Below are 144,179 nucleotides of genomic sequence, written 5' to 3'. Positions count from 1 at the left end.
TCTCACAGCTGGTTCCATGTTAGAAATCCGTTATGAGACACTTACTCTGCCCCCACGGGATGGTGGCCTGGGGCTATTATATGTCTGTGTACGAGCTGCGGTCTTGTATATGAGTACCATGAGAAGACAATGAACGAGACGTGGCACATTCCTAATACGCAGCTTGCATGAGGTCCTCCTGCCTGCTCCCACCTCACCACCGGAATCTGTCGGCCACATCGTGCCTCATCTGTCCCACATTTCGACCGTTTCGTAAACTACAGTTACACACATACCAGTCTCCCAGATACGCGCCTGCCCAGGACTAAGGATTTTTACAGCCTACTATTGCGCCGTGTTCCCCGGAATTTTATGGAGACTAAACATTCCTCCATAGAGTGGCCCATAGTGTGGACTACCATCCACCAGACGCATACACATCATGAAATATTGTTTCAAGAATTTGATCAACAATTTCTATTGTAGGAGTCATTATATTTATTTTAATTATATTTGAAAGATTGGTTATAAACCGAGCAGTCATATTTAGAGCATGCTCTTCCTCCCTTCTGATGTCCGGACACTGTGGTATTACGTAGTCAACAGGAAATTTGCCACGAAACAGCGACTGCGCAAGATTGTCTTGTCAGATTCCCCTCTTTGTCTCCTTTGCCAGCAACTGGACACTTATGAACCCCGTCTGACATACGCCTCTTCGCAATACAAAAAATGGTTCAAATGGCTCTGAGCATTATGGAACTTAACTGCAGAGGTCATCAGTCCTCTAGAACTTAGAACTACTTAAACCTAACTAAGCTAAGGACATCTAGCACATCCAAGCCCGAGGCTGGATGCGAACCTGCGACCGTAGCGGTCGCGTGGTTCCAGACTGTAGCACCTAGAACCGCTCGGCCACTCCGCCCAGCTCTGCGCAAGACATCTGACGCTTCGTGCAGCAGATCATTGTCTGCCATCTCCGAGTGCCACCAGACACAGTCGAACAGCGGATGTTTCTATACCGGAGGGAAAAACGTTTTCCCCTCGCCAAATGTCAAGCAATTACGTGGGTCAAGGGGTGGGCGGTCGCTTATCTCCTTCATGAGGGACCTAAATCCCGCCTCGACTTCTGGACCTATTTACGAACAGCCCATGCAGCTCTCGAAAACAAGCCATTTTACCGAAAATTATTTGCTAACTGCCTTCGAGAGGCCTTTGTTAGAGCTCCACTAAGTTGGGAAGCCACCTATGATCGATTCTACCTCTGACCTTCGCGGATAGGAGAGCGCGTCGTAGATTGTGCAGATTTTGTTTCTTTTTTCTTTTGCTTTTTCGTTACACAGCATTTATATATTTTTTTCTTCTCTGTTGCTGATGTATGTTCCACATAATTTCATAATAATAGTGAATATTACAAAAACAAAATGCAAAAAAATAAACAACAACAAAGGCTTCCACTTCTGTTGATTACTGTGTCTCCGACTTTCCTGTACTCTACAGGCTCGTTGTGGTGAGGGGGACACTGTGGCCAGGCCTTGGGTTTCGACCCCTGCCCACTTTGCCCCCTGAGCACCCACAGGTCCACTATCCCATAAAAAATTAAAAAAGGTGTAGCGTGTTTGATTAGTAATCAAAGCTTCATCGGCCCCAGGTTCGAAACCTGCCACCGTTTAAATTTTGACTAATAATTAGCATTGGCGGCCGAAGACTTTCGGCATAAGAAGTCACCCCTCATTCTGCCAACGGCCTTGACAAGAGGGCGGAGGAGCGGACAGAGGTTCAGGTTACTCTCTTGTCCTAGGGGTGGGAAACTGCCCCTAAAGGCGGAAGAATCAGCAATGATCAACGGCTTGAGGATGCAGAAGGCAATAGAAGCCACTGCATTAAAGATACATAACGTGTATCCACAGGACATGTGGCCCGTAACTGAGAAAGTGTTATGATGATCTCTCCATTGCCAAAAGATTCCGGAATAATCCCCCATTGGGATCCCTGGTAGGGGATTGCGAAGAGGGAGGTGACCATGAGAAAAAGATTCAATAACCAACGAAATGATAACGTTCTACAAGTCGGGGAGTGGAATGTCAGAAGCTTGGACGTGGTAAGAAAGCTAGAAAATCTGAAAAGGAAAATGCAGAGGCTCAAGCTAGATATAGTACTAAAGAATCATGAGTTACGCTTGAAATTCTCTAAGGCTATAGATACATCAATTAGGAATAGCTCAATAGGCCATACAGTTGAAGAGGAATGAGCATCTATAAAACGGGCAATCACAGAAGATGGAAAGAAAAATATAGGTACAAAGAAGGTAACTCCGAAGAAACCATGGCTAACAGAAGAAATCCTTTAGTTGATCGACGAAAGAAGGAAGTACAAAAATGTTCAGGGAAATTCAGCAATATGGAAATATAAGTCTCTGAGAAATGAAATAAATAGGAAGTGCAGGGAAGCTAAGACGAAAAGGGTGCACGAAATATGTGAAGGACAGTTTCAGCATAGGCCTATAGGAATACCAAAACAATCTCCTGTGAAGTTAAAAGCAAGATTGGTGACATTAAGAGTGTAACGGAAATTGCGCTGTTAAATGCAGAGAATACAGCTGGAAAGAGTACATTGAAGACCTCTGTGAGGAGGAAGATTTATCTGATGTGATGCAAGAAGCAATACGAGTCGATTTAGAAGAGATAGGGGATCCAGTATTAGAATCAGAATTTAAGAGAGCATTGGACGACATAAGATCAAATAAGACAGAAGGTATAGATAACATTCCCTCAGAATTTCTAACATCATTGAGGGAAGTGGCAACAAACCAACTATTCATGCTGGTGTGTAGAATGTATGAGTCTGGCGATATACCATCTGACTTTCGGAAAAATATCATCCACACAATTCCGAAGACTGCAAGAGCTGACAAGTGCGAGAATTATCGCACAGTCAGCTTAACAGCTCATGCATCCAGGTTGCTGACAGGAATAATATACAGAAGACTGGAAAAGAAGATTTAGGATGTGTTAAATGGCGATCAGTTTGGCTTTAAGAAGGGTAAAGGCACCAGAGAAGAAATTCTGACATTACGGTTGATAACGTAAGCAAGACTAAAGAAAGACCAAGACATGTTCATAGGATCTTTCGGCCTGAAAAGGCGTTCGGCAATGTAAAATGGTGCAAGGTGTTCGAAATTCTGAGAAAAATAGGGGTAAGCTGTAGTGGGAGACGGGTAATATAGAATATATACAAGAGCCAAGAGGAAATAATAACAGTGGGCGACCAAGAAAGAAGCGCTCAGATTAAAAGGGTTGTAAGACAGGGATGTAGCCTTTCACCCCTACTGTTCAATCTGTACATCGAAGAAGCAATGACGGAAATAAAAGAAAGGTACAGGAGTGGAATCAAGGATATCAAATGATACTATTCGCTGATGACATTGCTATCCTGGGTGGAAATGAAGGAGAATTACATGATCTGCCGAATGGAATGTACCATCTAATGAGTACAGAATATGGATTGAGTGTAAATAGAAGAAAGACGAAAGTAATGAGAAGCAGCAGAAATAAGAAGAGCTAGAAACTTAACTTCTGGATTGATGGTCACGAAGTAGATGAAGTTAAGGAATTCTACTACCTAGGCAGCAGCAAAATAACCAATAACGGACGGAGCAAGGAGGACATCAAAAGCAGACTAGAGCTGGCAAAAAGGGCATTCCTGGCCAAGAGAAGTCTACTAGTATCAAACATAGCCCTTAATTTGAGGAAGAAATTTCAGAGAATGTGTGTTTGGATCATTGTGTGGTAGTGAGACATGGGGTGTGGGAAAACCGGAACAGAAGAGAATCGAAGCATTTGAGATGTGGTGCTACAGGCGAATGTTGAAAGTTAGGTGGACTGATAAGGTAAGGAATGAGGAGGTTCTACGCAGAATCGGAGAGGAAAGAAATATGTGGAAAACACTGATAAGGATTATGTGGAAAAAAAACTGACAAGAAGAAGGGACAGAATGATAGGACGTCTGCTAAGACGTCAGGGAATGATTTCCATGTTACTAGAGGGAGCTGTAAAGGACAAAAACTGTAGAGGAAAACAGACATTGTAATGCATTCAGCAAATAACTGAGGATCTTGAATAGTGCTGGTCGTGAGGAATTTCCTACCAGGATACTTCGCTTGAATCATTTCTTTATATTCCTTGACGAAGTCTGTCTTTATGTAACATTCGACAATTTCAATTCTCTGTTCTAATACAAACTGATCCACTTCTGTAACAACTCAACAATACAAGTTTCTCACAACAACTGATGCACGATCATGCAGTTGCGCTCAAGCTTTCCGATAAAATACAATGTAGCCAACTTTCGAGACAATGTTGCTGTTTCACAAGCAATTCGACTAGAGAAGATTAACCAGTATGTGAGGCGCACTGTTTTATGTGAGACACTGTGTATTAGATAAATAGCTTCGTGGGTAGTTGTAAATCGCTTAGCAGCTCTCATAGTTTTTTTCTGCTTTACTAGACTTTCTGTGTGTGACCCACTCGTCCCTCGTAGAATATGAAGGCGATATTTCAGTTCTGCTCATGTACTAATTATCACTGTTGCACCAGCAGTTCTGATCGCTTCGTTGATTCGTCCTCAGAGGTTGACAGTGTAATTGGATGGTGTTGCGTACACGCAATCGTTGACGAACCCTACAAAAAGAATTCTAACGTAGAGAGATCAGAAGAGCGCAGAGGCCATGATATGGGACCGTCACGACCCATGCACCTCAGAAAATGTGTCATTCAGCAAGTTCCACAAGTTCAGACTCCAATGTTGGAGTGCGCTTCGGTCTGTGGTAGAAGGATTTGTTCGAGTATGTCCAGGTAAAGATTTCCTGTTATGGTGTTCTCTGAGAAGAAGAATAGGCGTATCATGTATTGTGCAATAAGCCTCACCAAACATTTAGGTTATCACGAATTTGTTGACGTGTGTTGTGTTGGTTTTCAGAAGCGCAAATCCTAATATTGAGGAAATTCATGTGTCCAGAAATGTGGAACGTTGTTTCACCCGAAAACAGCCACTTTTTCAGGTAGTCATTGTCACTGCCTGCAGAAGCTAGCATGCAACACGCAAATGCATACTGGTTACAGTGCTTCGACCACACTTTCATAGTAAAAAGACGTTACTGCATATGTAACAATTTATGAACAGTTTGTCTTGCATCTTCTACCAGGACTGCGATGAAATTCGTCTTGCGAACTGTGAACACGTGCTTAAGACTCAGGAGGACTTGCACTATTTAAAGTTTTTGAACCACCTCATTATGCTCGTTTTTGCTGGTGGTGCTCTTCAGTACTGGTGTCGATAATTCCTCAGTACCGTTTCGCATATTTGGATTCTACGTATCAGATGTTACATTCCGCCTTCTATAGTGTATTGTCATTTTCTTGTTCTCCAAATCAAATCTGCAATAAACGAAAAATCTTTGAGAGCCGCTAAACGCTTTGCAACAAATCACAACTCCCTGTTTCTAATAGTATCCATGTTATGGAGTTTTGAAATGATAGCGGGATTTTCAAAGAAAGCAGGTGCTGACAACTGTGAAAACTACCGAACTACCAGTTTAATGAGTCACGGTTGCAAACTATTAACACGAATTCTTTACAGACTAATGGAAAAACTGTTAGAATCCGGCCTAGGGGAAGATCAGTTTGGATTCCGTAGAAATGTAGGAACACGCGAGGCACGCTACGACTTATCTTGGAAGCTAGGTCAAGGAAAGGCAAACCTACGTTTATAGCATTTGTAGACTTAGAGGAAACTTTTGACAACGTTGACTGGAATACTCTCTTTCAAATTCTGAAGGTGGCAGGAGTAAAATATAGGGAGCGAAGGGCTATTTACAATTTGTACAGAAACCAGAAGGAAGCTATAAGAGTCTGGTGACACGGATGCGAAGCTATGGTTGCGAAGAGAGTGAGGCAGGTTGTAGCCTATCCCTGTTGTTATTCAGTCTGTGCACTGAACAAGCAGTAACGGAAAACAAAGAAAAATTTGGTGTAGGAATTAAAATCCAGGGAGAAGAAACAAAAACCTTGAGGTTTGTCGAAGACATTGTAATTCTGGCGTAGACAGCGAAGGATTTGGAAGCAGAGTTGAAAGGAATGGACAATGTCTTGATAGGAGGATACAAGATGAACATCAACAAAACCAAAACGAGGATAATGGAATGTAGTCGAATTAAATCAGGTGATGCTGAGGGAATCAGACTAGGCAATGAGACCTTAAAGCATTATATGACTTTTGCCATTTGACAGCAAAATAGTTGATCATGGTCGAAGTAGAGAGGATATAAAATGTAGACTCTCTAAGGCCCTGAAAGCGTTTCTGAAGACGAGACATTTGTTGACGTCGAGTATAGATTTAAGTGTCAGGAAGTCTTTTCTGAAAGTATTTGTAAGGAGTGTAGTCATGTATGGAAGTAAAACATGGATGAAAAATATTTTAGACAAAAAGAGAATAAAGCTTTCGAAATGTTGTGCTACAGAAGAATGCTGAAGATCAGATGGACAGATGACACAACTAATGAGGAGGTACTGAATAGAATTGGGAAGAGGAACTTGTTTCACAACTTGAGAAGAAGGAGGGATGGGTTGGTAGGATACTTTATGAGGCATCAAGGGATCACCAATTTAGAACAGGAGGGAAGCGTGGGAGGTAAAAATCGTAGAGGAAGACCAAGAGATGAATACACGAAATGATTCAGAAGGGTGTAGGTTGTAGTAGTTACTTAGAGACGAAGAGGCTTGCACAGGATAAACATGGAAAGCTGCATCAAAGAAGTCTCTGGACTGAAGACAACAACAAGAACAGCGGGACTTCATGGACACCCCATACACCATTCAATTGGCACCGCCGCAAAAGATGTCGAAACGCTATGGGGCCTGCTGTCTTCCATAATTCCATTGTTGGGGGCTTGCTATTACTCATTATTTCACTGTTAATGTTCCAGAGGCGTATGACTGCAGACGAAAAGTGATCTGGTGAGTTGATGTCTTTCTTGGAATATCTGCCCAGTCAGCGAGAGTGGACAGACATCGAATCCCCTCAATCCAGATCACGTTTCACTTAATGTTACAAGCTAATAGTAAATTAAGGTGAACAAACAAGGAGGTACCATCTTCCTAGATTCCCGGAAGACATTCGAAAGCGTGTTGCATTGTCGACTGATAACCAGGATACCATCACATGGAGTGTCTTCACAAATATGTAATTCGTTCGAAAATTGTCTAATTGAAAGAAGGCAGGACGTAATACCAGACGGCGAATGCTCAGAGAAAATGACAGAGCCAGCAGTACTTTCATGCTATTCATTGATAATGATGTTGTCTGCAGGAAAGTATGACTTTGAGTAAAAGGTGAACAAATTACAAGGGAAACTCCTCGTCGTACCCCCCTCAGATTTAGTGGTAAGAGGGTGCAGTGGGCAGCCCGTCAAACTCTAAACACAGACCAAGCATGAAAACAGAAAGAAGGTGCATGGTACTGCGAAAAAAAGCAAAATAGAAACAGTGAACGGTCCAAAAATAAAAAGTGCAATGTAGAGGAACGAAGAAATCGTAGAGGGAGACCAAGAGATGAATACACTAAACAGATTCAGAAGGATGTAGGTTGCAGTAGGTACTGGGAGATGAAGAAGCTTGCACAGGATAGGGTAGCGTGGAGAGCTGCATCAAACCAGTCTCTGGACTGAAGACCACAATAGCAACAACATTTTCGCCGTTCATGCAATAAAACTGCCGCATTAGACAAGATATTTTAATTTATTACTTCTTTACCACAAACCGTATTCTTGACACATTTTGCAGACAGTATTCGTATGTACCACTAAATTCACCTACAAAATTAAATCACTGTACCACACATATTTAATGAGCTATGACGTCATAAACATTGAGATGCATGAAAACCTGCCACATCATACATGACGTTTACATTTATTACTACTTTGTTTACACATCTATTCGGAACACATTTTGCACACAGTATCCATACATACCGCTGAATATATCTAAAAAATTGTACCGTTGTACGACCCACAGTTCTGGAGATATAACGTCATAAACACTGAGATGCGTGAAAACTGAATTATCATGCATGACGTTTAAATTTATGCTTCTTTGCTACTCCATTCGCAACACGTGTTGCAGACAGTATCCACATGTTCTGCTGATTGTACGAACAAAGTTATAACATTGTACGACTCGTAGTTCAGGCGATATGACGTCATGAACATTGACTTGCGTGAAAACGAAACTGCAGGGTGAAATTTGCTGGACGTACATGTGAGCTATGGATACAGTGTTTGTGTTGTGGTCGTCAGTCCAGAGACTGGTTTGATGCAGCCCGCCATGCTACTCTATCCTTTGCAGGCCTCTTCATTTCCGAAGAAACTACTGTCCCCTACATCTTCCTGAATCTGCTTAGGGTATTCATCTCTTGGTCTCCCTCTACGATTTTTGCACTCCACGCTTCCCTGCAATAATAAATTGGTGATCTCTTGATACCTCAGAACGTGTCCTACCAGCTCTTCTAGTCAAGTTGTACCACAAATTCCTCGTCTCGCCAATTCTATTCAATACTTCCTCATTAGTGACGTGATCTGCCCATTTAATTTTCAGCATTCTTCTGTAGCACCAGTTTTCGAAAGCTCCTATTCTTTCCTTGTCTGAACTATTCATCGTCCATGTTTAAATTCCATACATAGCTACACTCCATAAAAATCATTTCAGAAAGGACTTCCTGACACTTAAATCTATACTCTATGTTAACAAATTTCTCTTCTTCAGAAACGCTATCCTTGCCATAGGCAAAGAACATTTTATATCCTGTCTACTTCGGCCATCATCAGTTAATTTCCTTCCCAGATATCATTACTGATTTACTACTTTAAGTTCTCATTTCCAAACTAATTCCCTTACCTGATTTAATTAGACTACATTCCATTATCCTCGTTTTTCTTCTGTTAATGTTCATCTTATATCCTCCTTTCAAGACACTGCCCTTTCCGTTCAATTGCTCTTGCAAGTCCTTTGCTGTCTCTGACAGAATTACGATATCATCGGCAAACTGCAAAGATTTTATTTCTTCACCATGAATTTTAATTCCTAGTCGAAATTTTTCTCTTGTTCCCTCTAGTGCTTGCTCAGTATACAGATTGAATAACATCGGGGATAGGCTACAACCCTGTCTCACTCCCTTCTTAACCTCTGCTTCCCTTTCGTACCCCTCGACTCTTATAGATGCCACCTGGTTTCTGCACAAATTGTAAATAGCCTTTCGCTCCCTGTGTTTGACCCCTGGCACCTTCAGAATTTGAAACAGTGTATCCCAGTCAAGATTGTCAACAGCTTTCTCTAAGTTTACGAATGCTAGAAACCTAGTTTTGCCTTTCCTTAAGCTGTCTCCTAAGATAAGTTGTAGGGTCATTATTGGCTTGCGTATTTCAACATTTCTATTGAATCCTAACTTATCGTCCTTGAGCTCGGATTCTACCAATTTTTCTATTCGTCTGTAAAGAATTCGTGTTAGTATATAGCAACAGTGTCTTATTAAACTGATAGTTCGGTAATTTTCACAACTGCCAACACCTGCTTTCTTTGTGATTGGAATTATTATGTTCTTCTTGAAGTCTGAGGATATTTGGCCAGTCTCATACATCTTGCTCACTATATGGAAGAGTTTTGTCATGGCTGGTTTGCCCAACGCTATCAGTAGCTCTAATGGAATGTCGTCTACTTGTAGGGCCTTTTTTCGACTTAGGTATTTCAGTGCTCTGTCAAATTCTTCACGCTGTGTCATATCTCCCATTTCATCGTCATCTACGTCCACTTCCGTTTCCATAATATTGCCCTCAAGTACATCGCCCTTGTATGAACCTTCTATTTACTCTTCCAACTTTATAATTTCCCTTCCTTGCATAGGACTGGTTTTCCATCTGAACTCTTGATATTCATGCAGGTGATTTTGTTTTCTCCAAAGGTCTTTTAATTCTCCTGTAAGTAGTATCTATCTTCCCCCTCGTGATATATGCTTCTACGTCCTTACATTTGTCCTCTAGCCATCCCTGCTTAGCCATTTTGGGCTTCCTGTCGATCACATTTTGAGACGTTTGTACTCCATTTAGCCCGCTTCATTTACTGCATTTCTTGTATTTTTCATCAGTTAAATGCAATATATTTTGTGTTGCCCAAGGATTTATACTAGCTCTCGTCTTTTTACCTACTTGAGCCTCTGCTGCATTCACTATTTCATCTCTCAAAGCTACCCATTCTTATCCTACTGTTATTCTTTCCCCTGTTCTTGTCAATCGTTTCCTAATGCTCTCGCTGAAACTCTCTACAGCCTCTTGTTCTTTCAGTTTATCCAGGCCCCATCTCCTTAAATTCCTCCTTTATGACAGTTTCTTCAGTTTTACTCTACAGTTCATAACCAACTGATTACGGTCAGACTCCACATCTGCCCCTGGAAATGTCTTACAATTTAAAACTTGGTTCCTAAATCTCTGTCATACCGTTATATAATCTATCTGAAACCTTCCGGTGTCTCGAGGTCTCCTAAACGTATACAACATTCTTTCTTGATTCTTAAACCAAGTGTCAGCTATGATTAAATTGTGCCCTGTGCGAAGTTCTACCAGGCGGCTTCCTCTTTCGTTCCTTACCCCCAGTCCATATCTATCTACTACCTTTCCATCTCTTCTTGTTCCTACTGCCGTATTCCATTCGCCCATGACTATTAAGTTTTCGTCTCCGTTAACTATCTGAATGATTTCTTTTATCTCATCATACATTTCTTCAACGTCTTCATCATCTGCAGACCTAGTTGGCGTTTTAACCTGTACTACTGTGGTAGGCGTGGGCTTCGTGTCCATCTTGGCTACAATAAAGCGTTCACTATGATGTTCGTTGTAGCTTATCCGCGTACCTATTTTTTTTATTCATTATTAAAGCTATTCCTGCATTACCCATATTTGATTTTGTATGTATAGCCCTATATTCACCTGACCGGAAGTCTTGTTCCTCCTGCCAACAAACTTCACTATATCTAACTTTAACCTATCCATTTCCCTTTTTAAATTTTCTAATCTACCTATCCGATTAAGGGATCTAACATTCCACGCTTCGATCCGTAGAATGCCGGTTTTGTTTCTTCTGATATCGACGTCGTTTTGAGTAATCCTCGCCCGAAGATCCTGAATATTTTACCCAAGAGGACGCCATCATCATTTAACCATACAGCAAAGCTGTATGCCCTGGAGAAATATTACGGCTGTAGTTCCACCTTGCTTTCAGCCGTTCGCAGTAACAGCACAGCAAGGCCGTTTTGGTTAATGTTACAAGGTCAGATAAGTGAATCATCCAGACTGTTGCCCCTGCAACTACTAAAAAGACTGTTGTCCCTCTTCGGGAACCACATGTTTGTCCGGCCTCTCAATAGACAGCCATCCGTTGTGGTTGCACCTCCGGTACGGCTTTATATCGCTGAGGCACGCAAGCCTCCCAGCCAACGGCTAGGTCCATGGTTCATGGAGGTGGAGGGGTACAGATACGTGCAAAATATGTTAAATGTATGTGAAACATATGTGACATGTGCGTACGCGGGGAATGCCACAGGGAAAAAGCTCCTGCTAAACCCCTGTATCAATTTCAACCGATCTTGGTACACATAGTACTTATTGTATGGAAAGATATGTGAGTGAGAACCAGCAACCGGATATTGGGGGTAGGGTTGATAGCGTGAAGACAGAAGGAGATACGAGGAGATGGACAGAGAGAGAGGGAGAATGGACTGGAATAGGAAAGAGGAGGAGATGGACAGACGGAGGGTGAAAGGGAAATGGACAGTAAGGAAAGTGGAGGAGATGTACAGAGAGGGGAGAGAAAGAGGTGGACTGAGAAAGAGAAGGCGATGGACAGCGAAAAGGGCAGGAGAGGGTGGCAAGAGAGATGGGGCAGGAAGAGATGGACAGAGAGATGGGGAGGGGACGATGGTGTAAGTAGGCTGTTTAGGTTTTTATGTTGGTAACGCCACGTAGCTCTCTGTATGAAAATCACTGACCGTGCTGTGCAGTCTGTGGCTGGTTGGACTCATTGTTGGAATATTCGCTATTGTAGTGTTGGGCAGTTGGATGTGAACAGCGCGTAGCGTTGCGCAGTTGGAGGTGAGCCGCCAGCAGTGGTGGATGTGGGGAGAGAGATGGCAAAATTTTGAGAGCGGACGATCTGGACGTGTGTCCATCAGAAAGAGTAAATTTGTTATACTGTATATCATGAACTGATATATATATATATATACACTCCTGGAAATGGAAAAAAGAACACATTGACACCGGTGTGTCAGACCCACCATACTTGCTCCGGACACTGCGAGAGGGCTGTACAAGCAATGATCACACGCACGGCACAGCGGACACACCAGGAACCGCGGTATTGGCCGTCGAATGGCGCTAGCTGCGCAGCATTTGTGCACCACCGCCGTCAGTGTCAGCCAGTTTGCCGTGGCATACGGTGCTCCATCGCAGTCTTTAACACTGGTAGCATGCCGCGACAGCGTGGACGTGAACCGTATGTGCAGTTGACGGACTTTGAGCGAGGGCGTATAGTGGGCATGCGGGAGGCCGGGTGGACGTACCACCGAATTGCTCAACACGTGGGGCGTGAGGTCTCCACAGTACATCGATGTTGTCGCCTGGGACCGGACCGCAGCGACGCACGGATGCACGCCAAGACCGTAGGATCCTACGCAGTGCCGTAGGGGACCGCACCGCCACTTCCCAGCAAATTAGGGACACTGTTGCTCCTGGGGTATCGGCGAGGACCATTCGCAACCGTCTCCATGAAGCTGGGCTACGGTCCCGCACACCGTTAGGCCGTCTTCCGCTCACGCCCCAACATCGTGCAGCCCGCCTCCAGTGGTGTCGCGACAGGCGTGAATGGAGGGACGAATGGAGACGTGTCGTCTTCAGCGATGAGAGTCGCTTCTGCCTTGGTGCCAATGATGGTCGTATGCGTGTTTGGCGCCGTGCAGGTGAGCGCCACAATCAGGACTGCATACGACCGAGGCACACAGGGCCAACACCCGGCATCATGGTGTGGGGAGCGATCTCCTACACTGGCCGTCCACCACTGGTGATCGTCGAGGGGACACTGAATAGTGTACGGTACATCCAAACCGTCATCGAACCCATCGTTCTACCATTCCTAGACCGGCAAGGGAACTTGCTGTTCCAACAGGACAATGCACGTCCGCATGTATCCCGTGCCACCCAACGTGCTCTAGAAGGTGTAAGTCAACTACCCTGGCCAGCAAGATCTCCGTATGTGTCCCCCATTGAGCATGTTTGGGACTGGATGAAGCGTCGTCTCACGCGGTCTGCACGTCCAGCACGAACGCTGGTCCAACTGAGGCGCCAGGTGGAAATGGCATGGCAAGCCGTTCCACAGGACTACATCCAGCATCTCTACGATCGTCTCCATGGGAGAATAGCAGCCTGCATTGCTGCGAAAGGTGGATATACACTGTACTAGTGCCGACATTGTGCATGCTCTGTTGCCTGTGTCTATGTGCCTGTGGTTCTGTCAGTGTGATCATGTGATGTATCTGACCCCAGGAATGTGTCAATAAAGTTTCCCCTTCCTGGGACAATGAATTCACGGTGTTCTTATTTCAATTTCCAGGAGTGTATATATATATATATATATATATATATATATATATACACACGCCTGGAAATTGAAATATATATATATATATATATATATATATATATATATATATATATATAATGACTTTCATTTGCTAACTATGCCTATCAGTAGTTAGTGCCTTCAGTAGTTAGAACTTTTTATTTAGCTGGCAGTAGTGGCGCTCGCTGTATTGCAGTAGTTTGGGTAACGAAGATTTTTGTGAGGTAAGTGATTGATGAAAGGTATAGGTTATTGTTAGTCAGGGCCATTCTTTTGTAGGGATTATTGAAAGTCAGATTGCGTTGCGCTAAAAATATTGTGTGTCAGTTGATTGATGATCAGAATAAGTGAAGAGAGAAATGTCTGAGCACGTTCGGTTTTGCTCAGCTGTTTGAAAATCAAATAACGTAAGAGGATTATTAGCACAGTAAATCATAAATTTTTCTAACGGGCCGTTTCAACGGGAAAGAGAGGGGAGAAAGAGATAGACAGAGGGGAAAAGAGCAGATGGACAGAGGGGGGAGGAGCAGAAGGGAAGTGAAAGGAAAGAGGTGGATATGGGTAGAGAGAGGGGGGAAAGGTGATGAACTAATAGAAAATTGGTATAAATAGATACTTGATCAACACCACGTACTCATCTAGTTTTTTTTTTTTGTTTTAAAATGTGACGTACAAACTTAACATGACAGATAATCACCTGAAATTAATCACTATTCACTAACGAATATTAATTGCAATTAAAATTTATCTATAGTAAACAATCGCTGACAACGATAGCAAATAGGGAAATGGAATTTTAGTAGCATAAGGCCCCTAACATAATCATTTCGTGGAAGACAACCACGTCTTGGTAATAGTGACTGTAAGTCTTTCAGAACCATATGCTTGTTCTACCAATCCTGAAAAGCCTAATCGACAGGTAATGATAAATTCCTGACGCCGATTGGTCTAACACGGCGATGCTGCTAGATAATCTTACCACACTCGTTGGCAGTGTAGGAGCTGACTGATGATGGCATGGATAGCTGCCACCAAGAGTGCACCTAATAATACAGACTCGAACATCAGACGCACCCAAAGCTGCGTCTCAAGTTGAGAGCAGCCTTCAGAGTCCAAAGCCAGTGTGCTGAGTCCGTGTCCGCAGTCAGAGTGAGTCCAGCTCAGAGTCCCGAATCAGGGTGCTGTTATTCCGAAAAAAAGTTTCAGTAATTTCCAGCCGATGACTTAATTGTTCGCTTGTTACGGATTTCTGACTAGAGGCTGAGAAAAACCACAACTCCAATGAGCTGGCCTGCCGCCCCCTGTCTTAGCAGGGATCCAATTCTTACATCACAAAATTCCGCCTATCTGTATTCTGTAGGGTGACCAGTATGGTCTTTGCAGACAGTGGGAAAGCAAAAATAATTCCCTTCGTTGGCGCCTGCCCGTGAACCTCCTACCTGCCAACAAAATTCCAGGAGCAGTGTAGTGTATTTTAGGATAGCCGGGAAATGTGTATCTGCTGTATGGTACCTTTAGATATAGTCCCAATTGTCGCCTGTGACTCTAAGAATCCTTGCTCCGCAGAGAAAGCTTGGAGTTCAGCATTTCTCTAGTGGCCGAAGGCCATAAAACTGAGCAGTCAAAACAAAAGGACATCGTCTTTAATGAATTTTCTAACTCACCGTATTGTTCACAAAGTCCTAGCCCCGTACCCAATGCCTCTTGCCGTAGTGTCGCCCTGTCGCTGGTGGCCACACACACAAAGCGAACAGCTCGCTGCGTCTGCCTGTCCCTAGATCAAAGTCCGATTCTCAGAAATCGGTCTTAATAAGCCTGCAGGGTGCTCACCCTGTAAGGTGTCAGGCAAATCCAACACCTTTCATGAAAACCCTGACATGATAAGCAAATCCAGTGGTATGTCACATAGCTCCAAATAATTCGTGACATTAAATTCACCAAAGTAATACGAGTAACGAGTGAGCAAATGGAATACCACAGACTAACACAAGAATGCCTAAATGCATGTCATACCTTCCCACCATGAGACAGACGCAGTTCCGAGGGGAGAAACGAGAACAGAAGCCGAGAGCAGAACCGTGTTAAGCCAGAAGGCCCTACGATAAGGGACGGACACCCACGTCGCCAGCTAACCGACAGGACCACCCCCAGCCCATGTTAAAAGCTAGAGCCCTCCAGAAGAACAGTATAGATCTTACGATAACACTGAAAGGGCCACACCAGCCGCAAGTTTTAGCGTGAGACTTTCTCGCGTCTCTGTTACGTTGCAAACGTTAAAACATTGCCCCACCACGAAAAGTAACCGACAGGACCACCCCCCGCAGCCCATGTTAAAAGATCGAGCCCTCTAGAAGAACGTATAGATCTTACGATAACACTAAAAGGGCCACACCAGCTGCAAGTTTTAGCGTGAGACATTTCGCATCTCTGTTACGTTGCAAACTTTAGAAACATTGCCCCACCACGAAAAGTACAACGTTTCTCATTGGATAGACAGAATTTTTGTAGGCAGAGCTTAAGGTTAACATTGAGACCCTGATTGCTCAGATGAAAACACAGCCAGATAGTTTTTTTAAACCAACTTCGGTAAATTGTACTAACGAAAAGTTAAGAGAGGAGTTGCTTCGGAGGCGGCGAGCTGGATGGAGCTGCGCCGGCCGCCGCCCCCTGACGAACACCGACAAGGTAACGAACGCACGCGATGCCGCATTTTTGAGCGCATAAGGCTTCACTCAGAACTGCAGAAGTCTCATCTGTTACATCCCCTTTTTACGTAATACTAGTGTCGATCGTCAATTGAAGCTCATGGTATTCACATTTGCTACATAAGTTAAAATCTGAAACTCGATGATTTTTCTGTTATATAATTATTGAGAAGCCACATCAGCCACTGTAATTTACGACAAGTTAGATAAGTAATTACAGATAATTGAGGGTCACTGTAGACCGTTTTGATAGTTTTCTCTTTTGTGAAACTTCATTTAAACCTAGATTATAGATGTGATATGGCATAGGTCATCCTTCGATCCATTGTAGAACTTGGAAACCCACTCAAGGAATATTCGTTCACATTTTTGTTGAACGCAGTTGGTTTTTATCATCCTGTATTAAAACATTTCCTTTTATCAATAGTGCAATTTATAAACAATGTTTTGTGAGTAGAATAAAATTTCCAATGGTAAACTTAACTGCTTTTTCGACGTTATTTTACCAGCTAACTAAAAATAGGAAAGCCCTGAACCCCTTCCACTAAATTTAGTTAGTATTAAGATTCTTTTACAGGGAGTGCAGTGGAGCTGACACTGAAATCATTATGTATTTGGTTATATCATCGCTAGTCTCACTGAACTCTTCTGAACTCTACATGTCATGTGTGGTCTGGCGTCTCCTTACCAGCAACTGGTCCCAGGTTCAAACTAGTCAATTCCCTAAAAAAACACGCTCAGAGCTTCATTGCGCGAAAGTGGTAGGGAGACACGACTTAGAACAACAGACACCACGCAGAATGTTAGAACCCCTTTGCAACCAAACCTGCGTGTTTCGTTTCCCAGGATCGCCTGCAAGTCAGTTCAAAAAGATCACCCAGAGAAATGATTATGCATCTAGTTAATTAAAATTCAGAAGAGAAGAAAGAAATGATTTCGCTTCTAAAATTTGAAGTATGCACTGCAGGTGATCAAAAAGTATATAAAATTCCAAGTATACAACGAAAACAAAGTTTATTTGAGTTAAGAAAACACAATCTTTCTTTTTGGAAACGAGTAGTGAAACAGTCAGGAATCGAATAACACACATAGTACTTGAGGGGTGGAATGCCTATTATTGATAAATAAGGAGCTCTAAACTGAAGTTAACCCTAAACCGTTACTGCGGCAGAAGGCTGATATATCTTTAGTGACGAAACAATGTTTTAGATGTCTGTCATCGTACCTGAGTGAGCAGCCCGTCGGCTTGTCATACCGGGGGTTCCGGGTTCGATTTCCGGCTGGGTTGTAGATTTTCCTCCACTCAGGGACTGGGTGTTTGTAATGTTTTCATCATCATTCATCCTCATCGACGTGCAAGTTGCCGAAGTGGGGTCACCTCAAAAGACTTGCACCAGACGATCAGGTCTCGCCTCTGGGAGGCCATTGGCACACGACATTTTATTTCAGTGTTTTAGAAGCGAAGTTTTCGCACCCAAGGTACCAGAATTAGCGTGCAGAAGGGGCTAGCAATATTTCAGTCCAATAGAAGATTGATAAGAAAGAACTAAGATAAGTATAATCGGAAGCCGGAAGGCCTGTAGAACATAAGTAAACAGTTGGAAAATGCTACTAACTAGTAATTACCCGAAGCACTACGCTGGAAAGAAGTTCAAATCCCGACAGAACAATCCCAAGTTAAAATGTTGAGAATTAAGAATCAGTCCAAGTTAAAAGCCCCGAAGGACAGTCCGATGGCCGGCCGGAGTGGCCGTGTGGTTCTAGGTGCTACAGTCTGGAACCGAGCGACCGCTACAGTCGCAGGTTCGAATCCTGCCTCGGGCATGGATGTGTGTGATGTCATTATGTTAGTTAGGTTTAATCAGTTCTGAGTTCTAGGCGGCTGTTGACCTCAGAAGTTAAGTCGCATAGTGCTCAGAGCCATTTGAACCATTTTTTTGAACAGTCCGATGTTAAGGTTCCAGTATGATTAAAACATTCCGATGTATCACAAACGAAAACAAAATCCAGAATTCATATAAACCAACTAGCAGAAACTCTAATTTGAAGCTTTGTGTCATTGTTGAGTTTGTTCCAAAGTGAGTCCTGATTGAAGAAACGCTTAGGCATTCGGTACCTAGACCAGGAAGTTCACTTGGAGTTCAACGGCCCCTCAGGGCCAATGCGCCGTCGTAAGTACAGTCCTTCTATTCACGATAACGGCAGTCTTGCTTCCTGTCACGAGATCGGCGTAGGACAGAGCTCTGTGGGTCCAGCGACTTCTGCTGCAGCCTCGGTCGCTATATGGTGGCTGTTTGCAGCGTGGCAGCCCTGGACTGTCATCTCTACGGAAGCAGGCTGCCCGCAGAACTTGGTTGTAAGGTGGGTTGCAGGTAGAACAGGTGCGAGCCCACGATAAAACGCAGTTACTTTTATTAATTTGTTCTCTGCATCAAAATGCGTTTATTAGGTCCAAAACTCTTTAAGTGAAGTTAAATCAAATTTGCCTGTCAGAATGGAATGAAAAGTGACAACAAATGTTGTTCAGTGTTTCCAGACGCAAAACATGTCATTATAACCCTTTAACTGCTCTGGATGTGTTAACGCGCACGCCTTTGTACCTGTCACTGTGTGCTCTGAAGGTGTTTACGCGCTTCTACCTGGTACTCTGAACCTGTCTACTCGCGCGCGTTAACACGTCCAGAGAAGTTAAAGGGATAATGGTATAAAATCTTATGTCTGAAGTAGCAAAGAATATTCTTAACTTTCGTAACAAATTAAGACTGTTTTGCAAAGGCCTAGAGATTAAATAATTTCGCTCATTTTAAATATCTGAAGAAAATTACCAAAACCCTAATAAATGGTAGGTTATTTGTGTAAACTGCTTGATCTCGCTGAAGAAATAAATACTGATTTCGTGGCACTTAAACCTTAATTTAAAATCCTGGAAATCGGTTTATTGTTAATTCAGTGTGGCTTGGATTCTTGTTTCACTGGATGAAAGACTAAATGGACTGGAGTCCAGTGATTCTTCAGCTATCGAATTTTGGGAGAAGCGGCCGCAAGAAAAATATCCACTGACAAAGGACTCTGCGAAGAGTTTGATTTGAATTTTTGCAAGCTCTCTACTCAACTTAATTAATTCTAAATATCGTTGTAAGTTGGCTATAGAACAATGTAAGTGTACTTGCGTGAACTACGCTCACTTGTTATCAGAAAGAATTCAAACTCACAGAACTACTTCTCGTTACTTTCGTCTTTTTACGATTTGTTCTCAGTTCAAATTATGTACTCATTAGACTGTTCAATTATTTAAAAAATCACTTCTTCGCTTTCAATAAGGGTATCACTGTCTCAGCGAATCTTATATTTGATAACTTTCCACCTTGAATTTTAATTTCTCTCTTGATCCTTTTTTATTTCAATCGTTACTTCTTCGACGTATAGATTTAACAGCAGGGGCGAAAGTCTACATCTCTAACTTACACCCTTACTAATCTGGGCACTGCGCTCTTAGTCTTCCGGTTTTATTGTTCCGCCTTAGGTCTGTACATATTTTATATTACTCGTCTTTCTCTATAGCGTATCACAGAATTGCTAATATCAGGCACTACTTGACATTGTCGAACATTTTTTACAGGGCGACAAATCCTATAAAGGTGTTTTGATTTTTCTTCAGCCTTTCTTTCATTAACAGCCGGAACGTCAGAACTGCCTCTGTGGTGTCTTTACCTTTCCTAATCGTCATCTAATAGACCCTCAGTTTTCTTTTCCATTCTTCTGTATATTAATCTTGTCAGAAATTTCGATACATGAACTATTGAGTTGATTGTGTGACAATTATCGCACTTGTTGGATTTTGCTGTCTTCAGAACTGTGTAAATGATGTTTTTTTTTTTTAGAGTGTCTCATAGTATATCGCTTGTGTTATATATTCCACTGTTAAATACAGTGGAGAGAGCTGACAGGTGGAAAGAATATATTAAAGGCCTCTATGATGGGGAGGAAGTGTCTGATTACGTGATGGGAAAAGAAACAGGAGTCGACAGGGAAGAGATAGGGGAGCCAGTATTAGAATCTTATTTCATAGATAACATTCCATCGGAGTTTTTAAACTAATTGGGGAAGTGGTAACAAAACGACTGGTATGTACAACGTATGAGCGGAAAGGTGCAGAAAGGTAATCTGAAGGTCTTTGGTTCGAGTCTTTACGAGGGAAATTACTTTAATTCTTTGTCTTAAATTTTTTACATTGCTTATACTGCGCAGGAAGAGATATAATCCTCAGTCTATTGTGTTTATTAATATTTTCCTAAAAGGAATGAAAAGCAAAGAAGAATTTGGGCTTAATTAATTTCCAGCAAGGGATTGTAAGGCGGTACGAGAACTTCGTATACAAAATTGCACTATGTGAACAAAAGTATCCGGACACCTTGCTCAAAATGACTTATACCTTTCAGAGTTAGGCGGTTCTTACACCCACAGTGATTCTTTCCAGACAATGACACGTGTACGAAGTTTGGTTGAAATCAGGTGCTGGAATGTTTCTCGGGGAATGGCAGCCCATTCTCCACGGAGTGCTGCACTGAGGAGAGGTATCGGTGTCGGTCGGTGAGGACTGGCACGAAGTCAATGTACCAAAACATTCCAAAGGTGTTCTATAGGATGCAGGTCAGGATTCTGTGCGGGACATTCCATTATAGGGATGTTATTATCGTGTAACCACTCTGTCACAGGCCGTGCATTATGAACATGTGCTCTATAGTGTTGAAAGAGGCAATCGACTTCCCCGAATTGCTCTTCAAGAGTGGGAAGCAAGAAGGTACTTACAACATCAATGTAGGCATGTGCTGTGTTAGTGCCACGCAAAACAACAAGGGGCGCAAGCTCCCTCCAGGAAAAACAAAATCACACCGTAACATCATCGCCTCCGAATTTTACTGTTGGCACTACACACGCTGGCATTTGACGTTCACTGGGAATTTGACATACCCACACCCTGTCATCGGATCGCCACATTGTGTACAGTGATTCGTCACTCCACACAACGTTTTTCCACTGCTCAATCGTCCAATGCTTACTCTCCTTACACCAAGCGGGGCGTCGTTTGGTATTTACCGGTGTGATGTGTAGCTTATGAGCAGCTGTTCGACCATGAAATCCAAGTTTTCCCACCTCCCACCTAACTGTCATAGTACTTGCAGTGGATCCTGATGCAGTTTGGAATTCCTGTCTGATGGTCTGGCTAGATGTCTGCCTATTACACATTACGAACCTCTTGAACTGTCGGCGGTCTCTGTCAGTCAGCAGACGAGGTCGGCCTGTACGCTTTTGTGCTGTACGTGTCCCTTCACGTTTCCACTTCACTATCACATCGGAAACAGTGGATCTAGGGACATTTTAGAGTGTGGAAATCTCGCGTACAGACGTATGACACAAGTGACACCCAATCACCTGACCACGTTCGAAGTTCGTGAGTTCTGCGCAGCGCCCAGCTTTTGTGCTGTACGTGTCCCTTTACGTTTTCACTGCAGTATCACATCGTAAACAGTGGGCCTAGGAATGTTTAGGAGTGTGGAAATCGTGTACGGAGGTACGACACAAGTGACACCCCATCACCTGACCACGTTTGAATTCCGTGAGTTCCACGGAGCGCACTATGCTGCTCTCTCACAATGTCGAATAACTACTGAGGTCGCTGATATGGAGTACCTGGCATTAGGTGGCAATACAATGCACCTAATATGGAAACGTGTGTCTTTGTGGGTGTCCGGATACTTTTGATCACGTAGTGTATGTACTTCTAATGTTTTACATTCGATGATTTACACAAGGTGGGTTGATATTCATCGTATGAAAAGATTTTCTCGGTATCTTATAGAAACGTTACATTTTTACAATTACATGTCTGTTTCAAAGTTTATATAGAAAAACAAACCTGGCTTACATTAACGAAAGGTTCTTTCTTATCTCACAGTTTGGCAGCAAATCACGAGTAACGCATCACTTCCCGAAATATAGATGGGAGTAGATGGTGATGTACAATGGATTTTTATTTTGATACAGTCTTCTCGAGATTTGACTTCTTTGTTTCGTTCAGTGACATGAGAGCACATTTCAAGCTTTCTGGTCACAATGTTTACCTGATGAGAAGAACAGACGTCGCAGATTTTCACTAGCGGAGTGTATTTATGGAAGACTCGCCTTAAACTGCACGCTAGCAAACGTTCTTCATCTTGAAAAATCTCGCCGTGTAACTGTCCATTTGTTTGCCCTCCCCAATAAAATAACGGTAGAAATTTGTTCTGATGTACGTGGGGCTTCATCACATCAGTCAAAATTTCTTTATACTAGGCTGTTGCTAAATTTTCCAGATTTAAGTCATTTGCAGTTTAAGTAACATATAAACTGAAAATTAGAAAAAAAGTTCCCGACTTGTGATTTGACCCCATGACTGTGATTACCGTGCTGTACTGTTTCTGCTGTGCCAACCGCAGCTTTCAAATTACACTAATGTGAATGGTTCGTATTACTCTCGGACCACGCCAAAAATGGTGTTTCTAGGGTTCCAATCTGCTAAAACGGAATCCTTATAGGATCGTTTTTTGTCTGTCTGTCTGTCTTTCAGACTGTTAAGAAACCTTTTCTCAGGACCGGGTAGACGTATCAAGTTCAAATGTGTTTGAAATATTAAAGTCTATGGTTCCTTGGCAGTATAAAAATTTTAAGCTTCTTAATCAAGTTTGTCAAAAGATAGCACCATTTGTGTCACAAATTTTGATGCTCGTGAACTCACTCATCAATACCTATAGGATACTGCCCGTTGACCTAGAATCATGACATTTGACAGGAAGCAAAGATTCACAGCATAAATAAAGTAAAAACATCTGAAAGTTGTTAAACTGTAGTTATATCACATGAAAGATATCATTTTGCCATTAGAACATATACTGGATTTATCATCCGTAAAACGCGAACATTACTGCATGAAAATGTAAAATATAAATTGTAGTTATGTTTTATAAGTAAATAAAAAAGTTCTTAAATCTTCTGTATCTATATGTATAAACTTAAGTCCATTGCTCGCTTCTCTTAGTATGTCCGGGGTCTGAGGAACTACTGTAGAGATTTTGATGTGGCCTTGGAATTCCCGGGGCCGATATCTTGCCAGTATCGATATCGAAAACAGGAAGAAATCTTTGAGATTCGCGAGCCCCGGAATGAATGAACTATCTACAAATAAAATTAAATTTGCGCGGAACCTTAAATGCGCGAGTGCTGGTCGCACTTGACCAATTCTTTCTAAACGCTTGGTCATCTGGAACACCCGCTTCTGTCACTTTCATATCTGGCCAACCCCTGCTTAAACTATAAACTTGAGCGAAATCGGTACGACAAACAGGCGAGGTCTGTCTGTCGGTGGCACAGAATATCGCACGTTTTTAACGCAAAAACTGAACAGTAGCGGACTAGAAGACTGTAGTGTGGTCTCAGATGTTGCTACTTTGCCTCTTTTTAAATTACCCAGGGCAACGAGTGTACCGTTGGCGCAATCTACATCTACATCTACATTTATACTCCGCAAGCCACCCAACGGTGTGTGGCGGAGGGCACTTTACGTGCCACTGTCATTACCTCCCGTTTCTGTTCCAGTCGCATATGGTTCGCGGGAAGAACGACTGCCGGAAAGCCTCCGTGCGCGCTCGAATCTCTCTAATTTTACATTCGTGATCTCCTCGGGAGGTACAAGTAGGGGGAAGCAATATATTCTATACCTCATCCAGAAACGCACCCTCTCGAAACCTGGACAGCAAGCTACACCACGATGCAGAGCGTCTCTCTTGCAGAGTCTGCTACTTGAGTTTGCTAAACATCTCCGTAACGCTATCACGCTTACCAAATAACCCTGTGACGAAACGCGCCGCTCTTCTTTGGATCTTCTCTATCTCCTCTGTCAACCTGACCTGGTACGGATCCCACACTGATGAGCAATACTCAAGTATAGGTCGAACGAGTGTTTTGTAAGCCACCTCCTTTGTTGAAGGACTACATTTTCTAAGGACTCTCCCAATGAATCTCAACCTGGCACCCGCCTTACCAACAATTAACGAGACGTGTGGTGTGTGGTTCAGGTTGAAGGTGACTTTGTGATATTTCGCGGGTTCTTTTCGTACCGTTTCTTGGGACCACTCGTTCACGCCAAAGTGAACACGACTCACAATTTTTATTCACCACTCTCGGTGACCAGGTGTTGTACATCTTCGTGATGAGTACTCTGTGGACGCTCTGATCTTCTAAGACAACAACAGAAATGCAGAGTTTATCTTACTGATTTTACAAACACTCATGCACACTACTGCACCTCGACTAGTCCTACACGACCCAATCTTAATCCGATAGAAAATGCCTGAAACAATGTGAAACGATGGATGAAACGTAACAATATACGTTCGTGCAATTTGGTAGCTCAGCGAGATATGTTCATCAGTGAATGCTTCCGCCCAATGTGGCATACCTGAAAGGACTTACGGACTTCATTCGTAGCTGAATTGCGATCATTTTTAGATCTAGAGGAGTTGTTACACACTATTAGCGTCATGTCTGTTGAGCGTGGCCAGTTGTTTTACAGGTGCTTTCCTTTTGTTACTTTCCCATGCGGCGTGTACCAATGCACGAGAACCAATGTTGAGTTGTTGTCAAAACCATCTGTCGTACAGCAATACGCAGTGTATTCTGCGCCAGTTTTAACGCGCACATTTAAGAGTAGTTCTCACTCAGTTCTACTTTAATATCACATTTTGGAAAGCTAATATATTCCTTGAGTGTAAGCATGGGAATTAACTTTCAGTTTGGTGTCGCATACCTTAATGTGTTGTAGCAGTGCTACAAATACAACAGCAACTAAAAAAAAATCGTTTTTTGTTCATTATAATCACAAACAGTAAATTTGCGTTTTATATAAGGGGCAATCAAAAGGTTTCTGTTTGAGAGCATTGCTGTAACGTATATGAAACCGAGCGCTATCGATATGTGGGTATTTAAGCCAGCGACATGCTGTCAAGACGTTAGTGTGGCCTTCGAACGGAAACTTCTTGTTGGCCCTTATATAACATATTTAATTACTGTTTTGCGTAGCTGTAAATTTTCTAAAGTCTAAAAGATTTAAAGTCCATTGATAATATTAACGGAAAAACAAAGAGGGATTATTGATTTTGCTAAATCAGAATAAACGAATACAGGTCGTTTGAAGATTAGGCTTGGGAGTTCAACAAGGTGTAGAAGCTAACAGCACTTCTCTTTAAAGAAGGCACTACGCATCTTCACGGAGAATAGAAAGTGTCTTAAAGGTGAAGTTTAATCAAACTAATAATGTTTGGTGTTAGGTGATGTAGATGTTACCGATCTCAGAAACGAATCAAGAACGTTACTTCACATTGAGATGGCGAACCTGTGATTCACAGCTAAGCGCACCTACATGTAAAAATATCGCTACTAATTTGTTGAACATTATCGTACGGTAACTGGTCGTGTTGTCTAGCTATTTTCTGTGTATGAGAAAAAGTATTTGAATGAGTTTGGTTCACAAGAACATACTCTAGATTACTAGTTTTTTAGTGAGAGGCTACATTACCTCTACAATTCCAACTTCTTCCTAACGAATCCACTGATGACTGAAGTTAATGACTTTTTATGTTAAGGTCTTTAGGCATGTATCTCTGACTGACAAAGATTATGAATAAAACGTGCCCTGGAAGGCTTGAAAAAATCGTAATTTCCAGACGGAAATTAGGAGCCACTATTCAGGAATACGAACAGAATGTCTTAATTTATGCAGTTCATGCCCAGATATGTATTTATTCTATTCTTCTTTTAGTTCATCTCCTCCTTGCCCATCTGCCTGTCCATCTCCTCCTCCCCACCTCCCTCTGTCTATCTCCTCCGCGCTCCCCTCTCTGTCCACCTCCACCACCCACCACACTCTGGCCATTTCTTTCTGCCCCTCTCTTTCTCCATCAGCTTCTCCCCCTCTCTCTCTGTCCATCTGCTCCTCCCCTCCTATCTCTGTCCATCTGCTCCTCCCTTTTCTGTCCATCTCCTCCCCCCCCTCTCTCTCCTCCTCACCCTCTCTAAGACAGTCTCATCCTTCCCCTGTCTCTTTGTCCATATGCCACTCCCCCACTCTCTGTGTATCTCCTCCAGCTCTGTAATGTGTATCTCCTTCTTCTCTTTGCGTCCACCTACTCCGTCCTTCTCTGTCCTCATTTAACCTCCACCGCAATAGTAAGTTGATGGTTCCTACTCCACAGTATTACTTTTCATATTATAAGTAATACGTATACCAAGTTTCGTTGAAATCGATGAAGTAGTTTAGGAGCAGCTTTTTTACTCGTGGCTTTGCTTGCGTAGGCACATTTCACTTGTATTTAATATATTTCACGCACTTTTGTAGACATATTTCACCTGCACATCTAGCGAATTTCGCCCTTCAGTTCCATTTGCCCCCAGCTGGATGTTTATGAGTCCACATTATTGTGGTACAATGATATAATACTGGAGGTGCTTCCGGTGGTATATATGGATACTGTCTGTGAAATGTTTAGCAAATAGCGTTAGTAGTAAACAAGTAATAAATTACAATGTCATACATGATGCGGCAGTTTCTCATGCGTCTTAGTGTTTATGACAACACATCTCCCGAACTATGCCATAAAATGATATATTTTGAAGTTACATTTAGTGATGTGGATGCTGTCGGCGAAACGTATTGTAAATAGAGTTAGTAGTAAAGAAGTAATAAATTAAAAAGAAAGCATGTCTGATGCAGCTGTTTGACGGCATGAACATCGGAAGCGTAACAAGCGATAAGGTTCTTTTCCTTTAAGCATTTTGTGGGTGTGTGTTTGTGTATGTGTGTGGGCGAGGGGGGGGGGGGGAGGGGGAGGGGTGCAACGAAAAATAGTCTCGCACTGGTTTGAAATTACGCGTAAAGCTGTTTGGAAGTCACTAACTGTACTCATCCTCAAATACTGGATGAATATAATCTGCCTATTTGCGCGTCACGATTTACGCTGTTTTTCCACCCATCCACCCTCATCCCCATCCATTAGGTGGTACTTACACCCTCAGTGATTCTTTCCTGACAGTAAGTGACACGTGTACGAAGTTTAGTCGAAATCGATCTGGTTTTGGAGGACACGTGGAACATGGACTACGTGATAAAAAGTGCCCGGACACCCGCCTGAAAATGATTTACAAGTTCGTGGCACCCTCCATTCGTAATACAGGAATTCAATATTGTGTTATCCACCCTTAGACTAGATGACAGCTTTCACTCTCGCAAGCATACGTTCAGTCAGGTGCTGGAAGGATTCTTGGGGAATGGCAGCCCATTCTTCAAGGAGTCCTGCACTGAGAAGAGGTATCGATGTTGGTCGGTGAGGCCTGACACGAAGTCGGCCTTCCAAAACATCCCAAAGGAGTTCTATAGGATTCAGGTCAGGACTCTGTGCAAGTCCGTCCATTACAGGGATGTTACTGACGTGTAACCACCACAGGCCGTGCATTATGAACATGTGTTCGATCGAGTTGAAGATGCAATCGCCATCCCCAAATTGCTCTTCAAGAGTGGGAAGCAAGAATGTACTTAAAGCATCAATGTAGGCATGTGTTGTGATAGTTCCACGCAAAACAACAAGGTGTGCAAGCCTCCTCCATGAAAAACACGGCCACACCATAACAATAATCCCTCCAAATTTTACTGTAGGTTCTACACTCGCTGGCAGATGATGTTCACCGGGCATTCGCCATACACGCACCCTGCTATCGGATCGCCACATTGTGTACCGTGATTCGCCACTACACACAACGTTTTTCCACTGTTCAGTCGTACAATTTTTACCCCATTACACCAAGCGAGGCGTCGTTTGGCATTTACTGACGCGATACGTGGCTTATGAGCAGCCGCTCGATCATGAAATCCACGATTTCTCAACCTCCCGCCTAGCTGTCATAGTACTTGCAGTGGATCCTGATACAGTTTGGAATTCCTGTGTCATGGTGTGGATAGACATCTACGTGTTACACATTGCGACCCTCTGCAACTGTCGGCAGTCTCTATCAGTCAACAGACGAGGTCGGCCTGTACGCTTTTGTGCTGTACGTGTCCCATCACGTCTCCACTTCACTATCACATCGTAAACAGTGGGCCTAGGGATGTTTAGGAGTGTGGAAATCTCGTGTACGAAAGTACGACACAAGTGACACCCCATCACCTGACCACGTTCGAATTCCGTGAGTTCTGCGGAGCGCACTATGCTGCTCTCTCTCGATGTCTAATGACTACAGAAGTCGCTGATATGGAATACCTGGCAGAAGGTGGCAGCGCAGTGCACCTAATATGAAAGCGTATGTTTTTGGGGGTGTCCAGATACTTTTGATCACATAGTGTACATACATACGTATATCCTCTTTTATAATATGTATGGATTGAAGTTTCTCTATTCCATCTTAAAGTCTGTTTGAGGCGATACTTACATAATCATACTGTATATATATGCTGACACTTTGCTTTGAGGGCAACTTGAAACAGATGCTATGAGGGAAACTTGAAACAGATCAGGTGAGTAATAAGAAATTTTGGTACACTACTTCGCAGGTACCTGCAGCGAAGGAAAAAGTCAAATAAGGTGGGCAGAGATGCCAAAGAAATTGATAAGTTCCTGTTAATAATAAAGAAAAGATATTTCCTAAATGAGTCTGCGATCATTATGAATCTTTGCGAGTCAAGCAGCCCTTTTTAAGCAACCATGCGGGACGAAGGCACAATAAAATGATGATGAAATCCCCTTAACACATTTTGTATTTATAGAAACGTTTCGGGTACTACTATCATCTAATCAAAGGCGAGAACTCGAAAAACAAAGTTCAGTGTCAGTTGCAACAAAATTTGTGCCATCTGTTTTCAGATAATTACAGGTTAGTTATAAGTGTTTCGCAGCTGACACTTAAATGAAATGATCGTATGGCGTTTTTGGCGGTGTTCAGCCGCCGTATTGTAAGTCTTTTTAGGTGACGTCACTTCGTCGACTTGCGTGTCAATGATGATAAAGGAAGCATAAAACCCAGTTTCCTGCCAGGAATCGAACCCAGGCCCCGTTGCGCGGTACGCGGTAACGCTACCGCTGCGCTACGGAGGCGGACTGCAACTGCACTGAATTTTGTTTTACGAGATCTAAGTTTTGTTATGATGATGGGAGGAGCAGAAACGTTTCTTTAAATAAGTAAACATGTTAATCTATGCATGGTTGTTCGCAAAGGAATAGATAAATACCGCTATCGAATGAATAGTTATTAGCAAAACCAATGAGTGCCACTTATCTAGATCCAATTTTCGATAAAAACTGAAGAAAAATCTACAGTCTAGGGGGAGCACGCAAACTATTTGCCAAAGAGCCCCTCCACCGCCCTGATCGGCTTACATGTTTCCGTGAGGAAAGAGCGGGGACCAGACGGCCTGCTCCCCCTCCCCCCCCCCCCATTCCTCCACTTCTCCCAGCACACCGTCCCATCCCCGGGCGCTGGGGCCCTACTTCCCTAATACCTTCCACCCCCTACACTGCGGGCCTGTCCCACACCGCCCCTGCTAGCGCCGCCGCCATATCCATCTGAGCCGACTCAATATTAAAATCAATTTGTCGAGAATGCTTATGATGGCCGTCTAATGTCCCGTGCCTTCCGAGGCATCCGCCGGAGCGCCTCGGCCCTCTCGGCAGGTCGTTTCCCCACTGATGGCATTCTCCTGGACAAAGAGCGTCGCCGGCGCCGGCAAAGAGGCTGCGGTAGAGATACCGCCGCAGGAGAGAAAGAAAGAGGAGGAGGGGCGGACGGATGGGGGCGGAAATGTGTTGTCATTACAACACTGAATGGGTTGTCTTACATTCTCTGAAAAAGATGTTGGAATGCTGTAATGCAACGCACCAAGACGTCTTTAATGTACTATTCGATACATGCTTTTAATGTAATAGCTGGTACAATATTGGTAATAACATATTTCTTGTATCTTCTGAGAGTACGTTATTATTTGTTATACCATGTTGCGAACAAGTTGAAAACTTATCAAACTTAAAAAGATTTATTCTGAAATTGTGATTCTCTAAAATCAATTCTTTAAAATTAATTCTAGAGAAAAGCATATTCAGTTATACCTTCAGAAAGTAATTATTGCAATACATTAAACGTTCACAAATGATGCAGAAGCCGTGATAGTAAATTAAATTTCTATGAATTTATAAATTTTCTGGAAAACTATTTTTAACCGTCCAATTTTCACGATGAAGAAACATATCTTTGAAGATTGTTATGGTCTTCACTCCAGGGACTGGTTTGATGCAGCTCTCCATGCTACTCTATCCTGTGCAAGCCTCTTCACCTCCGGATAACTACTGCATCCTTCTGAATCTGTTTACTGTATTCATCTCATGGTTTCCCTCTACGATTTTTACCCTCCATGCTTCCCTGCAGTACTGAATTGGCTATCCCTTGATGCCTCAGAAAGTGTAAAAAAAAAAAAAAAAAAAGTTCAAATGTGTGTGAAATCTTATGGGACTTAACTGCTAAGGTCATCAGTCCTTAAGCTTACACACTACTTAACCTAATTTATGCTAAGGACAAACACACACACCCAAGCCCGAGGGAAGGCTCGAACCGCCACCGGGGCCAGCCGCACAGTCCATGACTGCAGCGCCCTAGACCGCTCGGCTAATCACGCACGGCTCAGAACGTGTCCTACTAACCGATCGCTTCTTCTAGTCAAGTTGTGCGACAAATTCCTCTTCTCCCCAATTCTACTCAGTACCTCCTCATTAGTTACGTTATCTACCCATCTTATCTACAGCATTCTTCTGTATCACCACATTTGGAAAGATTCTATTCTCTTCTTGTCTAACTGTTTATCGTCCGTTTCACTTCCACACATGTATACACTCCATACAAATACTTTCAGAAAAAAACTTCCTGACACTTAAATCTATACTCGATGTTAACAAATAGCCAGTCTACAATTTATATACTCTCTACTTTGACCATCATCAGTTATGTTACTCCCCAAATAGCAAAATTCATTTACAACTTTAAGTGTCTCATAACCTAATCTAATACCCTCAGCATCATCTGATTTAATTCGACCACATTCCATTCTCCTCGTTTTGATCTTGTTGATGTTCATCTTATATCCTCCTTTCAAGACACTGTTCGTTTCGTTCAACTGCTCTTCCAAGTCCTTTGCTGTCTCTGACAGAACTACCATGTCATCGGCAAACCTCGAAGTTTTTATTTCTTCTCCCCTAGACTTTAATTCCTACTCGAATTTTTTTTGTTTCCTTTGCTGCTTGCTCAATATACAGATTCAATAACATCGAGGATAGGCTACAACCCTGTCTCACTCTTTTCTCACCCACTCCTTCCCTTTCGTGCCACCGGCCGCTGTAGCCGAGCGGTTCTAGACGCTTCAGTCCGGAACCGCTCAACCACTACGGTCACAGGTTCGAATCCTGCCTCGGGCATGGATATGTGTGATGTCCTTAGGTTGGTTAGGTTTAAGTAGTTCTAAGTTCTTGTGGACTGATGACCTCAGATGTTTATTTCCCATAGTGCTCAGAGCCATTTGAACCATTTGAACCTTTCGTGCCCCTCGATTCATATAAATGCCATCTGGTTTCTGCGCAAATTGTTTCTAGCATTTGTAGACTTAGAGAAAGCTTTTGATGATGTTGACTGGAATACTCTCTTTCAAATTCTGAAGGTGGCAGAACGTTCAGAATTTGAAAGAGAGTATTCCAGTCAACATTATCAAAAGCTTTTTCTAATTCTACAAATGCTAGAAAAGAGGTTTGCCTTTCTTTACCCTGTCTTCTAAGATAGGTCGCAGGGTCAGTATTGCCCCACATTCTCCAACATTCTATGGAATACAAACTGATCTACTCCGAGGTCGGCTTCTATCGGTTTTTCCATTCGGCTGTAAAGAATTCGTGTTAGTACTTCGCAAACGTGACTTATTAAACTGATAGCTCGATAATTTACACAGGTGTCAACACCTGCTTTCTTTGGTTTTAGATTTATTATATTCTTCTTGAAGTTTGAGGGTATTTCGCCTGTCTCATACATCTTGCTCAACAGATGGAAGAGTTCTGTCATGGCTGGCTTTCCCAAAGCTGTAAGTAGTTCTAATCGATTGTTGTCTACTCCCAGGGCCTTGTTTCGACTTAGATCTTTCAGAGCTCTGTCAAATTCCTCACGCAGTATCGTATCTCCCTTTTCATCTTCATCTACGTTCTCTTCCATTTCCGTAATAATTCCATGAATTACGTATCCCTGGTACAGACCCTCTTTATACTCCTATCTTTCTGCTTTCCCTTTTTTGCTTAGTACAGGTTTTCCATCTGAGCTCTCGATATACATGTAGATGGTTCTCTTTTCTCAAAAGGTTTCTTTAACTTCCCTGTAGGCAGTATCTATCTTACCCATAGTGATACATGCTTCTACATCCTTACATTTGTACTCTATCCATCCCTGCTTAGCCATTTTGCACTTCTTGCCGATCTCATTTTTGAGATGTTTGTATTTCTGTTCGCCTGCTTCATTTACTAAATTTTTATATTTGCTCCATCCATCAATTAAGTTCAGTATCTCTTCTGTTACCCAAGGATTTTTACTAGCGCTCGCCCTTTTACCTACTTGATCCTCTGCTGCCTTTACTATGCCATCTCTCAAAGCTACCTAGCTTTTTTCTACTGTATTTATTTCCCCTGGTCTTGTCAGTGTTTCCCTACTACCCTCTCTGAAACTGTCTACAAGTTTCAGTTTATCCAGGTACCATCTTCTTAAATTCATTCCTTTTTGCAGTTTCTTCATTTGTGATCTACAGTTCATAACCAATAAATTGTGGTCAGAGTCCACATGTGCCCCCGGAAATGTCTTACAATTTAAAACCTGGTTCCTAAATCTCTGTCTTATCATTATGTAATCTATCTGAAACCTTCCAGTGTCTCCAGGCCTCTTCCATGTATACAAGTTCCTTTCACAATTGTTAAACCAAGTCCAAGCTACGATTAAGTTATGCTCTGTGGAAAATGTGAAACCTTCCAGTTTCTCCAGGCCTCTTCCGTGTATACAACTTTCTATCATGATTCTTAAACCACGTATTAGCTATGATTAAGTTATGCTCCGCGCAAAATTGTGCTAGGTGGCTTCTCCTTTCATTTCTTACCCCCCAATCGATATTCACTTACTACTTTTCCTTATCTTCCTTTTCCTACAGTCGCATTCCAGTTCCCCATTACTACTGCATTTTCGTCTCCCTTAAGTATTTGAATAATTTCTTTTATCGCATCATTGATTCCTTCAATCTCTTCATCATCTGCAGAGCTAGTTGGCATATAAAATTGTACTACTGTGACAGGCATGGTCTTCGTGTCTGTCTTGTTGCTTTCGCTATGTTGCTCGTAGTAACTTATCCGCGTTCGTATTTTTTTTATTCATTGTTAAACCCACTCCTGCATTACCGTTATTTGATTTTGTATTTATAACTCTTTATCCACCTGACCAAAAGTCTTGTTTTTCCTGCCACCGAACGTCACTAATTCCCACTGTATCTAACTTTAACCTATCATTTCCCTTTTCGGATTTTGTAACGTCCCTACCCGATTAAGGGATCTGACATTTCACGCTCAGATCCGTAGAATGCCAGTTTTGTTTCTCCTGATAACGTCCTCCTGAGTAGTCCCCGACAGGAGATCCGAGTGGGGGACTACTTTACCTCTGGAATATTTTGTCCAAGGAGACGCCATCATCATTTAACCATACAGTTAAGCTGCATGCCCTGGGGAAAATTACGGCTGTAGTTTCCCCTTGCTTCCGGCCGTTCGCAGTACCAGCACAGCAATGCCGTTTTGATTAATGTTACAAGTCCAAGTCAATGAATCATCCAGACTGTTGCCCCTGCAACTACTGAAAAGGCTGCTGCCCCTCTTCAGGAATCACACGTTTGTCTGGCCTCTCAACAGATACCCCTGCGTTGTGGTTGCACCTACGGTACAGCTATCTGTATCGCTGAGGTGCGCAAGCCTCCCCACCAACGGCAAGGTCCATGGTTCATGTTAAATATTTTCAACTAAGTTGTAAAAAGTATTGATATAATTAAGTTATTGTGAAGCTATAACTTTTAATTAACTGACTATGTTGGCTACTTTTCGTAATATTTTCAGCATTTTAGAAATGTATACAGTATGGGTCGCGTAATATGTAACACTTTTATTTCGTGAACAGCTACACATATGGAAACGCAGTTTTCGGAAAATTTTGGGGCTTGGAGGGGCACGTGTTTTTTTTTATTTGGTTAATGTTTTAAACGCTGGTATCAACGAAGGTATTGAAGCAAGTACTTTTTTTTCAATAGAGCCGTATACGTTTTGTAGTTGCATTCGATAGCTCTTGAGAAGAAAATTACAGTGATTTAGCGTGGTCTGCTTGCGTTGACGTTGGAACCGTCGTAAAAAATTCGAGATATGTCCTAGAATTTGAGAGAGAGCCCAGTGGCCCGAATCGGCATTAGCGGTGCAGACACCGCCAAGCAGAGCTCTCGTGGCACGCTGTGTCAGAATGTCGACACATTTGCCTCTTTACTTGTCTGCACGACGGGCCGCTCATTTGTGCTTCAGCATTCGTTGCGTACAAACATGTACCAAATGAGAAGAAGTAGGATATACAACTTTTATGTGACGAATGTAAATGAAATGCCGTAAAAACAGTACAGTTTTAAGGCTGTCCATTCGGATCGCCAACGTCCGACGCGCCAGGGGCCCTGCACGAATTAGTAAGACGCTAGTGCTGTCTGGCTGCTTGAACGTCAAAGGGAGGACAAGCAAGAAGACTGCAACCAACAGAGAACACGAATAAACTGTTCTGGCTACGACGCTAATGAATCCGCACAGTAGTACGAGATATATTGCCAAGGAATGTGGATAGGACGAAATTCCGTTGTCAAATGGCTTGCGAGGTACACCGATTTGACTCCTTTTGATTTCTTTCTTTGGGTGCAATCCATAACGAAGCCTCAACTACGCCAGACGACTTATATCGTCGAACCGCCAGTGCATGCTCTGTTCATCGCTCTTTCGAGAGACGATTGCAAATGTGCCTTTCAGTCCATCCTCAACAGTTTTAACACATGCTAAAATAATGGATAATTTTTTTTGGAAGACAACATTTATGTTAGGTGATTTGGATGGTTGCCAATTGTTTACTTCATTTACGTGTCTACGAAATTGCATCGCAATGTCAAATAAGTCGACAGCGTGTATTCCACGTAGCTGGTAACAGTCATTACGCGCTCACGTTCAGCATGAAACGACGTTTCGTTAAGAAGAATATTTGTAACGATCCGTGACAGAAACGCCTCTCCGCCGGTCTCAAAACGCTCCAACAATTCAGATGAAATGTCCTTTCTCTGAATCTTGTGGTCCGCTGTGAGCATTCGTGGAACCCATCGTGAGCACCCCTTTGAATATCCGAGAGTCTCTATCATTGCAGACGCACTTCCAACGCTGAGCGACAACTGTAAAGCCAATTGTCGAGTTGTGATGCGCCGGCCGGCACGAATAATGGCACCCGCACGATTCAGCACGTCTGGAGCTGTGGCTGTGACAGGACGTCCAGAGCGTGGCTGATCACGGAGCTCTGTTTCTCCATCTCCTGAGGCTGTAACTTCATTTACCCAACGTCCAACTGTACTCCTATCAAATGCAGCATCACAATACACCGCACACAGACGTTTATGGATGTTAATCACCGTTTCTTTTTCTGCACACACGAATTCAATAACAGCACGCTGATGTAATGTGAGTCGTATGTAGACTCTATTTTGACGCCGTACTACGTCTCTGTCATCTGCTAGAACGGTTCTAAACTTCACCGGTGCACAGAACAGATATCAAATGTGCAGCACCGACAAGGACGTTTGTCTATGTATATTAATGACTTTTTTAAAAAATGTAGGGTCTTACTTATTGAACGACTCTCGTATCATGTTATTGGGATTCTGTCGTAAAGAAGACTGTCAAAATAGAAGAATAAACACAATTTTAATAGACCAGGATTATGCAGATAGCAGGGTATGGGTTCGGACCTGGGATATCGAATAGAAGCATATGCGATTGCTTGACGCTTGTAGGAAAGCGAGAGCGATCATTCCAAATGTGCCACCACCACCTCAAACCATCTTACGTCACCCAGTCCAATGTCAGGCTCACGAGAAATACAGACCGTGGAGCTTACGTCACAGCACCTGATATCGCAGGTTTTAATAGTACTGGGAGACGTCTCCCATGGGGAGCGAGTAACAGTTTCAGACGAGTTTAATAATTGTTAACTGCGCGTTTAAATGTATGCAGTCTCTCGATAGCACGTGAAGACGTTAAGATCTTTTGTGGGTACCTTTACATTGACATATTGTTTTCCAATACACCCTAAACATAGCTGAGCGTTCGCGAAGAATGGTGGACAAGGTGACTAGTATAACATCACAAGTTTGCCGTGGGGCCCATATTTCTTGTGGACCCCACTGGCCTGGCAGGCCAGAGCTGCTATGCACTGCCGAACTCACCTTCTTCCAAGCATGCATAACTTGGGCACTCTCTGGAAGGTTACAGATGCTGCTATCGCACTTACATAAGCAGAAAATCGTGCCAGCTCGGCAGTCGGTGTTTTTAAATCCTGATGACGATGATGGACAGAGTTATTGGAAGGTTGAGTGCTTTATTCGAAGTAAATTGTGAAGATTTTATTGATAAAACGACCACCTTCCAAAGATAGAAAATATTATTATTGTCTTAATATTTGGACTTGGCTATGAGTAATTGTAATTTCATGTACATCCTGAATTAAGCACCAGAACTGGAACCTGATCTTATGACCAATAGGCTCGACAACTAGTGACACTTACTTTACGAGAAATGCTGGTACTCTACTATCTATTAATAATTGATGTTCTCATAATTACATAATTTTTAGCATGTGACTATACAACCCTTGGGGCTCAGTATAGCATTTTACTGTATCTCGGTAACCATCCTGAGTAATGCTCACTCAGTTCTATTGAAATAGTTTTTAATTACATTAATGGTTTGTGTTTTTAGAGATGACATCCACACTGTAAATGTCTTAATTTTAAACGAAAAGTTACTTGCCAATACTACGTGATTGTGGGTACCACATAAGGCAGAAATTACTATCTTGTTAATATTTTACACGATGTGTAAAACAAGTTTATTGTAGTAATTTTGGCGACTTGTGTTTTTTGTGTGAGGTTCTTACAGGTGAAAATTCACCAAATCTTACGTTCTGACTATGTAGCCCATGGGTCATAAAGTAGTGTTACCTTACATCTCAGTATCTTGTCAGATTAATAGTCGCTCGGGTTCTGTATAGAGGTTTTCTGCCGACGCCATAAATGTTTATTGCTTGTAGGGAGTGGCTACACACTCCCAGTATGACTGTAAACTGATTACCAAACACATGTAATTGCCTTTACATTTCAGATATAGAAAGCATTATTGGCTAAATATTTGGTCTGACTTAAGCATAAGAAGTTTAACCTGGCTTTATTTCCGGTGGGCTGGAAAACATGTAACATATACTGTTCGATCAGTGCTGTTATGATGTATATGCATACGTGTAATGATGTCCTTAGAAAATTTTTGCTGTGTACACCTGTTCATCTGAAGATGAGAATGAAATACCCGAAATCGATCTCGTAATAAAAAAGTTAGAGAACCATCTTGCAACGAGAGGCTATTTTATTCCACTTTTCTTGTTACACTAGGTCGAGGTCGGATACACCATCATCCAGGCTGCTCGAATAATGCAGCGCTCCATGGATGCAATCCGATATGTTCCTATAAGGATCATTAATCTGGTCTTTTATGGGACCTTTCGCAGTAGTCGAAGGCACCATGACAAAGTGGACTATGTGAACGTTACTGCAGACCAACGTCATCCCTTCACGCCCTATGTCGTCCTCGTCGGCAACGGCGTCTTTCAGCAGGATAACTTTCCCTGTCACAAGGCCAGAATTGTGCTACAGTGGTCTGAAAAGCTTGATGGTCAATATTGTCAAAACATGTCCATATATCAACTAGCGGTAACATTTGTCAAAAACAAATGGTAACTTTGAAACTTCATGGCAGATTAAAACTGTGTGCAGGACAGAGACTCGAACTCGGGACCTTTGCCTTTCGCGGGCAAGTGCTCAGTCGGTAGAGCACTTCCCCGCGAAAGGTAAAGTCCAGAGTTCGAGTCTCGGTCCGACACACTGTCTTAATCTGCCATGAAGTTTCATATCAGTGAGGATTCCACTGCAGAGTGAAAATTTCATTCTGAAAACATTCTTCAGACTGTGGCCAAGCCATGTCTCCGCATTATCCTTTTTTCGAGGAGTGCGGGTTCTACAAGATTCGCAGGAGAGCTTCTGTGATACTTAGAAGGTAGGAGACGAGGTACTGGCAGAATTGAAGCTGTGGATAGCTCAGTCGGTAGAGCACTTGTCCACGAAAGGTAAAGGTCACGAGTGCGTGTCTCGGTCCGGCACACAGTTTCAGTCTGCCAACAAGTTTCACTCCGCTGCAGAGTGAAAATTTAGTTCTAGAAATGGTAACTTTGCTTGATGTATGAACATGGCGCATGCATGTCACAGTGCTATATTGGCCATCATATTCTTAGTACAGTGTGTCGAGGTTTGTCTGCTATGCACAATGTCAGCTGCATTGTCTGTTTTTTAATCTATATTCGTAAATTTTGAATCAAGGCAGTGACTCAGATGCAATTTTACTCGATTTCCAAGAAGCGTTTGACTTAGTAACACACCTGCGCTTGTTATCAGAAGTGCGATCCGACGGGGCGTCGTGCGAAATTTTTACTGGTCCGAGGATTTTTTGACAGGAAGAACGCAACTACTTGACTTGGATGTAAAGTCATCGTCAGACGTCGAAAGATGTGTGCCAGGGAACTGAGTTGGGAACCATACTGTTAATGTTGTATATTAATGAGTTTGCAGACTTCTTGCAGGTGATGCGATTATCTGTAATGAAGTACTGGGTGAAAGAAGCTGCATAAATTTTCAGTCAGATCTGGATAAGATTTCAAAGTTGTGCAAAGATTGGCAACTTGCTTTAAATGTAAATTTGTGCACTTCACAAAACGAAAAAACGTTGTGTTCTACTACTATAATATCGATGAGTTGGAATCGACCAAATGATACAAATACCTGAGTGTGAAACATTATAGATAATTGAAATGAGATGGTGACACACGTTCAGTCATGGACGAAGGAAGTGGTAGGCTTCAGTTTATTGGTAGAATACAGGGGATGTGCAATCAACTTATATAGGGGATTGCTCATGGATCACTCAAGTGACCCATTTTCTGGAACATTGGTCAAGTGTGTGGCACCCATACCAAATATGACTAACAGGAGATATTGAATGAATACAGAGAAAGGTAGCGAGAATGGTCACTGGTTTGTCTGACCCACAGAGAAGTGTCACAGAGATGCTGAAGAACCTGAACTGGCAAACTCTTGAACAGTAAAATATCCTGAGAAAGTCATATAAAACGTTTCAAGAACCGGCCTTAAATGGTGACTGTGGGAATTTACTACAACCTTCACATAGGGATCGTGAGGGCAAGATTAGATTAATCATAGCGTGCACAGGTGAATTTAAAGAATCATTCATCCCGTGATCCATATGTGAGTGGGATGGGAAAAAACCTGATAACTGAAACAATGGATGGTACCCTCTAGCATCCACTTCGCAATTGTTTGCAGAGTATAGATGTAGATATAGAAGCCTAGTTAGGAGTTTTCGAATGCATGCCTCGGAGAATCGCTGCTGTATTGCGTTTCAAAGATGGACCAGTATTCTGTCATGCGAGTGGTCATAATGTCTTGGATTATCGGTGGTGTGGTATAGTCCAAAGATCGCGCTGCCACAACAGTTGGCAACTCGCATCGGTACGGCAGACATTAGCAATGTCTCGCTGCAGTCCGCAACGCCGAATGGGACGCGCTCCTGAAGACACGCCCTCTCTATCAGCACTGCAGTGCCATCGCACTGAGGTCGATAATGGGCTGACCACGGACTCGCTCTGGTCCAGGTCGTGACCTCCGAGAAAACAGTCAACATCATCTAGTTAGAACACCAGCACTACTCAAATCTCAAGTGGAACTGTACTTTTGTAAATGTTGTATTTGTACAATGAGACAAGAAATTGTAATTGTGAGCATCAAGTGATGCTTTACTGTTCAAGACAGTTGCAGATATTCGACACACACCTATGAAATGAATAGTATAAAGTTAAGTAAATCCTTTTATCATTCTTCTAACCAAGCATACTCATTTTGTAGTTCCCATCAGCCATCTCACAGAACAATCAAAGAACCCACAGTTATGACTAGAGATTGCAGTTTCGTCATGTCATAAAAAGTGGTATGTTGTTTTTATTTCCGTTAAGGATCACCTGCCAGTCGCTTACTACTATTGTTTGTGCCAGTATGCCGCATTAAATTCCAACCCTGTCCACAGTGCATCATGGAGTGAGGGCCTGTGACACAGTTATTGGCGGTCTGTCCATAGGATGGGGACGTTAAGCCCAGCGGACCAATTCACGCCACTTGATAAGAGTAGGCTATGTGCCTGCACCAGGTTTCGTACTCTCTCTTCTCTCAACATCATATAACACAAATCATGACTCCACACTGTACACACATCAGTAGCAGTCATCTATGTAATAGATACATTAAGGCACACAGAGGATCCAAATGAGTATTTTGACATTTTTAGATCTCCACTTGAACAACGCACAAGGACGAAAACCACCGAGTCCCTTGCAGAATATGGGGCCGGCACAAACAAAAGATTTTTGCTGGAGCCGATAAGTCTTCACACAGTGAGGAAACGAATCGTGCGTATTCGTTCGGCAGCTACATGACACGAGAGTATTACAATACGAATGACAATACTAATGGTTATTTTTAACCATTATCTGACCCACAGCATCTTTCCAATAGCCTAGAGAAAAGAAATCGTAAAACCTCTACCCAAAAAGGACTGCCAAAGAATCTTCCGACTAGAGACCCATTTGCGTTCTGCCACAAGGCTTTAGAATACAGAGTTCATGATCAGCTTACTAATTACTTCACAAGAAATAAATTTCTGGAGGAATACCAGTCTGGTTTCTGGAAAAAATCACAGTACGACAACTGCTCTTATAAAAGTGACTGACGATCTGATACAAGCTATGGACAAACAAGGGGTGACTATTAGGTGCTTTTTGGATTCAAGCGAAGCTTTCGACACTGTCGAGTTAGATATTCCACTTGCTAAACTCAAAAGTCAAAACTTTTCTTCAAGAGATGTACAATGATTCCACTTGTACCTTACATACCGCCAACAGCGTGTAATGATCGGAACAAAGAGGTCACAGCGGAAGAATGTCGTGTCACGGCTCCCACAAGGATCCGTACTGGGCTCATTAATTTTCTCATTATAGGTTAATGATGTGTAGTCTATTCTCCCGTTGCAATCTATACGATGACGACCAGTTATCCGTAAGTACAACCCCAACGTATCTGCGCACAGCTATCCAGAACGTAAATGCTGACTTACCTGTTATGTCGGAATGGGCGCGGAGCATAAGTTTGAAACTAAACTCATTTAAAACGCAAGCAATCTTAGTCACTCACGAAAGACATATTATTTTTCATTTTAGAGAGTTTCTTCCACTCTAAATTCCAAACTGCACAGAAATCGCCTTTTCTTCTTCTGCAAAGAATTTGTGGATAGTTCAGGTCCATCACCTAGACTGGACTGAACATACCACTGCCTACTGTAAGAAGGTGTCGGCATCACATCGTTCACTACAGAAATATAAAAAAGTATTTCCGCTCAACCTTAAATAGAAACTTCTAGAGGCACTAACACTCCCCATCCTTGGTTATGGTAATCCTATTCTCCAAGGATTTTCGTATGAGAGCTCACGTCTTCTGGAACTGGCGATGAATGCTTGTGTTCAATACATTTGTAATGTACGTTATTTCGGCCATTGCGCTCCTGTTTATGGACAATTATGATGGCCGCGGGCTGATAAGCACAGAGATTGCCATACCTTGTGTTTGCTGTGTAGTCTTCTCAATCATTACACTCGTTCCTATTTATCTTCAACCCTTACCCTACTATCTGAACAACACAGTAGGAATACTTGTTCTCAACAAAGTAAAAGCTTCTCTGTACCACTACACAACACTGTCACGTTCACTAAAATATCATCTTCTGTATCAGGAATGCGACTTTGGAACAATCTTCCTCAAAATATTAAAAAAATTAAAACCCTTTGAAACTTCAAAAAAGAGCTAATGATCCACCTTGTATCTTTTCTGGCAACTCACTCTCGTCAACCCGAACTAACTTTCCCGCCTCTTGTCTACAGATTTCTCTATTGAAATCCTCTTCTTTTCTAGCAGCCATTGACACTTTAATTTTCATACTCTCTTCTGTCATTATCCCTTGCACTTCCTCTAATACCAAACAAGGCTTTAAAAATGATACTGATCATTTTTAACGTGACCACTATTTTATTATTATTACTATTATTAGTGTTACCATCATTATCATTACCAATTATTATTTTTATTAATAATGAAAATTCTTACTAGTAAGTTTGTTATGTAATAAGTAATTAATGTACTCTTAATTGGTCCATTGTTTCATCATTGTGATTATTGTAACTATTATTATTGGCAGTTATTATTGTTATTAATAATGCAAATTATTGTTATTGTGATTGTTATGAAATATTTTTTGTGCGTGTTCTTCCTGGCCAGATGTAAGAGAGGGGTCTAAAGACCTTTATCTCGTCTGGCTAAATAAACAATAAATAACTATATAATAAATAAGACATAATTGTCATTCGTCGCGGTGAGAGGGACTGTTGTGCGTTGAGGGAGAAAACTGATGTCTGTATAGCACTCCTAGATCAAGATGTTTCCTAAACCCTTTCAGCGTCATCGACCTTACTGTCGTGAAAGACGGTGCTACTATGAGAGAGGTACGCATCGCTAGTTCAGCTGTCGATGCTGCTTTCTGTAACATTTGTTTCTTGTCAGAGTGCTTTTCTTCCCGTCTCATTTTCATCTTCGCATGTAGTTATACGTTGATGACACGAACTGTGACTATGAGCATATAGAATGTGGTTCTGAAGGTGGAGTTGATCGAGTGTTTACGTTTTAAACGACTACTTCACGAATTTGCGTCGTTTAAATGTGGAATACATTAACTGACAATACGACAGAATACGGAAGACATTTCTTTCTGGAACATTTGCTCATTTCAGAATGTGCTTTTAGCTGGTATTGCCTTTATTCATCTTATTTTCAGCTTCGCACGTTGTGATGACACCTTGTGGCTGTAATACTGTATAATGGCATTCTGATGGCGAAGTTGGTTGATTTCTTCTTATTCATTTCTTTATTTCAAACGACTTACCCAGTCAGTAAAACTTTAGTTCGTAATTAGATGCACTGTTTGAATGGGAAGTACATTAACTGCTGTAGGAAAGAGTATGGAACATAGTCCTTTACGCTTTATCGAAAATTTGTTTCCTTGAGAATTCGCTTTTTCGTAATACTGTATTTTTTCATTTCGTTATCATCTTCTCACGCAGTTCTCATTTTAAGTGACTGCTTCTCGTATCGTATCAGTAAATGAGCAGCCAGTGCTGTGGCGCACTGCTGATGTGTGAAGTACATTAATGGGAAACTGGAAAGAATATATACGACTAAGCATCTCTATGCAAGTCCATACGAACGTAATTTTATTTCTGGAGGGAGAAACAAGGGTAAATGCGTGGAGAACCAGAAAGCACTCCAGTATTATAGCATTTGGACCGAACATTCGACGAAAATATTCCCTTCAGTGCCTTCCCTGGTTGCCTCCTCCGACAGGCGCTCTTTAACTAGAATGGAGATAGCGAGAAGGCGAGCGGGAAACAGAGGAAATAAAAGGATGCTTACGGACGTGACCTGGCCATGAGCCCGCAGCTTTGCGCAGCAAATGGAATCTTTAATAGAAACTCGCGGAGTCGCTGTCTCCATTCCGCGGTGTTCCCACATGACTCGCAATCGGAATGCTGCTATTGTACAGCGATAAAATGATTTAGGTGCATCAACAATGTAGCCGACGCAGCGAGCTTAATGCGAGAGGGTTCTTTCATCAGCTGGCAATATTCCAGAGGCGGCCTGTGACGTAATCTTGTAACGGCCGGCATATCTGTGTGAGCGCTGCGAGCTTTGATACGGAAGCCCGAGATTAGAGGGGTTTAAAGGATTTTTCTCCCTTGCTTCTCCATTATAATTATGGCTTGAGCTGATATTAAAAGGAGGTTTCATTGAAAGCGGTTGGTATCGGTTTTAATAACGATCTTAACGTTTTCTTTACACTGTTTTTAAAGACATCCTTCGCAGCGATTAACGATGGAGCAGCACTGAAAGAAAAGCTTTATGCTTCGGCAAGGGGACCTTCGTCTCGGCTGACATATCTCGAGTCTATTGAATAGTAAGCTCTTGCTTTAACAACGGATTATTTAGGAGAAAAACACTGGCTACGGTAAATATGGACTGTATTTTGGGTTTAGATAAGCTGTGTGTTCATAGAGTTTTAGTAATAGCCTTGTTTACACAAATCTAGTACTGCTTCCTTACAGGCATCTTCTGTCTAAAACGTTACAGGACTGATTCTATTCGTGGCTTGCAAGTGACCTCAGTGATGTAGCTGCGGTGGCAGTTTGAACTACCAATTATAAACAACAGACGTGCAATCGACCAGTCTGTTGTGAGCAGGCGGTATTCATTAGTGGACATGTGCCGACGCTGTTGTGTTACAAAACGCACTGGAGCAACATCTCTAAATCAAGTTTTGAAGACTCTCCAGAATGTTTTGGAATTGAGCAAAGTGTGTGCAGAGTTTGTACCGCACATCTTGAGCCTTCAATAAAAATAACTTCATCTTGACGCCTGCCTCGATTGGACTGAAACACAAAACGTTTGCAGTTTTATTCTAGGGTGATAAGAATTATTGTTATCACTGGAAATGTACCAGAAAACGAGAACGTGAAGAAATTCACATGAAGGGACAACGCAACCCACATTCAAATGAATGCGAGTTGAAACTCATGCCAAAGAAAGACTATCCTGATAGTTCACATGGTTGTATGGGAAAAATTCAGAAAGATAGTTAGTTGTATAATAGTATTTTAAAAACTTCTTTCTCTGATAGCCGTTCGTAAATTACTCGTAATGAACAAAAAAAATGAACAGTTACTGACGTCAGAATATTGTATTATCATAAAAGTGGGCAACTTGAAATTCCTTTAGTGTTTTTGTAACATAACCTTATAACTATGTATATATTTCCACATATATGGAATTTTATAACTTTTATCCTTATATTTTGATAGCAATAAAGATTGTCTGTGAATGAGCTATTTGTAAGGTTGAATAATAATTGTCACAAAGGTTCTCCCAACACAGGTCAAAAATGTGGCTTAAAGCTTAAGACAGGAAAGGTAGAATAAAATTCATTTGCAGCAAAGACGACAACACCTTTGGTTTCTTTACAACACAGTTGAAACTTCGGCACAGTTTTCACAGTTTTGTGAGTTCTCTTTTACCAGTACACAGAAAAACATTTCTCACATTACTACGCCTGTGTCATGATGATCAAAATTCTTCTGGATGTTGCACCACGTCAGTGTATAAAATACTTTAATTATATTGGTACTGTAAAACGTACATCATTGTAATATGGTCGAAACGTTGATTTTACAGTTTATAATTAAAGTGCTTTATGCAATGACACAATACAACACCAACAAGAATTTTGAACATCATTTGTCATGTTGTTTGCCAATTCGGTGAGATTTATTTTTCTGGTTTTATTAAATCCGAATAATTCTACGTATGACCTCATAAAAACAAAATAAGAATGAAGAAGGAAGTGAACAGTATTAAGCAAGGTAGTTAAACAATGCTTTTACACACTTATTTTTGCATCAGTTCGGTTGAACAGCACGAGAAGAAAACAGATCATGACACTTAGATTTATCACAATATCACAAAGTAGTTAGTTCAAACTGTTAGACACTAGTTCAGTGGTATGTGAGAAAAAGTCACGACACATTTAATACAGTACTGTGTGCAATTGTATATTATATTTTACATTTCTTGACGAATTGTAAATCGATCATGTAGCAAATCCATACACTAAATACAAAGAAATTTTAAATGTCCATGTTAGATAAGAGGCTAATATAGATTCTGATCATTATTTAAAGCGAATAAAAGTAAAACTTTAACCTTAAAAACTCTTCAAAACAAAAAGTGTTTCTCAGAATCTGACACAGCTAAAATAACCTCAGCTCTGACAAGTGAACTTGACAAAAAACAATCTAGCAATTGGCAATGCCTGAAAGAAAAGTTCATCAAAACAGCACAAAATTTAATTCTGATTCAGAAGAAGTAAAAACATCCTTGGTGGAAAGCGGACTGTGAAGCAGCAGTTAAGTCTAGGCATGAGGCATTCAAAAACTGGAATAGTAACAAAACAGAAAATACGTACAACACCATCCTAACTGTAAGGAAAGAACCATCTAAATTGATCAGACAGACTAAAAGAAACTACGAAAATGCCCAATTTTTCGAATTCGAAAAAGACTTCCAAAGAACAATACAAGCAACTTAAATAAAACATTCAAAACAAAACTAACTGGTTACCAACCTCAAAGCATTTGCTTCAAAAATGAAAATAGTTGTTTGTTCTTAACAACCAGGAAAATTGTAAAGTACTTGCTAATTATTTTGAAAAACTATTAAACTGTCCAGAACCAGCGAATAAATTCCAACCACAACAGACTAATAACACCATCCATAACTCTAAAGAACCTGATGAAATCGAAATGATAAATAAACTGAGAGACTTAAAAACAACAAAACATCCAGAAAGTATAATAGCAGATCTACTTAAATCAGCTGCCCCAACACTACAGAAAATACACTCGTCTAATAGGACATATCTGGCAAACTGAGAAAATACCTTAGGACTGAAAAACTACCCTAATTCATCCATTGCATATAACTGGTGTTAGTAATTAGCGAAGAACGTGTCTTCTCCCAGTCACAAACAAAATTCTCTCAGAATGTTTACTTGATCGAACCCAAGAACAGTTAGAACCTAAAACTGATGAACGCCAAGCAGGTTTTAGACCAAACAGATCCTGCCCAGAACAAATTCTTAATTTAAAACTAAAACTTAGGAGCCAAAGGATTTTTGGTAACAATATTGTACGTACGTTTGCAGATTTTAAAAAGGCCTACAATTCAGCTGATCGTGAATCTCTTTTCTAAATTTTAAAGGAACAAGAACTAGATAATAAAACCCTGACACTGACTGAGGAATCTTTAATTGACACTAACTCTAAAGTTAAATTTATGGGACAAATTTCTGAACCATTTGGTATAAAGAATGGTGTTAGACAGGGAGATAGACTCCCCCCATTACTGTTTTGGAAAAGAAGATTACAGAATGGTGAGAGCAAAAGTGAAGTCAAAATATATATATCAATCAATCAAGTTAGGTAGAAGCAATATTAAAGTAGATTGCCTTGCCTTCGCAGATGGTCTGGCAGTTTTCACTAGGGATATTACCACAGCTCAAAAACAAACTAAAATTCTTAAAGAAGTTGCAGAAAAGTAGGACAACAAATATCATTCGAAAAAACGGAATATATGACATGCAACAAACAAGCACTAAAGTTTCTGAACATAAAATATGGAAAAATGAAAAGGGTTTCTCAGTTTAAATACTTCAGGGAAATCTTACAAGAAAACGGTGTGGAAAAAGCTGCAAACGAAGATCGCTGTCAAAAAATGGCAACTGAATTCAGATTAACACAAAATATTTATAATAAAAATCGCTTTCTTAAGTCACTAAACTTAGGCATTACGGGCAGTGGCGACTGATCATGCTCCCTGTGTGAGTTCCTGTATTTTGCGTGTTATCTCCCGCACTTCTCCGGTGCCACATGATCTTAAATGTCGAACTACGACCCCCTCCCCACCCCCCACACCTTTTCCGTTCTATCCCTGTTCGCACCCACTAAATCCACCTCATCCAGTCACATCAGCCGTCCCCCTCCTCTACGCTTATCCGCCCTGAAACCTGCTACCCACAGTAGTATATATATATATTCTCTACTTTGACCTTTGTGACTTCTCGCCATTTTTAGTGAGTTTTCGCCTTCCACTATCGTCGTATTCCTCTGATTTCATCTATTTTTTTCCCCCCTGTGCATCCATTTCGTACTTTTCACACGTATTTGGGTGTATTTTTGCGTAATTTTTCGGACGTAATTCTACTTTCTTACGTATTTTTTTGCATTTTTGCACCACCATTGATCCTTGCTCCTTCCATCTGCGTCAATACAGAAAAGTTTCCTGATCCCTAGCCAGATCCCAGTCCCACATACTGTTCATGCGTTGTTGCTTGGCTCATGAAATCCATCCCTAATGGCCTTACCATCAAATTACCCATCTCTGGTTGCCACTCTTCCTGCCACAATGACCTCCACCTGTTCAGATTCCGCCAACCCTTAGCCCTCACCAACATAGTCCTGCAAAACCATATCAACCAAGCCCAATCCCCCTTACGGTATCTTCTCTCCATCTGCAAAATTCTCCTGCTATGTAGTCTCAAATTCCTGGAACCCATAACACACAATGAAATTCTTACCCTGCAGGGAGTAACATGCCCAACGCCACCTCAAAACGATCTCCACCCTGCTCACTATCTACTCCCGCCTCGGAGTACCACTGTCCACCACTTCTACAACAACCGCCAAACCTCCCCCGCACCCCCTCATAGCTGACAAACCCTGTCTCACAGACCTACTACACTTACCCCATCCTCCAAAACTCCCCCTCACAACACAGTCATGAAATTTTGCTCCACAAGCCTTAGCCCCACAGAAATATCAGTCCTTTCCAAAGGCCTCACCTATTCCCAAACTCCCAAATTCAACCACGCAGAGCTAATTAAAGACCTTCTCTCCTTCTCCCGGACCCTACAGTGGAAACACGTTTTCGCCACCAACCCGACCAATCAAACTCAACCAAAGACCAATATTGAACCTTGTCTAACTCAGATCTATCCTCCATCCAACCGTGATCCACCACCACTGCCTCCAAACCACCCCCTGTTAACTTTTCAGAATTTCTTATCCTCGAACCTTGCCTCACCATCATTCCCTAAATCCCTCACCATGCATACTAACCTTACATCCGCAGAAAGAACCGCAGTCCACCATCTAAAAACTAATCCCAGTCTTATAATCCTACCTGCAGACAAAGGCTCCACCAGCCGCAAGGATTACGTGGCAGAAGGACTCTGTCAGCTGTCATATTTCCACCTACAAACCATGCCACAGTGGTCCCATTCCAGCAATGCAGCAGGATCTCCAGTCACTACTCAAGTCCTTAGGCCCATCCCAGAACCTCTCCCCAGAGTCCATCTGTCTACTTATCCCTACCATTCCCCACACTCCCACTTTCTACATGCTTCCTGAAGTCCATAAATCCAAGCACCCAGGATGCCCCATTGTGGCCGGTTACTGTGCCCCCCACTGAGAGAATCTCTACTCTTGTAGACCAACACCTTCAACCTAGTACCCAGAACCTATCCTCCTACATAAAAGATACCAACCATTTCCTCGACCGACTCTCCACAGTTCCTTTACCTTTGCCACACGGTGCCCTGCTCGTCACTATTGATGCCACCTCCCTATACACTAACATTCCTAATGCCCATGGCCTTACTGCTATCGAACACTACCTTTCCAGATGCCCTATGGATTCCAAACCAACAACTTCTTTCCTAGTCTCCATGACCAACTATATCCTCACCCACAATTACTTCTCCTTTGAAGGCATTACCTACAAACAAATCTGCTGTACGGCTATGGGCACGCGCATGGCACCATCCTAAGCTAACCTATTCATGGGCCATCTAGAGGAATCCTTCCTAAAGCCCAGAATCCTGAACTCCTAACCTGGTTCAGATACATTGATGACATCTTTGCTATCTGGATTGAAGGTGAGAACACCTTATTCACATTCCTCCAGAACCTTAAAAACTTATCCCCCATTTGATCGCCTGGTCCTACCAACCCAACAAGCCACCTCAGACATGGCTACATCAGTACCTCCATCCATATCAAACCTACTAACCACCAGCAATACCTCCACTTCGACAGCTGCCACCCATTTCATACCAAGAAGTCCCTTCCATACAGCCTAGCCACCCACCGTCGTCGCATCTGCAGTGACAAGCAGTCCCTCTCTAAATATACTGAGGGTCTAACTGAAGCCTTCACTGACTGTAATTATCCTCCCATCCTTGTACAAAAACAAATCTCCTGTGCCTTATCTTTCCAGTCTCCCACCATCTCCCAAAGTCCCACAGTCTGGCCACAGAGGAGCATTCCCGTCGTAACTCAGTACCATCTGGGACTGGGGCAACTGAATTAATTCTTTGCCAGGGTTTCGATTACCTCTCGTCGTGCCCTGAAATGAGAAATGTCCTACCCACTCTCCTTCTCACCCTCCCTACTGTGATATTCCGCCATCCTCTGAACCTACACAATATACTCGTCCATCCTTACACAACCCCTGTTCCCAATCCCTTACCTCACGGATCATACCCCTGTAATAGACCTAGATGCAAGACCTGTCCCATACATTCTCCTACCACCATCTACTCCAGTCCAGTCAATAACGTCACCTATCCCATCAAAGGCAGGGCTAGCTGTGATTTACAAGCTAAGCTGCAACCACTGCGCTGCATTCTATGTAGGTATGACAACCAACAAGCTGTTTGTCCACAGGAATGCCCACCGACAAACTGTGGCCAAAAAACAAGTGGACCACCCTGTATCTGAACACGCTGCCAAACATGATACCCCTCATCTCAATGACTGCTTCACAGCCTGTGCCATATGGATCCTTCCCACCAACACCAGCTTCTCTGAACTGCGCAGGTGGGAACTTTCCCTGTAATACATCCTACATTCCCGTAACTCTCCTGCCCTCAACCTTCGTTAGTCACTCTCCTCAGCCATCCAACCCCCTCCCTGTTCCCATTCCAGCACTACACAGCCGTCATTTCACCGTCACACCGTCTTTTAATTTCTTCTTTTTATTTTTATTTCTCTCCTTTCTGCTAATCACCCCCTCCCCCCTCCATTCCTTCTCTCCTGCGCTCCGTCTAAACTGCAACACTTCACTGTCCGCCACTCCCACCATACTATACCTCTCCCTCCCTGCCCCAGCCTCCTCCTTACCCCCACCCAGTCGCCACTCCCATCATGTACTAATGCTGCTGCTCACAGTGTAAATTCAGCTCTCTGAGACTGCAGACGTGTGTGCAAGTTGTGCTTGCGTGTGTGTGTGCGTGCGTGCGTGTGTGTGTGTGTGTGTGTGTGTGTGTGTGTGTGTGTGTGTGTGTGTGTGTATGCACGTGTGTGAGTATTAACGCCTGATGATTACGCATTGTGTGTGCATGTACACTATACCATGCATACTGCGTGTCTGTGTAAATATCATATATATATATATATATATATATATATATATATATATATATATAGGGTAGTCACAAATAGTCTGAAGAGTCTGTAAGGGTGCTGAAGTCTAGATCGAGCTGAGAAATATTTGTTAAGAAAATCTGCATGCTGCTCTGTTTCCAAGTTAATTAACATTGATGTTAGCCAATCAGACAGCTGCTTGTGGAAATTCAAATGGCCCTCCTGCGACAGTGTCGTCAAACGCGTTCTTCATTTCGTTTCTTAGAACAAAATAAGAGAGTGATACAAGAATAGGACATGGGACAGTAGTAAAGATCGATAAAGGATGAGCATTTTCGTGTGCTGTCATCTACGTCATGAGAACAGTCGACACTAATTTTAGCTAGTGGTCGGCTTGAACTTGCATGTGCAACTGCCTGTTTTGCCAACTTTAATACAAATTAACTAGGAAGTTGTGGAATGTATCGAATTTTTCTTAAGAATTATTTCTCAGCACAACATACCATTCAACACCCTTACATGCATTTCAAAGTGTTTCTAATCACCCTGTGTGTTTATGTGTGGGTGTTTCTGTTTGTCTGTGTCTGTGTGTGTGTGTGTGTCTGTGTGTGTGTGTGTGTGTGTCTGTGTGTGTGTGTGTCTGTGTGTGTGTGTGTGTGTGTGTGTGTGTGTGTGTATAAACAGTCCAGCAAAAAAATTGTAAGTGGTTGTATATGAGAAACAGCTTTGTAAAAAAACCACTGAGTGAATAAATAAATAATAATAATAAAAAATGTTCTATGCTGCAAATAATTGTAAGTGGAAAAATCTGATATATAACAAATAACGTTGCGAAAAACAGCAAATGACTGTAAATAATATTCTGCAAAAAAGAATTTGTTCATAATAAACTAATAGTTAATTTGTCATATTATTGTTATTATTTGCAAACCTAACATCATTGAATTATTGTTAATAATAGTTTGTATATAAAAAACCTGAAACTCTCTCCCATGATACACAGACCTTGAATGAAGAAGGCTATGTAGTTGAGTTAGTTATACAAAATTACAGGGATCAGGGAAGTTCAGCTCTTGTAAGTCCAGGGTTACCCACCAAATTTTTTATCATGTGACCATACTGAGTTACATATCTACTTGTCTAACGTGCATGGGTAGTGCTGGGGTCCCGCTGGATGATCCTGAATATAATGCACAAATTGCCAAAGTTGCATGAAGGTTCCTCTGAATTACCTTGAATGTATCACATACACATGCCAGTGATCCCCTGGACTGAGGACGCAGGGTGAACTTGTGGCCTTTATTATAAATTATGCAAGTGACTAACCTGACAGCGGAAGTCCTGAACAACATTGAGATAAGATCGTTATCTGAGTCAATTCTCTCTTTGATAATCTGCTCCTCTAGTTCCAAGAGCCTATCCACCTGCACTGTTCGATGCAGTTGCACCTTGTTACTCATAAAAATGAGGTCAAGGCCGAATTCTGGGCTAAATCTGGATGCACCCTCATATGGCTAGTGATGTGAACAGGTAAACCATCCAAGAACATTGTTGAACATGATCCTTTTGGTTTTATGATGTGGTAAGGCAAAATGTTGGATGTGCATAGTGCCCTCCACATATTTGAACATGGAACACTGATCTGTCAATAACACTGTGATGCTATACTCCTTACACATTTGCGTCTTTTTTGGGGTGTTGTGCGTCCTGACTTAAATTTTATAGATGACCATCCATGAACATATCGAACTGTGTGGCTGGTAGAGCTCTAGGAAAGAGAGGATATTCAGTGAATGGCGAATTCTGCTTGATTCGACGTCAGGTACCTGCTCTGACCTTGTTATCATATTTTTTTATTTCCACTGTGTAGAACTGGTCGCTTTAGCACTTTGTAATCAGTTTCCCTGAACAGGTGCACTATATTTTTTGCAAAGCCTTTCCTACAATTCAAAATCTTCCATTCACTTCCAATAAGTGATGTGACAATTTCAAGACACTCACCACTAATCTCATAATCACATATCATCACGTTCTGTCTCTTTGTTACAGGGATTATCTTACAATTACATTTGAGGAAAGCTGCCATTCATTACACCAAGTGGACATTTGGTTGCAATCTTCCTACAATTTCATATGACTGTGCAACAATGATACTTTCATGCACACAATGTCAGTGAATAGTTTTATAACCCTGAAGATTTTATCTGAACAGTTATCTAAGCAAAAGTTATGTAATCAAGAGTTATCTGATCAATAGTTACCCAGTAAATAAAAAGGTATCAAAAATTGTTATAAGTAAATACTTTAATATAAAGACAACCCAAAAGGATTAAAGAACTCATTACCATGGGAACAAATCATTGAAAGTAAAACAGAAAGACCCAAAGCCTCCTTATAAACAGAAAAAAACAAAAAATTAACAGGGAAAAATTAATCATATCCAAATTCAATAAAAAATAATAATATTGACAAAGAAATAACAATCTATTCTAATGTGAACAAAACCATCAATAAATGTTTACGTTTTGAAGAAAAAACATAATATACCAATAAAGAGGAATAAATAGAAAATATATACATTGGTTTTTATAGGTTTTAAAAAACACTAGTTTTGTAAAATGGAAACAACTGTAGCTCCCACTTTTAAAACTCTAGGGTAGGCAAATTTTGCTATCCTTATTCCCCAAAACCGATATTTTAATAAAGTAACACCTGAAATGATAAAAATAATAATTATATCATTATCAAAATGTAAGAAATATTAATTTTATTAAATTAAGTCATCCAATATAAATAACTCATTTCATACTCTGCAAAACTTTCTTATTGCCTAGAAAGTTATTGATTAACATAAATTTTTTTTTAACCTTTCTTGTTGGTATATTAACTTATTTAACTATACTACAAGAACTGTATAAAATAATATTTTCAATCAGAAGAAATTGCTATGATCTTTACTTTAACAATATGAATTACCATTATATTGACACCAACTGTTTTACATATAATAATGTTTATAGGCTTCTTTTATAATATTGAAAATATAAATATTAATAATTCTAACTAATATTAAAAACTATTAAGAAATGACAACACCCTTAGAAAAAATACACTCCTGGAAATGGAAAAAAGGACACATTGACACCGGTGTGTCAGACCCACCATACTTGCTCCGGACACTGTGAGAGGGCTGTACAAGCAATGATCACATGCACAGCACAGCGGACACACCAGGAACCGCGGTGTTGGCCGTCGAATGGCGCTAGCTGCGCAGCATTTGTGCACCGCCGCCGTCAGTGTCAGCCAGTTTGCCGTGACATACGGAGCTCCATCGCAGTCTTTAACACTGGTAGCATGCCGCGACAGCGTGGACGTGAACCGTATGTGCAGTTGACGGACTTTGAGCGAGGGCGTATAGTGGGCATGCGGGAGGCCGGGTGGACGTACCGCCGAATTGCTCAACACGTGGGGCGTGAGGTCTCCACAGTACATCGATGTTGTCGCCAGTGGTCGGCGGAAGGTGCACGTGCCCGTCGACCTGGGACCAGACCGCAGCGACGCACGGATGCACGCCAAGACCGTAGGATCCTACACAGTGCCGTAGGGGACCGCACCGCCACTTCCCAGCAAATTAGGGACACTGTTGCTCCTGGGGTATTGGCGAGGACCATTCGCAACCGTCTCCATGAAGCTGGGCAATGGTCCCGCACACCGTTAGGCCGTCTTCCGCTCACGCCCCAACATCGTGCAGCCCGCCTCCAGTGGTGTCGCGACAGGCGTGAATGGAGGGACGAATGGAGACGTGTCGTCTTCAGCGATGAGAGTCGCTTCTGCATTGGTGCCAATGATGGTCGTATGCGTGTTTGGCGCCGTGCAGGTGAGCGCCACAATCAGGACTGCATACGACCGAGGCACACAGGGCCAACACCCGGCATCATGGTGTGGGGAGCGATCTCCTACACTGGCCGTACACCACTGGTGATCGTCGAGGGGACACTGAATAGTGCATGGTACATCCAAACCGTCATCGAACCCATCGTTCTACCATTCCTAGACCGGCAAGGGAACTTGCTGTTCCAACAGGACAATGCACGTCCGCATGTATTCCGTGCCACCCAACGTGCTCTAGAAGGTGTAAGTCAACTACCCTGGCCAGCAAGATCTCCGGATCTGTCCCCCATTGAGCATGTTTGGGACTGGATGAAGCGTCGTCTCACGCGGTCTGCACGTCCAGCACGAACGCTGCTCCAACTGAGGCGCCAGGTGGAAATGGCATGGCAAGCCGTTCCACAGGACTACATCCAGCATCTCTAGGATCGTCTCCATGGGAGAATAGCAGCCTGCATTGCTGCGAAAGGTGGATATACACTGTACTAGTGCCGACATTGTGCATGCTCTGTTGCCTGTGTCTATGTGCCTGTGGTTCTGTCAGTGTGATCATGTGATGTGTTTGACCCCAGGAATGTGTCAATAAAGTTTCCCCTTCCTGGGACAATGAATTCATGGTGTTCTTTTTTCCATTTCCAGGAGTGTATTTAAGTATCCAACATTCATTATCACAATTATAATAACAATAATTCATTTATTTCAAGCACTACTAGCAAGGATTAAAATTACTAACAATAATGAGGTTCCTATCCAGAAAATAAGAAGTTTATAGCAGTGAATAACAACTATGACTAAGACAGTCTTTAATTAAAATTACTAGTAACTTGACTTACCAGAACAAAAAATATTTCATTTTGATGAAATTTTGGATCATTTTTAGAATTTTGTTTAGTAGTTCAAATTGTAACTGGATTGTTTCATGGTATACTTTATATCTCAAATATTGAAACAGCATTTAGAAGCATAATATATATTTCTTGAGATGTAAATAATGATTGATTTGTTTGAACATTACATGCAAATGGTGCTTCTATACTTTTCATTTGTATTTACTTATATGTATGATGGGGAATTAACCAGGGGTTATATATATATATATTGTTGTTGTGGGCATCAGCCAGAGACTGGTTTGATGCAGCTCTCCATGCTACTCTATCTTGTGCAAGCTTCTTCATCACGTAGTACCTACTACAACCTACATCCTTCTGAATCTGTTTAATGTATTCATCTCTTGGTCTCTCTCAACTATTTTTACCCCCTAAGCTGGTGATCCCACCATGACTGAGAACGTGTCCTACCAACCGATCCCTTCTTTTAGTCAAGTTATACCACAAATATCTCTTCTCCCCAATTCTGTTCAGTACCTCATCATTACTTACGTGATCTGTCCATCTGATCTTCAGCAATCATCTATAGCACCACATTTTGCAAGCTTCTATTCTCTTCTTGTCTAAACTATTTATCGTCCATATTTCACTTCCATACATAGCTACACTCCATACAAATACTTTCAGTAACTACTTCCTGACACTTAAATCTATACTTGATGTTAACAAATTTCTTTTCTTCAGAAACGCTTTCCCTGCCATAGCCAGTCTACATTTTATGTCCTCTCTACTTCGACAATCATCAGTTATCTTGCTCCCCAAATAGCAAAACTCACCTACAACTGAAAGTGTCTCATTTCCTAATCTTATTCTCTGAGCATCACCCGACTCAATTCTACTACATTCCATTATCTTCGTTTTGCTTTTGTTGATGTTTATCTTACACCCTCCTTTCAAGACACTGTCCATTCCGTTCAACTGCTCTTCAAAGTCCTTTGCCGTCTCTGACAGAATTACAATGTCATCAGCGAACCTCAAAGTTTTCATTTCTTCTCCATGGATTTTAATACCTACTTCAAACTTTTCTTTTGTTTCCTTTACTGCTTGCTCAATATACAGATTGAATAGCATCGGGGAGAGGCTACAACCCTATCTCACTCCCTTCCCAACCACAGCTTCCCTTTCATGTCCCTCGACTCTTATAACTGCCATCTGCTTTCTGTACAAATTGTAAATAGCCTTTCGCTCCATGAATTTGACCCCCACCACCTTCAGAATTTGGAAGAGAGTATTCCAATCAACACTGTCAAAAGCTTCTCTAAGTCTACAAATGCTAGAAACGTAGGTTTACCTTTCCTTAGTCTATCTTCTAAGATAAGTCGTAGGGTTCGTATTGCCTCACGTGTTCCAACATTTCTATGGAATCCTAACTGATCTTCCCTGAGGTCGGCTTCTACCAGTTTTTCCATTCGTCTGTAAATAATTCGTGTTAGTATTTTACAGCTGTGACTTATTAAACTGTCAGCACCTGTTTTGGAATTATTATATTCTTCTTGAAGTCTGAGGGTATTTCGCCTGTCTCGTACATCTTGCTCACCAGATGGTAGAGTTTTGTCAGGACTAGCTCTCCCAAGGCCGTCAGTAGTTGTAATGGAATGTTGTCTACTCCCGGGCCTTGTTTCGACTCAGGTCTTTCAGTGCTCTGTCAAACTCTTCACACAGTAACATATCTTCCATTTCATCTTCATCTACATCCTCTTCCATTTCCATAATATTGTCCTCAAGTACATCGCCCTTGTATAATCCCTCTATATACTCCTTCCATCTTTCTGTTTTCCCTTCTTTGCTTAGAACTGGGTTTCCATCTGAGCTCTTGATATTCATACAAGTGGCCCTCCTTTCTCCAAAGGTCTCTTTAATGTTCCTGTAGGCAGGATCTATCTTACCCCTAGTGATATTTGCCTCTACATCCTTACATTTGTCCTCTAGCCATCCCTGCTTAGCCATTTTTCACTCCCCGTCGATTTCATTTTTTAGATGTTTGTATTCCTTTTTGCCTGTTTCATTTACAGCATTTTTATATTTTCTCCTTTCATCAATTATGTTCAATATTTCTCATGTCATCCAAGTATTTCTACTAGCCCTCTTCTTTTCACTTACTTGATCCTCTGCTGCCTTCACTATTTCATCTCTCAAAGCTACCCATTCCTCTTCTACTATATTTCTTTCCCCCATTCTTGTCAATCGTTCCCTAAAACTCTCACTGAAACTCTGTACAACCTCTGGTTCTTTCAGTTTATCAAGGTCCCATCTCCTAAAATTCCCACCGTTTTGCAGTTTCTTCAGTTTTAATCTACTGTTCATAATCAATAGATTGTGGCCAGAGTTGACATCTGCCCCTGGAAATGTCTAAATCTCTTTATCATTATTATACAATCTACCTGAAACCTTCCAGTGTCTCTAGGTTTCTTCCATGTATACAACCTTCTTTCATGATTCTTGAACCAAGTGTTAGCAAAATGCTACCAGGCGGCTATCTCTTTCATCCCTTACCCCCATTCCATATTCACCTACTGCTATGAATATTAAATTTTCGTCTCCCTTCACTGTCTGAATAATTTCTTTCATCTCATTATATATTTCATCCTCTTCGTCATCTACTAGTTGGCATATAAAATTGTGCTACTGTGGTAGGCATGGGCTTCGTGTCTATCTTTGCTGCAATAATGCGTTCACTATGCTGTTTTTAGTAGCTTACTCGTGTTTCTATTTTTTATTCATTATTAAGCCTATTCCTGCAATACCCATATTTGATATTGTATTTATAATCCTGTGTTCACCTCACCAGAAGTCTTGTTCCTCCTGCCACCGAACTTCACTAATTCCAACTATATCTAACTTTCACCTATCCATTTCCCTTGTTAAATTTTCTGACCACCTTCCTGACTAAGGGATCTTATATTCCACACTCCGATACGTAGAACGCCAGTTTCCATTCTCCTGGTAACGACGTCTTCCTGAGTAGTCCCCGCCCAGAGATCCGAATGGGGGACTATTTTACCTCCGGAATATTTTATCCAAGAGGATGCTATCATCATTTAACCGTTCAGTAAAGCTGCATGCCCTCGGGAAAAATTACGGCTTAGTTCCACCTTGCTTTGAGCCGTTCGCAGTACCAGCACAGCAAAGCCGTTTTGCTTAATTATACAAGGGCAGATCAGTCAATCATCCAGACTGTTGCCCCTGCAACTACTGAAAAGGCTGCTTCCCCTCTTCAGGAACCACACGTTTGTCTGGCCTCTCAACAGATACGCCTCCATATGGCTATCTGTATCGCTGAGGCGCGCAAGCCTCCCTACCAACGGCAAGTTCCATGGTTTTAGGGGGGGGGATATGTATATACATAGATGAATAACTGGAACAGATATTTTGTTTTTAGATATGGGAACTGCTTTCATAGGATATGTTTTACCTTGCGGTCACGTACCTATCTGAGCTACAGTAATTAAAAATTTGCTATCAGAAATTCCATACCTCAAAATAGATTTAATTCATCGAGTATGAGGAGGATCTGCTATAGATAATGCAGTTTTAAAACGAGTTTTTAATTCTATTTTGCATTACCATTTATTATTGCAGCTATAGCTGCAAACTATTTACTTTTTCTTCACCAAACAGGATCCAACAAACCTTTCGGATTAAATGCAGATATTGAATAAGTCCCATTCCATCTATATTTTACATTCAAGCACTTACAGTCATGTTAATAATATCATTGCTAATTATATTATGCTTAATTAATCCTTCTCTTCTAGGAGATCTAGAAACTTTTGTACTGTCAAGTCCTCACGTAACACCAGCTCACATTCAGCCAGAGTGGTACTTCTTATTTGCCTATGTAATTTTGCGATCAATTCCAAATAAGTTAAGAGCTGTTACTACATTACCTTTGTCGATTATAATCTTAATAATTTTACCATTTTCAATAAAACACCATTTTGGGGTATTCAGTTTTACCATATTAACCAAATCTTTATTTTGAATTTTAGTATTTGTATGTTTATTAACATGAACAGGAGAACAACCAGTTGAAAAAACATATTACAACAGAAAAAATCTTAACGATCAATTATTTCACTTACTTCTTACGTAATGTTGAAGTAACAAGTGTATAAGAAAAATTACTTAAGGAATAAACATAAAATAGGTTGATTAACTTAGGAAAAACAGTTTTTGAAAAAAAATAAAACTGGAAGTTTAACGCTTCTATTAACCTTCCAGGTTTCGAAAAATTTCGCTAAGTAAATGAATAAATCTTTTAGACCAATAAAGAAAATAAAAAATGGAGATAAAGATAAAGAGCTCTTTCAAGCCAAATACATTAATTTATCACAACGAAATCATGGTAAAGTCCCCCAGAATCAAGTAAATCTAAAAGATAGAACAGCAAGCTAAATAACGAACATAAAAGAACAGAAATGGTCACCTAAAAAGACTAAAACCAATAATATAATTATAAATACAATTATAGTACACTCTGTAAAAAAAATTAAAATAAAGTCACCAGAATCATACACAGTTTTACATCCTGAAACTAATTCAGACTGTCCTTCAGCAAAATCGAAAGGGAAATGGATAGTTTCAGCTTAGCAGGAACGTGGGCTTGAGTATACCAGGGGACTTCATGACGTGTCACGCAGTGTTACAGAAGTTCAAATAACTGTGTTACTGAATGCTGCGCTACTCTTGTGGGGCAGATGTGTGACACTATTTTGTAACATAGTCACCAAGCCGGTGTAACCAACGCTAAGAACTTTCTACCTATCATTTAATTCCTCGACGATAAAAATGTGCTTCGCGGTCATGGAGCCATTTGAGGATCACTGTGTGGACGTCCTCGTCGTTGGGAAAGCTCTTTCCTCCAGATGTACTTTCAACTTCCAGAAATCGCACTTTGCAAGATTCGGACTTCCCGATCAGCATCATCGAATTTCTTTGTGGTCTTGGCTGGATGCGGGCATTGTATTTGGTCCAGACACCACCAGAATCGGCGTGCAGTTTCGACGTTTTGTCCACAAGAATCGTACAGTACCTCGTACTTAAGCAATGGAGTACTTTTTCAACTGCCGTGCCACTTCATTCGCACACTTTGATGCACCCGTTGTCAGTGCAACAGAACTGTGTCTGACACGAAACATGTATTCTGTTTTGACAGTTCAATCTGTCGCTGTTGATACATTGTAGACATGGCACAGCGGCTGGTCAGATATTTAACAACGAAATTCATCAAACAGCCATGCTATCGAGAAGGTATTTTATTTTGCTCGAACAGTCCACGGGTATGCTGCCGGTTCATAGTGTCCAACAGGCACAATATTTCGGCGATCAGAGATGTCGCCATCGTCAGTTGCGCTGACGAACTGAGCTCCTGAGGGCGGGCGCCGATTTAAATCCCCTCCCCCCGCGGGCCGCTCTCTTCGCCGTCCGCGCCAGCGCGCCGGCGGTCCCGAACACGTGGGCGTCGGAATCTGTCGTAGCGTCGACGTGCTTGCTACGTCCGCCCTGGTCGCCAGTTCGTACTTCTTGCCGAGAGTCTTCTTAATTACATTCAATGCCGGGTCCCAAGCCTTGCTGAGATTGTAGCCGCAATCTCGGTTGATAAGATCTTCCCTGGTGCGAATTTCGATAGCCTCCCTTACAACGTGTCCCAATATTTAGTGATCTGAGCCAGGATCTTGGTACGCTCATAATCCATCTCGTGTTTCTCGGACAAACAGTGCTCTGCTATCGCCGACTTATTTGGATATTTCAGTCGAGTGTGCCTTTGATTATCTCGGCAACGATCTTCGATGGTGCGTACTGTTTGTCCGATATAAGTCTTCCCACACTCACAGGGAATTTGGTATATGCCGGCCTCCCTCAAACCGAGGTCATCTTTCACACTTCCCAGCAATGCCCGTGTATTATTGGGCGGGCAGAAGACGTTTTTAAATCGGTGTTTCTTTAATATACGGCCGATTTTCCCCGATAGTGCGCCATTGTACGGAATAAAGGCAGTGGCTACCTCTTCTTCTGTGACTTCATCCGTCTCCACAGGTTGTGCTGTGGTGGTGGGACGGAGAGCGTTTCTAATCTGCCATTCCGAGTACCCGTTTTTCGGAACTCGGTTTTGGTGTTACAATTCCTGGGGCAGATTCTCTGCGTCTTCGATGCTGCGCGCCCTGTGTACTAATGTTATTTTATTTTTGCTATCAGTTTCGGCAATTCATTATACCACCTTCGTTCCCATATGCACCTGTCAAAAATAATTGATCTTGGTATACTGGAGCCATTTGGCCTACGACGCTTCCTTAGGGCACAGCCGATTATAACTTTTTTTGCGTGGAATATTTGCTGTCCATCACAACGAACTGGTTTCTGTTGATGAAACATTCGTCCCATATACACATAGCTGCTTGGTGCATATACATCTGCATGATTGCTCTGCAATTCACAGTCAAATGCCCGGCAGGGGTTAATCGACTTACGTTTAAGCTACTTCTCTAACTGTGCACTGTCGAATAGCGCGCTGTAGAAACGAACACTTAGATCCTTCCGTGCGAGCTCTGATTTCTCTTATTTTATTACGGTGATCATTTCTCTCTAATGTAGGAGTCAAAAAAATATTTTCACACTCATTAGGAGAAAGTTGGTAATTGGAATTTCGTGAGAAGGTCCTGCCGCAACAAAAAACACCTTTGTTTTAATGACTGCCAATCCAGTTCGTGTATCATATCCGAGGCACTTTCTCCTTTCTCTTGTACGAGCTTTTCCGATGTCATGAGGATCCCACACACCACATCAATACTCCAGAAGAGGGGACAAGTGTGGTGTAAGCAGTCCCTGTAATAAACCTTTTTATAGAACATTACCTATGTGGTCTTCCTAATTTGTGTTGTTCGTAATTGTAACACTTAATTATTCAGCTGAGTTTACAGCCTTTAGATTTGTGTGGTTTAACGTTTAACCGAAATTTAGTGGATTCCTTGTAGTACTCATGTGGGTGACTTTGCACATTTCATTATTTTTGCATCATACAGATATCTTGCCTACATCGTTTTGCAGTTTGCTTTGATAATCTGATGACTATACTGCACACGACGGAAAATGACAGCATCATCTGCAGACAGTCAAAGAGCGCTGCTCAGGTTATTCCCTAAATCTTTTATGTAAATCAGGAAGAGGAGGAGGCCTGTAACACTTCCTTACGCAACGCCAGACACAGTTATTACGAACTGTGACCTTCCTCATGGGAAATAACGAATCCAATTGATAGTTGACTTTGTTGTACAGTCTCGAATGCCTCTGCAAATCTAAAAAGGCGAAAGACAGTATCTTCCTGTTCACCTTTATCTACAGGATTGTCCATTGATAGTGACCGGGACAAATGTCTTACGAAATAAGCGGCAAACGAAAAAACTACAAACAACGAAACTCCTCTAGCTTGAAGGGGGAAACCAGATGGCGCTATGGTTGGCCCGCTAGATGGCACTGCCATAGGTCCAACGGATATCAATTGCGTTTTTTTAAAAATAGGAACCCCCATTTTTATTACATATTCGTGTAGTACGTAAAGAAATATGAATGTTTTAGTTGGACCACTTTTTTCGCTTTGTGATGGATGGCGCTGTAATAGTCACAAACGTATAAGTATGTGGTATCACGTAACATTCCGCCAGTGCGGACGGTATTTGCTTCGTGATACATTACCCGTGTTAAAATGAATCGTTTACCTATTGCGGAAAAGGTCGATATCGTGTTGATGTATGGCTATTGTGGTCAAAATGCCCAACGGGCGTGTGCTATGTATGCCGCTCGGTATCCTGGACGACATCATCCAAGTGTCGGGACCGTTCGCTGGTTAGGTTATTTAAGGAAACAGGAAGTGTTCAGCCACATGCGAAACGTCAACCACGACCTGCAACAAATGATGATGCCCAAGTAGGTGTTTTAGCTGCTGTCGCGGCTAATCCGCACATCAGTAGCAGAAAAATTGCGCGAGATCGGGAATCTCAAAAACATCGGTGTTGAGAATGCTACATCAACATCGATTGCACTCTTACTATATTTCTATGCACCATGAATTGCATGGTGACGACTTCGGACGTCGTGTACAGTTCTGCCACTGGGCACAAGAGAAATTACGGGACGATGACTGACTTTTTAGCGATGAAACGTCAGTCACCAACAACGGTAGCGTAAACCGGCATAATATGCACTATTGGGCAACGGAAAATCCACGATGGCTGCGACAAGTGGAACATCAGCGACCTTGCGGGGTTAATGTATGGTGCGGCATTATGGGAGGAGGGATAATTGGCCCCCATTTTATCGATGGCAATCTAAATGGTGCAATGTATGCTGATTTCCTACGTAATGTTCTACCGATGTTACTACAAGATGTTTGACTGCATGAAAGAATGGCGATGCACTTCCAACGTGATGGATGTCCGGCACATAGCTCGGGTGCGGTTTAAGCGGTATTGAAAGCATATTTCATGACAGGTGGATTGGCCGTCGAAGCACCATACCATGGCCCGCGCGTTCGCCGGATCTGACGTCCCCGGATTTCTTTCTGTGGGGAAAGTTGAAGGAAATTTGCCATCGTGATCCACCGACAACGCCTGACAAAATGCGTCAGCACATTGCCAATGCACGTGCGAACATTACGGAAGGTGAACTACTGGCTGTTGAGAGGAAAGTCGTCACAGGTATTGCCAAATGCATTGAAATTGACGGACATCATTTTGAGCATTTATTGCATTAATGTGGTATTTACAGCTAATCACGCTGTAACAGCATGCGTTCTCAGAAATGATAAGTTCACAAAGGTTCACGTACCACATTATTTAACAAACGAAACTTACCTACGTTCTGTATTTTAATTTTAAAAACCTACCTGTTACCAACAGTTCGTCTAAAATTGTGAGTGATATGTTTGTGACTATTACAGCGCCATCTATAACAAAGCGAAAAAAGTGGTCCAACTAAAACATTCGTATTTCTTTACGACGTACACGAATATGTAATAAAAAGTGGGAGTTCCTATTTTAAAAAACGCAGTTGATATCTGTTTGACCTATGGTAGCGCCATCTAGCGGGCCAACCATAGCGCCATCTGGTTTCCCCCTTCAAGCTAGACAACTTTCGTTCTTCGTAGTTTTTACGTTTGACGCTCATTTCGTGAGATATTTGTCCCGGTCACGATCAATGGACCACCCTGTATATTCCGTCCTAATAACATATAATACTTGTACTCGCCTTACAACTGCGGACGTCAATGTAACAAGGACTGCACATGTGTATTCTGAATGTAGAATACACGGGCGACGAAGCAGTAACACCACAGAAACCCGTACAGGTTAGCTAGATTGGCTGGACACCTTCTCCGTATGTCGGAACATACGACTACAGAAATATTCAGATCCAGAGGCCGTGACGTTGGTGACGTCATACAGTCAAAATTGCAGCACATTGTTGATGATGCAGTCTTCAGTTCCAAGACTGGACTGAACCAGCGCTCCACGATGTTCTGTGATCTACAAATCTCTGTATTACTATTATTACCTACGTCATGCTTAATGTAGTCAAGCCTTTGCCCCTTTTGTAGGACTATTACCCACTACACTTCCCTCCATTACAAATTGACGGTGTGTTGATGCCTCACGAAGCGTGCTGTTGACTGAAGCCTTCTTTTCCTCAAGTTATGACATAAATTTTTTCTCCGCAGTCGTTTCCAGTCTCGCTTCATTAGTTATAGGGCCTACTCATTTAATTTTCAAGATTCTTCCATAGCAAAACGTTTCAAAAGCTTTTAAAATGGCTCAAGTGGCTCTGAGCACTATGGGACTTAACATCTGAGGTCATCAGTCCCCTAAGCGTAGAACTACTTAATCCTAACTAACCTAAGGACAGCACACACATCCATGCCCGAGGCAGGATTCGAACCTGCGACCGTAGCAGTCGCGCGGTTTTAGACTGAAGCGCCTAGAACCGCTCGGCCACAACAGCCGGCCAAAAGCTTTTATTTTCTTCTTATCCTAACTGCTTCTCACCCATGGTTCACTTCAGAACAAATCTGCATTGCAGACAGATACTTTCAGAAAAAGCTTGCTAAAATTACATTTAAATTAGATGTTAAAATACGTCACTTTTCCACAAACGGTTTTTTCCTATTGTCAGTCCACGTTTTACATGCTCTCCATTTGGTCAACTGTTTTACGCCCAAGTAGCAAAACTGAAACAGTACTTTTAGTGTCTCATTTGACAGTCTAATTCCTTCAGCATTGCTTGATTTAACTGGACTACACTTAATCACCATTATTTTGATTCTGTGATGTTTATTTTTAGCCGTAGACAATAGACAGATGTGGTACACAGATTTCCCGGTTGGGGTAATGGGTAAGACTGGTGACAGGAAGGGCATCCGGTCGCCCTGCACAATCAACTTTGCCAAATCCAGAATAACACGTCGATCCGGTGCAGATATGGGATAAGGCCAGGAAAAAGAAGAAGAAGTAAGAATAATAGGATACATATGCATGGCGAGTGATCAGGAAGAAAGAAATGGCAAGTGGTGCTACCTATGATTATTGATAGGGTTTAGACGCTATTGATTTTAAAGTACCGGCTGTGGATAGACCGGTGGGAAGTATGAAGGGATGAGTATAAGCCAAGGAAGGCACTGCTACCGGCGTACTGGAACAGGTGGATGAAAGCAAGCCAGTTTGGGATTTCGACTTTGTAGAGGAGATAAAGATTCAGTGGCAGGGATAACGATAGAGTTAAAAAAATACTACTCACGAACGAACCTATCGGATGAATCATACAGTATCTGATCAAAAATATCCAACAGCTGCATGTAATGCGAAGTTGATCACTAGTTGTGACGACAGGCCAGTGTGAAAGGAGTCGGGGAGTATTGTATTGATAGTATTAGTAGAATGGGTCGGTCAGAACAACTCAGTGGCTTCAAATGTGGGTTGGTGATTGAATGTTAGCTGAGGATCAAATCCATGAGGGTCATTCAAACCCATATAAAACAGCCCGACACTACTGTTGGTGATATCACCGTGAAATGGAAACGTAGAGGATCAATCACGGCTGAACCAAAATGTGGCAGACCTCACACGCACAGTCATTGCATCAGCTGGACAGATGGTAGCACTTCGAGACTGATTCCTTCCAATAAGGCAGGGACGACGACAATTTTAAGTGGTTGTTGTAAAAACTCGCATGAACTCAGTGGAAGGTATCAGTTTCAAAGTGCTACCAGATGTCCAGGCGATGCAATGACTGTGCATACAGAATTAAAAAGAATGGGTACAATGGTGGAGCATATTTCTGTGGTCGGTGCTAAGCGATGCTTGATGTGTTGTAAAGAGCGATGCCACTACGCAGAGTGGATGACTAGAAACGAGTGATCCGGAGTGCTGAATCACGCTATGCTCTGTGGCAATCCGATGGACGGATTTGGGTTTGGCGAATGCCTTGAGACCTTTACCTGCTATCGTGTGTAGAGTCAGCAGTGAAACATGGAGAAGGTCGTGCTATGGTATGGTTTTTTTGTGGTTATAGTGTGTGAGTCGTGCGCGGCTCGTGTTCATGCCGTTTATTGTTTGTCGTCTTCTCTTATGATACTGCCGCCTCATTTTCTTATTCCCATTAAATGGCGTCACTAACTTCCTGCCTTACCTGTGAAACGTCCCCTTTGAACAATTATACAAGACTGTCCTTAAACTGACACACAATATTTTTTGCGCAACGCAATCTGACTTTCAAAAATCCCTGCAAAAGAATGGCCCTGACTAACATTAACCTATACCTTTCACAAATCACTTACCTCACAAAAATCTTCGTTACTCAAGCTACAGCAATACAGCGAGCGCCACTACTGCCAGCTAAATAAAAGATTCAAACTACCGAAGGCACTAACTACTGATATGCATAGTTAGCAAATGAAAGATTTTCATAGAGAACAAACAATGAATTTACCTTACTAGTGTTCAAAAGTCATAATATATATAGCAGTTCATGACAACCAGTCTTACAAATTTCAAAACTCCGCCATCTCACTCCCCACATCCACCACTGCTGGGTGCTCAACTCCAACTGTGTCACGCTACGCACTGTTAACATCCAGCTGCCCAACACTACAATGGCAGACAACAATGCAAACTAGCCACAGACTGCACACAGCACAGCCAGTGATTTTCATACAGAGCGCTACGTGGCATTACCAATATAAAAACCTAAACAGCCTACTTACATAGCCCCCATGCTCCCCACAAAAAATTTTACAAATTGTTTTGGGCACTGGCCAAATCAGATTTGAAAAATTTTTTCGTAATTACAGTAAGAAAGATATCAAATACACACACTTATTGATACAGTGTTGGTCAAAAGCTAAAATTTTGTCACAGCCCATAAAGACAGTCCTGATCATTCATCACAGTAAAATTGCAGTGTTTTTCTCAAAGTCTGAGCAGTAAAAGAAAATGCACACTGAAGTAGTGGATTGCCATGCAGTGTTGAAGGAGTAGTGTTGTCCTTCCAACCTAAAGACAGTGCTGACTCTCGACATGCAGACAGGTAATGGGCCACAACAGAGCAAACCCACAACAGAGTCATTCGAAGTTTTGAAGACTATTGTTAGGTAGGTCATCACAGAGCAGACCCGCTGTAGTCCTGGTAGAGATTATGGTATTGGTGGGCCACCAGAGGTGCAGACCCACTGCAGTCCTTGTAGAAATAATGGTACTGGTGAGTCAGCAAAGGTGTAGACCCACTGTAGTCCTTGTAGAAATAATGGTATTAGTGGGTCATCAAAGATGCAGACCCACTGTAGTCCTTGTAGAGATGGCCAGCAGGCATCTGTTGTGACTGTGCAGGTGCACAATCACCATTGAAGAGTCTTGCGGATAATGTAGCAAGTCCATAACCACCACTTGTGCACTCACAAAGTTTTTGGAATTGTCCTTAGAACCAGCAATGCTGTTATCCAGTCCCTTGCTGAATTAGTAACACACGTGCAAACACTAACAGCCCCTACTTCTCACATATTGTGCATTACTATGACCAACAGAAATGTGTGCAGTGAAATGTAACTTAATTTGAAGAACTGGTGTCTATACAATTACAAGAAAATAATACAATTACAAAGGTACAAAATACATCATTAAAGAACATAACATTACAGATAACATTTGTAGTAACACAGACTTTACAAAAGAATAGAAATAAACATATACATCAGTGTTACAGGAATTATGAAATAAGTAAATAAATAAAACAATGAGAATAGTTTTCGAAACATTAATTTCACACATGATAATTGAAACAGAACAGAATTAATAATGTCTAAACATCTTTACAAAGAAAATAACATATTATAAATGCAAATTATATTTGAGGATAACAGTATTCCTCATCAGAGTGAATGTAGCTGAGTATTAGAGAAATTCTACAACATAAATCTTATTAGCTAAACACACAAAGACAAGAAGAACACAAATACACAAGGGTACACAAAAACATAGCGAAATAATACAAAAGGAAAGACAGGGTTCGTTTTCAGTGTGACATTTGGTACTGCAGTCCAGCCCAAAACTTCGTTCTGTAGATCTTTCCTCTTATTTCAACATTTGTTTCCACCAAAAAAATCCTATCCAAGCATGCTTTCTATATTCTGTTCACATCCTCTTTCAAAATTCTTTTTTGGCCAAACCATTTTCTTATAGCTTCTCAATGCATTTATTCCAATTCATCACAACTCGTTCTCACATGTAGCCTACCCCATCTTAAGCTAACTTAAATCTACTGAGCTCAGATGCTAAACTAAGGGACGAGGCAATGTAGCAGCACAAAACAATTAACACAAATAGCAATGACAAAAAAATGCAGAGTGCAGAGCAAGCAGCAGTAAATCTAAATTAACAGATAAAATGCAAAATTACAACTAATATGAGTGAATGTGCAGCAACAAGAAAAATAAATCAGTAGTAGAACTGGCTTAACAGAGTAATGTAAAGTGAAATTTATTAGCACTATGCCTGGCAAACAGCAGCAGCAAATATAATAACTTATATCTGAACATGACATAGCTGAAGCAGAAAAAATATTACACTAAAGACAACAATGCAGACAAGGGAAATGTATATTCACATCTTAATGTCTATGTAATTAAAGTGGTGCACAACAAGAAGTTATTCTACCAATAAAATTACCATGTAGTTGAAAAGAAAATTCCGTATGCAATTCCTGTGAAGGGAAATGTCTTTTTATGCTCCTTCGTTTTTTTAATAGATCATAAAATTATTTACTGGATCTGTAGGCATAAAATATTTGTATTAGTACATCTATTAAATTTTATTTTAACCAATGCTGCTGCAGCTAGAAACTTGATATTAAAAAAATGAGTAAATAAATACATAAAGCAAGCCATATGGCATTTCTCTCAACTAGCAAGACAATAGCCATGAAATGTTTCTCATCATTTCATTAGGCATTTTAGTAAATATCATAAATTAAGATTTCCACAGTATAATAAAATGTTTTCAAGTTTGAGCGTGTCGTATTTGCGATGCTTTCTACAAAGGAATGTCAATAGAGAGGATAATGGCCTCCCTTTTTTTTTCACCTGTGCCTCTGAAAGGCACACACAAATGGTTTTTTCCAGGCGATTGTCACGCAGCTGGGTGCCCATGACACATTATGTGCAGGTGGTCACTTAACTTTCTTACCGAAATATTTACGACAGCAGTTTCCGCTACAGTGGCAGTCTCATATAAAAAATTTCACAGGTCGAGAATTTGCATTACAAATATGTAGAAACAAAATCCTATAAATATAATAGCATCCAAAAACTTTTTTCCGGCATTGTGATACATTATGCATATACACACACTTCATAACTCTTAAAGTACGATTCTTGGTTTCCAACATCCTTTTTCACAAGTCAGAGTCCCTAACCACTACTCATTATTCCTTACCTTATTACACATATTCATATTCGTCAACACTTCTTCAGTATTTCATCATAATAAATACGTAGCATAATCAAATTTCTCATATAGCATCAGCTTATTGTTCATAAACATACCTCAACAGCGTAATACACATCATCATCATAACATCATAAACCCTCAGCCAAATCTCAAAATCGTCGTAGCTTCCTCCAATAATTTCAAAACCTAAAAAAAATTCTCTGCTCATGTCAAAAGTTTCATCTACCTCAAACGTACTTTAAAAATCATGTTCCCATACCAAATACATCATTCAAAGCTCTCATAGTGTCACAATGGTTCCGAAACATATGTAGGGTTCACACATTACAGACAAAATACAATTTCATAAGTGTAAAGTTATCCAACTGTGTAATTGCGTAAATATCTGTCAATGATGTAGAAAAAAAATATTTGTCTCTCTCAGTTAAATGATCAGATAGCTGTGTAATTCTGTCTTAGAGAAATATGGTACCGATGTGTAAAGTTGTATAAGCAAATACCATATTAGCTAGGGCTCCTTGTGCTTGCCAAACACATGGTACACAAAGTAGGCGTGTACCCCCCTGAGGATTAATGTAATTATACCCTCAGGTGTTACAGATTACAGCAATGGAATGAAATGTATCATGGAAAACTTTGTTTGTAATTCAAAAATCTTGAAAAATAAATGGTTTACGTACAAAATTAATCACTCAAATGCGTGTCCTGTAGCGCTAAATGTGCGTCTTGCTGTAAGATTATTCTGTAGAACTGTCGTAGTTATCGTCCTCTGTAAGCAAAGTTCTGCTGAAGTCAATGCACTTACCTCATCATAAACGAAAGTGAAATGCTTTGCGTATAGATACCATAGTTATTATGTACCTTACCGTGATCAAGAAAGTACTATAACGTAACGTATTGTTGTGCTACGAAAAAGGCTGTCTCATTGTAGCTATACCACAAAAGTTACTACTAAAACATGTTTTACCTTCCAGAATAATAGAGAAAAACTGTGCAGATATAAAACAGATACAGCGCAAAAGCAACGTTGTAAATTGTCACTCATTAGTAGCGTCGTGATAAAATCGTGTAGCTGTCACATAAACTAACCAGTGTGTCATCTGGTATCTCACAGAAAGTACTTTAAATCCAGAATGTATTTTCAAGTAAACCAAAATGTTGCATTAAAATCTCATTAGCAGTACTGGTAAATGTTCTAAGTATGTGAGCCTTATAGTCGTTACGTCATCGTGCAACTAACAAGCAAGAATGTACACACACAATAACACTGTGTCGTCTGTTCACAATAACAATGCATTCGTAATTTCTGTTTAAATAAGTTCTCTTGGTTCTTGACTGGATATTTAACTTCAAACATTTTTGCATGTTAACAGATTCTAAGTCTGACAAAGCATACTAGCAATGTAAAGTGAAAAGTTGTATGGCCAAGACAAAGTTAAAAAGCAGATTATCTTTCAATAAACGGTTTTACGTGTGAAATGTGGTGTAAACCTCTACTCTTCCTAGTACGCAGAGTTTCAACTTCAACGCAATTGTCATGTGGTTTCGTCGGATTCTGTAAGGTTCATTGTAAACTAGAAAGAATTTGTGACTCAAGTGTTTCTTCTTATGTGACAATGAATGAGCTTTAATGAGAACTTTCTGACCAGTATATAATTTCTTTGCATTTGCTTTACGGTGTAGTTTTCTCCATTTGTCTGCTGCAGATTTTATATTTATAATAGCCAAATCAGTTATGTCTTTGTGTCGAAGTTTACGTGTATTCGGGAAAGGTACAAGCTCTCTGATTCTGTTCGGTGGTTCTTCATTCTTCAGTACAAGAGTAAGTGGTAAAGCAGTGGAGTCATGAGGCATTTCATTCAGCACGTTTTGAAATAAGTGTAAATATCTGCCCCAATGCTGGTGCTTTCTGTGACAATAAAGTCTGCAAAGCTTATTGATCTCTTTCATAATCCGTTCGGAGGCGTTACAATGTGGTGAGTACAATGAAATAAAAACAGGTTTGATTTTATGATTCCGAAGCATGCGTGACCAAACAGCAGATCTAAATTGCGGTCCGTTATCTGAAATGACTTTACTAACGTGTCCAACTTCACGTAAGAAATTTTTAACAAAGGCGTTGGATACAGACCGTCCAGTGGTTTTACGTAACGGTGTGAAAGAAACAAATTTTGAAGGAAGCTCAACAGCGACTAGAACGTACGAAAATCCATTAGATGTTCAGACAAGCGGTCCCAAGAGATGAACAGCAGCAAATTCTTTTAATTTAGAAGGAATGATAGGAAACAGCGGAGCACGATGGGAGATAGTAGATGGTTTTGCCTTTTGATAAAGTTTACAAATAGGCAAGACTCTTCGAATTCTCTTTTCCATATTGTTAAAATAACAAGTCGTTCGAAGAATATGATAACATTTCCGTGGGCCAAAATGTGCGTAGCTGAAATGAATGTACCAAATGAGCTTATTAACAAAATCGTCAGGAATGCAAAGTACCCATAGCTTGTCATCAACAGTGCAGCGTTTGAACAGTATGTTGTTTCTAACCATATAATAATGCCGAATCTGTGTGTGTGTCTGTTCATGCCATTTGCTCTTGATGTCTTTCCAAATCGGATCTTTATCTTGTTCATGAGCAATGTCCTCTAAAGATGTGGTGATGAAGTTTTCAAAGGCGACTTTCTGAATGTAAAGAATACTGAAATTTTTCTCGAGGTTGCCTTGTGTGTTACTTTTCTCAAGCCCAGCCGGTGCGCGTGACAGTGCGTCCGCAACAATGTTCTCCTTGCCGGGAATGTAGACTATTGTGAAGTGGAATTCTTGCAGAAACAATGCCCAATGTTTTAACCTGTCATGATTTAATTTTGAAGACATAAGAAATTGTAATGCACGATGATCACTGTATACTTTTACGTGCTTACCAGAAAGAAAGAAACGTAACTTGTTAAATGCCCAAACGATAGCTAAAGCTTCTAATTCAGTAACGGAATAATTTTTTTCAGATTTTGTTAGCACTCGGCTAGCACAAACTATGGTTTTCTGAACGGTAGTGTCATTTTCTATGGCTTCTTGAAATAAATGGGCACCAAGACCGACTTTAGAAGAATCCGTGCCAAGGCAGAAATCTTGTGACAGATCTGGATGAGCTAGTATTGGCGCATTAAGTAGCGATTCTTTCAAAGAACTGAATTCCAACTGTGCTTGTTCGTCCCAGTTCCAAATAGTATTTTTTCCAGTGAGAGAACAAAGTTTTGGTGTAACAAGAATTTGCATATTCAGAAAACGACGGTAAAAATTTACGAGACCTAGAAAACTGCGGACTTGTTTTTTGTGGATGGAACTGGAATGGCTCTGATTGCTTCTAACTTTTCAGGATCCGGCTGAATGCCTTCAGAAGAAATAATATGTCCAAAAAACCTCACCTTTGACCTACCGAATTCAGACTTTTCCAAGTTAACTGTAATTCCAGATTCTGCAAAAATACGTAACAAACTGTTGAGGATGCGATTATGTTGTTCCCATGAAGCTTCTGCTATTGGAATATCGTCCACATATAAGGTAATGTGGCGTTTTAAGAACTCAGGTAATATGGAATTTAGCCCACGAATGAATGCTGCCGAAGAAATGTTCGAACCAAAAGGAAGTTTCCGAAACTGATAACAAACGCCGAAACAAAGGAAAGCTGTGTATTTTCTACATTCTAGATGAAGTTCGATCTGATAAAAGCTGGATCTGAGATCAATGGAAGACAACACTTTTACACCATTAAAATTTTGAAGAAGTTCTTCCAACGTTTGCGACCTGTCTGTTTCAGGAATAATGATAGTATTGATTTGTCTCGAATCTAAGACAAGCCTGATCGATCCATTTTTCTTCTCAACAACATGTAATGGATTGTTGTATGAGCTTACTGCAGGCTCAATAATGCCCTCATCAAGCATAGATTATATTTCTGTTCTAACACGGTCCATATAATGTGCTGGAATTACGTATGGTCTAACACAAAATTTAGTATGCTCACGAACACGAAATTGGTATTGAAATCCCTTGATTGTTCCTGTTTTGTGAGTAAAAACTGTGGAATGCGCTTGTAAAATCTCAAAAAGGTCCTGCCTATCAGTGTAATTACAATTCTCAATTGTTTGAATTTTATTCTGAATTAACTCATTAATTTAAAATATGCCGTCGATATCTTCCCTGTCAGTACTTGCAGAGTGATTGTTAGTGTCTAGTTCCGTAGGAAATTCCGAACTGTTGTCTAACAGAAGCTAAAGCCGATTAATTTCCTCGTCATGGTTTGAGAGCCAATCTTCAAATTTCAAAGCTATTGACTTACCTTCTTTCTCTAAACTTATTTCAGCATCGTGAAAGTTTAAGATTGCTTTGTATTCATTCAAAAAGTCTACTCCCAGTATAATTTCCGTTGACAATAATGGAACAATAAGAAAGCTCATAGAGAAGCTGTGGCTTTGACAAAAGAATTCTAAGTTGGTTTGTTGGCGTACATCTACACTTTTTCCAATGATTGCACCTTGTAATTTAATCTTACGTAACGGAAGTGTGGGGCAATCGTTCGATTTGTTGCATTTCCTAAAAGCTGTTTCACTAATTACTGAAATGAGACTGCCACAGTCAAGTACTGCCGTAAATTTTACGATTTTTACAGTAATGTGAATCACAGGATATGCAATGTTGTTATGTTTTACGTCGTGTTCCTGGAGTAAGATGTCCCTAATGTCTTCCATTTTTACGTAATTACTAGCTACGGCAGCTGTGTCGTCAGTTTCATAAGTACGTTTTGTGGCTGCCAGCGGTATGAGTCATTGCCTATTGTGTCTTTGTTGGCGCGCGTCGTTATTGGGATTTGGAGACCTAACTTCTACAAATTCACCTTGTCGAGAGGGCCCTGCCCTGTTTGAATCCCACCAGTTCTGATGCAATTCAGGTCTGTCGTTACGATCATATCGTCTGCGTCATGTCGGTAGATTCCATAGTTTCTTTCTTGTCGGTCACGTGGTGGAGAATTTCTCCCTGAATTGTAAGTGCGCGCTGGACCGTTGCATCTAAAGTTATTCTGTCTCCCTTGATAATAATTATTTTGGTTCCCATATTGTCTGTTTCTCTGTCTCTGTGATAGTCATTACTGTGGAGAGGTGATCTTTCCCTGTAATTATTACTACTCTGCCAACAGTTGTCATACGGATGGTGTCTGTTTTGGTCACGATTTATGTTGTGAGAATAGCCTTGTCGTGTCCAGTTATTATTTCTTTCATCGCGGAATTGCGACGGATGTGACCTATAATTGTTGTGTTCCTGTTTTCGCGTTCCGCGATTGTCAGTGTCAATTTCTAATTCTTGTAAGTCCCTGAAAAGCTTCAATGTCGTCTTTGCAACGTCCTGCCAAAATAATATGTCGTAAATGTTCAGGTAATTTGATTAAGCAAATGCGGATGAGTTCTGAGGGGCTGTATGGGTTTGAAAGATACTGATTCTTATGCAACATGTCTTCAAAATATTTCATAAGACTGGAAAATTCAGATTGTTCGAAACGTTTCATCATTATGATGCTATGTTTTACTCGGTCTTGTGTAGCTTGAGACCAATACGCTGAGAGGAAGGCATGATAAAATTCTCCTTCACTGTGACAATCGTGAATGACCGATCGCATTCTTACAGCTGGTTCATTTTCCAAGTAGCCACACATAAATTCTAACCTGTGTCCAATGACCAGTTGGGAGGAAAACAATGAGAGAATTGATGAAGCCATGCTTGTGGATTAATGTCGTTGTCAGAATTCTTAAATGTTTTGAATTTACGTGTAGTAATGAACAGCTTATAGTCAAAATCATCGTGTCGGTGAGTCACACATCGCTCATTGTTACTTCGTTTCGGCGGTTCCATCTCAAAATCCAATGCGCCTTGCCAATTTCTTTCATAATTTCCAAAGTGTCGTGTGTTATTATTTTGTGGCTGTTCCGTATTTCTATGTCCCTCTTTCCGTACTGGAGCACGAGTGTCCACTGAAATATGTAATTCTTGTATTACTTGTGCCAACTGATCTTGCACTTCCCGGATTTCTCTTTTGTACTGTGTATTGATTTGATTTTGATTTTGTTTGAATTTTCTAATTTGTTCATACTCTTCAGTGTCTGTGAAGGCTATAGGTCTTGTGTCATTCAGATCATCATCTACCTTTGTAAATAAGTTAGCGAACTGATCTGAAAGTTCGGCTACTTTATCCGTTAGTGAAATTATTTCCTCAGTGTGTTTTTCTGAATCAAGTTTCAGCGCGTCCATTTGTGCTGAAATCGTATCTACTGTGTCCTTTAAGTTTTCCTGAGTTTTTGCAAGTTGCATAACCGAATCGGTAGATGCAACTGAGTCAATTTTAGCTTGCAAGGTGTCGTGATTTTCATGAACAATAGTTTGCAGTTCTTTTATGGCTGCTTCGTGATTCTGTAATGCATTTTCATGACGCGAAAAAATAGGTTGGAAATGCTCACAAATTTGTGTTTTTACGTCATTACAGACTTTTTGACATTTCTATTCAATGTTATGTAACTCAGTAGTTAAATCTTCACGTGTTTGTTCAAGTGTGGTGTCTAACTTCTGAAGATTTTGTTCCATTGTGTCTAACTGTTGCTGTGTTTGTCTCTGATTTTGTTCCATTGTGTCTAACTTTTGAAGATTTTGTTCCAATGTGTCTAACGTTTGAAGCTTTTGCTGTGTTTGTCTCTGATTTTGTTCCATTGTGTCTAGCTTTGAAGGTTTTGTCCCATTTGTTGCATTAATTGTCATAACAATGCACTGGTGTCTGAAACATGTTCCTCAGTGCTTTTCGGCAGTGAATTTGCACCGGGAACATTCACATTTTGACAAGCGGAAAATGTGTCTTGACTCATTTGAGAAAACGGTGAGAACCCAAAACTTGAGTCTACAGTATTTGCAATATTGTGTTCTGTCATTCCCGATTCCTGAGGCGAGCTGTTGCCGACCGATCGATCGATAATGCTTCCCTGTTCACTACCTGTTTCACTGTCTACACCATTATTTGACACCCGCTCCATTTCCCTATGCACAGTTACCAAATTACTACTTTGAATATTAGTTAATTCATTACATGGTGGCGCTAACACACTGCTTTCATCTTCACTGTCATTTCTCAGTTTACTTTGGAGCCTAGTATTACGTTTTTCACACGCCATTATTGTCACAATATTTCACACGACAACACATAAAAACACAATTTGAAAAGCAAAAATAAGAGAACACATTAACATAGCACTGAAAATAATATCTAGTTAATTGCAAGCGCAGCTGCGAAATACTTGGTGCAAATTTACATGCATGCCACACCTGTTTTACTGTACAACAATGAAAGACTGTAACTACAAAGGAGATTCTCTCTACAATTATGTGCTAGCAATAAACAAAATCTACACTAATTACACAAACTACAAGAAAAAAGATCAGAAGATTCCAGTGAGGTATCCTGGCAGGGTCGCCATATGAAACGTCCCCTTTGAACAATTATACAAGACTGTCCTTAAACTGACACACAATATTTTTTGTGCAATGCAATCTGACTTTCAAAAATCCCTACAAAAGAATGGCCCTGACTAACATTAACCTATACCTTTCACAAATCACTTACCTCACAAAAATCTTCGTTACTCAAGCTACAGCAATACAGCGAGCGCCACTACTGCCAGGTAAATAAAAGATTCAAACTACTGAAGGCACTAACTACTGATATGCATAGTTAGCAAATGAAAGATTTTGATAGAGAACAAACAATGTATTTACCTTACTAATGTTCAAAAGTCATAATACATGTAGCAGTTCATGACAACCAGTCTTACAAATTTCAAAACTCCGCCATCTCTCTCCCCACATCCACCACTGCTGGTGGCTCACCTCCAACTGTGTCACGCTGCACGCTGTTAACATCCAGCTGCCCAACACTACAATGGCAGACAACAATGCAAACTAGCCACAGACTGCACACAGCACAGCCAGTGATTTTCATACAGAGCGCTACGTGGCATTACCAATATAAAAACCTAAACAGCCTACTTACACCTGCTGTGAGTGGCAGCAGCAGCGCTTACCGATAAGTGCAATGTCGTACCATCTTTGGAGTGACTGATAGCGTTTCTGGGTCGTCGTGTGTGGGGAGTTCAGTCGGGATGCAGTAGCAGTGAAGTCGGGGCTGGAGCGCCGGTGAGGTGTGGACAGCCAGTGCTCGCTGACTGCTGGCGACACACATGCACTGTCCGACTGGAGGAGACTGGAGCGGAAACGACCGTTGGTTGGTCGTTCGGTCGGTCGTCCCATCAGCCGACGTCTGTTTGGTCCTTTGACGTTTCCAGGTGGTGGCAGTCAGTCGTTTGGCGCAGAGCAGCTAGGAGGTCCCTGTAGCACGCTGGCGGCGTGCACATGCGGTTGGAAATGTGAGGCACTTCTTGCAAGTGTTACGGAGTTCGTCGCCCAACGATCTTGGACTCTAAAGTTGAGTGCTCACTTAGCATACTATCAAGCCAAAACTGCTACCACTTCTCTTTGTTTGATCCTGGTTGTTGCTTTCTGCGACATTCCTACGAGCAACAACGTGTGTGCATTGAAGTCGGCTAGGACTGCAGCTGTTTTCTTGGATGGGGTTTAATTCATTCCTTCATTTGTGAAGTGCACCAGCTGTATCTTCTGCCTTGTTGCCGATAACATTCCGGTTACCTGCCCTGGGCGTTGACATAGTTTTGACAGTGTATTTTCCTTGTCGTGTAGTTGCTGCCAGCACGGCGTGTAGTTCGACAGCTGAGGTGTGTTGGTAGTTTTGGGCGTTTATCATGACTTGGCTGGATTGGGCATCAGTATCCAGAATGTTGAGCTATTGACGTCTTGTTGTCGTTTTGCTCGTAGGGTGGAGCAGAACTGATTTGGCTGGTTGGTAGGTCGGCTGGCATTCGGTTGGGTTGCCTTCCGATTAAAAGGTTGTTGGTCTGGCTGCCTGTCTCACCTAAACATGCATTAGTGTTACTTCCCAGAACGACCCTTGGAACCTTCTGAGCGCCGCTCATTGTGTTTTACATAGTGATTTCCTTTTAGTCTTAAGTACTCTGTGTGGCTGTCAGCCGAGTTTTAGCTTATTAAAATTGTAAGTTTTTCTTTTTCTTTAGGCCTTAAGCTGTGAAATCGTTTTTCCATGGTGTGTGGCCTTCAGCCGAGTTTCAAACTTTCTTAAACTAAATATTTAAAATCTTGGTCTTCCTTTAAGCCTTAACATTGTTATTCTTTAGTATGAGGCCTTCAGCCGAGTTGCGTGAAATGTTTTAAGCTAAGGCCCTCAGCCGGTTAAATTGAAAGCCCTCCTTCCTAGCCTTAAAGCCATTAAATTGTTTGGTTGATATGCGGCCTTCAGCCGGGTTTCAGCCTATTTGGAATTAACATTGAAAATCTTTGTTTTGGCCTTAAGCAATAACATTGTTCTTGCTTAATGTGTGGCCTTCAGCCTATTTTTATTAAAGTAAAAAAAAATTGAAAAGAAGTGAAACTTCCAGAAGGACTCCTGGACCTCAATTCCTTGTTTAAGCCTTGGGTCCTGGATTTTCGTATGTGGCTTTCAGCCGATTTAGATTAAATCAAAGGAGCTCTTTTGTTAAAACCTTGAGAGTTTTTAATTCTTGCTTATGTTATTGTGTGTTTTACTAAAAGAGCCAATAAAAAAATTATATGTTGAGTGTGACTGACAGCAACTTATTTTGGCGCCTTTCCACAAATGTAACCTCACCCGCTCTGTCCCGCTAGTCCAGGGATTTCAGTGTGGTTCCCTTTACTGTGCTTAAGAAAACACTGTATGCGGAAGTATATGAACACATTTTACACGATTGTGGACTGCGAAGAGTAGAGAAACAGTACCGATACGATTATTGTTTTTGCTTTGTTGCTGTATGACAGGTTGCAGCATCTGTAAGGCATTGGTATGTTGTCAATAACATTCTGGTAACGAACTGATCTGTCTCACTGTCCCGACTTCAACCCTCTCGAGGAAGAATGGGCTGCCACTCGTCCACAGCCATTCAGACATCTCATTGAAAGTATCCGCAGTGGAGTTCAATATGTCGTAAAGGTGAAGGGTGGACAGATATCATGTTAACGTCCTCCAATACATGTCCAGATACTTTTGGTATGATAGTGCAGAACTACCCAAACCCAAACGGAAGGATTTACACTGCAGTCTCTAAGTAGGCGTATTAGCCAAGGTGTACTGTGTGGAGCAGCAGTGGCAAAGAGAATTAAGACGAGGAGGAAGAAGAACAAGAGTAAGAGGAAGAACAAGAGTGTACATCAATCGGAGAGATGTCGAACTGGTTTCGGCCGCACCTCGGACTCTGTACTCGTTTCCAGCCACAGATATTGTGCATTAGCCGTTATTTACGACTGACCTACAGCTGGAGGCACCGGGTGCGAGTCATTACAGCAGATTTTCTTGGATCCTCCACACGAGGTGTCACTCGAAGTGCTGGTAATTGCGCGACCTCATTAGAAGAAGCCGGACAAAGCAACTGCAGAATTGGGGGGCGGCCGCCGGCCTCCTTGGCTCTTTTATGCTTCCAGAGAAAAGACAGCCTTGGCGAGGACGACTCCTAGGAAATTAACTTTATTAAGCTGATGCGCACTGAGCCTAATGGCGTGGAGAACATAAGGAGCGCCCGTCAGAAGGCCACCTATTATGCTGCCTGAAAATTCTTTTGGAAGAATTAATATACTTAATTATGAACCCAAACATTGCAAAACACGTATTAGACAAAATATAACATTGAAAGTTTTGCATTTTTGTCAGGAAACAACGGGTGACACCACTTAGGTAGCAACGTAATTTGTCGTTTTAACTTTTTTATTTCTCTTTCTACAGTCATTCGACTGATTTGATACTATCCTCCTTCTTTTCCTTTCATCGCTAGATAGCTACAGCACCAAAGTTCCTCTCTAGTACTCTGCCTGCCAAGCAACGTGAAGCACGGGGAATGAAACTTCAGGGTTTCTTGACGACTGGGCCTGCAGTGAAACATATGACTTGAAAGGACATTGTAACATTTACTGATTTTTACGACAACTGTTTCGGACGAGTTCCATTTTCAAGTACCCCCGTATACAAAGTGTAATGTGCTATTGTACTATAGGAATTTTGGACTTAAGTTTTGTATAACTGAAGAATTTCGTGAACTATTGCGGTATAACTGAAATAGTGTTTCCCTCACACGCTTCCGTGAACACGTAAGAGTCAGTGAAAACAACTAATCAAGTTTTTATGTACATCTATAAAACGAAAACCACTCAGGACGAAACATAGAAAGCACTCTAACAACATTACATAAAACACCAACAGGATTAAAATGAATATTTTGGAAGAACTATAAGGCATACCTGTATATATTCACATAAAAATATTCGGACGAAATTCTTAATGAGCACACCGATTTCAAACACAAAAATTATTTTGATAACTTTATTGACTTAACTGATAAAGGTTGAGAGCGAAAGCGTGCATGCACATGCCAGAGATACCTAAAGATATCGTCATCTCTGACCAAAGTCTGTTCTGTAAATGTAAAGCATCTGTGGTTTCAACTATCATAAATATTTTACGATTTTACACTAAAATTTCACCCTCTGATGTATGAAACCTAACAGCAAAAAATCAATGTGACACATAAATTTCATGAATTTCACATGAAATGTAGCAAGAACAGTCACACCAGGCATTGCTGATACGTCATAACAATGTTGACATAAGTTAAGAACCAAAGAGCTGCACAGCACCAGCTAGAGGGCGCTGTCGTCGGTGTCTAGTGGTAGTGCCAACCTTTGAAACTATGCCGTGGCATCGTTGATACCACACAACCAATGGTGCACGATGACAGAGAATGTTGAAAGGCCTCCCGGATACAGGTGCAGATATGCTGGGATTACAGTGTGCTTGGTACACAATACGGCGATCCTCCATCGACCTTGACGACGAATGCGCCAGCCCCCACGTGCCCATGCAATCCAACATCGGGCTACTGTTACAACCAGTTGCTCAACAAATCTGAATGATGCACTATTCGACCAATCGGCCACATGGTGACCCAAAATGAGACCCCTTTCAAAGTCTGTCAAATGCTGATAACTCGTCTCCAATGAGTATGCAGCATCTCTGCGTACTTGACAGTGATCACTCAACATCTGGTGCTGTGCTCACCCCTCATATATCTAACTCATATAACAATCTCGACCCTGTAGAGAAAAGGGAGAAGGCAACAAAGAAAAAGAAGAGGAAGAAGATTGCACCCGTTAATGTCATTTCTTTCTTCTTGTATATCATTAATAGAAATACGTGAGCGTTACCAATATACATTGGTTATAAAAGAAGAATACAATCATAAATGTCTGTAGTTAATTGTTGTTGCTGTGGTCTTCAGTCCAAAAACTGGTTTGATGCAGCTCTCCATGCTACTCTATCCTGTGCAAGCCCCTTCATTTCCGGGTAAATACTGCAACCTACATCCTTCTGAATCCGCTTACTGTATTCATCTCTTGGTCTCTCTCTACTATTTTCACCCCCCACGCTTCCCTCCAGCTGCCGGCCGTTGTGGCCGAGTGGTTCTAGGCGCTTCAGTCCGGAACTGCGCTGCTGCTACGGTCGCAGGTTCGAATTCTGCCTCGGGCATGGATGTGTGTGTTGTCCTTAGGCTAGTTAGGTTTAAGTACTGAGTCTAGGGGACCGATGACCTCAGATGTTAAGTGCCATAGTGCTTAGAGCTATTTGAACCATTTGAACTTCGTTCCAGTACTAAGTTGGTGATCACGCCATGCCTCAGAACATATTCTACCGACCGATCCCGTCTTCTAGTCAGGATGTACCACAAATTTCACTTCCCATCGGCTACACTGCATACAAACACTTTCAGAAAGGGCTTCCTGACACTTACATCTATAGCCGATCTCGACAAATTTCTCTTCTTCAGAAATGCTTTTTTGCCATTTCCAGTCTACATATCCTCCCTATTTCGATCATCATCAGTTATCTTACTCCCAAATAGTAAAACTAATCTACTGCCGTCCTAATCTAATTCCCTCAGCATCACCTGATTTAATTCGACTACATTCCATTATCCTCGTTCTGCGTTTGTTGATGTTACATCTTATATCCTCCTTTCAGGACACTGTCCATTGCGTTCAGCTGCTGTAGTTAATTACGTTCTGTTTATTGGTAATCTAGTATCACATTTTTCCTTGGCGTCTGCACACGCTTTCACGCTTTGAAAGCTACGCTTCCCGATATATCACACATGCTTGGTAACAAAACAAAGTAAAGTGTCAAGCAAAAATAAGATCATTCGGCAGACAACAATCAGACCTCAGTCATTATAATTTATTACAACGAAAATTATTGTTCTAAAGCTTGGAAGTGATACAATAGTTTCAAGATTCAGCAGTGGCACTAGAAGTATTTTGTATAAAGAGACATAATATAGTGTGAAAGAATGAATGCCGTTCGTTTATTAGTACTACTCTTCTCTTGTCACTTTTTTTATTATCAAACAACAGCAGGTGCATGAAGCTAAATTCGTGATCCATTTCGATGTCGAAAATATTTTTCGCTGTCGTTTCTCTCACACCAGTGCTCCACTGTGAAACATTATTTAGATTTGCCTACAGCCCTGTGTGATCGATTCACGAATGAATAATTCTGAATGCAGTTCGTATTAATGAACTTCAAAGCCACGTGTCCGCTCATGAGGTGAATAACGAAATCGGAAAATTTATGGGCCCTGTTCCTTTGTGAAGCAACTATCATAATATCGTAAATAAAGTTGCGACTGTATTTCGTGCTCATGAAACAATATAATTAAGCCTCGATTGTGAATAACGGGGTTAAAATCCCGTTACAATTCAGTATCACATATTCGTCCGTATGAGTCCGCTTTCATAAATTATTAATCACACGGATGATTTGTTCAGATGTATAATTAGGTAAGAACTACTCGTGTGTATTTGCATAATTATCTGATTAAAATGCCTGTAACTTTCCCTCACTCCTGTTTCTTGAAGACATCTAACTCGAGTTTAAGAATAGCATGTTTTTGACGCGTCTCGTTGTTTATGACGTCATATCTCCTGTGCCGTACAACGATACAGTTTCTCAGGTATATTCACTGGTGTATGTGAATACTACCTGAAAATGAGTTGTGAATGTAAAGCAGTAGTATACTGAAATGTCATCCCCGGTGCTCAGGTTGTACTGCACGTGCAAAATTACTTGTGGTCGCTAAGTGCCCTTGCTCTCAAATGTTGGATGAATGCTATCTGGGGAATTTACAGGCAGTCAGTTACGCTGTCCCAAGTCGTACATGCAGTCTCTAACTCAAATACTTAATTTATTACGTGAAACCTTTAACGTGAGATTATGCACTATGTGATCAAGCGTATCCAGACACCTGACTGAAAATGACTTATAAGTTCGTGGCTCCCTCCATCGCTAATGCTCGAATTCAGTATGATGTTGGCCCAGTTTAGCCTTGCTGACAGCTTCTACTCTCGCAAGCATACGTTCCATTAGGTGCTGGAAGGTTTCTTGGGGAGTGGAAGTCCATTCTTCACAAAGTGCTGCACTGAGGAGAGGTATCGATGTCGGTCGGTGAGGCCTGGCACGAAATCGGCGTTCCAAAATAACCCAAAGCTGTTCTATAGGTTTCAGGTCAGGACTCCGTGCAGGCCAGTCCATTACGGGGATGTTATTATCGTGTAACCACTCCGCCACAAGCCGTGCATTGTGAACAGGTGCTCGATCGTGTTGAAAGATGCAATCGCCATCCCCGAATTGCTCTGCAGCAGTGGGAAGCAAGAAGGTGCTTAAAACATCAATGTAGGCCTGTGTGTGATTGATCCACGCAAAACCATAAGGGATGTAAGCTCCCTCCATGATAAAAACAACCACACCAACACCACCACCTCCTAATTTTACCGTTGGCACTACACGCGCTGGCAGATGACGTTCACCGGCATTCGCCATACCCACATCCTGCCATCGGATCACACATTGTGTACCGTGATTCGTTACTCCACACAACGTTTTTTCACAGTTCAATCATCCAATGTTTACGCTCCTTACACCAAGCAAGGCGTCGTTTGCCGTTTACTGGCGTGATGTGTGGTTTAAGAGCAGCCGCTCGACCATGAAATCCATGTTTTCTCACATCCCGCGTAACTGTCATAGTACTTCTAGTGGATCCTGATGCAGTTTGGAATTCCTTTGTGATGGTCTGGATAGATGTCTGCCTGTTGCACACTACGACCCTCTTCAACTGTCAGCGGTCTCTCTCAGTCAACAGACGAGGTCGACCTGTGCGCTTTTATGCTGTACGTGTCCCTTCACGTTTCCACTTTACTATCACATCGGAAACAGTGGACCTAGGGATGTTTAGAGTGTGGAAATCTTGCGTACAGAGGTATAGTACAAGTAACACCCAATCACTTGACCATGTTCGAAGTCCATGAGGACCGCGGCACCACTTCCTCGAAACCTTCTAATTGTCTCCCACTGCGAAGCAGAACCTTGAAATCTGGCTTAAACGTGCCTACAACCTTCCCCTCTAATGGTGCAAAAGCGTTGCGCCCTGCGACATCACCTTCGAGCTCCGCGACCCTTCAAATACCAAGGTGTCGACACATGACGAAGAAAAAGGCACTGAGCCATGGTAAAAATTGCTGTTTTGAATAGCTCGCCGCAGCGCGTAGTGTGAAGCAGTCGCCCTCCGTTTCTGGCGGTGGCGCCGCTGTGGCAATCGCAGTTCTGGTGTCTCCCTCTGGTGGGAAAGAGGAAAGGTTGCCTGTTCACGTGCATTTAAGGGGCGCTATGAGCTCGCCAGTCGATCAGTCTGGGTCAGTTTCTCGTCCCCAGCTTGCTAGTCTGTCTCTCGTCCGCATTTGTTAGGCAGTTAGTGTCTGTCTGTCGTTCGGAGTACTATTATGTCTGTTGTTCGGATCAACCTTTAAAGCCGGCAAAATGAGAGTCTTTCTGCTCCGTCAGTAAGAGAACTCAGCGAGTGGTCGCCCGGTCGGGGCCTAGTTCCTGCCTCTGAGTCTGCGCGTTAGGTCGCCAGTCTGCTCGAGTTTGCTCAGGCAATGGTCATTGGCGGTTGGATCGATCGGTTGGTCGGTCGCGCACTGAGACACAAGATTACTCGTCCGTCTTGAGCGTCGGCGCATGTGAGGTCACCACGTGAGTCCAGTGGGCCGCGGCGTATAGCGAGGGGTAGTGACTTCGCGGTCGACACCAGAATAACACGAGTCAACCCACGAAATCGGTCTGGCCAGTGCGAGCTGCGACGCCATGAGACGGGAGATCTTTACCCCTTCCTGCGTCCGTTGAAGCTGCTGGCAGCGACGGTTCGGGAGAGTGATTTGGGGGTGCTGCGCCAGGTCTTCTCGAGAAATCGCAGTTTATTAAAAGTTAAGTGATTGGTGATATCTTTTTTGATTTACTCTTGTTAAATTCTACTTGTTTTCTTGGTGAGGTCACCAGCCGTTTTGCTTTGGGTTCGTCCCACCATTCTTCTCCGTTTGCCCACTCACGGGAAGGTGGTTTTTTATAAATTGAGTGGTACGTTTTTCCTTTGTGAAATAGGGGCGGGTTAGAGCAACCTGTGGTTCGGGTTGTTCGGTAATCTACTGTACGTTAGTAGCTGCCTCTGTCAAGTTTGTCGGATTCAATGTGTTAACGAATTTATTGCTTAGAGTTCAATGGCCTAATACCTGAAATATGTTTTGACCTTTGCTAACTTTGATATTATTGCCTATGATCTTGAGAGGCGGTATCTGTGTACTGTAGAGCCAACCTCATATAATTTTATATAAGATTGAATTTCATGGGCTTTTATTTAAATGATCATTTTAGTATATAAAGTTGCCACCCTTTCACCGTAAGACTTTTCTTAGAAGTTAAAATCAAGTTGCACCTTCGGTGGCAAGGTTAATATTTTAATTGTTAGTGTTTTGTACCATTTCCATCCTTCCTACAGGGGGTACATAGTTTGTGTGCTTGTGTAAATCAAGCGTTGAAATCATGCGGTTCTGTAATAGGTGGCCGAATAAAACATTTCAGACACACCACCGCTCAGAATTGGCACGATAATGTCCCCTCAGGGTGGCACTGAAAACACTCCTTTGCCTAGGGCACTGATTTCCACACATTTCGCCGTCGAACACAACAGTTCGCAGTGCGATGAGCAACTGGATGAGGTTCTCGACCGAATTTGACACTGATGACACACACCGCACGATTCAACCCTCCTCTGAGGACATCGTGGGGCCAGCAACCCCAATGAATATGATCACACCACTCTGGAATGCAGTACAACCGCAATTTTTGATCTGATGTACAAGATAGACCAATGGGAACCGTTCAGAACCCCTTGATGTGAGACCTGCATGTGATCCAAAGCAGTAAAAGGTGTTAATGCTTTTTCAGCTCTCCTGTTTCGCACCCTCCTATGGCGTGATCACGGGAGGTGGACGAGGGGCGGGGGGGAGGGGGGGGGAGGGCAAAGAGTTCTTCTAATTCGCTAACGGCCTTGCCGCAGTGGTAAAACCGATTCCTGTTAGATCACCGGAGTTCAGCGCTGTCGGGCTTGGCTAGCACCTGGATGGGTCACCGTTTTGTTGGCAATCGGGGCGCACTCAGCCCTTTTGTGGCCAATTGAGGAGCTAGTTGACTGAGAAGTAATGATACCCATCACGAAAACTGACAACGGCTGGGAGACAGATGTACTGACCACACACCCCTCCGTATCCGCATCCGGTGATGCCTAAAGGCTGAGGATGACACGGCGACCTGTCTGTACTGCTGGACCTTCATGGCCTGCTCGAATGGTGTATATTCGTTTGTTCCTCTAATTCCCCACAGTTCGGAAACATTATCAGTGCCCCCTACTCTCCTTCGATGAGCACTTCAAAAATGTACCTTTACAGTGAAAACCCGTGACGGGGTTCTAGGCGCCACCAGGCAGGCTGCGCTGCTGCTGTAGCCCTTGTCAGCGGACTTGCGGAATCGCTAGAGTGTGCGATGCCACTACCCGAATTTACAGTATTTTTATTAGACCATGCGGCATCGGACTTCCGGAAAGCGGCTCTCTCCTGTAGTAGGTTTGAATAGACACCCTATGGTGATCCGATTACAACACGGAATTTTTGGAATAAATAAAGAAAATGGCGCGTAACGAACTTATTTTTACGTCTATTTTTGATTATTAGTAGCACTGATAATCTCTTTGAAGTGACTGAACAGGGAGCACTTAATTCTGTATGTTTGATATTGCCTAGCAGGAGGACATTATTGATTTAAAACTATACCACAGCCTGAAATCGTTTCCCAATACATAAACACACACGATAAACACTTGAACTTGTTTTAGGTTAATGTAAACTGCACAAATTGTAATTACTGAATTTAATGTTATTGAGCTTGCATTGTGCTGATGGCACAATGTGTACTGTGGTGGCAGCAATTTCCTTGAACACTTAATCAAAGAACAATATAGATCTGCTTGTCAATATAATTACTGAAAACACTAATTGAGAATCACGTTGCTCGGACGGAACCGAGTAATTTTTGACTATGGCAATGTACTGAAAAGCCACCACATCGAGCTGGATAGTAATTAAGGTGGCACAGTACCTGGCACCTTCCATCCGTTTCATGAAGCGGCGTCTGCTGGCAATTTCGGCGTTAATTCCGACTATTTTCTCTTGTAATATAGCTACGCCGATACTCACGCACCATAACTTTTCCTGATGTGGCAGCACATAGAAATTACTGGATATGCGGTAATAATTAACTATTTCTTTTAATAATTGATTACACTCGGGGAATGCAATTTAAACCAGAAAATTATTATTGCCTCCAATCTTTACACACTGTAGAGAACTTGCTTTGACTATCACACGAACTGATTGACAAAATATAAATGCACTGGTAATGGCGTCGGTATAACAACCACTGTTCATAATAATACTCTTGTAAGATAACTTCTAGATCGTTGCTACCGAAGTGAGCTCACCAGTGGACCTCATCAATTATTGAGATCACAATACGCCGATGGATGCGGCTACTGGTCCCTTCACATCTCGCCGTTGGCACAAGCAACTCGTCGCAATTAACACAGCATTGCACCATGCAGTGCCATGTACCTTAGAGCGGGAAACCGTACTATTTTGCCTCTCACAGCCCATCTCCATCGAAATACAGCGTCTTACAAGCCTTATTGTACATTTAGCTTGTAGCCATACGATAAACGAAGTCCATATCTGTTTTCAGCTCACTTTTAAATGGTATGTTGGCAACTTTACCGTAGCACTCACCGACAGTCACTTTTACGCCACTTGTTCTGCCTCAGAGCTACGTCAACTTACTTCTACCGCCAATATTACGCGTCAACCTGTACACTGTTCTCATTCTCGGGGAGTCCCCCCACATCTAAACATTGTTTTAAATTACGCCAAGTTCTCTATTTACAATTAAACAAAAAAATGGTTCAAATGGCTCTGAGCACTATGGGACTTAACATCTGAGGTCATCAGTCCCCTAGAACTTAGAACTACTTAAACCTAACTAACCTAATGACATCACACACATCCATGCCCGAGGCAGGATTCGAACCTGCGACCGTAGTAGTCGCGCGGTTCGGACTGACGGGTCTAGAACCGCTCGGCCACCACGCCCGGCTACAATTAAACATACCATAGCATTACGATATTCAATTACAGTCATTTCCATATATTAAAGTAATATTACATTTATATTTTTAGTACACATAACAATATTATTTAGTTTAATTCTTTTGTTATTTCGCTGTCAGAGTGCAGCACATGCCAGACACTGTCTCCCGCATAGCGTTCTTTAATTTAGCTGCCACCAGGCGGAAGCACCTCCGCTTTGCCTTCGATTCTGGCCCACAGATGGCATAAGCGTCCACTTTCTCAACCGTTGCGCCTTGACTATGCCTGGCATCCACTAGACGGCATGTTGTCACATTACAAGTGGCATGAGATTGGCGGCCAGCAAGTGCCTGGGACTACATCCTGTGCCTGAACAGGAACATTCTTAAAGTGATTAACAAAGGTGGATGGGTGGCACTGTGAGTGATGTTGAACTGTGTGGTCTTACAGGGACACACCCACATGCGAATATCACACTCCGTCGTTATCACGCCACAGGACGATGCAAAACAGGAAAGATGAATAAGCATAGATACCGTTTGCTGCTTCAGATCACGTTCAAATTTCCTCGTATGATTTTGAACGGTTCATGGACGTCCAACCTATACACCAGAACAAAAATTGCGGTCACACAGCACTCAAAAGGGGGGCGATCGCGTTCATATACATCACACTTCGCAAACCACCTAATGGTGTGTGACGGAGGGTACTTTCGGTCCACTATCTGATCCATCCAACCCTGTTGCATTCGCGAATAGTGCATGGGAAGAATTATTGTCGGTAAGCCTCTGTATTGGCTCTAATTTCTCGAATTTTCTCCTCATGGTCAATACGCGAGATGTGTTTTGGGGGAAGTAATATGTTGTCCGACTCCTCCTGGAAAGTGCTGTCCAGAAATTTCAGTAGTAAATCCCTCCGAGATGCACAACGACGGTCTTGTAACGTCTGCCAGTGGAGTTTGTTTAGCATCTCCGTAACGCTCTCTCGCCAGATAAACGATCCCATGACGATACGTGCCGCTCTTCGTAGGATATTTTCTATCTCCTATATCAGTCCTACCTGACAGGGGTCACAGGCAGATGAACAATACTCAAGAAGTGGGCGAACAAGCGCCTTATAAGCCACTTCTTTAGTGGACGAGTAACGTTTCCTTAAGATTCTTCCGATGAATCTAATATCCGATTTTTCCCACTATCTGTCTTAGGTGGTCATTCCACTTAAGGTCGCTCTGGATAGTTACGTCTAGGTATTTTATGGTAGACGCTGTCTCGAGTTGTTCGTCATCAATAGTGTAGCTGTACAGTAGAGGATTTCTTTTCGTATCTATCCGCAATATGTTACATATATTTACCTTCAGGGTAAACTGCCAGAGCCTGCACCATTAATCAACTCTCTGCAACGTCGTTCTGCAAATTCTCACTATCTTCTGGCGTTACTACTTCGGTACAGGCAACTGCATCATCTGCAAATAGCCTTAAAGAGCATCCCACGCTTTCTACTAGATCATTGATAAACGATCCCATTGGTCGTGACCGTGCCAAATATCTCACGAAATAAGCGTCAAACGAAAAAAACTACAAAAAACGAAACTTGTCTAGCCTGAAGGGGGAAACCAGATAGCACTATGGTTGGCCCGCTAGATGGCGCTACCATAGGTCAAACGGATATCAGCTGCGTTTTTAAAAATAGAAGCCCCCATATTTATTACATATTCGTGTAGTACGCACAGAAATATGAATCTTTTAGTTGGACCACTTTTTTCGCTTTGTGACAGATTGTGCTATAATAGTCACAAACATACGGCTCACAATTTTAGACAAACAGCTCGTAACAGGTAGATTTTTTACATTAAAATACAGAACGTAGTTACGTTTGAACATTTTATTTCGGTTGTTCCAATGTGACACATGTACCTCTGTGAAATTATCATTTCTGAGAATGCATGCTGTCACAGCGTGATTACCTGTAAATACCACATTAACGCAATAAATGCTCAAAATGATGTCCGTCAACCTCAATGCATTTGGCAATACGTGTAACGACAATCCTCTCAACAGCGAGTGGTTCGCCTTCCGTAACGTTCGCACATGCATTGATAATGCGCTGACGCTTGTTGTCAGGCGTTGTCGGTGGATCACGATAGCAAATATTCTTCAACTTTCCCCACAGAAAGAAATCCGGGGACGTCAGATCCGGTGAACGTGCGGGTCATGGTATGGTGCTTCGACGACCAATACACCGCTTAAACCGCATGCGAGCTATGTTCCGGACATCCCTCACATTGGAAGTACATCGCCATTCTGTCATGCAGTGAAACATCTTGTAGTAACATCGGTAGAGCATTACGTAGGAAATCAGCATACATTGCACCATTTAGATTGCCATCGATAAAATGGGGGCCAATTATCCTATCTCCCATAATGCCACACCATACATTAACCAGCCAAGGTCGCCGATGTTCCACTTGTCGCAGCCATCGTGGATTTTCCGTTGCCCAATAGTGCATGTTATGTTGGTTTACGTTACCGCTGTTGGTGAATGACGTTTCATCGCTAAATAGAACGTGTGCAAAAAATCTGTCATCGTCCCGTAATTTCTCTTGTGCCCAGTGGCAGAACTGTACACGACGTTCAAAGTCGTCGCCATGCAATTCCTGGTGCATAGAAATATGGTACGGGTGCAATCGATGTTGATGTAGCATTCTCAACACCCGACGTTTTTGAGATTCCCGATTCTCGCGCAATTTGTCTGCTACTGATGTGCGGATTAGTCGCGACAGCAGCTAAAACACCTACTTGGGCATCATCATTTGTTGCAGGACATGGTTGACGTTTCGCATGTGGCTGAACACTTCCTGTTTCCTTAAATAACCTAACCGGCGAACGGTCCCGACACTTGGATGATGTCGTCCAGGATACCGAGCGGCATACATAGCACACGCCCTTTGGGCATTTTGACCACAATAGCCATACATCAACACGATATCGACCTTTTCCCCAATAGGTAAACGGTCCATTTTAACACGGGTAATGTATCGCGAAGCAAATAACGTCCTCACTGGCGGAATGTTACGTGATACCACGTAGTTATACGTTTGTGACTATTACAGCGCCATCTGTCACAAAGCGAAAAAAGTGGTCTAACTAAAACATTCATATTTCTTTACATAATACACGAATATGCAATAAAAATGGGGGTTCCTATTAAAAAAAAAAGCAGTTGATATCCGTTTGACCTATGGCAGCGCCATCTAGCGGGCTAACCATGGCGCCATCTGGTTTTCCCCTTCAAGCTAGATGAGTTTCGCTCTGTGTAGTTTTTTCGTTTGATGCTTATTTTGTCAGAAGTGTCAAAGGTCGTCATCGCGTTGTGAACTGTCGTTTGCGACCACGAAGTGGGAGGGAACCAATGGCCCATGGAAATAGGTGTTCTGTTGGCACCCTTAATGCCATCCCCTGAGGCTTTCTCGTATAATTCTCAGCGGCGATATGTGCGGAAATTTTACTCAGCCACCCGTAAGAACAGTCTGTGATATCATCGCTGGGCGTCTCGGTTTTGAGATCTATCGCAGAGATGTCAAAAGAAGAGGTGAAATGTGTTCCGGCGTAACGAAAAGCGCTGGCACGTCGGCCTGGAACGTTACAGCAGAGAGGGCTATGAAACGACGTCAGCCACTAGTATGCTCTCTAGGACGACACGGAGACAGGAGCGGCATCTACACGACGAGAATACAAGCGCCATCTGGCGAGACGCGGCCGCAGTGGAAGACGAGCCGTCATAGAAACGTTACAGCACTGATTTATGAACTGAATTGTTTTGCTTGGATTGAAATTATATATACCGAAAGACATTGATTACTTCCATGTCGCCATTTGCTTGCGACACACTTTTGTGAATAGGCACAGTTAATTGTTGTCAATTTAACTTTCTGTAATAAACTCTATTAATATGATTTGCTTGAATTGTTGTCTAGCGATCCGAGAAAACAGTTTCCTATGCAGCTTACATTAAACGAGTGGAGAGGATACTTCAAAATGTGGGTAAGAGGTGGTGTGATGACTTTACCATCTTGTGACACGGACAGAATTGTGATGGAATTTGGTAGCAATGTGACATCATTAACCCACCTTACTCCTAACATGATCTCCCGGACTCTGGTCTTTTTTTCGCTTGTGTCGACATCTCGCTATTCGAAGCGTCACCGAGCGTCAGGGTGGCGTTGCAGAGGAAGGTTGTAGGCACTTTTGAGCCACATTTGAAAGTTCTGCGTCGAATGTTCGAAAATGTGACCCTTCAATTGTGTTGCGGAGCTTGTATGAAATACTGAAAATCAAATTTTTGGTGCCCCTGGAAGCTGTGAGATAGGTGCCCTCTTGCTGGCAACGGGCCAGTGAGTGACCATTTTATCCGTTTAGTAATACAGACTTGTATACGATAGCTAAACCAGGGGCAGCCAGGAATTTGGCTCGCACCAGAGCCGCAGCACTCAGCTGGCTGGCACACTTCCCCTACCACGATTTCGTATGACAGCACCCTGACTGCAAATTTGTACCTCACTCTGGTGATTCGACCTGTTGTGCTACCATTTACGAACAGTATTCCAAGAGTGTTTTTCAACGAGATAACGCTGGCCCACATACCGCTCTCGTACCAGAACATGCTCTGCCGACGGTCGACATGTTGCCTTGGCCTGCTCGATCAGCAGATCCGTCTCGAATCGAGCACGTATAGGACATCATCGGATGACAACTCCATCAACATCCACAACCAGCATTAACCGCCGCTGTATTTACTGACCAAGTGCAACAGGCTGGAACTCCATCCCACAAACTGACACTAGGCACCTGTAAAACACAACACATGCACGTTTGTATGCTTGGGTTCAACACTCTGGCAGTTACACCGGTTATTACTTTATCAGCATTTCACATTTGCATTGGCTTATGTCCTGCTTACATTAAGCTGCTATCTTGAAATGTTAATCACTTAAATACATTATCTAAACAAATGTATTCCCGAAAGTTCGTTACTCTTCATTGATTTTATTTTGCTGTTGTGATCTTTGCTGTCGGTGTATTTACTAGAAATATAAGTTTGAAAGCAATAACCAAATGTAACTTTTTTACAAAAGTTCTTATTTCTGTTCCAGATCCTTTTGGTGGGCCACAGTAGGATTTTAAAACTGTACGATAGCTCATAAGCTTCATAAGTTTGGCAACCCTGGCACACTAAAGTGTAGGTGACAAACTTCATCAATATCTTGAATAATTAGTAAGTGAGCCCACACGAAGCGTAAATGGTTGTGAAAGCTTACTTGACCTCTAAGCAAAAAATAATCCTGGACAAATAGGGAGTATCGTGACGGATGCAGAGATTAGCGACCACAAGGCAGTTGCTGCTATGCTGAATACCTTAACACCCTCAACCATCAAAAATAAACACAAAGTACATCTATTTAAAAAAGGTGATAAAAATGCTCTTAACGCCTTTTTAAGAGACTGTCTCAACTCCTTCCGTTCTGATCATCTAAGCATAGAAAAGATGGAATTATTTCAAAGTGATAGTATCGACGGCAATTAAGAGATATATACCACATAAATTAATAAGTGCTGGTACTGATCCCCCATGTACGCAAAACGTCGATTAACAATAGGGTTTTGGAAAATACACTGTGTTCTGTAAAGCTTCCTCTAAAAATAAATAAATTTGTTTACTACTACTACTAGGCTAATTACTGTTTGGCTCTACAGGACCTTTATACTGAAATATTTCCCACACCACGTTGTATTGTCTTTCTATGTGTGTGAGTAACTGTATGTTCACTGTTGTGGGTAAATACATACAGCGTACACAGGGCGACGTGTGAAACTGATAGCGATTACACGCTTCCGCTGTTGTAGAAATCTGCTCCAGCTGCTGCAGATACCCTGTTGAGCTGAAAGTGGTAACCAAAGTACGGAGAAATATTCTTCGGGACTCTGTTACATAGCAATCAGATTGCTTTCAGTTCTGAGAAATGTCCAGGTACAATTGTGGATTTGAATGATCCATGAAATGACTTCTTTTCCGAAGAAATCATCGAACTATTTCACCAGAACTGAAACGCTCCCGTCGGAACTGTTCTCAAGCTGGTATTTATTATTAAATCACAATAGAAGTATACGCTGGTTGTAGAATAACACGTACGTTCCTGAAATGAACAATATTTTATTGTTCTATTAACTGATTTCCTTCCATATACACATATATTGTACAATGTGAATCAAAATCTCGCAATGGCGTCGATTTTTACATCACAAGAATGGCTCTCTTCTTGTAAAATTTCTCTTAACAAGAACAAAAGCTCCATATCCAAAGAATTATTGTGTGAGCGCTGACCGCCACAGAGTAATAAACAATATCTTTGTCTCTCTCTCTCGCACTGTCACAGCAAGTTACGCTGCATTATACATCATATATGCCCCTCTCGTGGACGAACGTTTTTGGGCAAAAACAAACACGAGCGTTCACACACTGTAGCAGCGACTGTTTATGACGCTGTATTAATGTCCACTATATTTCTTACGATATTTTGGTGTTAGTGAATGACTATCAAAATGGAAATTATAGATTTGGGTGCATATACTGCTGACAAAGCCTGTGATGCTTGAAAATTACTGATGCAGCTTATATGCATAGCTTACTTGCTTGCTTTCATTCATTTGTCGAGGATGGCATGAGATGTGATGAGAAACCTTTTTCATCATCACTCAAAGCTTCTGTCACACGCCTTGGGAAGTCTCAAACGGGTAATCTAGCCATTCGGCCAAGTCCCACAAAGGAAAATCAAGGAAAACCTCGCTGTAGATTTACCATCCCCGTATTTCTCATTTGCAAAGAAAATTAATTCAATTACAATGAAAAAATATTTACAATATGGATTTTTTTTGAATGAATTTAAACACTGTTCACAAAAGAAACACAACACTGTTAATCTTCTGTGTCTTGAGATGAACCGTTGACGCGTTGGTTTACGTCCATCTACGATTCCGTTCTATCTGTCATCTCCGGGTAACTGATGAATTCTATTCCCATTTCACCGTATCATCGTGGGTATTATGGTTTTCTGCATATGGTTAACATGAAAATAAGAGTCAGTGTAAGTTCCGTGGAAAAGGTGTTTGATCTATGCTGAGCTGAAATAGAATCTAATCTAAAGTTCTTTCTAATTCTCTGTCCTGAATTCGAAATATTCGGAAGTCGTAAGGTGTTCTTCATTTCTATCAACAACCGTAGAATCCACTATACACTAATCCAACTGGTGATGCCGTCTCAACTTATGTTCGTCATCTTTCAGATGGCCTTTAACACTTGTTGATGTGCTTGTAACTGACCGGCATTTGCTCAGTTGGTAACTTCGCGAGCAACAATTGACGTAACATAATTTAAATACACAGGTATGTTACAAAAATAGTACAATTACGAAGACACCTCACAGCTTTACTTCTGCCAGTACCTCGTCTCCTACCTTCCAAACTTTACAGAAGCTCTCCTGCGAACCTTGCAGAAGTAGCACTCCTGAAAGAAAGGATATTGCGGAGACATGGCTTAGCCACAGCCTGGGGGATGTTTCCAGAATGAGATTTTCACTCTGCAGCGGAGTGTGCGCTGATATGAAACTTCGTGGCTGTGAGGACAGGGTGTGAGTCGTGCTTAGGTATGTCAGTTGATAGAGCACTTGCCCGCGAAAGGCAGAGGTCCTGAGTTCGAGCCTGGGCCCAGCACACAGTTTTAATCTGCCGGGAAGTTTCAAAGTAATAGGCGTTTTTTTTTTAAAAACTGAGAACGGGTTACCCCTTCCGAACAGTATGATTTCAGCTCTGCGAGTAAAAAAAAAAAAAAAAAAAAATTACAAACATGCACTGACATTGTCAAACTGACATAAGAAAAAAATATCTTGCCATAGACCAGATTCATTTGAGTCACTAACCCATGCTCATATTGCATTGTGAAACCTGATTGAAGTTACTATCAACTAAATAATTTTTTTTTAAAGGAAATCATTCCTAATGTAGCTAATTTCTCTGCATACTGAAAGGAAAACTTATCTTTACATTGGAAAACAAATACATAATGTCTGCATATCTCTCATACATTATGTCTGAAAAAAAACTAACAACTAAATTGCAAAAAGAAAGAAACTATCCTAAGTATGATTCATAAGTATAATGAAAATTGTCAAATCAATATTATTTGATAAGAATAGTATCTTCAATCTTCAGAATCTTCAGTTATCATGAAATTCCTTTAACAAGTGATGAGGATACATTCATTTCACCTTTCCATTCTTCACATCCTTCAAAACATAAGTTCCTAGATGGGGTATTCTGGTAATCACAAATGGTCCTTGATACAATAATTGCCATTTTGTGTTCTTCCTCTGTATAAGTGAAGCCTTAGGATGAGTTTTTACTAAAACTTGGTCTTTCACTTTATATGTTTTTATTGTTCCAAATCGATTGTCAAAATATATTTTCCTTTTTCTTGCCTTGTCCATTATATTGAGTAAGGATTGTTGTACTTTATTTTGTAGGTCTATTTTGTTAATAGCTACTTTAGGAATTGGCCGAATCCAGTCATTCTGATCCTGTTTTCCAAACATCAGTCCGTATGGGGTGTACTCTGTCGTAGTATGTGGCACATTGTTTACAATTTCCTGAAAATCGTCAAGATAATCGATCCATTTGGGTTGCTGGTTGTGACAATATGTTCTCATCAACCGATTTAATTCACGAAAAATTCGTTCCACGGGATTCGACGAAGGATGGTACACTGATGTTAGAATTTGTTTTATACCGCAACAGGTTAATGTTTGCCTCCAACGAAATCCAGTGAACATTGACCCATTGTCAGAAAGAATAGCCTTTGGTTTGCCTACTTTGACCATATAATCCTTGGCCAGCTTCTTGGCTATGGATGCACCAGTAGCTGATTTTAACGGATAAAGTTTGACATAGTGAAGATATCAAGAAATGCTACAATGTATTTGCATCCTCCCCTTGATGATGGTAGAGGACCACATGCGTCGACCGAAATGATTGACAGCGGTTTAGTGGGTATAATAGGATGTAGGAAATCTTTCACACAAAAATTTCCTGGTTTGGCTAGCTGACAAATTTTACATTTCCTTAACTGTCTGTGTACTTTCCTGCGAATATTTGGGAAGTAGAAATATGCTTGAATCTTCCGAGCACACTTTAATACTTCAAAATGTCCCCAAGTGATGTGCGTGTACAAATTTAAGTCATTCAAATTCTTTTCGGGAATACACACCTTCCAATTATCTGAATCAAGATGCCCTTTGAAAAATAAGATGTCGTCCTCAACTCTGTACAGTCTCTTCAGATCATCGTATCCAGGCTTTGCTAAAGTTTCCTTTATTGAATGCTAACGAGGATCTTCATTCTGTAGTTTTCCAATGTTCTTACACATGTAAAGAAAATGTTTCCTATGTATTCTATCAGTCATTATAAGAACTTTAAATGCGGACGGATTGTCCGTGATGTTGATAGTTGGCAAATCTCCATCTGGCATTCTAGACAGTGCATCGGCGATGAAATTATCCTGTCCCCTTATGTATTTTATTTCAAACTGAAACTCTTGCAGTGAGAGCGTCCATCTTGCTAGTCTTGGATGTAATAATTTACACGTTTGCAAAAAACTTAACGCTTTGTGGTCACAGTGTACTGTTGTCCTCGCTCCGTATAAGTAATAGTAAAATTTCTTAAATGACCAGTCCACGGCCAGTGCTTCCTTTTCGGTAGTCATATATGTTTTTTCACAAGCAGTTAAGAATAGGCTTTCAAAAGCTATTGGACAGGAAGAGGATTTTCTATCTATCATCTTTACTTGGAAGAGGAACGAACCTATTTCCGAAGCATCTGCCATAAACCGAAATCTTGGCTCATATCTGGATGATATAATATTTGTGAATTGACTAAGGCATGTATTATTGCTTCAAATGCATTCTGGCATTGTTGCGTCCACACCCACGGAGTATTTTTGCGCAACAAGCTGTACAACGGTTATGCATTAATAGAGTGGTCGTGAATGAAACGCCTGAAAAAAGAGACAACTCCGAGGAAGCCCTTTAATTGCCTTTTTGTTGTTGGAACTGCAAAGTTTTTGATTGCATTTAGTTTCTAGGAGTCCGGTAAGATACATTTTCATTTATAAGATGACCCAGAAATTTGATTTTATTTCTAGCAAAATGGGACTCTTGCAGATTTGCGGCTATGCCTACTTACTTAAAACGTTCTAACACTCTTCTCAATAAATCAACATGCTCCTTCCATATGGTCGTAGCTATGAGTATGCCGTCCACAAACAAAGTTAAATTGCTTCGAAGTGCAGGTCCCAATGCGTAATCTAGAGCATTTATAAAAACTCCTGAGCTCACGTTTAGCTCGAAAGGTAAAACCTTAAATTTGTAGCTTCTATCTGCATGTACAAACGCGGTGTACTTTTTTGATGGTTTGTCTAGTGCCACCTGCCAAAATGAACTTTTCAGATCAATACTTGTTAAGTATTTTATCCCCTCGAACTTTTGAATTAACTCATCGATATTTTCCGGATGAGTTCGCACGGACACGATAATCTTATTTATCTGCCGTGAGTCTAGCACGAGACGAACTTTTCCTCCTTTTTTCGGGACAACATGAAGCGGACTACAGTATGGACTCGTCGAAGATTCGATCAGATCCCATTCAAGCATCTGTTGGATTTCCGGGTCAACTGCCTTTCGTTGGTGCCACGGTACTGGATAAAAAATACGGCAGAAAACTTGGTGTGAAATCACATCTAAATGGCACGTGTATCCCTTGATTACACCAGATTTTTCTTGAAAGACTTCATGATATTCCTGTAGAAGATCATATAATTGTTTTCTTTGATGTTGTTGCAAATATTCAGGTTCTTGCACCTTTTCGTATACCATATCTTCAAGTTCTAAGACTGGTTGCAAGTAATTAATTTGGTAATACCGTGCAGGTTTGCTATGTATCAACTTTATTTGCAGCTTTCGTCCCTGACAATACTTTCCATGGGTACTATATTCCCTGAGAAGATTCACTTGATGATTCTGATCCATTATTGTAAAACTGGCACGGCTTAAAGAAAAATCGATATGCCAATTTCTCTCTCTAAATTCATGTATATCCAGGATACAGTACTCAACCAATTTTTCTATTACAAGGAACGTGCAATTTATAGCTACATTTCCTATGGAAACTGGAGTTGAGTCTGCACTTTAACCTGAGAAGGCCTACTGGGCCTACAATTGTACAATATTGAACAGGAAAAATCGGTGGATTTGCTTTCTGAAGTATTCTTTGAAATAACTTCTCAGAAACGACATTTACTGCTGCTCCTGTATCTAAAGTAACTTGCACAGTAATGCCTTCAATTGCCACCTCAATTTTCGCAACAGGTTCAGTGATATGTTCCTTTTGACAAGGTATCATATCCTGCTGAAGTTCTTCTATTAATAATCTGCCATCATTGTACCGAAAAAAAATTGACGTTTTGAATTTTCGCCCCTCAAAACTTCCTCGACTGCACTGCGGGGACTTCTGACAGTCGAATTTAGTTTGACGATTGTTCATTATTAGTAGATGTCTGCTCCGTTACGTCAGTTATTATTGGTGGTTGATTTCTCCATTCATTTGCATTAGCATTTGGTACCAAACCTGAAGTTTGTGGCTGGTTGTGATATTCTTGGGTTGGTTGCTGATATCGGCGATTTGGCTGATAATTCCCTTCTTGATAGTATCCTTTCCTCTTCTTATTATTCTTCCTCCATCTCCGTTTATATGTTTGTTCACATTGTTGGCCATAATTACACTGGCCGGGATTTTCGTTACCAAATTTCACGTTTTTCTGGAAATAATTCACCTGTGAGTTTGGTGGATTGTGTGCAAAAGGTTTGTTTCCATACTGTTTGTTGCTACTATTGAATTTGTTAGGTTGGTAACTTGATTCGTTATAGCGCACATGTGATTCTTCGAATAGAATGTCTATTGAATCCAATGTGGCTAGAAAATCTTCCACATTTTGTTCAGGCACATGTAGAAGTTTTTCCTTAACTTCAAGTGGAAGTTTGCCCTTTAATATTCGAATGATATCCTGCGTCGGGATTGGTTCATTCCAGTATTTGGGTTTATTTATATACTTCTCGAAATACTTTCTTAAAGATCCATTTTTGAAAGAAGAAGGTTGTGGGTCAAAAACCTCCTTACGTAGTCTTTCTTGTACTCCCTTATTCCAGTATTTGTGCAAGAAAGCGCGTTCAAATTGGTCATAATCTTGACACCAATCGGATGCTTCTGACACCCACATCGATCCATCTCCATGTATGAATCCTGCAACGTACATAATTTTTTGTTGCTCAGTCCACATTCGTGGAAATATCCCTCTAAATTGCTTGATAAATACCACGGGATTGATAGACTTCCTTTCGGGAATTAATATCTGGAATTGACGATATTTAAGCAGTTTTTCTTCATCATGGTCACAGGTGTATTCTGGTGGCTACTTGGCGGTGAATGATAATCTTGATAATTTATTTCTGGTTGATTACGTGAATATGCACCAATACATGGATATTGTTACATGGATCCGGTTTCACTGGTTTCATCAGGAATAATGTCTGCTTTTGATGAACTGCAAGTAGTATGTGCTCCTCTAGTATAAACTAGACCCTGCTGGCATGCTTTGAATGTATTTTCTATCTTTGCTTTCCAAGCAGGAAATTCATCTACTATATTCTCCTTAATCTCTTTAACTTCTGGTTTAAGTTGTTCTTGTGCAGTTTCGTTGTTAACTTGCACGTTAGCAACCGTTTCTTTCAAGGTTTGGTCAACGTAATTTTGCACTGTCTCGGTTTGCTCTTTCGCCCAATCTTCAATGTCCTTAGAGGATGCGATCTTATGTTCATTGAAAAGTTTCTCTATATGTTTCTCGCCTTCGAGACTGAGAGTGTGTATCCTCCGATTAAGCTCAATGACAGCTTGCACGTTATCGTGCTTAACTGTATTCTCGTCCTGCGCAATAGTGTTCTGTACATGAATAACTTCTTGCACTTGATGATTTAGTGTATCTTGACATAAGATGTCTTTGTATTTGGTTGCTAATTCCTGATGCTGTTGTTCTTGTGTAACTATGAGTTGTGTCTGACTGGCAATCAAGTGACTCTGCGTCGTTTCCAAATTTTGGAATTTTTCAGTAATCTTATCATTTATTTCTTTTAGTTTATTAGATTGCTCCTGAGCCAAATTAAATTGCGAATTCTCCAATACTTGGAATCTTCGATTCATATACACTCCTGGAAATTGAAATAAGAACACCGTGAATTCATTGTCCCAGGAAGGGGAAACTTTATTGACACATTCCTGGGGTCAGATACATCACATGATCACACTGACAGAACCACAGGCACATAGACACAGGCAACAGAGCATGCACAATGTCGGCACTAGTACAGTGTATATCCACCTTTCGCAGCAATGCAGGCTGCTATTCTCCCATGGAGACGATCGTAGAGATGCTGGATGTAGTCCTGTGGAACGACTTGCCATGCCATTTCCACCTGGCGCCTCAGTTGGACCAGCGTTCGTGCTGGACGTGCAGACCGCGTGAGACGACGCTTCATCCAGTCCCAAACATGCTCAATGGGGGACAGATCCGGAGATCTTGCTGGCCAAGGTAGTTGACTTACACCTTCTAGAGCACGTTGGGTGGCACGGGATACATGCGGACGTGCATTGTCCTGTTGGAACAGCAAGTTCCCTTGCCGGTCTAGGAATGGTAGAACGATGGGTTCGATGACGGTTTGGATGTACCGTGCACTATTCAGTGTCCCCTCGACGATCACCAGTGGTGTACGGCCAGTGTAGGAGATCGCTCCCCACACCATGATGCCGGGTGTTGGCCCTGTGTGCCTCGGTCGTATGCAGTCCTGATTGTGGCGCTCACCTGCACGGCGCCAAACACGCATACGACCATCATTGGCACCAAGGCAGAAGCGACTCTCATCGCTGAAGACGACACGTCTCCATTCGTCCCTCCATTCACGCCTGTCGCGACACCACTGGAGGCGGGCTGCACGATGTTGGGGCGTGAGCGGAAGACGGCCTAACGGTGTGCGGGACCGTAGCCCAGCTTCATGGAGACGGTTGCGAATGGTCCTCGCCGATACCCCAGGAGCAACAGTGTCCCTAATTTGCTGGGAAGTGGCGGTGCGGTCCCCTACGGCACTGCGTAGGATCCTACGGTCTTGGCGTGCATCCGTGCGTAGCTGCGGTCCGGTCCCAGGTCGACGGGCACGTGCACCTTCCGCCGACCACTGGCGACAACATCGATGTACTGTGGAGACATCACGCCCCACGTGTTGAGCAATTCGGCGGTACGTCCACCCGGCCTCCCGCATGCCCACTATACGCCCTCGCTCAAAGTCCGTCAACTGCACATACGGTTCACGTCCACGTTGTTGCGGCATGCTACCAGTGTTAAAGACTGCGATGGAGCTCCGTATGCCACGGCAAACTGGCTGACACTGACGGCGGCGGTGCACAAATGCTGCGCAGCTAGCGCCATTCGACGGCCAACACCGCGGTTCCTGGTGTGTTCGCTGTGCCGTGCGTGTGATCATTGCTTGTACAGCCCTCTCGCAGTGTCCGGAGCAAGTATGGTGGGTCTGACACACCGGTGTCAATGTGTTCTTTTTTCCATTTCCAGGAGTGTAATTTGCAAACGTGGATTGCGTGGTTTCCAATGCTTTAATCCCTTGTGTTATGATAGTCAAACTTGACATCAGCTGGGATAACAAATCGGTATTCTCAGCAATTGACGATTGCACTGGGCTTAATGAGGATTGTACCGACACATTTTTCGATACAGTCATTTCGTTTTCGCACGCGTCTGTGTCAGAGAAGAAATTCATGTTGTTTGTTGGTTGCTGCATATTCCTTTGGACTTCACTCTACATATGAATGTCGGAGCTAGCAATCGTCTGTGCATTAATTACTGCTGGTTGCTCAGCCGTAATCGACATATCGCTAACTACGCTGGTATTAAATTCTGTGGCACTAGTTGACGATGCATTCACACTATTTAATTCATTTTGTGGCATTGTGATGCGTGCTTGCTTATTGGCTTTGAACATAGATCTAGTTATCACCATGTAAATAAGCAATTGACAGTTTCTCCACTAAATAAGTCTTACAAAAGTGACTATTAAATTTTACACACGCAAAAAAATGTTAATGTCCTAATGCTGTTAATGTACACTTTACAATGTGACACAAACACAGTACATAGATAACACATAAAATATTGTCTTACTATATCTACTGAAATACTGGAATTCTAGTAAAACTAATACAGCAACACTATTTATACTTAGAAAATCAATACGTGAAAGGTCACTACAATGCATAAATGCTCAAGAAAGCTAGTAATTCAAATGCTCTGACCTTTTTGAAGTTTCTGCTCGGCTGCTGGGACGGCGTACTCGTTCTCTTCACAAGATACTCCCGCACGTTCCATTAGCATGAAACATACAAAGGACCATAATGTAGTTACTCTATAAAACTAGACATAAATACACACAATGAAACATTAGTTACTAAATTACTAACATAGTTATATTGCAGGTTCACTATGAGTGTTCATGTACTGTTGTATCAGGATCGTGCCGTGTCCAACGGTAGACATATGTAAAGGCTCCTTTGAAAATAAATAAATTTGTTTACTACTACTACTAGGCTAATTACTGTTTAGCTCTACAGGACCTTTATACTGAAATGTTTCCCACACCACCTTGTATTGTCTTTCTATGTGTGTGAGTAACTGTATGTTCACTATTATGGGTAAAAACATACAGCGTACACAGGGCGATGTGTGAAACTGATAGCGATTACACGCTTCCGCTGTTGTAGAAATCTGCTCCAGCTGCTGCAGATACCCTGTTGAGCTGAAAGTGGTAACCAAAGTACGGAGAAATATTCTTCGTGGCTCTGTTGCATTGCAATCAGATTGCTTTCAGTTCTGAGAAATGTCCAGGTACAATTGTGGATTTGAATGATCCATGAAATGACTTCTTTTCCGAAAAAAGCATCGAACTATTTCACTAGAACTGAAACGCTCCCGTCGGAACTGTTCTCAAGCTGGTATTTATTATTAAATCACAATAGAAGTATACGCTGGTTGTAGAATAACACGTACGTTCCTGAAATGAACAATATTTTATTGTTCTATTAACTGATTTCCTTCCATATACACATATATTGTACAATGTGAATCAAAATCTCGCAATGGCGTCGATTTTTACATCACGCGAATGGCTCTCTTCTTGTAAAATTTCTCTCAGCAAGAACAAAAGCTCTATATCCTAAGAATAATTATGCAAGCGCTGACTGCCACAGAGTAATAAACAATATCTTTGTCTCTCTCTCTCGCACTGTCACAGCAAGTTCCGCTGCATGATACATCATAGTTCGAACATTATGAAGTACCTCGAAGAAAACGATTTATTGACACATAGTCAGCACGGATTCAGAAAATATCGTTCTTTTGAAACACAACTAGCTCTTTATACACATGAAGTAAAGAGTGCTAGCGACAGGGGACGTAAAATTGATTCTATATTTTTAGATTTCCAGAGGGCTTTCCTGTGAAATGGTCACATTTCGTAGAAACAGACGGAAAATTATCGAGTAAAATGTAAGTAACATCCGGCGTTCTCCAAGGAAGTGTTATAAACCTTCTATTGTTCCTGATCTGCACTCCTGGAAATGGAAAAAAGAACACATTGACACCGGTGTGTCAGACCCACCATACTTGCTCCGGACACTGCGAGAGGGCTGTACAAGCAATGATCACACGCACGGCACAGCGGACACACCAGGAACCGCGGTGTTGGCCGTCGAATGGCGCTAGCTGCGCAGCATTTGTGCACCGCCGCCGTCAGTGTCAGCCAGTTTGCCGTGGCATATGGAGCTCCATCGCAGTCTTTAACACTGGTAGCATGCCGCAACAACGTGGACGTGAACCGTATGTGCAGTTGACGGACTTTGAGCGAGGGCGTATAGTGGGCATGCGAGAGGCCGGGTGGACGTACCGCCGAATTGCTCAACACGTGGGGCGTGATGTCTCCACAGTACATCGATGTTGTCGCCAGTGGTCGGCGGAAGGTGCACGTGCCCGTCGACCTGGGACCGGACCGCAGCTACGCACGGATGCACGCCAAGACCGTAGGATCCTACGCAGTGCCGTAGGGGACCGCACCGCCACTTCCCAGCAAATTAGGGACACTGTTGCTCCTGGGGTATCGGCGAGGACCATTCGCAACCGTCTCCATGAAGCTGGGCTACGGTCCCGCACACCGTTAGGCCGTCTTCCGCTCACGCCCCAACATCGTGCAGCCCGCCTCCAGTGGTGTCGCGACAGGCGTGAATGGAGGGACGAATGGAGACGTGTCGTCTTCAGCGATGAGAGTCGCTTCTGCCTTGGTGCCAATGATGGTCGTATGCGTGTTTGGCGCCGTGCAGGTTAGCGCCACAATCAGGACTGCATACGACCGAGGCACACAGGGCCAACACCCGGCATCATGGTGTGGGGAGCGATCTCCTACACTGGCCGTACACCACTGGTGATCGTCGAGGGGACACTGAATAGTGCACGGTACATCCAAACCGTCATCGAACCCATCGTTCTACCATTCCTAGACCGGCAAGGGAACTTGCTGTTCCAACAGGACAATGCACGTCCGCATGTATCCCGTGCCACCCAACATGCTCTAGAAGGTGTAAGTCAACTACCCTGGCCAGCAAGATCTCCGGATCTGTCCCCCATTGAGCATGTTTGGGACTGGATGAAGCGTCGTCTCACGCGGTCTGCACGTCCAGCACGAACGCTGGTCCAACTGAGGCGCCAGGTGGAAATGGCATGGCAAGCCGTGCCACAGGACTACATCCAGCATCTCTACGATCGTCTCCATGGGAGAATAGCAGCCTGCATTGCTGCGAAAGGTGGATATACACTGTACTAGTGCCGACATTGTGCATGCTCTGTTGCCTGTGTCTATGTGCCTGTGGTTCTGTCAGTGTGATCATGTGATGTATCTGACCCCAGGAATGTGTCAATAAAGTTTCCCCTTCCTGGGACAATGAATTCACGGTGTTCTTATTTCAATTTCCAGGAGTGTATATTAACGACATAGGAGACAATCTGAGTAGCCGTCTTAGATTGTTTGCAGATGATGCTGTCATTTACCGTCTTGTAAAGTCATCGAATGACCAAAACGAATTGCAAAATGAATTAGATACGATATCTGTATGGTGCGAAAAGTGGCAATTGACTCTGAATAAAGAAAAGTGTGAAATTATTCACATGAGTACTAAAAGAAATCCGCTGAATTTCGATTACGCGATGAGTCGCACAAACCTGAAGGCTCAAAGTTCAATTAAATACTTAGGGATTACAATTACAAATAAACGAAGTCGGAAAGATCACATAGATAGTGTTGTGGGTAGAGCGAACCGAGGACTGCGTTTCATTGGCAGAACACTTAAAGGAGCAACAGGTCTACTAAAGAGACTGCTTACACCACGCTTGTCCTACCTATTCTGGAGTACTGCTGTACGGTGTGGGATACGCAGCAGGTGGCACTGACGGATAGCATCGAAAAAGTTCAAAGAAGGGCAGCTCGTTTTGTTTTATCGTGAAATAGGGGAGATAGTGCCACAGACATGATACGTGAACTGGAGTGGCAATCATTAAAACAAAGTCATTTTTCGTTGCGAAGGGATCTTCTCATGAAATTTCAATTACCACTTTTCTCCTCCGATTGCGAATAGATTCTGTCGGCACCCACTTACATAGGGAGAAATGATCATCACGATAAAATAAGAGAAATCAGGGCTAGCACAGAAAAATTTACGTGCTCGTTTTTCGCGTGCTCCGTTCGGGAGTGGAACGGTATAGAGACAGCTTGAAGTGGTTCATTGAACCCTCTGCCAGGCACTTTATTATGAATAGCAGAGTAATCACGTAGATGTAAACGTAAATAGTTTACTTTGCTGGTTTTATTACATGAATAGACAATTCTTTTTTGCAGAAAAATGATCATCGCCTGGTGATTGTGACCTCAAAAGATTCTCTTACGTTTGGTGGTATCCACCATTTGCGAGTGATTGCCAGTCTCACGGTAGGATACTGTGGTTGGAATTAAAAATTAAGAAAAAAGCACGTCATCTGTAAAAGAGATAGGTACTGCTCGTGGCGTCGAGGCAGAGAAATTACAAGTGGCTGGGCGGTGAAAGGGAAGGTGGATTGGAGGGTGGCAGAGGATGGGGTGGGGGCGTCGACATCCGCGTCATTGTCGTGCGCCAGCCGATATCCGCAGGCTGCGGGCGGAGCCTATACTTTCTGCCGCCACTCCGTGACAAGTACAGCTGACGCCACGCCAGGCAAAGTCCTTACACAAGTCGTCACAGGCGATCTGGCGACACGCTTATGTAAGCGCGCTAGGCCAGGATGGTAGGGTGGGGGGGTTTCGCCTTTTCCGTAGCTTCGCGGAACGGAACGCTCGTGCAAAAAGAAAAAGTTCTGCTGCGACGATAAAACTTGCTTTGCGGAAACTTGTCGACAGAACTTGAGTAGGAAATGATATACTATTGAGATGTACTTTCGGCAGAAACTTGTCTCGAAGTAGCGTACTTCGCTCACTGACAAAAGTCGAAGAGTGATATAGCATTCTATTATTGCTTAGAAATTTCGGAAACTTGCCTCGCTTGCTTTGTTAATCGTAATGCTGTGCAAGGAGTCAGATATTAATATAACTTTTGACACTGGGAATGATAAAATGTTTATAACACATTTAAGGCCAGTTCACACTAACCGTCACGTCACGTCTCGGCACCATCAAGATTTCTCGGGAAGAAGATTTTGCCGGCTGACATCATCCGCTGTTGATCACGTGACCGCTAAGCTCCGCCCTATACGCAGCCATGCGCTCATCTCCATTGCTTTGTCGTGGTTTTCGTGCTTAATATAATTTGTTACTCTAAATCTTTACCGTTTGTCATTTTTTTTTGTAAATTGTTTCGTTTCGTTATTTCTTTCGTTTAAATTTGTAATTTTGTAATGAGTGACGAAAGATTAATTGAAGCAGTGAGCCAGCAGTCAGAACTGTACGATATGCGCGCACTAAATTACTTGCTCTCTACTGTATTTACAAAGTAGATTTTTATACATACCGACACCCCATTTAATGTTTTACAGTGCAATGGGCTGCAGTATGGCAGCTACTGGAACTAAAAAAATGTACTGTGGTTAGGATCACATTGATTGGTAAATGAATTTATTTGTATGTTTCAGATATTTGCGGTGTTTCGTAAACAAATGAACCGAAATTTGAGACACTGCAACATTGCATTTTTTTGTGACGATTACGTCAAGATATGTATTAGAGTTGTTCCTTTTAAATACGTGTTTGTGGCAGGCTTATTTATTGTGTTGCAAGTATCAGTGGTCAACATTTACGAGTATGTGGTTTCACTATCTAACCACAATACAACTAAGGCACTTGAACTATTAAAAGCCAAATACAAGATTTAAAGGAAACCTATAAATCTTGAAGGGAAAGGTACTGAGGAAGATATGACTACTGCACAAAAATTTGCACTAGACTGGCAACTAAACTTAAACAAATCAATTTTTCACGGTATTTGATGGCACTTGGTTACACTGTGTTCCTTCTAGTAAGTGTGGGTGAGATTTGATGTAACAGCTGAAAGAAAACTGCTGCTTGGACTTTATGAAATATTTATAAAATGCAGATTCGTCTTCCACGAGCTCCATCTAGTGCTTACGAACTTCCGCTCTGTACCATGTAATGACATCATTTTTCGGACTCACACTCTTTTTTTGCTTTGTTTCGCAGGTTTGTCTATCTTTTATCGTCCTTCTGTCCCTGCAAGCTGCAAACCATTTGAGTACAGTAACGTCATTCTCGTACAAACGTGGACTCCATCATCCACGTATACACAGAAGTGACAAAAGCCATGGGGTACTGATACCCACGTTTACAGTTGGCAGCAGTGTCGCGTACACAAGGCATAAACGGGGAATGCATTGGTGGAGCTGTCATTTGTACACAGGTGATCCAAGTTAAAAGGTTTCCCATGTGATTATGCCCGCATGATGGAAATTAACAGAGTTTGAATCCTTGTTGGAGCTAGATGCATGAGACATCCCATTTCGAGATCGTTACGCAATTAAATATTCCGAAATCCACAGCGTCATCATTGTGCCGAGAATACCAGGATTTCAGGCTTTTCCTCTCACCACGGACAGCGCATGGCTGACGGCTCTCACTTAGCGACCGAGAGCAGCAGAGTTCGTGTAGAGTTGTCAGTGCTAACGTACAAGCAATACTGCGCCAAAGAACCGCAGAAATCAATGTGGGACGTACGAAGAACGTCTCCGTGAGGACAGCGCGGCGAAATTTAGCGCTAATGGGCTATGGCAGCAGACGACCGACGCGAGTGTCTTTGCCAACAGCACGACATCGCCTTCGTCACCTCTCCTGGGCTCGTGACTGTATTGTTGCGTCCTTGACGACTTGAAAACCGTGGTCTGGTCAGATAAGTCCCGATTTCAGTTAGTAAGAGCTGGTTGTAGGGTTCAACTGCGGCGCAGACACCACGGATCCATGGATCCAGGTCTGCCTCGTGATGACTGGGTGTTGTGTGATGTCCTTAGGTTAGTTAGATTTAAGTAGTTCTAAGTTCTAGGGGAGTGATGACCATAGCTGTTAAGTCCCATAGAGCTCAGAGCCATTTGAACCATGGATCCAGGTTGCGAGTGAGGCACTACGAACGCTGGTGATGGTGCCACAATGGTTTAGACTGTGTTCACGTGGAACCGTCATTGACTGGAACGGGTTATGTTCGGCTACTCGGAGACCATCTGCACCCATTCATGGATTTAATGTTCCCAAACAACGATGTCAGGGCGCCACAATTGTTCGAGATTGGTTTGAAGGACATTATGTACAATTGGAGCAAATGATTTGGGCACCCAGCTCGCCCGACATGACTCCCGTCGGAACATTTATGGGACATAATCCAGAGGTCAGTTGAGCATAACATCCTGCACGGCCAACACTTTCGCAGTTATAAACAGCTAGAGGCAGCAGGGTTCAGTATAGCTGCAGGGGAATCCAGTGACATGCTGAGCACACTCCACGTCGAGTTGCTGCACTGCGCCGGGCAAAAGAAGATCCGACGCGAAATTACGAGTAGGAGGTATCTATGTCTACATCTGCATCTACACAGATACTCCGCATGCCGCCGTACGGCCCGTGGCGCAGGGTACCCTGTACCACTGCTAGTCATTTCCTTTCTTGTTCCACTCGCAAATAGAGCGAAAGAAAAACTACTATCTATATGCCTCCATATGAGTCTTTATTCCTCGTATCTTCACGGTCCTTACACGCATTGTATTTTGGCGGCAGTAGGATCGTTCGACAGTCAGGTTCAAATGCCAGTTCTCTCAATTTTATCAACAGTGTTTCTCTAAAAGAACGTTACCCTCCTTCCAGGGATTTCCATTTGTGTTTCCGAAGCATCTCGGTGACACTTACGTGTTGTTCGAACCTAATGGTAACGAACCTAGCAGCCCGCCTCTGAATTTCTGCGATGTCTTCCTTCAATCCGATCTGGTACAGTTCCGAAACACTCTAGCAGTAGTCAAGAACAGGTCGCAAGAGCGTCCTACATGCGTCCTCCTTTGCAGGTGAACAACTCTTTACTAAAATTCTCCAAAGAAACCGACGTCGACCATACTATTTGCCTTCCCTACCGCAATTTTCAGATTCTCGTTCCATATCATATTTCTTTGCAACGTTACGCCGAGATATTTAAACGACTCGACAGTGTCAAGCAGGACACTAGTAATACTGTATCCGAACATTTCAGGTTTGACCTTCCTACCCATCCGTATTAACTTACATTTTTCCACATTTAGGGCTAGCTGCCATTCATCACACCAACTGGAAATTTTGTCTACGTCGTCTTGTATCATCATATAGTCACTCAACTTCGACACCTTACCGTACACCGCGGCATCATCAGCAAATTACCGCAGATTGCTGTCCACCTTGTCTGCCAAATCATTTATGTACATGGAGAACAACAGCGGTTCTATAACTCTTCCGTGGGGCACACCTGACGATACCCTTGTCTCTGATGAGCACTCGGCGTTGAGAGCAACGTACTGGCTTCTATTATTTAAGGAGTCTTCGAGCCACTCACATTTCAATGAACTTATTCCATATGCTCGTACCTTCGTTAACAGCCTGCAATGGGGCACCGTGTCAAATATTTTCCGGAGACCTAAAAATACCGAATCTGCATATCGCCCTTCATCATTTGTTCGCAGCATATTATGTGAGAAAAGGCAAGCTGAGTTTCCCATGGCTTTTACCACCTCAGTGTATAAACTACCGGGTTGTGTAAGTGCACTTGGCGCATAAAAGCAGCTGAAAATAATCTTGTGAGAGCTGCGATTCCGGCCGAGAAACAGCTGAGGGCCACCATGCGAATTGAGTTCACGTGACCTGAAATACTTAACATGCCGTGACGTGATGGATGGTGTGAATACACCTTGACGTGACTGTGCCGCGACGTGACGGTGCTGTAGGGCAAGTGCGAACTGACCTTTCATTTGTTCGTCTATGTCCGCAGCAAATACCAAACTTTGTTCCAATAGTATAAGACTGTAGGCTAATCCATCCCACTGTCGGATGAAGAGCGTTATGTTCCTAATAAATTTAATTCTATAGAGGCTTAAAATGAAAAATCATGCCCGAGTTCGAGTCCTCCCTCGGGCATGGGTCTGTGTGTTGTTCTTAGCATAAGTTTAAGTTGTGTGTAAGTCTATGGACCGATGACATCAGCAGTTTCGTCCCTTAGAAATTCACACACATATGAATATGTTTCGAAAAATCAAGTTCACAGTCATGTTAAAGACACATCTGAACAAATGGCGTTCGAACACATTGCCTCGGGTCTCATTAGGCCCCTATTAGGCAAGCGACATCAGTGGCGCCACTAGGGACGTCACGAATGGCGCCGTTAGATGCCAGAGGGATCGGTGCATTGCGTCTTATGGGCTGCGGCGGGAGCCTGATACCCGACAGCAACAAGCGACCACACTGATCCACTTGCTGCCGGACCCGCCAACAGCGCAGTACACTTGGTGTTGACCGAGAATGTCACGAGGCACTGCGGTAGAAGGAGCCTATTAGTTGCTTTCTATTGGAACGTTCTAAACGGGATACTAGCAGTAATAGGCAGCCCAGGTGGCCGACTAGTGGGATAAGGGTATCATGCAGAACAAAGCGGGAATTATATCAAAGTGTTGGGTCACAATGAAGCTACGTAGCTCATCATTACAAACAGTATTGTAAGTTGCTTAAAAATGCTATTAGGAAGGCAGGGGGGAGATTAAGTGAATAAACAAATCACTGAAGACTAAAAGAGGGAGAAAGGGATAATGCAAATAATTTTAGACCTATTTCTATGCCATCAGTGTTTGCTAAAGTTATCGAAAAGGCTGTGTATGTATGGATAATTGATCATTTTATATCACACGATTTGCTATCAAATGTACAGTTCGGCTTTACAAGTCATTTAACAACTGAGAATGCTGTATTATCTTTTCTCTGTGAGGTAATGGATGGGTTAAACAAAAGGTTTCGAACGCTAGGCATGTTTTTTGATTGAACTAAGTCGTTTGATTGTGTTGATATTAAAATATTGCTCCAGAAGTTGGACCATTACTGAATATGGGGAGTACTCACAATAGGTTCACCTCTTACTTTAGCAACAGACAGCAAAAGGTCATTATTCACAATGATGAGAATGGCTGTGATGTGGGGTCTGAGTGGGGTACAGTCAAGTGGAGGGGGGGGGGGGGGGTGCTCCAGGGATCAGTGTTAGGGCCACTCCTGTTCGTTATTTATCTAAATGATATGCCCTCTAGTATCATGAATAACTCTAAAATATTTCTGTTTGCTGATGATACTAGCTTGGTAGTAAAGGATGTTGTGTGCAACATTGGTTCAGTTTCAAATAGTGCCGTTCATGACTTAATTTCGTGGCTTGTAGAAAATAACTAATGCTAAATCACAGTAAGAGTGAGTTTTTACAGTTTCTAATGCACAATTTTACAAAACCTGACATTTTAATTTCACAGAGTGGGCATATGATTAGTGAATCTGAACAGTTCAAATTTCTAGGTGTTCAGATAGATAGTAAGCTGTCGTGGAAAGCCCACGTTCTGGATCTTGTTCAAAGATTTAATGCTACCATTCTTACTATTCGAACGGTATCTGAAGTGAGTAATCGTCTGACACGAAAATTAGTCCACTTTGTCATTTTCATTCGCTTATGTTGTATGGTATTAGGTTTTGGGATAGCTTTTGCAATTCTAAAAGGATATTTTTGCCTCAGAAACGGGCAGCTCAGGCAGCAAGTGCTGTAAGTTCACGAACCTCTTGGCGACCACTGTTCACAAGTCCGGGTATTTTGACATTGGCCTCGCAAAATAGATACATATTCCTTACTGTCTTTTCTTGTTAACAACCTTATTCCCAAGAATAAGCAGATTTCACTCAGTTATTACTCGGCAGAAATCAAACCTGCATTTGGATTGGATTTCCTTTACTCTTGTGCAGCAAGGAGTGCAGTATACTGCTGCATCCATTTTCAATAAGCTACCACAAGAATTCAAAAACCTTAGCAGTAATCTATGCGCTTTCAAATCGAAACTGAAGAGTTTCCTCGTGGGTCACTCCTTCTGCCCTGTTGAGGAGCTCCTTGAAAAATTAAGCTGAGTCTTGTCATATTGTTGACTGTGTTTACTTAAACTTATGGCTTGACTTTTTTGGGTTCGTAAACATATTATTTTTATCTTTTATTACTTTTATGTTGTAATTTCATGTGCTGACACGTTCCATGACCTTGAAGATTTGCTCCTCAATTTGGACCTACGGAACTTGAGGTGTAAATAGTAAATAAATAAATAGCCGAGGGAGACTAGGGACGCCACTTCTTGCTGAATGGGTCTGCGTGCGAATACGACACGTCACTCGAGTACGTGCTGTCAGCGCCACAGTCCTTCAATAGCTTGTTGCTACAACACAGGGAACATCTTGTTACTTGCAGTGTTTTACAACATTGTTGATTTTTTAATAAATAAATAAATAAGGAAACACCAAAGTAAGGTAGGCTGAGAAGTGAGAGAAATGAATAAACTGTTCGAAGGTGGAATAAATACACAAGACCTAATTTCCGAGACTAAGAGAAAACCTGCATCCTGGGATGCCATGACAGAATAGCAGTTTGACAAAACAGAGATATTTGAGTCGTTTTTACAGTTTCATTCCAGAATTCGGGGAAGACCCCTATGAGTTAGCAGACTGTCGTAGATGACTTTTAAACTAATTTCATTACCTTAACATAGAACTAGGTGTCGTCCTGGGGCCAGGTTTGATATTATTTTCATTGTTATTGAATAGAAATAGACAACGCGGGTAACAATGAACAAGCCAGACTGGTCACGAGCGTTAATATTTATGAATTTGAAAGCACAAACATGGACTGAACAATCCAATTTGTACGGCTCTCTCCTTTGAATTACAGTGATTTCTTAGAGTGTGTTCTTTGTTAATATTTTGAATGATTACGAACACCGCTCTAGGTGAAGGAACAGGTATTCAGTTTTTCGTAAAATAAATATAGCCAAGCCACTTGTAAACCGACGATTTCGACACTAGAATTGATCTGAAAAGTTTGCTGCGTCCGCACTTAGACCGAAAAGCAGCATATAATAGAATCCTCGGATCAGTTGAATAATATACTATACATTGGATATTTTTATTTTCCTACCCTTGTCGGTATTGCTTTTTTAATAGAACATTGACGAGAAGTAGTTCTCCTTACGACATCATTCTCTCAACTAACTATCTCCCGATGAGAAGGGAGCTATTAATTAAAAGTGGCGCCAGCAGTTGCCTGGTTCATGCAATGAGGTGACAAGAGTCACGAGATACCGCCTAACATCGTGTCGGGCCTACTTTCAGCCGGCGTAGTGAAGCAACTCGACGTGGCAAGGACTTAATCAATCGTTGGAAACTCATGTGCAGAAACATTGAGCAATGCTTCCTATATAGCCGTCGATAACTGCCAAAGTCTTCCCTGTGCAGAACTTTGTGCGCGAACTGCCCTCTCGATTATGTACCATAAATGTCTGATGGGATTCATGTTGGGCGACCGGGATGGCCAGATCATTCACTCGAACTGTCTAGAACGTTCTTCAAACCAATCGCGGACAACTGTGAGCCAGTGACATGCCGCATTGCCAAGCATAAAAATTCCTTCGTTGTTTGGGAACAAGAAGTCCTTGAATGGCTGCAAATGGTCTCCAAGTAGCCGAACATAACCATTTCCAGTCAATGGTCGGTTTCATGTAAACACAGCTCACGCCATTATGAAGTCAACACCAGCTTGGGTAGTGTCTTGTTCACATCTGGGGTCCATGGCTTCTTGGGGTCTACGGTAGAAGTGAACCCTACAATCAGCTCTTTCTAGCTGAAATCGGAACTCATCTCACCAGGCGATGGTTTTCCAGTCACTTAGGGTGGAACCTATAAGGTCACAGTGTCCTGGCAGAAGCTGTCACCATCACACTGGACGCAAAGAGGTTCCAAGAAGATCGATAATAGGCGTTGAATCAAAGGCGCCTATAGGGAAAGAGGCCAAAGGCAGACTCGCAAGCAACACGGTAGCAACGCCCTCTCGACAGCCAATATTTAGATCACCGCTGTGGACTCTAGAGCCCAGTCAGCCACAAACAGCACTGTCATTCAGTAAGTCGAGTCAGTCGCAGTTGCAGTCAGCTGAGTTACTGGCTCAGTTACAATTCTAGTTGACATCTGTCAGTCCACGTCACCAGCTATGAGATCGTAGTGTTTATAGCGGGACTTGTACTTCACCAGCAGTGAGGCTAGCATCGAGTATTACGGAAGAACGTGTATCACAACAACTAGCTTAAGATAAATAGCTTCTTATTTTTGTGAATAAGGAATCCTGTGAATACAACAGCGAAGTTGTGTTGTGGAAATTGGATACCAGTCGCCAAACAACATCCTCTTCTCTCTTCCCATGGTACAAGAGTCATCAGTGTCAATGACGACACAAAAGTGGCGACGAAGATAATTCAATGTAGAAGAAGATTTTGCTTGCTTCTCTTTAGCCTGCAGGGGTGATCATTTTGCTAATTTGCTGTTGCGTTCTTGCATGTATTCCAGGAGGGGAGCCGCAGAATTAATTATATTTCTCTTTTGAGAGGCTTTGCTGGCTTCTTTGCATGTAACGTATTTGCGTTAACCATGGCTACCCCGCCCCCTGCCTCCACGCTTCAGCCACAGATGGCCAGTGTGAGGGATCTAACACAAGCTTTTTAGTTTCAGAACCAACAAATTGCAACCTTAGTGACGACGATACAACAGCTTCTGGCTGCACAATGACTAGAACACCTGACTCAGTTCCAAGCACATTGTGAAGTTCATGGTGTCGAAGGTACTGTAGAGCTGCAATACTTCCTTTTGATGCGGGATCCCCAGTGTTCAGGTTAATACAAAAACTATTCCCAACTCCCTCTGCCGACTAAATCAATTACGACCAAGTAATTGTTGCATTAACTCAGTATTATGATCAGTAAGTCCAAGTAGATGCAGCCAGACATGTTTTTTCGCTTGTAGAAAAACCCGGAACAGACGTATTGTCAGTGGTATACCGAATTAACGGGCATGACTATGAAGTGTAAATTTAAGTGTAGTGGTGGCAACTTTTATAGTGATTTAATCATTAGGGATGCAATAACATTTAGTGTCCCAGATAGTAGAATACAGGAAAGGATCTTAAATTACTGTGTTCCATTACTTCCCTAAATATTGCATATATTAGAGCAATATGATTCGGGTGACATAGCGGCGGGTAAGTTTGACAGGTCCCGATTTGTCTGGTCGAGTCACCCGTTGCTCGCCGGCCGGTGTGGCCGTGCGGTTCTAGGCGCTTCAGCCTGGAACCGCATGACCGCTACGGTCGCAGGTTCGAATCCTGCCTCGGGCAGTTCTAGGGGACTGATGACCATAGATGTTAAGTCCGTATAGTGCTCAGAGCCACCCATTGCTCGCGACCGCCCCAAGCATACAGAACAACGAGCGCATACACAGTCGCGGTGACAGCCACGTAGACATGTGAACAAGCCTGTGAATTGAGTGGAGTCTTGCCCTTTGCTCGCCGTAAATGACAGGACTGCCCATTACGCGTAACGCAACGTGTTACACGTGTGGAAAAATAGGCCATGTCCAAGTAGTTTGTTTGCAGCGGCACAAGAACACCAATTTTGCCCGTTCCCAGAAAAAACGGGCTCGTGCACATGCAGTGAACGTTGTGTCTTCCAAAGCTACAACAGATTTTGACGAAAGTGAGATTAAGGTTATCACTCCTTCTCACCCTAGTGCTGTGCAACGGCGTTATAGCAGACTACTTGTCTCATTACGAATTGCTGGCCGTCGTGTGAACTTTCAGTTAGACACAGATGCCTCAGTAACTTTGCTTAAATGTGCCACATACGAACAGTTAGGCTCAGCGCGTCTTTCTAATCCCAGTAAGCACCTCACTGCCTACAACGGACAGGAGATTCCAGTGCTTGGACAGTGTACTTTGCCTGACACTTACATGTCTCACACTGGGACAGTGGGAACATTTTCGCTTTGATGCCTTTGATTTGTTTGGACTTAGCATCCACGAGAACGTACTTTCCATATCAGTATTTGCACCAAACGACAGTGACGCTAGCTTGCTTTAAGAATTTCCTGAATTATTTTCGGAAGGAAGGAGAAAAGCACATAAATTCGGCGTCCGTGTTACATTGAAGGAAAATGCACAGCCTAAGTTTTTCCGGGTCCGCCCCACTCCAATTGCTTTAAGAGACAAAAGAGCCAGTGAACTGAAAGAATTGCAAGATAATGGTGTAATGGATTCAAATGATTCAAATGGCTCTGAGCACTATTGAACTTAACAACTGAGATCATCAGTCCCCTAGACTTAGAACTACTTAAACCTAACTAACCTAAGGACATCACACACATCCAAGCCCGAGGCATGATTCGACCCTGCGACCGTAGCAGCCGCGTGGTTCCGGACCGAAGGGCCTAGAACTGCTCGGCCACCGCGGGTGGCAGTACTTAGGTCATGTGGATAAACAGTAAGGGTGTGCACCCCCTCCAATCTCATTTGCTGGCAATCCGCGACCCTCCCGTTCCTCGCAGTGTGTCTGAAATGCAGTCGGTACTAGGCAAGATGACATACTACATTCGGTTCATACCGAATGCCGCTCAGATCGCGGCTCCATTGCATCGCCTGCGTCGTAAAAATGTACCTAATACGTGGATTAAAGAGTGTCAAGATGCATTTCAGAAACTCAAAAATGGTTTGCTTAGTGACAGATGTTTAGTGCATTATGATCCTGCCAAACCGATAGTTTTGCAAGTCGACGCTTCTTCCTACGGAATCGGCGCTGTGCTTTCTCACAGAATTGGTGCACAAGACAGACCTATTCCTATGGCCTCAAAGTTGTTGCCTCAAACTCAGTGCAATTATTAACAAATTGAAAAAGAAACTCTCGCTATTGTGTACGGTGTGACCAAATGGCTCTGAGCACTATGGGACTTAACATCTGTGGTCATCAGTCCCCTAGAACGTAGAACTACTTAAACCTAACTAACCTAAGGACATCACACACATCCATGCCCGAGGCAGGATTCGAACCTGCGACCGTAGCGGTCACGCGGTTCCAGACTGAAGCGCCTTTAACCGCACGGCCACACCGGCCGGTGGTGTGACCAAATTCCATCACTATTTGTGTGATCGCAAGTTCTTTTTAGTAACAGATCACAAGCCTTTGCAGTCCTTGTTTCATCCGTCAAAGCCGGTTCCTACACGCACTGCTCAAAAATTGCAATGATGGGTGAAATCCCTGGGCTTTCAGGGCAGAGCGGATGAGGTTATATTTGAAGAAAGGGGCCAAAATAAATTACTGTCAGTTGCAATCAACATATAAACTTTATAGGTTAAAACACACAATCAAACAAGCAAGAATCGAAAACTCTCAAGGTTTTAACGGAAGACCACCTCTGATTTAATTTAGATCGGCTGAAGGTCACATCGAAAATCCAAGGCACAAGGCCTAAGCAAGGAATTGAGGTACAGGAGTTCTTCTGGAGGTTTCACTTCTTCAAAAAAATTTTTATCTTCAATATAAATAGGCTGAAAGCCTTAGCTTAAATTTTTTCCATAGAACTCGGCTGAAGGCCACACATTAATCAAAAACAGTGTTACGACCTAGGGCTGAGACAAAGATTTTCAATTTTTAGTCTAAATAGGGTGAAAACTCGGCTGACGGCCGCATATCAACAAAACAATTTAACGGCTTAAGGCCTAGGAAGAAGAGCTTTCAATTTGAAAAGGCTGAAGGTCTTATCTTAAAATATTTCGTGTAAGACTTGGCTGAAGGCCTCATACTAAAGAATAACAATCTGATGACTTAAGGGCAAGACAAAGATTTTGAATTTTTAATTTATGAGAGAGATTAAAACTCGGCTGAAGGCCACACACCATGCAGAAAACAATTTTACGGCTTAAGGCCTAAAGGGAAGAGCTTCTAAATTTCAACTAAAATAGGATAAAGGCTTTATCCTAAAATGCTTCACATAAAACTCGGCTGAAGGCCGCATACGAAACCCAATCTCACGACTTAAAGCCCAGACAAAGAAATTTCCAATTTTTTATTTAAGTTGGAAAACTCGGCTGAAGGCCACATAAAAACTAGAAAATACTTTTTACAGCTTAAGGGCTAGACAAAATTTTTCAACTTTTGATTTGAAAAGGCTAAAAACTACATACCAACTTGAAACAAATTTACGTCTTAAGGCCTAGTCACAAGTAATTTTCAATTTTAATTTTCAAAGGTTGAAACTCGGTTGAAGGCCACATATCAAATAAGGAACTTTTTTTTGGCTTAAGGCCTAAGGCCTTGCAATTTTAATAAACTAAAATTCAGGTGAAGGCCACACAGAGAACTTAAGGAAATTACTATGTAATACATAAGGAGCGGCGCTCAGAAGGTTCCTAGGGTCGACCTGGGAAGGTAACACTAACGCACGTTTCGGTGAGACAGGCAGCCAGACCGACAACCTCTTAATCTTAAGGCAACCCAACCGAAAGCCAGTGGACGAGCCAACCAAGAAGATCAGTTCTGCTCCACCCGACCAGCAAAATGACAACAAGATGTCAATAGCACAACATTTTGGGTACTGGTGCCCAATCCAGCCAAGTCAGAATAAACGCCCAAAACTACCAGCAACACCTCAGCTGTCGAGCTACACGCCATGCTGGACAGCGTCAACACAATGAGGAAAATACACTGCCGAAAACTACGCCAACGACCAGGGCAGCTAACCGGAACGTCAACGGCCACAAGGCAGAAGATACCTCTGGTACACTTCATTAATGAAGGAATGAATTAAATTAAGTTAAACAACACACAGGAAGACGGCTGCAATTCTAGCCGACTTCAATGCACACACGTTGTTGCTCACGGGAATCTCCCAGAAAGCGACAACCAGGATCAAACGAAGAGATGTGATAGCAGTTGAGGCTTGATAGTAGGTTAAACGAGCACTCAACTTTGGTGTCCAGGATCGGTGGACGACGAACTTCGTTACCCTCGCAAGAAACGCCTCACAACTCCAACCTCGCAACCTCACGTGCACGCTACCAGCATCTCTGGCCTGACTACGCGCCAAGGAGACTTCCTCGCTGCTCTCCCCCAACCGACCGACTGCCACACACAGCACACCCGGAAAATTTATCTGCCACACCAAAGATAGTATAGCAGTACGAGTTTCGATACACACTGCTGCTGCCACTCACGGAGAATTGACAGCAACGTTATGGTGGTAACAGAAGAAGAAATAAGACATCACTGGACTGCAACCAATGGTAAGAAGCAAGGCATGACGCGAGCCAGCCACTGTTCAATGGGCTTTGTTTATTTCGCAGTGTCAGTATGAAATTGCGTACAGACCTACGGCAAAGCATGGAAATGCAGACGTCCTATCTCGCCATCCGATGTACAAAGACTTAGATTTTGATGCATCTGCCGCATATTGTTGCCAAATCGATGTGCGGAATTATGAATTGCTGGAATATTTTCCCTTGTGCTACAGACAAATTGCACATTCCACGGAAGCAGACCCGGACCTCAAGATTTTGTTGCGTTACGTTCACACGTCTTGGCCTGATTCATTGAACAGTATCCAGAACTCAGTTGTGCGCCGATATTTTGCACGTCAGCATAACCTTTCAGTTCAACAAGGTGTGAGTCTAGTTCACGTGACAATGGACAATCCCGTGTGTTCATTCAAAAAGTGTTGCATAAGGATGTGTTGCGATTGCTCCACCAAGGACATGGGAGAATCGTTCGCACTAAACAGCGTGACGACAGTGTACTTGGCAGTTCATGGACGCTGGCATTGAACAGATGACGTCACAGTTTCGCGCATGCGCGGAAAACTAATCCGGTCCACCACAGAGATTCTCAGCCTGGCCTAAGAGTCAATCGCCATGGCAACGAGTGCACTCTGCTGGACCATTTGGAACACTCGTTGGCTCATAGTGGTAGACTCTTTTAGCAAGTTCCAGTTTGCGGTGCCTATGGCTTCTACCACCTCACGTGGCATCATTCAAGCGCTGTCCTCCATATGTTGCACAGAAGGTTTGCCAGAAGTATTTGCACCAGTCAACGGACCACAGTTCACTTCACGTGACTTTGAACCGTTTTGTGAACGCAACGGCATCTAACAAGTGCTCAATTTCACCCACAGTTCAACAGAGAAACTGAACGCTTCGTACGCACTTTTAAGCAACATATGGCCAAGATTTGCACGACCTACACAGGGGAACGATCAGGTGCTGCAACTCTTTCTCGCCTCCTATCGCTTCCACCCACGAGACGGACCATCACCAGCGGTACTTCTGCATGGCCGTCACCATCGGACGCTGCTACACTTGCTACATCCACCGCAGCATCCGGCACCACCAATGGTCCACAAGTATCACTTTGCGCTGCACGATCTTGTTCTTTTTGGGGCTTATGGCATCCGTGGGCACTGGGAAAGATGCGTGATCCAAGATTGGATCTTCTATGTGTTTGTTTGCTGGCCCCGATGGTTTGCAGCGCCGCCACCAGAACCAACTACGCGCATGTCATTTTCCATGTAATTCGGCTGCTTTTCTTCCCCCAGATTCACGGCCTCACGGGACCACACTGCCTTCCCAACCACCCGCTAGAGGCACCAGGGCAGCCCTGGAGGAACGGATGGACGATGCAACCTTGCCCCCACTCCCCCTCCCGTCCTCGCTCGCCGTCCCCATGGACCTGGACATATCATCGCCGTCGCCGTCGTCGTCATCGCCCCAGGAAACTCTCTCAGGTCTGGACGTGTGCCCTGACAGCAGTTTTCCGGATGATATTCCTCTTGCCTCACAAGCCAGATGGCTGGGTATGGCCAGGAGTATGCCGTCCTCCTCAGTCACGGCTTCCAGCTTACCTCTAGGTCCAGAGTCCTGCCTGTTGTCGTTCGCAGCCCTCCTACATGACAACGGTGTGGCCTTTCAGGAGGGAGGAATGCAGGCCACCAGCGCACTAGTCGGGAAAGAGCTCGCAAGAAGGTCGATAATAGGTGCTGAATCAAGGCCGCCTATCAGGAGAGAGGCCAAAGTCAGACTTCCGAGCAATGCGCCGCCAACGCCCTCTCGACCGCCAGTATTTAGATCACCACCGCGGACTGGAGAACCCAGCCAGTCGCAGACAGTCAGGCCAGTCCTTCAGTCAGCCGAATCAGTTGCAGTCAGCTCAGGTACTAGCTCAGTTACTATTCTAGTTGGCATCTGTCAGTTCACGTCACCAGGTACAAGAGTGTAGTGTTTATAGCGGGACTTGTACTTCACCAGCAATGAGGCTAATGTGGGCTATTACGGAAGAACATGTACCACAATAACTAGCTTAAGGAAAACAGCTCCTTATTCTTGTGAATAAAGGACCCTGTTAATGCAGCAGTGGAGTTGTGTTATGCACAGAGGATACCAGCCACCAAACAACATCCTCTCCCCTCTTCCCATGGTACAAGATTCAACAGTGTCGATGACGACACAAAACACAAGCCTAGGGGAATCGCTGCAGACTGTCAGCAATGGCAGTCCAGTCGGTCTTCTGTTGCCATAGCCAATTAACGCCAAACTTTACCACACTGTCCTAATGGATACGTTTGTCGTACGACCCGTATTGATTTCTGTGGTTATTTCATGTAGTGTTGTTTGTCTGTTAGCACTGACAACTCTAAGCAAACGCCACTGTTCTCGGTCGTTATGTGCAGGCCGTCGGCCACTGCGTTGTCCGTGGTGAGAAGTAACACATGAAATTTGGTATTATCGACACACTCTTGACACTATGAAACTCGGAATATTGAATTCTCTGACGATTTCCGAAATGGAATGTACCATGCGTCTAGCTCCAGGTACAATTCCGCGTTCAGAGTCTATTAATTCCCGTCGTGCAGTCCTAATCACTTCGGAAACCTTTCCACATGAATCACCTGTGTACAAATGACAGCTCCGCCATTGCACTGCCCTTTTATACGGTGTGCACGCGATAGTACCGCCATCTGTATATGTGCGTATCGCTGTCCCATGAGTTCTGTCATCTTAGTGGCGGCACTCGTGACGTCACGAGTGGCGTTTTAGTGTCCCTCGACTAATAGAGTCCTTACATGGTTGATACCTACATTAACAACTGTCCAAGTATGTTGAGAATTATAGGCTTTCGTGATGTTGTTGCTGTGGGCATCAACCGGAAGGCTGTTTCGATGGAATTCTCCTTGACAGTCATCCTGTGCAAACCTCCTCCTTCACTCAATATCCACTCGAACATGCTTTCTGTAGCCAAGCCACAGTCTCGCGCAACAGTTTTTACCTCCCAAACGTCTCGACAATACCGAACTAACTATTCCTTTATATCTCCAGATGTGTTCCATCAACGATTATTTCCTTTAGTCAAGTTGTGCGATAAATTTCTTTTCTCTCCAGTTCTATCCTGTACTCACTCATTGGTTATTAGATCTATCCACCTAATCCTCAGCAGTTTTCCGTAATACCACATCTTAAAAGCTTCTATTATTTTCTTTTCTGTTCTCTTTATCGTCCACGTTTCACTTTCGTCAAAGGTACCATTTACAAAAAATACATTGGAAAGGACTTACTAACACTTAAATTTAAATTTTCTGTTAACTAATTCTTCTTTTCAGAAACCATTTTCCCGCTATAACTAGTATGGATTTTATATCTCTTCTACTCAGGCCGCCAGTAGATATTTTGCTGTGCAAAGAGCAAAAATGCTTTACTACATTTAGTGTCCAATTTCCTAATCTGAGTCCTCGGTGTTGCCTACTTTCATTGGCGTACACTACATTACGCTTGTTATATTCTGGTTGAAGTTCATCTTATACAATCTTTTCAAGACACTGCGTTCAACTGATACTCGAAGGTCTGTGTTATCTCAGATGGAATTAAAATACCACAGGCATTGTAAACCACAAATTCTTTAATTCTCTTTCAGAATTTTCTTTGGTTTCCTTTTCTGCTTGTTTAACGGACAGAGTGAATAAACGAAGGAAAGGCCACAATGCAGTATCCCTGCCTTTCGCTGGAAACGCATGTTTGATTCAAAATGGTTCAAATGGCTCTGAGCACTATGGGACTCAACTGCTGTGGTCATAAGTCCCCTAGAACTTAGAACTACTTAAACCTAACTAATCTAACGACATCACACACATCCATGCCCGAAGCAGGATTCGAACCTGCGACCGTAGCAGTCGCACGGTTCCGGACTGCGCGCCTAGAACCGCGAGACCACCGCGGCCGGCCATGTTTGATTCGGACAGCTGCTGGTTGGAGTGATGTACTCCACACTATTAACTCCGTTACTATCCTATATCCTCGCATGTCACTGACATTTATCATCTCTGGGCACTGTTCTTAAACAATTATTTCTCCTGATTACACACCGAAATGCGTTGATATTCATGCAGAAATATTGATTAAACGGCATACTGCGATAAAAAATAATTTTTGATTGCTCATAATTTTTCCGAATCATCGTCGTCGTTCTGCCCGGAGGGCATAATAGCATAATATTTGAAGATGCCAGCCATCATGAGATGTATATGTGTACGTGTCCGCGCGTGCGTGAGTGCGCGCGCGCGCGCGCCTGTGTGTGTGTGTGTGTGTGTGTGTGTGTGTGTGTGTGTGTGTATTATGTCACTTCGTTAGAATTACACTGCTGACCGTGAAATTTGCAACAACATGAAGGAGACATGACACAAACAACAAACTGGTAGGAAATTTACTACTTACTATGATACACAAATCATTAACCTATCGGGTAAACCACGAAAGGTGGGTACAAATGACGGGTGTCGTTTTATGCAAACCGTACTACCCGTGTATCGGGAAGGGTATCTACACAAGCGAAAGCCACGTCCTCGATATAAATTCCCTCTCGGAGCTTAGCAAACGGAACCATACAGTAAAAAATACAAGTGGAGATTGGCCCTTAGTTAACGGTATTTTTGGACCAAGGTATACCATACTTCTGCCATACTTATCCAAGAGCTCCAATATTTCTAACTAGCGGTGTAGTCATACAGGTTTTGGATGTTTTTTTACGGTAATTCCGTTTATGGTACTTAATAATTCGTAAATGGTTCAGAGACGTTTCTTTATAAAGAGTGCATCACCATCGCAAACCGCGAAATTAACAGGAGATATCAAAATGGGAAGCCTGGAAGTAGCAACTTCCCAGTATTCACTCAAGAGTCAAAGAAACTGGTACGCCTGCCTAATATCGAGTAGGGCCCCTTCGAGCACAAAGAAGTGCAGCAAAACGACGTGACATGGACTCGGCTAATGTCTGAAGTAGTCCTGTAGGGAACTGACACCATGAATCTCGCGAGGCTATCCATAAATCCGTAAGAGTACGAGGTGGTGGCAATCTCTTCTGAAAAGTACGTTGCAGGCCATCCCAGACATGGTCAATAATTTTCATGTCTGCGGAATTTGGTTTCCAGAGGAAGTGTTTGAATTCAGAAGACTGTTCTGGAACCACTCTGTATGGGGTGTCGCATTGTTCTGCTGGAACTGACCAACTCCGTCGGAATGCCCAATGGACATGAATGGATGCAGGTGATCAGACAGGATGCTCACTTACGCGTCACCTGTCAGAGTCGCATCTAGGCGTATCAGGGGCCCCATATAATTCCAACTGCACACGGCCCACACCATTACAGTGCATCCATCAGTTTTAACAGTCCCCTGCTGACATGCAGGGACCAATGATTGATGAGGTTGTCTCCATATCCGTACCCGTTCATCTGCTCGATACAATTTGAAACGAGACTCTTCCGAAAGCCCATATCGATGATGTTTCGTTGAATGGTTCGCACGATGACACTTGTTGATGGCCCAGCATTGAAATCTGCAGCAATTTGCGGAAGGGTTGCACTTCTTTCATCTTGAACTATTCTCTTCAGTCGTCGTTGGACCGTTCTTGCAGGATCTTTTCCCAGCCGTAGTGACGTCGGAGATTTGATGTTTTATCGGATTCCTGATACTGTCGGTACACTCGTGAATTGGTCGTACGGGAAAATCCCCACTTCATCGCTACCTCGGAGCCGCTGTGTCTCATAGCTCGTGCGCCACATATAACACCACCTTCAAACGCACTTAAATCTTGATAACCTTCCATTGTAGCAGCAGTAACCGATGTAACAACTGCGCCAGACACTTGTCTTATAAAATCGTTGCCGACGGCAGCGCCGTATTCTCCCTGTTTACATATCTCTGTATTTGAATACGCATGCCTATACCAGTTTGTTTGACACTTCAGTGTATAATCCAGAGAAAAGTTTAATATAAGACTCGCCGTGTTACTATGCTGAAATAGTTTCGTAAACAAAAGTTGGACATTAGGTCTAAGATGTCTTAGTATACTACATGCGACATTTTGATAATGTTCTTCACATCTCCAGAACGAGCTGGTCAACAACATTGTTCTGCCATGTTGGGTTGCACAAAACGTCATCGTTAGGGGCATCTGAACCACACTTTATATCGGAAGATTACGCAGTGGGTTTCTGATTCAGAACTGGACTTTGAATGACGTTTCTTTGTGAAAATATCTAAGAAGGAGAAACTTCTACCAGTATGTATCAGCGTTTGACAGCGCCAGGTTCGTGGCCTGTTGAGACTGTGGTTTATCGTTCCGTGATACTGCTGCTCGCATTGGTCAGGACCATGCAAATAAGAAATCGAAGGGTTCACGACACCAATACTTAACGTTATGCTGGATGTCAATGGCCCCATGCGACTAACGCCAGAGAGGACAGATGTATTGTTTATTCAGCGGTGCCAGATCATACAGCCATGTCGCATACCTTGAGTTAGAAAACGGGCTTGTTTGCGTGTATCGACACATAGTGCTAAAAAACTTGGAGGACCATTGTTGAAGCTTCCCTTGACATCGCAGCGGAGAGATTCTCACCTACAATGTTGAGCCGAACGACACTTACTGGTGTGGTGTGCCATTGGGTACACAACACGATCACCTTTGGATCGATAGCAATTAATTTGGTTAACAGATATTACATTTCTGACGACAGGCCAGTGGCTGATCCCTAACTTCATTGTGTGCATGACGTTATCTTTAAAGAAGAAACACAAAAAGAGATGTTTTCCATGATTTCCTGACGTACCTCAGTACAGAGGGTGTCCGATTTTCGGTCTGGCCGGCGGGTTCTCCACGAGTCTTATACGCCACAAACACGTGGTCACAGTCTGTTGAGAGACTTTCGCGCTAACCACTTGCGAGCCACTACAACTGATGGACTCTGACATAGTGCTGAAGCAGTATGGAATGATGTACCCCTGTCTGTCATTCAACCTGTTTGCATTGATGTCAATGATACTACTAGACATGGAAGCTATGTGTACTAATATTCACACTCTGTATCCCCCTAAAATCACCTACAAATTTGACAATGTCTTCGTCTTACTGTAGTACACATACAAAATAATCAAGAGTTTTGCTACTTTTCCTTGTGCAGTGGCTAGCAGTGTATTACTTTTTGTGGCATGTAGGAGTTTACACTACACTTCAGAGGCAGGTGTTTCACATACAGGGTGTAACAGGTGTAAGCGCTGATATTTCTATTGGTGACTGAGGACGATGTACTGAACAACATTACATCAGTATTTGCATCATTTGTACACTAACAGTTATAGCTATTATATATTTATGTGCTTAGGTCGGGTAGTACCCCCAACTATACGTGGCAGGAACAACCCATTAATTCTTATTTTCCCCTGGGCTGCTGGTTAGGTGTTGAAGTGTGAACAGGTGGACGCTAAGTTAATCTATACTGATACGAGTAGTTCACTTAGTTGTGCAGTTACAACCATGCAGAAAGTATCAGGTCATGAAGAGTTTGTGACATGTCTGTGGGAAGACTGTTCGATACAGAGAAAAAACAACCAACCGACTGGTGCTTGCACATATTAACGTACGATGTGTAAAAATATCTGCACTTACACCCGTTACACCCTGTATTTATTGTTTAAGGATAAAAAAATATACTGAGACCGTGAGACGCAGGATATTGTGTACAGAACAAAGCAATATATAAGAAGTCTGTTACCCGTAAATAACTGTTCTAAATTGCATCCTTTCATTTTCATCATCTTCTCCCGACCCTGAATACATTCTCACAATATTCCTTAAAATGTTTATATAATTTATTACGCAGTAGATAAAGGCTAATGGTATGTATGTTACATCACCGAATAATGTGGCTATGTAATTTGCTCCACCCATCCTCTTTTGTCAATAAGCTCAACACGACGGGACCCTGTTATTAAAAGTATCACTAACGGCCAGCAAAGATATTGTGGTATTGATTTATCATGCTGGATACATCTCTTTCATTGGCTTTCACTCCATCATAACAAATAATCATGTCAGTGGACGAAGACGTTTCTTACACACCAATTAATGTTCACGAAAATTACTAGTAAGGTATCCTGAAGCATAAAAGCAGAAATACGACAAATGGAAATTTTTTTCAACTTTTTAGATACGGAGTCGAATACCATATCCAGCGTGGAGAAAAATTCTGTCACAAAATTTTAACCCTGGGTAGCTGATGCCAGTAGGAACCAAAATTATTAATGTTGTGTAGGTCGACAACGCACAATTTTTAAACTACGGAAACTTTTCGCCCCGAGTTCCGATATGCCTTGGCATTGCCCTGTTGCTGGATGGTCTGGAACAACGCATGATCGCGAATGCTTTGCCTGCTGGAGATCGCGATGTATCCTAGGCGGCCCGCACGCTCGGTGGTAGCGCGACAGCCTTCCACTCTAGGGGCCTGGGGGCGAATCCGCTGGGGTCCCGACGCATCCATTGTAGTTTCATGATAAGACGTTCCGGGAACAAACCCGTTAACAGTTGTTAGTTCGTGTACGGAAAGTATTTTACAAATTGTGCAACTAGGACATTATTTACTTAACGCAGGTGCTCGAATTGGTGGCCCTCTGACGAGACACAAGCTTGGTAACGTCGCACGGTGTTTTACCGAACTGTTTCAAAGATCCCTGGGATTGCCCTGATGTGATTGGCGGCATGTTGAATGCGATCCATTAATTCCTCTTTGTTTCTAGGTGGTTTACGTCCTGGTGGGTGAACTAGAATCTTGAAGAATCCCCACAGGAAAAAATCCGGTGATGTGAGGTCTGGTGATCGCGGCGGCCATGTCCTACGAGCACCTCTGCCAATTACCTGGCCGTTGAAGAGTTCATTCAAATATCAGCGCACTGCAGGACTGTTATGTGTGGGCGCCCCAGCATCCTGCAACTACTTACGTAGCCTTTTGTCCAAGGTAACATCTTCCAGCAGGCCTGATAGAGTTTCTTGCAAAAAGTAGAGGTAATTTGTCTCGGTAAGTCGAGGAGGTAGACGGGCCGGCCCAATCAGATGGTCACCCAAAACGCCTGCCCAAATGTTGAGCGACAATCGTTCCTGGTGTCCGTGGACGTACGTGACGTGATGACTTCCCCTTGCCCTGTAATGGACGTTTGGAGTGTTGTAAAGGCCGTCCCGACGGAAGGTGCAATCGTCGGTAAACAACACAATGGCGGGGAAGTCGGGATCTCGTGCAACACGTCGCAGAAACCACCGGCAAAACCCTAGCCTGTGTTGATAGTCCACCACAGGATTTAGTTCTCGGACAGGGTGGAATCTACACTCCTGGAAATGGAAAAAAGAACACATTGACACCGGTGTGTCAGACCCACCATACTTGCTCCGGACACTGCGAGAGGGCTGTACAAGCAATGATCACACGCACGGCACAGCGGACACACCAGGAACCGCGGTGTTGGCCGTCGAATGGCGCTAGCTGCGCAGCATTTGTGCACCGCCGCCGTCAGTGTCAGCCAGTTTGCCGTGGCATACGGAGCTCCATCGCAGTCTTTAACACTGGTAGCATGCCGCGACAGCGTGGACGTGAACCGTATGTGCAGTTGACGGACTTTGAGCGAGGGCGTATAGTGGGCATGCGGGAGGCCGGGTGGACGTACCGCCGAATTGCTCAACACGTGGGGCGTGAGGTCTCCACAGTACATCGATGTTGTCGCCAGTGGTCGGCGGAAGGTGCACGTGCCCGTCGACCTGGGACCGGACCGCAGCGACGCGCGGATGCACGCCAAGACCGTAGGATCCTACGCAGTGCCGTAGCGGACCGCACCGCCACTTCCCAGCAAATTAGGGACACTGTTGCTCCTGGGGTATCGGCGAGGACCATTCGCAACCGTCTCCATGAAGCTGGGCTACGGTCCCGCACACCGTTAGGCCGTCTTCCGCTCACGCCCCAACATCGTGCAGCCCGCCTCCAGTGGTGTCGCGACAGGCGTGAATGGAGGGACGAATGGAGACGAGTCGTCTTCAGCGATGAGAGTCGCTTCTGCCTTGGTGCCAATGATGGTCGTATGCGTGTTTGGCGCCGTGCAGGTGAGCGCCACAATCAGGACTGCATACGACCGAGGCACACAGAGCCAACACCCGGCATCATGGTGTGGGGAGCGATCTCCTACACTGGCCGTACACCACTGGTGATCGTCGAGGGGACACTGAATAGTGCACGGTACATCCAAACCGTCATCGAACCCATCGTTCTACCATTCCTAGACCGGCAAGGGAACTTGCTGTTCCAACAGGACAATGCACGTCCGCATGTATCCCGTGCCACCCAACGTGCTTTAGAAGGTGTAAGTCAACTACCCTGGCCAGCAAGATCTCCGGATCTGTCCCCCATTGAGCATGTTTGGGACTGGATGAAGCGTCGTCTCACGCGGTCTGCACTTCCAGCACGAACGCTGGTCCAACTGAGGCGCCAGGTGGAAATGGCATGGCAAGCCGTTCCACAGGACTACATCCAGCATCTCTACGATCGTCTCCATGGGAGAATAGCAGCCTGCATTGCTGCGAAAGGTGGATACACTCTGTACTAGTGCCGACATTGTGCATGCTCTGTTGCCTGTGTCTATGTGCCTGTGGTTCTGTCAGTGTGATCATGTGATGTATCTGACCCCAGGAATGTGTCAATAAAGTTTCCCCTTCCTGGGACAATGAATTCACGGTGTTCTTATTTCAATTTCCAGGAGTGTAAATGGATGCTGGCCGTCATCCCTCAAAACCTCCCACACTAACCGATGAGCGACCTCCATGTCGTGTCCAACCGCTCGAGTGCTTGTTGTAGGCGATTCCTCGAAGCGCTCGAGAACAGCCTCTTCAAATGCAACATCCTGTCTTGTTCGAGGTCTTCCAGCTTCACCGTGATATCCCGCTAAAGAGCTTGTTTCGCCAATTGCTGTAAACGTTTGCGGGTGTGGGTGGCGTCTTTCTGGTACCGTTCCTCATACAACCGTCGAGCTTCATGCGCATTGCTGTCGGGTAGTCCATAAACAAAAACCATATCTCGTTGTTCTTCAAACGAATACTGTGCCGCCATGCTTACTGTGTGACTAAATCACAGGTGATGTGTGTCCTCCGAAGCGAAGCTTACGTTTGAATGCCTGTGATGTGAGGTGGAGACAAACAGCAAGGGACGTTAGTGTGTGTGAACTGACAACCATAGCGCTGCCCGTCAACCATCGAACGGCAACAGGGCAATCCCAAAGCCAATCGGAGCGCGTGGCGCCAAGTTTCCGTAGTTTAAAATGGTGCGTTGTCGACCTACAGCATTAGCAATTTTGGTTCCTACTCTCATCAGCTATCCAGGGTTAAAATTTCGTGACAGTTTTTCTCCACCCTGTATATACTGGCAATATACATGTGGAGTATTCCACTCAATTGTTATGAAGTTCATATTTCTGTATCATACTTATACAACTCCATATTCAGTCCACGTGGCTATATAAATGAAACGAACATGGAGCATATCGATCCACTCAAGCGGAGATAGAAAATCCACCATGGAAGCCAAATTTAGGCGCAGGATGTATACAAATCTTCAAACAGAAGTATATTTTTCCTGGTTTCTCGCCTGCAATGAAGTGTCGTTAATAAAAAAATCCCTGAGAGAAGAAAGTAGAAAATTATTCCAGCCCAAATCAGAATTCTTTTCCAAAAGATATTAATAACAGTGTAATTCTGCATCTACATCTACACAGATATTCCGCAAGCCAACATACGGTACGTGGCGGATGGTGCCCTGTAAAACTGCTGGTCATTTCCTTTCCTGTTCCACTCGCAAATAGAGCGAGCGAAGAAGGACTCTCCATAAGCCTCCGTAAGAGCCCTAATTTCTCGTACCTTATCTTCGTGGTCTTTAAGCGCAATGTATGTTGGCGGCAGTAGAGTCATTCGGAAGTCAGTTTCAAATATAGGTTCTCTAAATTTTCTAAATAGTGTTTCTAGAAAAGAAGGTCGCCTTCCCTACAGGAATTCCCATTTCAGTTCCCGATGCATCTCCGTAACACCTACGCGTTGTTCGAACCTACCAGTCACAAATCTAGCAGCCGGCCTCTGAATTGCTTCGATGTATTTCTCAAATGACGGAAATGTTCCGATTTCTCCACTTGGGACTCCATTTTTTAATGTCCACAGCTCCATTCCCTATCTCCAAATTACAATCTGACAATATGTAAACTCAGATAGGAACAGTGAACTACAAATAAAAAATGAAAATCAACAAATCAAACCATAACAACCCCCCATACCAACATGCAAAACAGAAACGCTACGAACTTACTCACCAACATAATATTTAGTCTGTAAGCTCCAAAACATTATGAAACTAATTTACTGATCGTATCCCGCAGCATTAAATAGGATACGCGCATGAGTTAGTTTTTTTCTTTAGAATCTGACAAGAAATAGCCTGAACGAAAATGAAAATTACATTTCAGTTGCTGATTCTGTGACATATCTCCTTTGGCAACCAGTAAAACAAGGTCGGAGTTTCACGCATTATTCCGGATGATAAACATTTGTTGTAATATAACAATACAGGGTAGTCCCTCTGTAACCCAGAACACAAAGAAAATGGGAATCAAGTGTTGTGTTTCGTACTGTCGACCTTTCCAGCAAGAGCGATTGACATTAACTACTGGTCGCATTTCTCCCGCCCCCTATTGCTAACGCTCTGGAACTTTTCATAGAAGCTGTAAATTTGAAACTGTAAAGAAGGTTGCCAATTGAAAAATAAAATTTGCGAGTGTTTCGTTCACTTTTAATGCACACCATATACAGAACAAATTCCAGATTTACAGCGTTTCTGGAAGATAGGCAGAGTTTTCCATTAAATATTAGTAATCGGGCTTTCTCCGTAGAAGGTACCCTCGTAAATAAGTGGAAAAAATGCTCTTACGGAATGGGACTCGATTGTATTCACTACTAAGATGTAGTCTGTAGCGTAATGTTCACGTGTCGGGTTCTGTCTTGGATTGTTCCTGGTGGTGGGTTGTATGGTTTGTTGAGAACTTAGTGTAATACTCAATCAACCTCTGAGAGCACAAATGGGAATGCTAAAGAGCAACCATAAATGTCTCAATACAATACAATTAATCGGTACATAATGAACTCTCCGTTTAACGAATGAAGTACGTCACAAATATATACTTTACAATTCTTTTGTTAATCATTCAAGATGATCCTAACGCTTCTAGAGATACTAAGTTCAAAAGTATGAACGGTTTTCCTTTCCCACATTATTTCTTTTTTTTTTTTCGCAAAGTAATGAAGAAGATCAAAAACTTTACAAAAGACAAATGCATTCAAGGGAACTTCATCTTAAAAATGGTAACAAAAGACAAACGTTGTAATGAAATACAATGTCTTCAGCACTGATTAAAGGCATCAATCTCAATGTCTCTTCTTTTATCTCTCAAATTTTCGTTGCGTTTTCTTCTGCGTACTGACTGAAGATACTCCCTGTGCAGCACCCAGCAGTAGTCAAATATGCTGACGTCCCATCTGTCCTTGTAGCCTCGTTACATTCGTTTAATGTTTTGATGAAATATTTCATCCTGTTCTTCATTCACAGCACAGATCCTCTAGAAAATACGAGTAGCTTACGCGGCAGTCCAGTAAATGCAGCTTCTAGATCGTTGGGGCATACAACTTATCGAAGTTATTCAGCAAGTTTCTTACATTATTTTCGCAATCATCGTCTTCGCAATTTCCGAGCAACTTTATAACACTAACTTGCCGTGAAACAAGGTAGTGTTACCCTCTGGGAGCATTTTGAAGATCGCGTGTGTGTAATGGACAAAGGTATCGGACTATAGTTTTGAATTTAGTGAAATTAACAGAAAAAGAAAACAAAACGGACTTTAATCTTGGGAGTTAATGAAAGTGATAAAATCATAAGTGAATGAAAAAATGAACGGTCACCAGCCCAATTAGGCACATTAATTTGGAAATACACGTTTAAGAAAACTGAATATTGGTTGTTGAAGTTACTTTCGTTGAGATTTCCCTTTGAATAGCAAACAGGATACAAACTGACACAGTGCACTCTGACCGAGCGAGGTGGCGCAGTGGTTAGACACTGGACTCGCATTCGGGAGGACGACGGTTCAATCCCGCGTCCGGCCATCCTGATTTAGGTTTTCCGTGATTTCCCTAAATCGCTCCAGGCAAATGCCGGGATGGTTCCTTTCAAAGGGCACGGCCGACTTCCTTCCCCCTCCTTCCCTAATCCGATGAGACCGATGACCTCGATGTCTGGTCTCCTTCCCCGAAACAGCCAACCAACAGTGCACTCTGAACTGTGTTAGCAGCAGTTACCAATAATGCACACATCAGTAAACTATAAGTACTAATTTTGCACCAAGATCATACTAATGACAGCTACACTCAAGAGCATTACTTAATCAAATACTGAAATGTTATTGCATGAAGTGCAGAACTAAATTTGGACATGAGGGGCTTTTATTTTAACGGACAAAAAATGTCAATAAAGATGAATAATATCATAAATACGCAGTTTAAGCTCCTCTACATACATCAGCTTTCTTTAGCAACACTAGTAGTTCAATTGGAGAATATGATCGGGACCCATAAACCAGTATAGTTTTCTAGTCAACTCCCTCTGATAATTAAAGTAAAAAAGACTAATTCAAAAAGCTAATCATTCACTTCACTAGTTCATAATTTATTTTCTATGACAATAAAACACAACACAGGGCTTAATTAATTTAAGAAAGGAACCTTTCATGGTAGAAATCAAAACCACAATAATTTTGGAAATGAGCTTAACTTATTTGCCTTTTTATCACCTGTGAAGCAGGTATTTGAGACAATAATATTAACGCAATCTTGCGTTGTACTCCTACAAAACTATACTTTGTAATAAACTAAGGATACTTTAGCAAAATCCTATCTAACTTCACTTTTGTGGTTTTAACATTAGCTTTTACTATTCCGTTTAGATTAAAAACTTTAATGCAAGAATTGTTCATCTAAATCTGTATACTCGGTTTTAATAGCACTTAGGTGAGGACCCTACATAGTTTTGTGATCAGGATAGAAAACGTGGTTTTGGACACAAATTAGTGTTTGTGATTATTATTCAAACCAGACACAGATTAACCGATCCATGCCCATATACATTACTGAACGTATGAAGTTAGTGAAAGAGTGGCGAAGATTGGTGACAAGTGACATGGTGGCTAACTGTACTTACGCATCTTGATGTTCGAATGCTCTAAAACTCTCTTCTTGGCGTCGGATTTTCACCATATTAGAGCCATTCCTTCTTGCCGAGAATACCAAATAATAGCCAGTCCCACATCCGAGGCAAATCCATTGTAAAGCAGCTTCCATTTGTCTCTTTTAGCACCGTCAAAGTGTACTGTGCTACGGCTAGTCACATACTGCGTATCTTTCACACCAATGAGCCTCTCAGTTCGACCGCGAAAACCACATTTTACATCGTGCTGTGCCACTTCCGTTGCAAAGCGACTTCCCTACATGTTTTATATACTACAAATACAAGTGCCCTAGGCGTGAACCAGCTTTCAATAAACATTTTACTTTTATGAACATACACATATTATAATAACTTACCATTTTAACAAATCATTCTGCTTTTTTCATACATACATTACAAAACTATAATTTTCGTGTCACAAATCATGGACCATATATATCAAAGAATACACACTTCATGATTGCAGATACATAGTTACATATTACAAAACTACTTCTAATCGATATAAGTGTCCTTTGTCTGGCTATAGACATATTTGGGAGTCCTATTATTTTCAACATCAACACTTGTCTGTCTATTGACATATTTGGCAGTCCTCCTGATCATACTGCAATATTCAACCAATGTAGTCCATATGTATGTCATTGCCTGGAGTTTATAAGTACTTTGTCTATTTAATTAGGTTATACCGAATCTGAAATTTAGTCTCATAATAAAAAAGTTTTTTTTGTGGTTCCAACGCAACACCACTTGATAACGCAACGTCGTGAACAAGAACATACAAGGTTTGAAACTAATACCAGAGTATCTGGGAAAAAAAAAGACATCCAGTGTTAGAGCAACGATACTGACAGATTATTTCAAGCTTGAAACCATTCCAGTATAGTGTTGATTTTGCACCTGAGGAAGACAACACATTTGTGAGGAAAACGTTGTTAAGAGTTCAAAGGAACAGACTTGGAGGTTTCATATTTGATGGGACAGTGATGTTCACATCAAGCAGATTATCTCCAGATCCAAATGCAGTTGTGGAGTTGACTTCGGAGAGGAAATCGGATGGAGCCAAAATACAAATTCATATCAAGTTTGTGGGGAACTTAGCCTTTGGAGATTATCATTACCTTCAGTTTTTCAACATTCTTATGCATAAATGTTTAGGGTCGCTCAAACTGCAGTTAGTGGAATGTATCTACACTCCTGGAAATTGAAATAAGAACACCGTGAATTCATTGTCCCAGGAAGGGGAAACTTTATTGACACATTCCTGGGGTCAGATACATCACATGATCACACTGACAGAACCACAGGCACATAGACACAGGCAACAGAGCATGCACAATGTCGGCACTAGTACAGTGTATATCCACCTTTCGCAGCAATGCAGGCTGCTATTCTCCCATGGAGACGATCGTAGAGATGCTGGATGTAGTCCTGTGGAACGGCTTGCCATGCCATTTCCAGCTGGCGCCTCAGTTGGACCAGCGTTCGTGCTGGACGTGCAGACCGCGTGAGACGACGCTTCATCCAGTCCCAAACATGCTCAATGGGGGACAGATCCGGAGATCTTGCTGGCCAGGGTAGTTGACTTACAACTTCTAGAGCACGTTGGGTGGCACGGATACATGCGGACGTGCATTGTCCTGTTGGAACAGCAAGTTCCCTTGCCGGTCTAGGAATGGTAGAACGATGGGTTCGATGACGGTTTGGATGTACCGTGCACTATTCAGTGTCCCCTCGACGATCACCAGTGGTGTACGGCCAGTGTAGGAGATCGCTCCCCACACCATGATGCCGGGTGTTGGCCCTGTGTGCCTCGGTCGTATGCAGTCCTGATTGTGGCGCTCACCTGCTCGGCGCCAAACACGCATACGACCATCATTGGCACCAAGGCAGAAGCGACTCTCATCGCTGAAGACGACACGTCTCCATTCGTCCCTCCATTCACGCCTGTCGCGACACCACTGGAGGCGGGCTGCACGATGTTGGGGCGTGAGCGGAAGACGGCCTAACGGTGTGCGGGACCGTAGCCCAGCTTCATGGAGACGGTTGCGAATGGTCCTCGCCGATACCCCAGGAGCAACAGTGTCCCTAATTTGCTGGGAAGTGGCGGTGCGGTCCCCTACGGCACTGCGTAGGATCCTACGGTCTTGGCGTGCATCCGTGCGTCGCTGCGGTCCGGTCCCAGGTCGACGGGCACGTGCACCTTCCGCCGACCACTGGCGACAACATCGATGTACTGTGGAGACCTCACGCCCCACGTGTTGAGCAATTCGGCGGTACGTCCACCCGGCCTCCCGCATGCCCACTATACGCCCTCGCTCAAAGTCCGTCAACTGCACATACGGTTGACGTCCACGCTGTCGCGGCATGCTACCAGTGTTAAAGACTGCGATGGAGCTCCGTATGCCACGGCAAACTGGCTGACACTGACGGCGGCGGTGCACAAATGCTGCGCAGCTAGCGCCATTCGACGGCCAACACCGCGGTTCCTGGTGTGTCCGCTGTGCCGTGCGTGTGATCATTGCTTGTACAGCCCTCTCGCAGTGTCCGGAGCAAGTATGGTGGGTCTGACACACCGGTGTCAATGTGTTCTTTTTTCCATTTCCAGGAGTGTACTTTGATGCAGCTGCCAGAATAAATGTCAAGGAGTATAGGTTAGAACTTTGGCCTGGTTATATTACATCCATCCGACAGCAGGAGAATAGTATTCTCATGAATTCAGAAGTTAGTTTCAAAGTTATGAGCCAGGATACGGTTCTCCATATTTACACAGAAATATGTGACAAAGAAAGGGATTACCAGGCAGCTTTCAAGGAAGCCACTGTTGGAGTCATCGTAACGATACCTTGTAACAATAGAACATACAGATTAAAATACTATTTGATTAATTCCATGTACACTTTTTTCATGTTGCCCCTTATTACTCATTTCTGTGTACGTAAGGTTTTAAATCTACAATGTTACAAACACCTAATGGCTTCTTTGACTTAGGATAAACAAGATAATAGGCGTTAGTGTGAGGAGTTCCTTGCACTTCAAAGGGAGCATTATAAATATATTTGAACTTATGAATTTCTCGATTTATTTCACTAGATTCTTCGTAAGTTTTAATCAGAACAAAATCACCAGTTTTGAATGTGGTCACTTTAAGGCCCTTATGGAGCCTTTTAGATCTGGCTTACGCTTTTACTTTCCTTCTTTTCCTTACTAAGTCTTTCTTCTCCCTCAGATCTAATTCTACAAGGGGTGGAAATTGTAAGGTTTCTTCAGTTCTACTTTTGAACTTATGATTAAGTAGAATTTCTTTGGGTGTAAATCCTGTAGTTTCATGGTGGAGGGTATTTATTATAATTTGAAAGTCTGCAATAAACCTACCCCATCCATTATGATTTTGGTGGCAGTAAGTTGGACACAATCTACCTAGTTCATGCATATATCCACGATATGTTATTTACTCGCCAGTCACCTATGTCTGGGGGCTTGTTCTGTTTTCTGATTTTGAAGTCTTTCACGATTGTAATCAAATTTTGCCACCGTATCGTATCGTCTGGTGGCTCTTTCTTTTTCGGTCGGTGTTAACTGCCGGATTTTGTTTGAAAAAGATTTCATTTTGCTTTTCAGATACATCTTCCTTTATTTTATGTTCCCTTTCATTCATTTCTTCATGTGAACTGTTATTTACCTTATATTCACTGTCTGATCCTAACATGAACGCTACTCTTAGTCAACGAGCAAGGTCTTTTTTTGACCTTTCGTCAGTTTTCGTATTTTCAAAATTTCGATTCTTTCCGAAAACGTCTATTCATTTTCAGTCACAGGCATTTCTTCAATATTACTTTTCATGACGTCAACTTTTACTTCATATTTAGTGCAATTGTCTTGGATTTTAATGTTTCACATATACTCATCTGAAACCATGTTCTCAAGACCATCAACAACATCTAATTGTACAAGTCCTTCATCAGCCAGGATTGCCTCATCCACAATATCGAGGA

Source organism: Schistocerca serialis, chromosome 4, assembly GCF_023864345.2.
Source record: "Schistocerca serialis cubense isolate TAMUIC-IGC-003099 chromosome 4, iqSchSeri2.2, whole genome shotgun sequence".
In the NCBI taxonomy this organism is placed as follows: domain Eukaryota; kingdom Metazoa; phylum Arthropoda; class Insecta; order Orthoptera; family Acrididae; genus Schistocerca; species Schistocerca serialis.
This window is presented reverse-complemented; position numbering follows the sequence as displayed.